Source organism: Cricetulus griseus (assembly GCF_003668045.3).
Source record: "Cricetulus griseus strain 17A/GY chromosome 1 unlocalized genomic scaffold, alternate assembly CriGri-PICRH-1.0 chr1_0, whole genome shotgun sequence".
Taxonomy (NCBI): Eukaryota; Metazoa; Chordata; class Mammalia; order Rodentia; family Cricetidae; genus Cricetulus; species Cricetulus griseus.
In genome coordinates this window covers 27509559-27653737 of record NW_023276806.1, presented here as the reverse complement: position 1 = coordinate 27653737, position 144179 = coordinate 27509559, and the positions used below count along the sequence as shown (strand labels likewise).

Below are 144179 nucleotides of genomic sequence, written 5' to 3'. Positions count from 1 at the left end.
GGATGCAAGATGGGGGGGGAGGAGGAGGAGGAGGAGGAGGGAGGAGGAGGAGGAGGAGGAGGAGGGGGAGGAGGAGGAGGGGGAGAGGAGGAGGAGGAGGAGGAGGAGGAGGGGGAGGGGAGGAGGAGGGGGAGGAGGAGGAGGAGGGAGGAGGAGGAGGAGGAGGGAGGGAGGGAGGAGGAGGAGGAGGAGGAGGAGGAGGAGGAGGAGGAGGAGGGGAGGAGGAGGAGGAGGAGGAGGAGGAGGAGGGGGAGGAGGAGGAGGAAGGCTCTGTGGCTACAAGTGTTGGGAGGAAGCTTGGTGAGGTGGATTTCAACATTTAGTTTTCATTCAGGAGTCATATCCAATTAAACGCTAATTATAATCCAAGTTTGGTGCTATGGTGATATAGTTTTCCCTCCCTCCCTTCCTCCCTTCTCTCTTCTCTTCGGTGTATGCCTATGCTCTATGTGCATGCAGTATGCAAGGAGTCCAGAAGAGGGCATCAGATCCCCTAGATCGGAGTTACAGGCTGTTGTGAGCCACCATGTGGGTGCTCAGAATCAGACTTGGATGCTCTGCAAGAGCATCTCTCCAGTCCGCCAAACATTCACAGATGATATTTATGTTACAGCATCACATATACCTCATAATATGGTACTTTTCACATCTCTGCCTGCTTTTCCTTGGGAAGGAAAGAGAAACGTGTCTTAGCCCATTTGTGCTACTACAACAAAATCCCCAAATTTCTTCTGGGACCAGGAAAACTCCAAGTCAGGATATTATCAGATTCTATATCTAATGAGGACACACTTTTGGCTCAAGGATGCTTCCTTGTAACCTCAAATGGTTGAAGGGGTGATGATGAATCTTGATTGTCAAGTTGAACGAATCTGGAACCGAGTAAGAGAAACACCTCTGGAAGGGTCTATAGAGGCATTTCCAAGAAGGGATACTGAGGGGAGAAGATGTCCTCCTGGAGTGGACAGCACCTTTGACAGGGGGTGGGGGTGAGATGCACTGTAATAGGATCTGAGAAAAAAAAATAGAATGTTTCCCTGCCTGTCTGCCTGCCTTCCTTCTCCTCCTACTGGTGAATACCTCTATTCTTGAAGAACTACTGTGGGCATCCTCCCCTGCCATCAGAACCACTGAGGGACTCTCAAGCCCCAATTGTGTAAGCCAGTCTAATCAATCCCATGTCATGACATGTATTACTGTCAGTCTGGTCCCCTAGAGCGGTGGTTCTCAACTTGTGGGTCACTACCCCTTCTCTTTCCAAAAGTATTTACATTACTATTCATAACAGTAGCAAAATTATAGTTATGGAGCAGCAACAAAAAATTATCATTGGATTGCGATGATATTTTGTTTGTACCAATAAAGCTTGCCTAAAGATCAGAGGGCAAAGCTAGCCACTAGCTAACCATAGAGGTCTGGAGGTTTGTGCAGACAGACAGGAAGTGATATAGCTAGGTGGAGAGAGGAAGTGATAAGGCAGGAGGAGACAGAAGCTCAGTCTCTTTTTGGCTGGGAAGTTGAATAGGTAAGCTGGCTGTGGTTTTGCTCCTTCATCTCTCTGATCTCTCAGCATTTTCCCCTATATCTGACTCTGGGCTTTTATTATTAAGACCAATTAGAACTCATATTACATTGGAGGGTCACCACAACATGAGGAGCTATATTAAAGGGTCATAGCACTAGGGAGGTCGAGAAGCACTGCTTTAGAGGGAGCTCTCTGGTCTCTTTTCTAAGCCACTAACCCACTCAGCTCCCAAAGACCCATGTCCAAATGCTCCTGCGTTAGGTTGCAGTGTGTGAATTAGAAGAGGATGCAAACACTATTGCAGTATCCCTGGCTACTCTCAAATCCAAGGCTATCTATCATAAACAAAAGGACTGTGTGGAGAAAAGGGGGCTGTGAGTGCAAGGCCAGCCTGACCCCATCTCAACAAACACTCTCACCCCAAGAAAACCAAGGAAAGGACAGCTGCAGGGCTATGGAGTCCTGCAGCTGGCCCCAGTGGGCTCTGTGACCTACAATCACCCACTCTCCCTTTGTTTTGATTTTCATCTGTCAAGAGAAATGGTCCAAAAGAAAAAAAAAAAAAACAAACCTTTCATCCATTTCACAATGAACTCTATCCAGTTTAATCTTGAGAAGCATGATCACCTCGGGCCTCTTTCTGCTCAGTGCCAGAAAGATGACTGGTTACAATAGGATCATTCTTCTGCTGCAACAGTCAGCCTTTTCTCAAGCATGGCCTGGAGCGTTTCAGAGACTGATAGCAATTTCAGTAGACCTTCCCTTGCACCTTCATCTGGAGGGCAGTGGGATTGGCCTTCCTTTCTCTCTACAGAAAGAGTGAGGTACTAGCGCTAGAAAACAGGTCCCTGGTTGCTTTGCCAGAGGAAGGGCCAGGTACAGAGAAATAGGTAACTAACAGTGGCTTCTATGTTGGTCCCATAGATGGATATTTGTAATACTTTGAACACAGCAAAGCAGCGTGGTTTGGGTTTGGGGAGATGGCTCTAGGGTAACTGTTTGCTATAGATTGAGGACCCAAGTTCATTTTACATAGGATTCTGTGCTCCCATGGGGAAATTTGGAGGTGTCAATGTATGCCTATGACCCTAGCCCAGGGGAAGCAGAGATAGGAGGATCCCAGGAGCTTGATGGACAGCCAGTCTGGCCAACTGGTAAGCTCCAGATTCAGTGAGAGATGGTATCACTGCGTAAAGCCGAAAGAGACAGAGCGATAGAGAACACCATTCTACGTCAACCTGTGGCACCCTTGTGTGTACAGAAGGATGTGCCTTCTCACACGCCACATGGACATACGCAACGCACACTCATAAACACAAATCAGCATTATTTGACAGCATACCCAGAGGGCTCTGAGAATAGCAAAAGCCCTATGCCCTACCAAGGTGGGTTGTCTGGGCAGGGAGAGCTAGGCAGACAGCCTTCCCTTGGCACTTACAAAGAGGGGCAGGATTTGGTAACAACCAAGAGCGTTGATGTGTGAGGGGTGTTCACTAAACAAGTTGTCATTTTCCTTTTGTTTATGGAAAGTTATTGTCCTCTGGCTTCTGGAGAATGAATGGGGAGTATATTGTTGTTCTAGTTTTGCTGAATGAGTTTTAGGTTTCCAATGTGAGAAAACAAAAAGCTGTGGCTCCTTGGAGTGGTACAGCAGCAAAGCCCGGAACATTCAACCACAGGTTCACTTACTGAAGAACCCATGATTGTTGACGTTGCCTGAGATTTCATGGAAATAAATTAATGATTTGCATGGGTAAGGGATGTAATCTCTTTGAGAAGGTCATAGTCCTTTGTTTGCTCATCCCACTGAAAGCATCCTCTATATGACAAGCAAGCCAAGATTTCAAACAACACTTCTGGATGTTTTAAACAATAATTTTGTCAACACAGCTGACTTCAAATATGTGTCTCAGACTTTCTTATGCAAGCTGTTGTCCTCAAGCCAGCTACTTAGAAAACCTTTCTCTCCATCCCAAAGCACAGTGACATTTACAATTTAAAATTAAAGTCTAGAAAGTCTAAATCATAGGTCTTTTGGGAACAAAGCGATTTAAAAAGAAACACTTAAAGTGAATATTTACAGAATACTTAATCAGAGAAATAAGATGATGTGTGGTAAGGTTGATGCAGTCTGGATTAAAAGTTTCAAGCCCTTGTGTATCTCACCTGTGTATTTGTGGCTGTGGGGTTGTACATCAGGATTTTCCTATTTTATAACAAGTGGTATTTCTGAGTCTCTGAGAACAGACTGCTCACAGCCAGCTATCTCTAGTGTATTTGCTTGAGATAAGAATTGCCAAGTAGGCTATGGAGGATGGTGCAATGTGAATTCCTTATCACTCAAAGGAGAAAAGACTTGTGGACTGTGTCTTTACGAATGAAACTCTGAATTTTTTTTTTTATTTCCATGGACAAAGTTTTATGCTTCTAAAGTGAATCATTTACTAGGCCTTCTAAACAGCAGCAATAACAATAGTCATCTTTCTGAGTGATTTTTATTGACTTTTATTTTTTCAGGCTTTATTTTGTGTGTGCATCCACACCATGGCTCACATGTGGAGATCATGTGACAGCTTGCAGAAGTGAGTTCTCTCCTGCCATGTAGGCTGCCAGGACCACACTCAGGGTGTCGGGTATGGTAACAAGCAACTTTTACCTCTCAGCTCTCTTGCTGGCCCTTGAGCAATTTCTGTACACTCCCACATATTAAATGGCTGCACATTGAAGCAGCCAACACATATGCAGCCCTTTAAGATGTTTGCCATTGTTCTAAATACTTCAGGTGAGTTAATTTATTAAATCCTTGTGATAATCCCATATGATAGCTTTCTTTTACACACAAGGAAGCTGAAGCCCAGATAAAGAAATTTAGCCACAATTGAACAGGAAGTAGCGGGATTCAAACCCCACATAGTCTGTTTTCAGGGCTGGTGCTCTGGACCACTGTGATGAGAGCAATTGGTGATGAGCAATAATGGTCCTCAAGGATTTCATGCTATCCTCGAAAGGTGAAGAAACCAAGGTTTTTAGCACTAAAGCCACCTAGAAACTCACCTAATACAAACCAGGCTCAGAGCTGAACCCATGCTTCTCCTAGCCCATACTCCTTAGGAAGCACCCTCCCTTCTCAGTGGGAAATGGACAGACAACAGTGAATATTATACATATGGAGCATCATATATGTGAAGAGTGTTATACATGTGGAGAGCATTATTCATGTGTAGAGTATTATACATGTGAAGAACATGATACACGTGAGAACAACCTATATGTGAAAAGCATTTTACATGTTGTTGTGACGTGAAAAATAAAATCCCAGAGACAGATTTTGGGGTTCAAGCTTCAAGCTGAAGATCAGAAAAGCAAAGCAGCCAAGCCAGTAGATCTTACCTCTACCCAGCTGAAATGGCAATCCTGTCTCCACGAATCCTCAGAGGCAAAAAGTTCTTAGCTCCTGTCTCCTCCTCCTTATATTTCTTTCTCTGCCCAGCCATAGTCTCCTGTCTCCCTCTCCCTAGTGATGGGATTAAAGGCGTGAGTTCTGTTACTCATCACTCTTATGTAGGCCAGGGTGGCCTTGAACTCAGAGAGATCCATCTGCCTGTCTCCTGAGTCCTGGGATTAAAAGTGTGTGCCACCACTGCCTGGCTAGCTAGTGTGGCTGCTGGGATTAGAGGTGTGTATCACCACTGCCTGACCTCTATAGCTTGAAACTAGCTTTGTTTCCTGAATCCCCAGGCAAGCTTTAATAAATCCTAAATAATGTATCACCACATGTTGTGGTTGGTAGTTTGAAAGAAAATGGCCCCCAAAGGGAGTGGCACTACTAGGAGGTGTGGCCCTGTTGGAGTATCTAACTTTGTTGGAGGAAGAGTGTCACTGTGGAGGCAGGCTTTGAGATCTTATATGTGCTCAAGCCATGCCCAGTGAGACAGTTCACTTCCTGTTGCCTGCATGATGTAGAACTCTTGGCTACCTCTCCAGCACCATGTGTGCCTGCATGCTGCCATGTCCCACCATGATGACAAAGCACTGAACCTCTAAAACTGAAATCTGCCCCCTCAATTAAATGTTTTCCTCTATAAGAGTTGTTGTGGTCATGGTGTCTCTTGACAGCAATAGAAACCCTAAGACAGAGTTGGTGCGGGGATTGCAGTGTTGCTGTGATAGACATGACATGTGTATATTTGGAGGAATTTGAACTTTGGGTTAGGAAAGCCGTGGAATGTTTTAAGTGCTGCTTAATGGACTTTAAGTAGAAACATGGAAGACAGCGGTGCAGAATGGGGATTTGAGCTGTGGGGGCCTGGCTCAAGAGGTTTCGGAGGAGAAGAATGTCAGTATGTGGCCTAGAAACTGGTCTTGTGATATTCTAAAGAAGAATGTGGCTGCTTTTTGCCCTTGTCTGAAAAGTCTGCTTGAGGCTAAAGTGAAGAGTTTTGAATTAATTCCATTGGAAGAGTCTCCAAACAGCCCAGTATTGACTCTGTTGAATGGTTGTTAGTGGTCACTCTGATACAGATTTATAACGAAAAGGAGCAAGCTAAGCAAGGAAAAAAACAAAATGTACAGATTGTGGACAAAAGGGTACCAAGAAGTAGAATAGAGCTAAGTCCTGTGCTCAAGGACATAAACAGATTAAGAAATGGAATGATGACCTTTTCCAACATGTGGAAAGAAATTAAAGAAAAGGTCAGAGCCGGATATGGTGATGCACACACAGACATATACCTTTAATTCAGACACACTATTATTAAGCATTTACTGTGTTGTTTTGTTTTGAGTCAGGGTCTCACTGTGGGTCAGGTCAGTCTGGAAGTTGGAATGCTCCTGCTTCAGCCTCCCAAGCCCTGGGATGGCAGCTATGTGCCACCATGATCATCTGGTTGCCATCTTTCTTCCATTATCTGTATGTAGTCATATACTTTCTGAACTATTTGAGGGTGAGTAACACAGGTGATGATGTTTTACTTTTTTTTTTTTTTTTTAAGACAGGGTTTCTCTGTGGCTTTGGAGGCTGTCCTGGAACTAGCTCTTGTAGACTAGGCTGGTCTCGAACTCGCAGAGATCCGCCTGCCTCTGCCTCCTGAGTGCTGAGATTAAAGGCGTGCGCCACCAAGGCCCGGCTGATGTTTTACTTATAATGCTTCAGTATATCATTACAGGTACAGTGACTTGGTTATGTAACCACAGTACAGTTATCAACTTTTACAAATTTAAACTTGACTCTTTTCTTTCTAATCTATTATGTGCTCTCCAATTTACTTAATTAAATCAACAATTTCCTTTATAAATTCTCTTTTGTTTTTTAGTGAATTTGGGGTCAGGGGTTGCTTTTCATTTTTCTCTCAAAGCTAGCTTACCTTGTTGGAAGAGGTCCCAGAGAACAACAGGCAGAAATCACAGTGTTTTTGTGACCTAGCTTCAAAAGTTTCCAATTGTCATTTCCACAGCAACCCGGTGTTCACACTGGTTCATACCAGCATGGGATCATCAGAGCCATCCATCTTGGGCTCAGGTTTCATTGGTCTTAAGTGGACCATCAGCATCTCCATCTCCATCCAATGTTCGATGTGGCTTTATAATCCTTTTAGGGTTGAGAATTGGATCTAGTTGAACTCTAGTCTGTGGTATGTGGGGAATCAAGTCCCAGAGAAAGGGCACACATGCTAAAGTTACACAGGAAGACAGCAAACACCCTATTTACCAGATTAAGCTTCCTCCCTCTGCGTCCGTGAATATTCCAGTGCCAAAGCATCTCAACTCCCTAGGAACTGCAGAGATGTGGTTATAGTAGTACAGGTGAGAGGTTCTCAGTGGGCACGTTCCCTGGAAATAGAGTCATGGATGGTTGTGGGTGCTAGGAACTGAACCTCTGTTCTCTGAAAAAGTGTCAAAGCATTGAGCCAGATATCTCTCTAGCTCTGTGCCTCCTTTCTTACTCAAAAATAATCTTTTGAATAACTGAGTAGATTGAAGTCAATAGCTACTTAAAGACTTGAAATCACAGGGAGTAAGAACCACACTTTTGTTGCTTCTGCTAAGGTTGCTCGCTTGGAGTCTTGACTATTTGGTGCAACTAGAGCAAGGGTCAGGGTCAGATGTGTAGGTTTCCATTCTGGACCCCAGGGCCTTTGGGCTGCTTGTTTCATTCATGATCTCTTCACTTCTTAAAGAACCAGGAAACAAAGATAGGTCAGTTTTAAGTTTCATTTGGTTCTAAAATTCTGAAATTAAAGAATCCTAGCCTGTCATTTCAGACCTTGTAGCTTAGGCTGGTCTCCAACTCTGTATGTATGCAAGGACGATTTTGAGGTCCTAATCCTATCACCCACTGTGATTATAGGTGTGCACACCATGCCAGTTGATCTGTGTGCTAGGCATTGAGCCCAGACAGGGCTTTGTGCATGCCAGGCAGGCAGCCTGCCCACGGAGCTTCACTCATTTAGTGAAAATGTTCAGTATGATCCCTTAAGAACAATTAAGGCTTTGAATTTATAGATGGTTATTGAAGTATTTGGGAACTAAATGGGCTCTTTGTTATCAGAAATTGCATCCGTGTTGTTTTCAGGTGAGCGGTTCACAATCTGGCAGGCCACCACTCACTTATTCCTCAGACATGCTTGTGAGGGAAAACCTGAGATCCCAGGAAGGACTAAGAAGAAAACAAAACCCAGCCACATGCACCAGAAGTTGGCCCAGGTCCCTTTTCTGCTTAACACTGCCATGGCTGCAGCTCCCTAGGGTAACGGCTAGCTGACTTCAGCTCTCTCTCCATCACCCCATGTCGTGGTGGTTTCTTCTGGGCACTCCATTGTGAATCTATTCCCATGGCTCTTCCTCACGACACTTTGACCTTTCAGGATGCCTCTGTCAGGGTCTTTCTTCCTAGGTGTCCTCAGGACTCACCCTTCCCCTCCTAGGGTTAAAGTGGGTCTTTCCAACTGCAGTTAGCCCAATCTAGAGCTTCCCTCACAGACATGGCCAGAGAGCTGTCTCCTAGGCAAGTCTCATCCTGTCAAGTGGACAATCAGTATTAACAACCACATTCCTAGACAGGCGACACATTCATAGACAGGTTACGTGAACCGTAGTCCTTGTGCTGTATAGAATTCTTCAGCTGGCTCTTCTGGGGAACTGCGTTTTATCACTGTGTACAGTGTCACTCCCCGTCACCTTACTCCCCTCCCACACCTCACAGCTAGTCCCTCCGCCACCTTTCATCTTTCCCACTCATCACACCCCCAATTTTTATCTCGAGACTTCTGTGTAGTCCCAGCTACTGTGTGCTCCTGACTGCCATGACCATGTCATATCCAAAAATGCTCTTCCCGATCCTCCAGCTCTTACAGTATTTCTACTTTGTCTTCTGCAGTGTTCCCTGGGTCTTAGAGTGGGTGACACAGGTGTCCCACTTAGGGCGGAGTTCTCACAAATCCCTTCTCCTCAGGCCTCTTCTTTGTCCATCATTCACTGCTAAATGAGGCTTCTCTAACTGCTGAGAATCAAGAGATGGCATTATATAGACCAGCTTATGGGTATTAAAATAAGCATTTGAATGTCGTGTAACTACACATCTATTTAGCAAAACACTGATAGCAATTTTTAAAACATTTTTATCATGAGTGTGAAAATTTGTCAAGCACTACTTCTGTAAGTATTTATATTTTATTATGATAGGGTGGCGTATCATAGCATTGTGATTGGTTTGCATGTAGTGAACCAGGGATCAATTCCACTTGGTCATGGTGTATGATAGTTTGAATATAATATTAAATATTTTTGCTAATATCTTACTATATCATTTCATAGATAGATAGATAGATAGATAGATAGATAGATATGGATATACATTTATATACTCGGTCTGTCTCTCGGTGATGTTTGCCCACAGTTTTCATGCAGTAGTTCCAGGGATATGTGGTGGCATGGGATGAAGGTTAGCAGCAGCTGCTGTCAGCTACAATGAAGCATGAGGAAGTCCTTGGCTCTCCTCCGTGGTCCCCAGTGGTGAAGGTCAATGGGCTTCTCTGGCTTTGTTTTTCCTACAGGGAAACATGCTAAGTGTGTCCTACTAGGTACCAAAATGGAAAAGCCTAGGGGACGTGCTCTGATTTTTGTCATTGTTCCAACAGATTGCTGCCACTTAGTAGCTAGAGCTTGATATTGTCATCAGTGAAGACCCATGGCATCATTGTTTGGGGATCTTGCAAGTATTACTTCTGAGTCCATTACCTTTTCATGCTTTGAAAGGTACTTCTCTGTTCTCTATGTGTTACACACACACACACACACACACACACACACACACACACACACACACACACTTTTTAACTTTTTAGAAATGTTGAAATCGATTCTGGTATGAAGAAAAGTGGGAAAAGTTATTTTAATTTCTAAAACAACCAATTGTCCCAGCACAGTTAAAACTCCTGTTCTCTCAAGACTGATGCCACTCCTGTAAGAATGTTTGCTGTGCAGGCAAGATGACCTCAGTGGGAATGCCCAGCATCACATGACAGCTGAGCATGGCTGGTGACTCCAGCACGGGAAATAAAGGGGAGGATCTCGAGAGCTTGCTGGCCAGCCAGCATAGTTGAAGTAGTGACATTCGGGTTCAGTGAGAATGAAGGACTTAAGAATTAACAAAGAAATAAAATAAGGAGACTTAGGAAAAAACCTCCCACACTAAAAACAGGGTGACCTGACTTAGAAATCTAACCAAGGTCACAATGACCCGAGTCCCTGGAATTTCCTAGCCGGCAGTAATAACTCCCTTACAAGGCCACAAGACAACCTAACTAAATACCAAGAATTCCCAGAGGGCTACCCTGCCCTTCATGACCCTGGGGTCATGAAGATAAGAACAGACTATCCCACTGAGTCAGGAGACCATCCGGCCCCAAAGATAAGAGACCTCCAAAGAACCTGTGACTCTGGTCACCACCCTAACCCCTAAAAGCCTATGGTTTTCTCCTATAAAAGAAGCCTGCTTTTGAGGAACAGGGCTTCCTTTGTCTGTCGGACTGGGAAGCCCGTTTGCGCAAACGTCCCACAATAAATTTACCTCTTGTTTTTTTACATCAGCTGGACTGGACATTGAGTTTTTTTGGGGGGACCGTCCGATTTGTGGAGACTCCTCGATCTGAGGGTCTTTCAAGAAACTCTGTCGCTAAAAACAGGGTAGAGCAATGCTTCTCAACCATCCTAATGCTGCAGCCTTTGAATAAAGTTTCGCGTGCTATGGTGACCCCAACCTTAAAATTATTTTTATTGCTACTTCATAACTATAATTTTGCTACTCTTATGTATTGTGATGTAAATATCTGTGTTTTCCAATGGTCTTAGGTGACCCCAGAGAAAGCTTCATTTGAGCCTGAAACGTGTTGAGAACCACAGGTTGAGAACCACTGGGGTAGGGCTTCATGGAGGAGGAACCTGACATCCTGTTTGGGCTTCACATAGTCACACACAGGTCCTTGAACCTGTCTGACCCCTGGCACAGAACACACACACACACACACACACACACACACACACACACACACACACAAGTGATACCATTCTTAAAAGTTGTTTTTGTCTCATTAGCTGATGTAAATACTCTTGAGCTATGCTAGTTAGTGGCTTATCATTTTCATTGCTATTTCTGCAGAGACTGGTCAGCCAATAGTGTTGTGCCTCATAGGCAGCTTTAAAATGGGGGCTTGAAGGGACCAGCTCCCCATTTTGGCAGCCATAACAGCTGGACACGTGCTTTTCTGACCTTGCCTTGGTCACTAGAGGTTAGGTGCCTGCCTCGTGGCAAGGAACCAATCAGAAGTTAGCTGGTGGTGCTATGCTTTACGGCTCTGGGTGTGCTTTACGGACAAGCGCACAGCAATGACGCACAGAGCATAGCAACCACCCTGGGAGGGCCTATGGGCCATAACAACCAGTTGACCAATCAACACAGGGCAAGCCCTCCAAGCCTGGAGGTACGCCAATCCTGAGCCTGTGCGTATCCCTAGACACTCCCCTTATGCTGCCCTATAAGATCTCTATGCAGTCCCTTTGAACTGTCTTTTGTAGCCATCCGCCATGGCAGGTGTGTGAAAGACCCGAGCTAACATGGGGTTAGCTCGTTGAACAACAATAAAGCCTCATGCAGTTTGCATCAAGCTTTCGACTCAGCCTGGTGATTGGGGTGGCTGCGGTCCTGGGCTATAAGATTCTGGAAGCCTGAGCTTTCCGGAGGTCTAACAGGCTCAAATTAAGAAGAGCTTCGATGATTTTTGTTGAGGAAATCATCTGCAGTGACTTTCTGATGCTGGGAACCTTGGAAAAATTAGCCTCTGTTTAAGCTGTGTGAACTTGAACTCACCCTCAGACAGGAACTCTGTGTTCTATGCTCCTTTAGAAGACAGCTTTCTACCCAAGATCTGACCACTAGCAGGCCAGCAAGATGGCTCAGCAGGTAAAGGGGCTTGCGGCTAAGTCCAACTCTGTTCAGTTGAGCCTAGAAAGAAGGTGCTGGTTTGGAAGGTCATGGCAGCAGGGTGGCTTCTGGGACTCTGATTATGATAATTTTTCGTTTGATAATTGGCAACGTGAGTTTGACTCGCTTTGTGGGATTTTACCCAGATATCAATTATATGTGAATAAATGCAAATGTTTCCTTAGAGGAAAGACTGCCTCTTGTAACATAAACCTCTGTCTCTCGAGTGTTCTGGGGCTAGTGGACTGTGTCAGGACACTAATCCCAGTGTTCTGGGAGTCCTGCCGGGCTCCTTGAGAATCAGAGGTTCTATTTTACTGGATTCTGCTTCTGTCAGGAAGACGACAAACCAAGCTTCCGAGAAACCAAAACACTGGGAAATGAGTGAGAATTATGATGAGCAAACATAGGTTCATCGAACAAAAAACACCTGGACAGTCCTGGAAACGATGCAGTCTGCAGAGGAATCTGAGTGTGAAGCCCTAGACTGAATGAGGCCATGTTTGGTGATCATCCCGCCTTGCTGTATTAGCTGTTCTCCTTTCATGGAAACTGAGTCCTCAGGGAAAGCTACCATTTAGCAGGCGTGGTAGTGCACACTTGCAAGCCCCACACTCAGGAAGGTGAGGCAGAAGGACTGCCATGAGTTCAAGGCCAGCCTGGACTAAACAGTGAATTCCAACCCAGCCTTGGCTATATAAGGTGAGACTGTCTCAAAAAGCAAAAACAAAATAATCACTTAGCTAAGTGGTGGTTTGAACAAGAATGACCCCATAGGCTCCCATGTCACCAGGGAGTGGCACTATTTGGAAGGATTAGGAAGATTAAGGGGTGTAGCCTTGTTGGAGGAAGTGTGTCTCTGGGCTTTAAGGTTTCCAACGCCCATGTCAAGCCCATTGTCTTTCTCTTGGCCTGTGGATCAGGTTGCAGCTCGTAGCTACTTTTCCAATGCTACATGTGCCACCGTGGTGAAAACAGACTAAACCTCTGAAACTGTCAGCAAGCCCCACCCCCCGGGCCTTTTTTTTTTTTTTTTTTTTAAAGTAAGTGTTGACTTGGTCTTTCTTCAGAACAATTTGCTTCCTAAAAGCAACATAACAAAACTGAAGCAGACTGCAGGGTGCCAAACAGTTGAATTTCTGACGTATCCTTATGCTGCTAGTGCTAGTTCAACTGAAATGCCTACTTTGGGGCCACAGCCCCAATGACCATAGTGGGAGGCAGCACTCTGTGGAGGTTTGCCACGTTACCCACTTGATTAGCCCAGGGTTAGTCACCACCTTCCCTCAGACTCACTCCCTTTTCCATTTGCTCACCGATTCACCCAGCCCATGCCCATGTACAGTTTGAGGCATGGAGTAGCCTGGACTTTGTATTCTGTGGGCCAGCGGTGGGAGAGACGGGAGGTGAGATGGGCAGTGAAGGAAATGGGAGGGGAGGATGGGACAGGAGAGAGATGGGACACAGAGACCATGAGGGCAAAGGAGAGCTGAGGTGGGGGAGAGAGGAGGCAGGAGATGGAAGGGGAGAGAGATGGAGGAGATAAGAGGGAAAGTAGGGAGTGGGAAGATGAGGGCACTGCAAGTTTCTGGTAACGAGGTTTGGGAGTTGTCTTAGTTAGGGCTTCTATTGCTGTGAAGAGACACCATGACTGTGGCACCTCTTTTGTTTTGTTTTGTTTTTTGAGACAGGGTTTCTCTGTGTAGCTTTGGAGCCTATCCTGGCACTCGCTCTGGAGACCAGGCTGGTCTCGAACTCACAGAGATCCGCCTGTGTCTGCCTCCCGAGTGCTGGGATTAAAGGCGTGCGCCACCAATGCCCGGCTTAAAGAAAACTTTTCATTGTGGCGGCTTGCTTACAGTTCAGAGGTTCAGTCCAATGTCATCAAGACGGGGAGCATGGTGCTGACTACATCTTCATCAGAAGGTGGACTGTCTGTCACCCGGAATAGAGCTTGAGAAAGAGACCTCAAAGCCCGCCCCCACAGCGACACACTTCCTCCAAGAAGACCACACCCACGAACAAGGTCACACCTCCCAATAGTACCACTCTCTCTGAGCTTTGGGGGCCAATGCATTCAAACCACCACAGGTGTTCTTGGGAATTCAGTTTTCACAGGAATGTGGGATGAGCCCTGTCTGTGGAGCTGGTCTTCAAGCTGTGACCCAGAGGAGGAAAAGCAGCTCTGGAGAAGCTGGCAGGGCTAGTATACCATCCACTGGCAAAGAAGATGCTTCAGGTACTTAAAGCTCCTTCATCTGATCTAGGAAGGACCAGAAAGGGACATAATAGAAGTCTGGTACAAAAGACCCTAAAGGGGTTAAAAATAGATATCCTGCTCTTCAAAGAGAGGGAGATGGGGTTGCAGGCAGGCATCTTGAGCAGTGCATGACTTTAAGGAGAGAATGGACAATGTCCTGGAACAAACTTCCTCTTGGCTTGTCTTAGGGTTTCCATTGCTGTGAAGAGACACCACGACCACAGCAACTTTTACAAAGGAAAACATTTCATTGGGCTGGCTTACAGTTTCAGAGGTTTAGTCCATCATCCTCATGGTGCAATATGGTAGCCTGCAGGCAGCCGTGGTGCTGGAGAAGCTGAGAGTCCTACATCTTGACCAGCAGGCAGCAGGAAGTGGTCTGAACTGGCTGTATTAAGCATAGGAGACCTAAAGCCTGGCCGCACAGTGACACACTTCCCCCAATAAGGCCACACCTACTTCACAACAAGGCCACACCTCCCAATAGTGCCTCTCCCTTTGGGGGCCATTTTCTTTCAAACCACACAGTGTCTCACTTTCAGTCTTTCCCTCTGACATGAGCTTCACCTTCCTTGGTTAATGGCATTCAGCAAGAAGATAGAAGGCAAATGTCCTCCATTTTTCTGGCTCTAGTCTTCAAATAGATAGGGATATGTCAGAAAGTGCACCAGGCAGCATTGTGGATGCATACACACCGTTCATCTCAATCAACAGACAATAATCTTGGTGATATCCCTGGCTAACCTCTAGAGATAGGCACTCAGATAGGCTTACACAAGACCCACTCTTCTCTTACCTGTGCAGGGGTTTGGTGGTTTGGTGGTTTGGTGTGAGATATAAGAAAATTGGGCTCAGCAGTTGAAAGTACTTGTTGCTCTTACAATGGACCCAGGTTCAGTTCCCAGCACCCACATGGCAGCTCATAAATATCTGTAACTCCAGTCCTGGGGGATGACATCTTCTGGCCCCTGTGGACACTAAGCGTGTGTGCACTGCACAGCTGTACATCAGGCAAAACATTTACGCGCATCAAATAAATTATAGAAAACCTGGCTTGTCTGGACATCTCTCTGCACCAGGTCTTTTGAGGGGATGTTTTAAAGAGTTACTCTCCTATGTAAAGGCCAGGCCTGTACTACATTATGTACTCTCTCTGAAGGTCTGTTTCCTCTTCCTTTTTGACTAAAAATTGGTAAAAAAAAAAAATTGGCAAGCAACTAAAAACAAACACAAACCAGACACAACCCCTCCGTTAAAATTAAAAGTTTAATAAGAATGCCAAGAACGTCAGTAAAGATGAGGTTTAGACCTTGTTAGACTCAAAAACGAAACTAACTAAAGTCACTTTCACATTTCAGATAAAGCAAGAAGTGCAAAATCATAAAATATCAGTAGGTTTGGGAAAAGCACAGTCCATCTGTGGCAAAATGTATACATTTTCAGAGTGCTACACCTTGAGGCACAGTATTAAACTGCTGGATAAACGAGGGATTCTGACAGAAGGCAGAGTCTCTTTCAAGTATGGTGTGAAGTCTTTGGTTGAGAGGTCCAGAAATCCACGTGTGAGTGGAGCAGGAGCTTGCAAATGCTGAGGTTTAGAATCACACAACTCTCTGATCGGGACAAACTATTCTGCTTAAGGAGTAGCATACCATCCACAAGCCATTTTATCCACAGTGTCTTCAGCCTCACTCAGTCCCTCTTATATTCAGTATGCTGGTCTAAAACAATCTCCAGGGTACCTAAAGATTAGCTGTATTTCATGCATCTCTTTTGAAAATGCTTATAACTTATGAAAAGGAAAACAGTATGGTGCGTAATATAAAGAACACAGCATCAAAAATTAGTCAATACGTGATTATATAATAGTCCACATTTCCTTTTTACTCATATTAGATCTTTATTCAGTAGCTATTATTTCTAGCTCAGTAAGCGTTTGGGAATCTGCCTGGGTACCTGGGCAAGAAGTCTGTGGGAAGATGCTGGAAGCTTTCGTTCTGTATTATGTTTTAGCTGCTAAGGCATCATTCTAAATTTGTTTAAAATGGTTACTTTAAATGATAAAAAAAAGTCCAGTATGTTTTAAAACGATGTCTTAAACAGGTATGGCAAATTATACTGGTTTAAAACTATCCTAAAGTGACAGTAATAAATGCATACATGGGCTCTTCCCTGAAGTGCCTTCCCTAGCTCACTCCCCAGAGGCCTGGACATCTACCAAGAATAAGGCATGGTGAGGAAGAGGCAGCAGTGTGGAGCCTGGCCCCAAGAAGTCCACTGGGATGAAAAGGGACACAGGTAACTGAGGACACAGGTACCCTGTGGGGTCAATACTGAGAAGGCTCAGAAAGTGCTTTCCGGTCACAAGGCCAAATGTTTCACAGACCCAGTGATGGCGTTTTATAATTGTGGGGCTTAACATTGCAAAGCCTCGGCCCCTCTAGTGTGTGGATTACATATACACACAAAGAAAACATCCATATAGGGTCGCTGAGTATCAGCACGGCTCCTTCCACAGGTCTTCAGAGACCGTGGGAAGGGCCAGCCTTGGGCACACCGGGCTCCCGCGGTTGATGTGAAGGATGCTTTGACACTGTTCAGCCTTAGCCCTAGGAGCAGAAGGTCCACAGTATTTCTCCATGATGGTCAATTCTTTCCCACATTTCCATGTGGCCCCTGGAAGGGCCACTAGAGGCCCTCTTATCAAGAAATGGCTTCTTGTCTTGGAGAATATTCAAGTCAGTCATACGACGGCTGGTGACACAGCAGGAAAAGAGGGGTCGGACTCCTTTGAATGAGAAATCCCTTTTTGATCAATTCCATTATCAGGTTTCTTGGGACAGCAGCCAGGGCCCAAGTCAGGGCAGAGCTGCGCCTCTGCACACAGCTGGGCGGAGCAGACCTGGCTGTGCACCAGGCTTGATGACCACTCGGTTACAGAGAGCAGACACAGGCAGACAATGACCTCAGGAGAATGCTTCTTTTTCCTCAACACACAGGGAAAGGGGACGTTTCATCCTAGCTCTATCGAAAGTAAAGAACCCAGCCCTAAATGCAAAAGATACTCATAAGACAAGCCCAAAGAAACTGACACAGAACCTATGCTAAAAAACAAAAGAAATAAAAAAAAAGAAAAAAATTCTTTCAATATAACCTAGGCCTGCAACCCTTTCTGACCAAGTGTCCATGCTGAACGCACTTCCATGTTGTCAGGGGCCCTGAAAGGTCTGAGGACAAATCTGAATTGCCCAGCATTTTTTTTTTTTTTAATAGCAGAGAGGCCATGAGAAATCTCATTACCCTCAGTTTACCATGAAATGATGGAGGGTGAGAGACAAGGTCTGCTCCTGATGGGATCTACATGACTAAATCCAGCATCCATGCTTCCCGGTGGGCAGGAGGCATCCACGGGGTGGCACCCTTTTCCTCCAGGTCTCTCGTCTGGAGCCTCTCTTGGCAGTGCTGAGTTGCTGGGCCCATGCTCAACAGCATGGAATTCTGCCTAGGGCACATCTAGCTGTTGCCCCCTCCTCTCTCCTCAGTGGCATCTTCATCTCTTTGAGACAGTTACATTAAATGGATGCGGGGCTAGTGTGAGACCAAATCTCCCAGTCATGATGGGCTTCTCAGAACCTTTGGGTAAAGCGAAGGTGAAACTCTGCATCAGGCTCACAAACATCAGGAATAATTCCATCTTTGCCAGCTGCTCTCCCATACACACCCGCTTCCCTAAAAGAGATCAGAGAAGAAGGGAAGATTACCATACAATCCTGTTCTTTTGTAGCAAGTGTCTAACTTGAGTCTGTGGAGGGTTTTAAAGTAAAATCGCCACATAAGCCACAGTCTCCTTCAGGTTGTCTGTCCACACAGCTAGTTGGATCCCAAGCAATAGTCACTCGGCTGCAGTACTACTTATCTCTCCTTCCCAGCCACCTGGAGGACTCAGGGGAAGAGTCAGAGTCAGATCAAAGTTTCTGGAACCTTCCATTTCCACAGAAAGGATTTTGTGTGTCTCAATCCAGGAACCTAAAGAAAGACCTGAAGGTAGAGAAGCTCCCCCCACTCCCCAACCAGCCTAGTAGACCAGGACCTGTTCTCAGGCCTATGACATGGTAGAGGCACTTACTGACACTGGTGCCCAGACACCCAAGACCTGACAACCCAAACTGAATCCCTGGGACCCACATGGCGGGAGAGAGCCAACTGTTTCAAGTTTGTCCTCGGGTGTGTCTTGGGGCATCTGACTCCCTCCCTAACACACACACACACACAACACACACACACACACAAACACACACACACACACATACACACACACACAACACACACACACAGATACACACACACACACACACACATACACACACACACACAGATACACACACACACACAGATACACACACACACACACAGATACACACACATACACACACACATACACACACACACAACACACACACACAGATACACACACACACATACACACACATACACACACACACAGATACACACACACACACAGATACACACACACACACAGATACACACACACATACACACACACACACAGATACACACACACACAGATACACACACACACAGATACACACACACACACAGATACACACACACACACACACATACACACACACACACAGATACACACACAAACACAGAGATACACACACAGATACACACACACAGATACACACACAAACACAGAGATACACACACACCTACACACACAGATACACACACACACACACACACATACACACACACACACAGATACACACACACACAGATACACACACACACAGATACACTCACACACACACAGATACACTCACACACACACAGATACACACACACACATACACACACACACACAGATACACTCACACACACACAGATACACACACACACACACAGATACACACACACACACACACACACACAAAGTAAGTAAATAAAATGTAATTTTTAAAAAGTTGTGCTTAACACAAGTAGTCCATTAACCTCCCCTGCTTCTTAGGCCCCAAAGAGCCTAAGCAACCAGGAAAGGAAGATTTCTAGTCATAAAGATTAAGTCCAACTCCTCCCTCCTTTCTTCTGTCTCTCCTGGGGATGGAACCGAGGGGCTCAAACATGCAAGGCAAACAGAACACGCCACTACTGAGTCACTGCTGTCCACAGCTCTACTTTTGTTTTTTATTTTTTGAAGAAACAAAAAGTTGGGCCAGCAAGGCAACTCAGTGGGTGAGAACCCTGCTGTTCGCTACACCTACACTTACATATACATAGCTCAAACACACTCGAGTACACACACGTGCACGCACGCTCATGCACACGTGGGTATGCACACACAATAATGACGAAGTTAAGAACAAATTTAAAACCAAGGTTTAACTGACCTATCCCAAAAGGAATAAAAGTTTCTTTTTTCAAGAGTTGTCCCTGGTCATCCAGAAACCGATCAGGACAGAAGTCATCTGGCTTCTCCCAAATGGCTGGGTCTCTGTGTACCGACCACAAGTTGGGGATGACCACTGTGCCTTTAGGAATAGTGTATCCTTGGAGGACTGCAGACAACAAAGAGAAGTCAGTGCCTCACTCTCACTATTGGTTTTCTTCAAACATCACTGTGTTAAGAGTGAAATTATTTACCTCCTTAACACTGTAATTGATGGAGACCAAATTCTGAGGTTCTTGAGGGGAGGGGTAAGATCTTATCAATCAGTACTTTCTCTCTGCTTTGCCCCAGACCCAGCCTGAGATGGGAGTGGTGGAGTTAGGTGTTGGATCAAGTCAGGCCCTATGAGCCAAGTCAGGCCATAAAACTTATAATCAAGAAAACACTAAAACAGAAATAGGACATTCTAGGTAAACTTTCCCCAAGATTTATATACTCTTAAAAATTACACAGAAACGTGTCTTAGTTAAGGTTACTATTACTGTAATGAAATAGCATGACTAAAGCAACTTAGAAAGAAAGGGTTTATTTGTCTTATACTTTTCATTTCCTTTTTTTGTTTGTTTGTTTTTTGTTTTTTTGGTCTTTTTTTGAGACAGGGTTTCTCCATAGCTTTGGAGCCTGTCCTGAAACTGGCTTTATAGACCATAATGGCCTCAAACTCACAGGGATCTGCCTGCCTCTGAGTGCTGGGATTAAAGGTGATCATCTCCACCACCCCCCAGCTACACTTTCATTTCAGTGTCCATCATTGAAGGAAGTCAGGACAGGAACTCACAGGTCAGGATCCTGGAGGCAGGAGCTGATGCAGAGGCCATGGAGGGGTGCTGCTTACTGACTTGCTCACATGGCTTGCTCAGCCTGCTTTCTTATAGAACCCAGGGCCACCAGTCCAGGGATGGCACCACTTACAATAGGCTGGGCCCTCACCCATCGATCACTAATTAAGAAAATGCCCTATAGCAGCAGTTTTCAACCTGTGGGTGGAGACCCCTATGGGGGTAGAACGACCCTTTCACAGGGGTTGCCTCAGACCATCAGAAATATCAGACATTTACATTATGATTCATAACTAGCAAAATTACAGTTATGATGTAGCAACGAAAATAATTTTATGGCTGAGGTCACCACCTGAGGAACTGTAATAAGGCAGAACGGTCAGAGCATTAGGAAGGTGGAGAACCACTGCCCTAGAGGATTGCCTACAGCCCAATCTTAAGTGAGGTTCCCTCCTCTCAGATGACATTAGCTTGTGTCAAGTTGACATAAAACTGTCCAGCACAGGATGGAACAGCTTACAGGCTTTTCTGTCCAATTTGATGGGGAGGGCATACTAAGAAAAAAGACCTGCAGGGAACTCAAATTGCACTAGTACCAGCTGCAGGCTGGCTAATACCACACAGGTGCCGGCTACTACAGTTGAGTCTAATTTGCATTCTGTCTCAAGAAGCCTTAAATTTTGCCCTTGCCATCAACCTCTGTCTGTCTCTTTGAAACAGAGTTACAATTCTCCTGCTTCAGCCTCCCTGGGATTACAGGTGTGTAGCATCCTTCCTTATAAAGAGGGTTAAAGGCATGCTGGACTCCACCATGTGATAGGTTAAAGTTCCTGACCCTAGAATCAGGCTGGGACATTTCAATTTTTAAATAATTACACTTTGGTTGCAGAATTTTAAAAACCAAAGTGGGCAAATTTGGGGAAGACTAAAGGGGCCACTGTCAACTCCAGAATTTCGTCTGCCCAAATAGCTGACTTGGAGGATGACATCATATTTTGCTAATGTAAGTGTGAGTGTACCAGAGGCCATCCTGGTAACGACTACGGTGCCTGCACCAATGATGACCATTAAGTGTCAAAACAATCCCTGGACCTTTCAGCCTGGATCACAGAGCTAGTTCTGCTGTGATCACAGCCCTCCCCACACTGCGCACCCTCAGGGGCATGCAGAGAAGGCAGGCTCCTGACTTGCCTGTTTTCTCCGAAGTCATATGAGGAATGGCAAGTGGCACTGCCATGGATAGCCTCTGCACCTCCATGATGGTGGCTTCTGTGTATGGCATCTGGGCCTTGTCCGTGAGGGAAGGAACCCGGTCACAACCAATGACCCTTTCAATTTCTTCATGAACTTTTTCTATGCAAAAAGGAAAGAAGAAAGCACAGATAAGCCCGGGAGTGCCGAGTCAGCACTGTTATGCAAACTTTACCCAGTGAGGGATAACTGTGGCCTCATTCAAGATTGGTAGAGACATAAGCCATTGGGCTGGAGCTCTGCAGGACAGACGTGCAGAAGAAACAGCATGTTGGACTCAGGGGCACCCAACAGTCAACTCTTATGTGACTCTCTAAGTTGTAACATCACATGGAAGTTCAGAATACCCAAGAAACCCTACCTGTGGGGTTGCTGTAGTTGAAGACATCCTTCAAAAGCCTGTGGTTGCACACCTGTTCTCCACAGTGGTGTCATTATAAGGGAGAACCTTGTGGGAGGATTTAGGTTCAAGGGGTATGCCCTTGAAGAGAATTGTGCAACTCTGGAACTTCCATGTCTTCTGCATCTGCCCAGAGGAAATTCCCCTCCACAATGCACTGTCTTAACCACAGGCACCATGGCAATAGAGCCAACTGGTCATAGACTGAATGCCAGAAACCACCAGCCAAAATACTTCTCTCATGTAAGTAGATTAGCAATCCCACTTTGTTGCAGCATTGAAAAGCTAGCTAGGTTCATGTGAGTGTGTGTACTCCTCACCAACCTGGATTCTTGAGACTCAAAAACTTTATATAATAACAAAGTTACTGTTTTAGGCAACTAAGTTTGGGAATAATCTGTTGCTTAGTAATAGATAGTTAAAATAGGTAGCCACAATGACGACTACAGTAAGGAAAAAATGGACCCTTAAAGGAGTTCACAACTCCATCCCCTGATGCTTTGTAAATGGGATACCCTTCCATGGTGTCTTGGTCTGTTTTCAGTCTCTGTAACAGCAAACTTGAAGCTCACAGTTTTGGAAGACCCAAGTCTAAGAACAGCAGCTCTTTGGTTACATCAAAGCCCTGCAGTTAGCAGGGACAGGTCACATGGCAAACAGGAATCCAGAGGGACTCCGGCCAAGGCTGCTCCTTTTGTAAAAACCCACTCTCATGGGAACTAACTAGGGTCCCGTGAGAACTACATTAACCTGTTGGGGGAAGTGAGAGCTGGCGTGGGAAAGGGATTCCACCATGCTTTTCTATTTCTTCCTTCATGTACTTGAACTCCTCAGGAATCCTTGTCTCCAGAATAAGCTTTCTGAGGTTCCTGTGACTAATTACCTTGCTTCAGGTATCTCAAGGTTCTACTTCCTCAATGTGACACCACCAACGACCAAATTTCCAGCACATGAACCTTTTGGGGATACCTTCAAATCATATCCCACTGATAGTGCATAGCTGAAGGGATTTCGCTGACCCAACTAAATTAAGGATGTAAACATGGGGAACACATCCTGAGCTAGTCAGTGTATCTCCCTGTACGTACAGTTATATGCTATGGGATAACACTAGTTGATCACAGAACATACAAACAAGTATGGTCCTGTAAGGCGGTATTGCCTAGTGACACTACCTTCCTTTAAGCGTACTCTGTGATTACAGTGATGAAATCATCCAATGTCATATTCTCAGAACATGAACCCGTTACTAAGCACATGGGCTTTAATCAGATCGTCTTCCCCAGCCAAATTTAAGTTAGAAGGAGATCTGAACACGGAAGCCTGGTCAGAGTGCTGCAGCTTCACTGACTCTGGAGACAGAGAAAATGACCACAAGTCAAGCAAGCCGGAAAGAGTAAGGAAATGGATTTTCCTCTAGGGCCTCCAGAGAGCGACACAGCCTGCTCAACACCCCTGTCTATAGTCCAGGGAAGCACACACCACACTTCTGAGATAGTCTTAGAATAAATTCAGGTGTGTTTAAGTGACAAGGTTTGTGGTGACTAGTGACAGCTAAAGAAGAAACCAATCTACCACGCTCCCGTACTCATCTGGTGTTAACTGCCACTGCCACGTGCTGTCCCTGGGCTGATGTGGTGGTACCAGCTGTGACTTTCACTGGCTTTGGGGGGCCTGTGTTCTCCATTTTCAGAACAGGATGAAAAGGTTCGGATGTACATTATGATTTGCTTAGCCCTAAAACACCCACTTCCTGACGGTTCTTCACTTCCATGGATCCCACAGGGACCTGGACAGTGGAGCCTGAAGCAGGGGTGAGCGAGCACTAGCCCATCTAGAAACTCGGGGGCTTCACTGTTCACATCTTAAGCTCCCTATAAAAATGCAAGTTGTTTTCCAACCTGGAAACATGAGTGCCCGGAGCCAGCAGATCACAGAGGTTGCGACCTGGTTTTATAACCTGCCTTTAGCCTGAGGAAAGAACAAATCTACCAATTACTTTGCACGTCAGGGTTCAGTGACATATACAGCAGGCACCAAAGCAAAGAGTTGGTTGTGGTGTCAGTGCCAGCAATGAAGAGGTCCCCAATGATGTAGAACAGGTAGTCCTCACTGAAGCTGGTGCTGCTGCTGGCTCTCCTCTCCGCCTCCACATGCAGAAGGTACATGTCTATGAAGTCCTGAGGGTTGCTGGCGTCCAGAGACTCCTGATGCTCTTTGATGATGTTTTTAAGGAAGCAGGTGATGTCCCTTTCAATCTGCCTCAGTTCCTTACAGGGCCCAAAGGGAAGGTAGTAAAACCAGGAGCATAAGTTAATCAGGAAGAGCTGGCTGTGCAAGCAGATTTCTAACCCTCGAGACATGAAGTCCAGCACCTTCTTAAACTCCGTGTTCGTGTAATCGAAGCGCTGGCCGAAACACAAGGAACAGATGATGTTAGAGACGGCATTGCTGATGATGGGGAAGGGGCTGAAGGGGGCGTCTCCGTGCTTTTGCATTTCCTCTTTTACGTACTTGAACTCCTCAATAATCTTGGGTTCCAGGCTAAGCTTTCCCAAACCGAAATGACGAAGTGTCGAATGGGAGAACTTCCTCTGCTGCTTCCAGACTGCACCATAGTGTGCAAACACAATTCCTGTGAAAGACAGAGGAAGGTGAGAGCAAAGCCTGGGAACAGCAAGCAGGACATACCAGGAGGTATGTTCAAGGTCTCTTGGCCAAAGTTCATATGCAGATAAAGACAAGCAGCCAGGTTCATGTTTCAGTATAAAGACATTTGCTCCCAATAAACGCTGAGTCTAAGTTAGGGTCACTTGCTATAAAGTTATTATTTATTATAACTTCTGGGAAAATGAAAAGCAATGAGTTTTGATGACTAAAATTATTGCGAACTTAAATATCTCTATATGTCACAACAGTAGATTCAGGCTTTAAACATCTTTCAAACAAAAAGCACCCATACTTTTAGCAGGCTTTCTTTTGTACCACCAAACAGCTCCCAAATCATGACACGGGGACTTATTGCTAAGTAAATGCTCAGCCTTATCTTATGCTTGTCCCACTAGCTCTGATAGCTTATTTTAACCTGTTTCTCTTCATCTATATTTTGCTTCAGGGCTTTTTACCTTTCTTTCATTCCGTATGTCCTACCCCATGTATGGCCGGCTGGTGGCTGCCTGGCTGGCTGGCTCCAGGCATCTCTCTGTTTCTCCCTCGTTCTTTTCTCTCTGCCCACCAGTCCCACCTATCCCTCTACTGACTAGCTATTGGCTGTTCAGCTTTTTATTAGACCAATCAAGTGCCTTAGGCAGGCAAAGCAACACATAGTTAAATAAATAAATGCAGCATAAACAAATACATCTTTGCCTAGTTAAAGTGATATTCCACAACACATACTCAAAATGCCATATTCTAAGCACCATGCACAGAAGTATAACCACAGTGCCAGACTGACACAGATGCAGAAAGCACACCACCTGGCTTTCCACTCAAACCCCAGCTTCTGCAGTGCTGTGTACACAGCAGACACTTGCTAAAGCATTGGCTGAATAAATGAACACCCCATCTGGGAGAGAACCACTAGGGGTCAGTAAATGTTAAGTAATCAAATGTAGGCTGAGGGCAAAAATCTGAAGCACCTGAACTCAAGAGCTGCATCCTACTTGATCCGAACATGTGCATCTCCTACCATGGAGCCCAACAGAACTGCTCCTCGATGGACCAACTATTATCAAGGGTGTCTTACTTCCCGCTACCCACTTCATCCTTTTAGTTTCCACGATGTCCTTTATCATGTTGGCCAGTTTTCCTCCTGTGGGGAGCAGATGAAGTCCTGGACAATGTGTGTTGCTGACTTGAGCATGACCATGTTCAGGACCCCAATGCCGCAGACTAAGGAACAGCAAAGCCACCCAAACAGTATCACAAGCTAGGACCAAGTGTTGAAACACATGAGCCTGTGGAGGACATTCCACATCCAAACTACCAACACCACCATGTTCTGAGTCCTTTGCATGTGGTGTGCAGGACAGTGCACAGGAAATGCTGACCTGGTTCTCTTGTTGAGTTCTTTTATTCTGTAAGTACCGCTATGAGGTGTCCTTCAAGAGTGAGGGTTCGGCTCAGTCATACAGTACATAACTACCATGCACAAAGCCCTGAGTTCAATCCCCAGCAGTGGGAAAAAGAGAAACATTTCAGTATAAACATCTATGTAGATAAATGCAGGGTTGAATATGGACTTCCTCCAAATTTTAAAGATATCACTATGAGCCATCACATGAATACACATTGTCAAATTACTGTCCTAGATAGAGTAAGAGTGGAGCAGAAGAACACCTACAAGTAAGTATATGGATGCCGTTTGTTCTAAGCAGCAGCCATCACTCAGTATTTGTAGTTTTTTATTTTCACCACTAGAGGGTTGAAGTGTACATTTTCATTTGCCTTTCTGTGTGGGTCATTGATGGGTTTATTTCACCATTCATACCTACTGTGTGGATATTTTCTTCCTATATATTTTAAATACAGTTAACCTCTCTCATCATGTGATCTTTTTGATAAGCGTAAGTTGATGGATGATGCCATTCTGTATGTATGTTTCTCTTATTGGCCAATGGAGTCAGGAAGATAGGCAGGACTAGGAGACAAGGAGAATTCTGGGAAAGGTAAGCAGAGAGAGACCATGAGAAACACCACTCTCTGCCTTAGTCAATTGACTATCTCTTACTGCATCTGGAGCTCACCACTTGGCTGGTAGCCTGTTGCTGGACATTTGAGCACACTGTGTGAAATGCACCTTCTGATTGGTTTTATAAAGAGCTGAAGGGCCAATAGATAGGCAAGAGAGAATAGGCGGGACTTCTGGATTCACCAGAGAGCAGCAGAGGGAGTTGGATATATAGTATGGAGAGGTAATGATCCTGGTGGCAGAATGTAGACTAATATAAAAGGGTTCATTTAAGTTATAAGAGCTATTTGGGAACAAGATTAAGCTAAGGCCTAGCTTTCATAATTAATAAGAACTCTCTATGCCATTTGAGAACTGGTAGTACAAAGAAAGTCCAACTACAGTAGCCAGATGTCTCAGCATTTGGAACTCTATTCCGAACATCAGTTCTGTTCACTGTGGCCGACAGCTATAAAGTCAAGGAGCTGCCACTTAAATTGGATTGGGGTATAGAGAACATTGGAGGTCCAAGCCAAGATACACTTCCTTGTCTTCTTTCATGAGTGGCCAGATTAGTTGGATGTTCTTGGCCTAAATTTCATACAGAGTAAACTTCCAAAGACTTCTTTCTGTCTTAATCTAGAAGCATCTTGCACAGGGGCTGTCATATGTCCTCTGTCTTGAACCCATCTCTAGCCAAGAGGCCAATATGGTGCAGTGTAACCCAGAGCATTCATCTTCCGTCTCCTGCAGAGGCTGGAGTGGTCTTAGGAACAAGAGCTAAGTACAGGTTATGTAACATCCAAATCCCACCTGTGTTAGCCCAATGCTCATGCTGTCTCCTCGGATTACAGGTGCCTCTAATTCCAGAGCCTCTCTGGGGCCCTGACGGGGGAGTTTCCATAGGAAACTTAGGAATCAGGTGAGGGAGGGGATGCCGAAATGTGAAGTCCTGAACAGAAGCACATATGCCACCCACCAGGAAGTAAAGTGACGGCTTCAGTCTTGTACTTCAGTGTCTAAAGATAGAATACAGGATTGGGAGATGGCTGAAGAGTCAAGATCAACACTTCAGTGTCTGCAGAGGGAGATACACATGGAGTATGGGGGCAGAGTAGAAACTGTCGGGCACAGTCTTGAAATATCCTCTGTCCCTCCCCCAGTATTCTTTTAAACTTAATTTCAGGCAAGCTCTTAAGACATGGATAGACAGCAGCCATGTCTTTTTGTGAAATTATTAGAGAGACTAGGAACAAAAACATTTGGTTCAACAGGCTCCTGTTGGCTTCTGGACTTTATATTATTTACTTTATTTATTTATTTATTTATTTATTATTGTTTTTTTGAGACAAGGTTTCTCTGTGTAACAGTCTTGACTGTCCTGGAACTTGCTTTGTAGACCAGGCTGGCCTTGAACTCACTGAAGATCCACCTGCCTCTGCCTCACAAGTGCTGGGATTAAAGGTGTGTGCCACCACTGCCCGGCTGGCTTCTAGACTTTCTTATACTTTTGGAGTTGAAAGTCACTGGGTAGAGGGGGGCCTTGAAGTCAGTTCAAGCCACCCCAAGACCAAGTTCTCAGCACAAAGATTTATTTGTCCCAGAGTGACACCGGGCAGGGAATAAGAGACAAACACAGGAGACAGAGTAGACGGGAGAAGGGGAAGGGAACAGGGGGAGAGAAAAGGGGCAAGAGAGGGGGAAGGGATATTTGTCGGGGAGTGATGACAAAGGAGTGTCTCTGGATAGAGAGGAGGCAGATGTGGCCCATAGGCAAATGGCAGTTTATAAAGGTAAAATGAGAAACCCAGTGATAGGATGAGCTGGTTAGTTTTGATTGTGCATGTTACTGAAGGTGGCCAAAGGGGACTTTTGATTGCTGGACTTCAATACTTTGATAGTTGAACTCTGGTAGTCAGCCTTGGGAGGAGGAAGTGGCCAAACGAGGGAACGGACCTTTAGGGCTGTAATCTAGCTGTTTTTAGGAAGGCAGAGGGAATGGGGGAAAGGGCAAGGCTTGCCAGAGAGAGCCATGTTTGCCATGCTCGGGAGAGCCATGTTTGCCATGCTCGGGCTGGCTAGAGTTCCTTCACTGGGTGAAAACAATTTTCTCTTCCCTTTTCTAACGCGACCAAAGTTAGAAATGCCGGGGTCACAGACCTATGAGTGAGGAGGCCTCGCGCGGGACAGAGAAGGGCTGGCTCGCAGGAGGGTGGCCCCTGATTTCACACTTCGGCATGCCCCCCCACCCCTAACTTTCCCGTGGCTCTCCCACTTTGATCTCCCGCTAGAAACTAGCCTCCAGCACCGGCCTGCTCACCCTTCTCCTTGGTCATGATGGAGATGAGCGGCATGCGCGGACGGTCACTGAACACTTCGGCCTGCTGCACTAGCGCCTCGCGCACGCTGTGGAAGTCGCTGAGGACCACCACCAGGCGGTGGCCGATGAATAAGCTGAAGACATTGCCGTAGACCCCGGCCAGCCTGGCCAGGCGCACGTGCGTGGCCACGGCGTCCGTGTCCTTCTGGCCGCCCGCGCCCAGCCAGAACTGCCGCCGCAGGAAGCGCGGCACCAGCAAGTGCCCGATGTTCCCCACGAGGGGCCGGGGTGCGGGCCCCGGAGGGATGCCGCATGCGCGCTGCCGCCGCAGCCAGACCCAGCCCAGCAGCACCGCCAGCCCGCAAAGCAGCAGCGCCCCTCCCGCAGCCCGCAAGCGCGGCCCAGCTCCCGGCGGCTCCCCAGCCGCGGGATGCGGATCCCCGGGCGAGGACATGCTCTAGGCGCCCGCGTCTAGCTCCGCAGCAGACGCCTGTCGCCCGCCAGCATGGTCCGAAGGTCAGGGGAGGGGCAGGGCAAGGTGCGCTCTCCGGATTGGCTGCGCCGCGTGCCCTTCTCCGCATCCTCCAATCAACTGCTCTTACGCGAGGTAGGGGTGGGGCCGTCCTACCGGACAGCTGATAGAGGCCTGAAGCAACAGAGTGTAGCTTGTCTTGTTGGCTTGTTTGTGTTTGCTTTGTTTCTTTGTCTAGCCTGTATAGTGCACTAGCAGCGGCAGGCTCCTCCGGAAAGTGAGGGCTTTCTGTGGGTTTCTGCGTGTGTCCTGATTATATCAAAACACTCACAGATTGGGAAGGCGGATGAGGGCTTGATTATCAGCAGCATCAGATCAGACCTGAGACGCTGATTTTATAATAAAACATGTGACTTGCGGATATTCCAACAACACGGTCCTTGAATCTGCTCTGGTGATGGCCTCTAAGTGTTTTACCTGCCTGTTATTTACAGGCATGGTGCTGTGGTTTCTCTTGGTTAGGTTGGTCCTAGAATTGTCAAGGGTGGGCCGATTTTTAATTCTATTTTGATGGCCTAGAATTCCCAATGTAGATCAGGTTGACCTCGAATCCTGAGATTTACCTGCCTCTGCCTCCAGAATTCGGGTATTAAAAGCATATGCTACCTTGCTTGGCCAAGATTGAACCAATTTTCAAGCTCTTCATTTTGTGATGTTGGGGATCAAATCCTAGGCTTTGCTTTTGCTAGGGAAGTGCTTCGTCTTTGATCCACATCTCAGGTTCCTGTATTAGACCAATTCAACTTTGATCTTTTCCCTCTTCTAAACACATGGTGATTCTATCTTTCTTTAAAGAGAAGTTCAATTCACAAAATATTTTAAACTGTTTAGTCCTTTTTATGGCAGAGGAATCTACTGGACACATTTGTTTGCCTTATCTTCTGCGGTTTCCTTGTTACCAAACACATGGATTGCTGAGATTTTGGGATTAAGATCCTCGTTCCAATCCTTACACAACTTTGTACAAATAAAACTGGACTCTGCTACCTTTGAAATTCTGCCTTCCACGAGATTTACGTCATTCTAGGGAGTTCCTGCCTTCCCCTCCCCTAGGACTATCCTGCATGCAACTAATTCTGGAGGGTGATTGAAGACAGACCTAATTTAACAGCCAACAGCCTTCCTCTTGTGTAACTGCACTCATGCCATTTCCTAAATATTCTCTTATTTTCATTAATAGCTGTGTACAGTAGGTAGAAAGTGTTTGTGCCGAGTTATAACTATGCCCCAGTTCATATATTCAAGAACCAGTCCCCATTTCCTCAGACTACGACCCTCATGTCTAGGAGGGGTTGTATCAGATGTAATTAAGTTATGTGTGTGGACCTAGGGTCAAGTGGGTGGCCCCTAATCCAGGATTACTGGAGCCTGTGAAGGGACTAGGGCACAGAAGAAAGGCCATGTGAGGACCTAGCAAGAAGGCAGCATCAGCCTCAGAAGCTGGCCCTGGAAATACTTTGATCTGGACTTCTGGCCTCTAGAACCATGGGAAGTAAATTTCTGCTATCAAGCTACCTTCTCTATAGCCTTTGGTGGCAATCTTACAAACTCATATGAAAAGCCATATTGTTCTTCCTAACACTGGGTACCACTTAAAACCTCAATTACAACTCACCCAGGAGTTGTAGGAAAGGATGTCTGTCTTTCCCAATTAAATGCAGGGCATTCCTGCTGGGTAAAGGGACACTTTCTACTCGTTGTGTGACCAAACTACCCCTGGGTAGATGAAATACACATATTTTCTCACTCCAGATAGGCAACACATGACAGACCAAAGTACAGATACCACCAGAATAAGTTGTACTGGGGTGAGTACTCAGTACTCACCATACTCAGCAGTATGGGTGAGGGGTCACTTACTCAGTACTCACCATACTCAGCAGTATGGGTGAGGGGTCACTTACAAAAGCAGAAATGACTAAAAGATCAACAAGCCACCCCAGCATGGGTGACAGCTCACAAAAGCTGGGAACCTGGAGCACACTGCCTAGCTTGGAGGTAACTCAGAAGACTGGAGTGTCCTTTCCAGAGGTCTCAGCTGGTCTAAACCACTTCTAGGAAGCTCCTCTGCTTTCTACTTCTTCCAGGCACCTGGTCCTGTCTACGAGTCTTCTTTGCAGCTTGACTCTGCTGGGTCTAAAGGGGACTTTGAGCTTTTATTGCTGTCTCTCTGGCAGGGAGGGGCCTAGTGAATCTGGTCAGTTTCAGGGACTTCCTGAAGTTATTTTGCCTTGTTTACCTTTCTGCTTAAGTGTACAACACTGCCACATCTTCCCCTCTAAACAAATCAATAAAGTTACAACCAGGAGCAGTACAGGGAGAGAGCACAGAAGGGTCTTCTGGGTAGGAAAGCAAGAAAAGAAGATGACACCATTCTGGAAAATGATTGCTTTTACTGGCGTTCCAAATGTAATTTTAAGTCAGTCGCTTACCTCCCTTCTGGTTTTACATGGGTTTTGGCTGAAGCTGATGGTAACTGTATATGCAAATTGTCTAAGTAAGCTTGTTATCAAGAGCAGTGTTAAATTACTCAACTTGTAAAACCACAATTGTCCAACTGCTTTGTAAGGCCACAGAGAAGTATTCGCTACACATCACAGTCTTTCTGGGTCAGTAAGCACAGACAGAGAGGATTCAGGGATTAAGAAACTTTTGTAAAGTACCAATGCAAAGAGAAAGTAGGAACACTATTAATACTATTTAGCTGTATAGTGCCACCTGACTTTAACTCAACACCTGCTCTACTTAACATTCTTGTTTGCTTTGCATACACTTCTTAGAATACTAGCTATGTGTGGATTACATACTTTTTTTTGAGTCAGGGTATGTAGCCCTGGCTGGCCTGAAACTAGGTGTGTAGATCAGGCTGGCCTTGAACTTACAGAGATCCACCTTCCTCTGTTTCCCAAGAGTTGGGACTAAAGGTGTGAGCTACCATCATGACCAGCTATATACTTCTTTAGATGCATACCATCCCATGCCTCCATAGGCTGCACTCTGAAGTTGAGATTATAATTTCAACCTTTTCTTTTATTGCTTGCTTTTTTATTAACATACTTGAGAAGTCAGTAACTAATGCAGAGTCCTATGCTTCTTCTGAGAGTCTTATGATTTTAGCTCTTAAAGTCTTTGATACATTTCTTTGTAGTGGGACTTTCTTGTCAGACTTTCTCTTGGGGACAACCAGATGCTAAATGAAGACACAGAGACTTATTATTAATTCTGAAAGTTTGGCCTTCAGCTTAGGGTTGTTCCCAACTAGCCCTTATAACTTAATCAACCTGTTTCTATTAATCAACATTTTTGCCGTGTAGCTTTTTCTGTATGTCAGACTCCCTCTGTGTCTTGCTTGGATCTCCTCGTGCATCTAAATTCATCCTGAGTTCCTCTCTTTACTCAAAAGTCCTGCCTTTTCTTTCCTGTCTAGCTACTGGCTATTCAGCTCTTCGTTAAACCAATCGGGTGCCTTAGGCAGGTGAGGCAAAGCATTCACACATGCAGTGTAAACAAATATCCTGCAGTGATTTTTGGTTAATTTTTATATTTGGCAGAAGAGTCCTAACGTCTTTAATTTGAATGTGGACATTTAGCCAGTTTTGTGTGTTTCCAATTGATTGTCAGAGGGTACTGACTGACAGTTTGTGGGTGTGCTTGCTTGTTCTTGCTGTGGCACACTTGGAGGTCAGAGGATATCAGCTGGGAGTCAGTTCTCTCTTTACATCACACGGGTCCTAGGACTGCAACTCAGATTATCAGGCTTGGTAGTGACCCCTTTACCAGCTGAGCCATCTTGCTGGCCCCCAAAGTAAAACTCACTTGTTTTTGTTACTTCCTATAGGCTTTCATTATCATTTGTTTAAAGACATTTTCAGATTTCCCCTGTGACTTAATCTTTCTCCATTGGCTAAGTGTGTGCCTACATTTATCTTTTCCAGTTTAGGCAGTTTTGAGGTGAAACTCGGGGGATGGAACCAAGGACCTTGTGCATATTGGCAAGTACATTCACTGAACAAGGCCCCAGCCGGGGCAGTTGTGTATTAAATAGGATCCACAGCAGGTTTCTCACTACCTCATTTAGGAAAGCTGCTGTGGTACAGTATGACCTTTAACACCTAATTCTTACCTTTGGGCTTACTATCTTTGATATAATTTAGTCTCAAGACAAGTGGAGAATGGTCAAAATCTCCAAATACATAAGCAGGTCTTTCAGGTCAGCTCACTGCTTAGCAGTCAGCTACGGTAACTCAGTTCCTAGTGTGACACCAGATAGCTTCAAGTACTAGAGAGCAGGGTCAAATGGCCAGGCACAGATCACTTTATTGGGTGAACAGATCTCATTTTATCAGGAAGAAAAAAAATTCCACTCTAGGAATTTCTGACTTCTTTTCTAGAAGTTACTGGAAAGGTACAGTGGAAACAATCCATGCATCAGACTGGCGTCCAAAAATGTGGAAACAGCAGGCAGAGGAGCCTTTGCAATTTGAATCTATGACATTGAAATTGACGACTGCTTTATTCTTAACAGTCTGTGTGTGAGCATGTGAGCTCAAACACGTGAGGGTTCTCTCGAGGTTAAGGCCATTATGCACAAGGAGCCAAGTTTCTCCCTTTGAAAGGTAGCCAGATGTGACTTTAGTAAACAAGTGATTATGGTCTTGGAATTATGACAGGGAGGTGGCAAAGTTCAGTCAGTGGAAATAAAACTCCAGGGCTATCTGTAACATTTATGAACCTTCTCATCTCCTGTCTCCCCCCCCCCAGGGTTTCTCTGTAGCTTTGAAGTCTGTCTTGTAACTCACTCTATAGACTAGGCTGGGATCGAACTCACAGAGATCTGTCTGCTTCTGCCTCCTGGGTGCTGGGATTAAAGGCATGTGCCACCATCACCCGGTGAACCTTCTCATCTTATGAAACTTGGTCATCCCCTCTTTCCTGACTTGTTTACATCACTCTTTTGGGGAATTTAAAGAATGTGTATTGCTGGGCGAGGGTGGCATAGACCTTTAATCACAGCACTCAGGAGGCAGAGGCAGGCAGATCTCTGTGAGTTCGAGACCAGCCTGGTCTACAAAAGCTAGTTCCAGGACAGTCTCCAAAGCCACAGAGAAACCCTGTCTTGAAAAACCAAAAGACGAAACAAAACAAAAAGAATGTGTATCAAATATCAAAGACTGTATATAAAATGCTACGTCTTACTACATGCCACATTGGAATTAAAAGTTCATTCTTCCATTTGTATAGGGATAACACACTGTATTGAATATGTAAGGTCTTATCTACGTGGGTTTGATTACAAAAATGAATGAAGTATTCGCTAAATAAAAAAAGTTCATTCTTGACTTATATAAAATTTATGCCTTACTACATACCATATTGGAATTAAATGTTCATTTTATAGGTATACAGAGTGGTATATAATCCATTATTCGTCCCAGGCAGCAATGCAAATTTTACGCTTCTTATATTTTTATGTGTTTTATTAGAAGAAAATGAAATGCTAGCTGTCATTGTTGGTGAGGTACCTAAGACTGTGTAAAAAGCCAACAAGTCAGTGTGGACTCCTGGGTCAGAGACACAAGGCTTTATTGTGCAGTGGGCACTGCAGCAGCCAAAGTGTCAGCATGGTTGCTTTGGACTCCCTCGTGCCCCAACTTCCATGGTGAAGGACACCGAGGAAGTCAAGATGGATGCCACGCGGGTATTGTTTGCAGTTGCACTGAGGAGCTCTGAAGTTTGGCTTTGCTCGCCTGGCAAATATAAGCTAAGAGGGATGCTGAGGGCTCATGGTGGGGTGCAGTTGGATAAAACAAAATCTAGGCCTAACTGTAGTTCTACCAAAATATTAACAAGGAAGCAATAGTAAAATCAAATGACAGTCTACCCAAGGAAGAAGTAATTGCCTTCCTGTTTCCTGGACCCCACTGCTGGTTAGGGATCTGAACTTTTCAGTACATGGCTTAGTAGCTGTATTAGTTTCTCTACTGTTACTGTGATAAAATACTGTGACCAAGGCAACTTAGAGAAGAAAGGGTTTGTTTGGGTTTCCAGTTCTGGAGAGGTAAGAGTCTGTCATCAGAGGAAGACATTGCAGGCATGGCATCAGGAGCAGGAAGCAGAGGACTCCTCCTGAACCAAAATTACCAAGCAGAGAGAGTAACCTAGAAATGGTGCATACCTTTATAACTCTCGAAGCCCACCTGCAGTGCCATGCTTCCTCCGATAAGGCCACACCTCTTAATCCTCAGGATCACCAACTGGGGGACATGTATTCAAATGCCCAAAACTATGAGAGACATCTCATCCAAAGCCCCGCAGCAGTGATGGGTGAGTTTGGCAGTGCATCTTGATGGCATGGCTTTACCTATCAGCAGCTCTGATGTATGGCACACACTGGCATGCCAGCACCTCATGAACAAAGCTTACTTCACTGTTTTCCTATCTCTCCAGAGATAAAAAATGTCACCTCTAAACAGAATGGCCTTACCATCTGGAGCAAATGAAGGCGATGATTTCTGAAGAGAACACCCTATCGTCTTGGAACTGAGCCCATTGTTAAAATAGGTATAAAGAAAGCTGGACAGTGGTGGGCCATGCCTTTAACCCCAGCACTTCAGAGGCAGAGGCAGGTACATCTCCTAGCCTGGTCCACAGAGTGAGTTACAGGACAGCCAGAGCTACACAGAAAAACCCTGTCTCAAAAAATATCAAAAATTAAAATAGGCATAGAGATGATACTGTCCTATTTCCCAATATGATGGGGCTGGGTTGTACCGACCCGCCAGTGACACTAGCTGAGCCTTTCACCCATGGTTGCTATGTAATCCTGGTCCCAGGACTATTAGACACAATACTACACCCTGACTCTAAAACCAGTAGCTGAAATACAAGCCACTCACCAATCGTGGATGACAACCAATTTTCCTATGACCACTCTCATTTTCATTTTTTTTTAAATTTAGAAACAATCTTATTTTTTCATATCAATTCCCCCTTTCCCTCTCCCTCCCATCCTTCCATGCCTCCCACCCCTCTCCCCCGCCCCAACAATAGTGAGACTGTCCATGGCGGATCATCAAAATCTGTCACATCATTTGGGGGAGGGCCTAGGCCCTCCTCCATGTATCTGGGCTGAAATAGTATCCCTCCACAGGGAATGGGCTCCCAAAGTCCATTGTGCACTAGGGATAAATACTGGTTCCACTGCCAAAGGCCCCATAGACTGCCGGGAACTCCCAACTAATACTCACAATCAAGGAGCTTGTTTTGGTCCTATGTTGGTTCCCCAGCTGTCAGACTAGGGTCCTTGAGCTCCCACTTGCTCAGGTCAGCTGTTTCTGTGGGTTTCCTCAGCATGGTCTTGATTCCTTTGCTCATCACTCCTACCCCTCTACAGCTGGATTCCAGGAGTTTGGCTCAGTGCTTAGCTGTGGGTGTCTGCTTCTGCTTCCATCAGCTATTGGATGAAGGCTCTAGGATGGCAATTAAGGTAGTCATCAATCTCATTATAGGGGAAGGGCATCAAAGGCAGCCTCTCCACTACTGCCTCGATTCTTAGTTGGGGTCATCTTTGTAGATCTCTGATCATTTCCCTAGTGCCCGATTTCTCTTTAAACCCATACTGGCTCCCTCTATTACAGTATCTCTTTTCTTGCTCTCAGCTATTCCTCCCCAGATTCAGTCTTCCTGATCCATCTTGTTCTCCTCCCTCCTCCTCTTCCCCCCTTCTCTTTTTCCTCCCTCCCTCCCCTCCCCCATGTCTTAATTTACCTATTAAAATCACATCAGAAATCTTTTCTATATATGTCTTTAGTTTTTTATTCTGTTTAAGTGGTAGAAATATCCATTCCAATATGATATCCTCCCTCTGCACCAAAATCTCTGAAAGGAATTCTCTGGATGGTAATATAACTAGAATACAGTCTCGTTTTGGATCTGCACGGTCCATGTGTGCTTCTAGTATTCTCTTTTCTACCCATTCTAATTCCTTTTCAGCTTCAGCTGATAATGTTCATGGACTATTTAAGTCCTTGTCCCCTTTTAGGGTCATTTTCAAGTTTTTCAAATCATGCCCTTCTACTCCAATAATGGTCTGTAGTTGAGAAATCTCTAATAATTTTTGGAGATCATTGAGAGTCTGGTATTGATCTCTTCTTCCTTTCCAATTTGTATCCCCTTCGTCTCCCTTAGTTGTCATATTGCGCAATCTAGAACTTCAAGGACAATATTCAAGAGATATGGAGAGAGTGGAGAGCCTTGTCTTGTTCCTGATTTTAGGGGAATCGCATTGAGTTTCTCTCCATTTAGTTTGATGTTTGCTGTATATTGCTTTTTATTATGTTTAAGTATGTTCCTGTTATCCCTAATCTGTCTAAGACATTTATCATGAAGGGGTGCTGGATTTTGTCAAAGGCTTTTTCAGCATCTAGTGAGATGATCGTGTGGTTTTTCTTTCCGAGTTTGTTTATATGGTGGATTACATTGATGGGTTTTTGTATGTTGAACCATTCCTGCATGCTTTGGATGTTGAAGCTCAGTTGGGGTGTGTATGTGTTGTATGTTTGATTCTGTAAGTTTAATACATAGAATCACTAAGACAAAAAAAGAAAGCTCATATTTTCTTCATATTACCTCTAAAGTTTGTACATACAAAGGGCCAACCAAAGACTGGTACTGTTTCCAAATCACTGTATTTCAAAATGGTCAGAACTCCTAGGATCATTTGCACTTTTGTTCCGAATCTAATTGGGTATTTTCAAATGTGTGCAGTAAACACAATCATTCTGAAATATGTATTTTAGGCTTAAGTACATATGAAGCCTACTTGGTCATGGTAGATGATTTTTCTGATGTGTTCTTGCATTCGATTTGCCAGTATGTTATTGAGTATTTTTGCATCAATGTTCATGAGGGAGATTGGTCTGTAGTTCTCTTTCTTAGATGTGTCTTTGTGTGTCTTGGATACCAAGGTAATTGTAGCCCCGTAAAGAGGTTGGCAATGACCCTTCTGCTTCTATTGTGGGGAACACTTTGAGGAGTATTGGTGTTAGCTCTTCTTTGAATTTCTGGTAGAATTCTGCACTGAAACCATCTGGCCCTGGGCTTTTTCGGTTGGGAGACTTTTGATGACTGTGATTGTTTCGTTAGGGGTTGTAGGTCTATTTAAATTGTTTATCTGCTCTTGATTTAAATTTGGTAAGTGATATGTATCCAGAAAATTGTCCATTTCCTTTAAATTTTCAAATTTTGTGGAGTACAGGTTTTCAAAGTATGACCTGATGATTCTCTGGATTTCCTCAGTGTCTGTTGTTATATCCCCCTTTTCATTTCTGATTTTGTTAATCTGCATTCTCTCTCTGTCTTTTGGTTAGTTTGGATAAAGGTTTGTCTATCTTGTTGATTTTCTAGAAAAACCAACTCTTTCATTGATTCTTTGTATTGTTTTCTTTGTTTTTACTTGATTGATTTCAGCCCTCAATTTGATTATTTCCTCTGGGTTGAGTTTGCTTTTTTTGTTGATCTAGCGCTTTCAGTTATGCTGTGGATTCTCTAGTGTGACTATTGTCCAGTTTCTTCATGTGGGCACTTAGAGCTATGAACTTTCTTCTTATCACTGCTTTCAAACTGTCTCATAAGTTTGGGTATGTTGTGTCTTCATTCTTATTGAATTCTTTTTTTATTTCTTCCTCGACCCAAGAATGGTGCAATTGCACATTGTTCCTTCCTGCAATTTGTGTTGTATTTTAGGTAAACTAAGTGCAGAATTTTCCTCAGACTTCAAAAGGGCTCAATTGCTATGAACATAACAAACTCTCTCGTGTCACTGCTTGCTTGCTGGAATACAATCAAGCTGTTCTGCATGCTGCTCTCATCATAGAACTCTTCTAGCTGCATGAACAAGGCACTGTATGAACACTCAGAAGCTACACCGTGAGCTTAGGAGAATGGAGATCATCTACCGAGTTCCATGAATTCTAACTTTAAAGCATGGTGGTCTGATAAGATACAGGGGGTTATTCCATTTTTTTTGTACCTGTTGAGGTTTGCTATATTGCAGAGTATGTGGTCGATTTTAGAGAAGGTTCCATGTGGTGCTGAGAAGAAGGTATATTCTTTTGTGTATGGATGGAATGTTTTATAGATGTCTGTTAAACCCAATTGAGTCAAAACTTCTGTTAGTTCCTTTGTTTCTTTGTTAATTTTCTGTCTGGTGGTCCTGTCTAGTGGTAAGAGTAGGGTGTTGAAGTTTCCCACTATAAGTGTGTGAGGTACTATGTGTGATTTGAGCTTTAATGTTTCTTTTACGAATGTGGATGCCTTTGTATTTTTTCTTTCATTTCTTTAAGGTTTTTTTTTTTCTCATTTCCTCTTTTAGGGTCTCTATCATCTTCATAAAATTGTTTTTAAGGTCCTTCTCTTCTGTTTCATCTGTGCTGGGATGTTCAGGTCTTGCTGATGTGGAGTCCCTAGACTCTGGTGGTGCCATTTTGGTCTTTCTGTTGTTGAGTGTGTTCTTATTCTGTCATCTTCCCATCCCTTCTCCCAGTGGGTGCAGGTGGGGTCTCTCTCTCTCCTCTCCTCTCCTCTCCTCTCCTCTCCTCTCCTCTCCTCTCCTCTCCTCTTCTCTTCTGGTGGGTGTAGGTAAGTCAAGACTTCGATGTCAGAAACTCTGGATGGCCCAAGCTTTCTTGGAGTTATCAAGCAGAGGGTGGCCAAGACTGTGATGAGGGCAAACTCTGGATTGTTCAGTGTGCTGGGGTGGGTCCACTCAAGCAGAGTGAGTAGCGGGCCCAAGACTGTGATGATGGTAGGCTCCTGATGGTCTGCCCTGTTGGGGTGGGACCACCTCAAGAGGACCCAGGAAGGTCCAAGGAGATGATGAAGGGAGTTGGGCCTGAGCAGGGCCCCGCACTCACCTCAAGTAGAGGGCATGCGGGGGGAGGGGGGGACGACAAGATTGTGATGTGGCATTCTCCGGGTGGTCTCCCCATTTTCATTTTAAGTGCTCAGGAACCTTGCATACAGTTCTGACAGTGAACTGCCTTTTGGTCCTTAGCAGAGGCAGCTTAAGAAGAGAACTGTGGGTCCAGAACAGCCCACTTCCATCAGAACTTCTGAAAGTGCTGGAAAATCCATGATGCTCCCACAGGAAGTGCTCCCACAGGAAGTGCTCCCACAGGAAGCTCACCAGGAGCTTCCTACAAAGAAAACAAAAGAACCAATCAGCCCATGAGTGGGACCTCCTGCTTCAGGCAGTCCAGCAGACGAAAATTCACATCACATTCTAGGTAAGCAGAGACTGAGCCTGGCACAGCATCTTGCCAGTGTTCCCAACAGGACGGCCACCACTGGGATGAGCTTTCCAGCCATCCTTGCAGATGTGGCACAACACCTCCGTGGACCTCTGCTCTGTCATCACTTCCAGACAGCCCAGGGATAAAGCCTGCACTACACCCAACTCAGTCTCCGAGCCTTACCATCTTACCTAGCCCCACCTCGTTCCATTGGATTGCTTTTACTAACTGTGCTCTCATCTTCATCAGGGAGTCCAAAAATAACCTCCTGAAACCGGCCCTGGAAATGACTAGGTAGTCCAGTTGAGATCATTACCCTGGGGACCCCCGCTATGACATTTTCTTCAGAACTGGGGACAGAAAAGACCCACCTTGTCTTTGGTGATCAGAGAGTTTGTTTCTGTGAATCTTAGAGTATGTATAACTATTTTTTTAAACCTTAAATCCATGGGTAGGAGGAGCTAGAGAGATGGCTGGAAGCTCAGCTGTTAAGAGCACTGACTGTTTTTCTGGAGGACCCAGATTCAATTCCCAGCATCCACATGACGGCTCACAACTATCTGTAACTCCAGTTCCAGGGGATCTGACATCCTCACACATACATGCAGGCAAAACATCAGTGCACATTAAAGGAAGTTAATTTTTTAAAAAAAAATCATTATGTTTAGGAAAAATAATACACTTTAGACTTACAGGTCCTTTAAGTAACTAATATTTATTTTATTTTATTTTTTTGGTTTTTTGAGACAGGGTTTCTCTGTGGCTTTGGAGGCTGTTCTGAAACTAGCTCTTGTAAACCAGGCTGCTCTCCACCTCACAGAAAGTAACTAATTAAAAAAAAAGTAACTAATTTTAAAAATAGCATTTGAAGAAAATAACCCTTTGTGCTTTTAATACGTGCTCTAAAAACTGAAGAGCAAGTCTTCTGAATGGAAAGGGATGCTGGTTTGCATTTTGAGAGGTTGTCGATATCACTGTGATGTATTAGGCAAATACAGCTTTAGGCATCTGTAGGTCAGAAATATCCTCTTACGAGCAGAAACAAAAATAAAGTATATTTCCAAACAAAGGAAGAGTTCTCTTAAAATAAACTGACAATGAAAACAGAACTTCAACTTAAATCCCATCTGATAGATCAGTGACTAAGATGCCATGAGATGGGTCAAGGGGGTAAAGGTGCTTGTTGTGCAAGCCTGGGGACTTGGGTTTGATCCTAAAAATCCACAGAGAGGTGGCAGGACAGAACTGACTCCACAGAGTTGTCCTCTGACCTACACACACACACACACACACACACACACACACACACACACACACACACGCTCACGCAAGAGTAATTTTTTAAAATGTAAAAGGTAGTAGTGGATAGAAGAGACTGAAATTCATATTTGATTAAAATGTAAGCATTTAATAAAATGATTACAACAGCACACGTAGATAATCATAATGAAAAATATAGGTCAGGAAAATAATGAATTCTAGACTTAAAATTTTACTTTACAACAAGGCACTTAACACATCGAAACAGTATAGTAAATTTCCAAAAGAATGCAACTGGCTGCCTCTCAAACCCTATGAAGAAAGTTCTTGTTTGAACATACTGTAGCTTATTAACCATTCATTTCGCAGCATTAATCATTGCATAGGAGGTAAATTAAATAATGAACTCCAACTTGGCAACTAGATTAGCTTATAGTTTCTTCTCTTTCTTTAAAGGATAGTTTAAAATAATTCTACGGTGACCCACCTTTGCCATTCATGATTCATTAAGAACACAGTACAGTAATATTAACGAGTAATAAACCAGCACTTATGAGGCGCCTATCTGTATAAAAACTTATCTTTGGGTACCTCTGACATGAGTTTCAATATATGAATATCGAAGTCAAGAGCACTTCTTCATAAAATGCATTTTGTCAAATGAGTCAAAGGGGCTAAATTATTATGACACACTGGCATTAAAAACAATAATATAAGAAATCTTTACACATAGACATAGAAATGGCTCCAACACAATGCATATACTTGATTAAGATATGTAAACTCATTTATTAAAAGACTCCTTCTCACACTTCCTTACACTACAGGGGTGAGTGTGTTAAGACCAGCTTAAAATTTTTTAATCACTTTTATAATACAAAACCAAAACACTAACAAAAAGTTTAAAATATTTATGGAGCAAGACATGAACTTTTAATTTAAAATGAAATGATGACTTCTAGAACATAAATAAAGGACAGTTGACTTTGGGTTTTGAAGTAAACAAAGCCTGGTAGTTATGGACTAGACACTAATGATTGTGATATAGGAGGTAAAAATGACCTGCAATTTTTCTTTGATCGGATTCTGAGCACTTTCCCTTTGGGAAGACCTTAGAATGTCTTTAAAATAACTCTTTCCCGTGAGAACTTCAGGGATTTTTTTGGGGAGGGGGGGTTAAGAAAAATGAGCAACAAACATCAACAAAACAAACTTTGGAGAAACCTGAAAATATTTTTCTAAAGTAGCATTTGCATTCCAGACATGGCATTGCCACAAGGTGGCAGTAGTAACACAGTAAAGAATCCATGGCCACAGACCTGCCCAGAGATTTCAGGAGTTGACTCTCAGCCAGTCTGTCTACAGTCAACCCTGCTTCCTGAGTTGCCAGTAACTCAAAGGACAGTCACAATTAGCTCAGAAGGAACTGGGGGGGAAGGATGCTTCCTTTTTCAGATCTAGTGGAGGAGCTCAGCTTCTCAAGTTTGAGAGATCTCCATTTCCATTGGGGAGCTTCAGGAAAAACATGTGGCAAGTTGCATGTGTGCTATATATTACAGGTGTTTCCCAGAAGTTACAGGAAAGCCAAGCACGGGCTCACAAAAACACAGGTAGTGGCTAAGACCTGCATCTGAACTGCAAAGAAAAGGTGCTGCAATAATTCAATGTTTTTGTGGGGGAGGCGGGGCGCATGGGAGCTCAGACTTGCAATCCCAGCACACTGGAGGCTGAGGCAGGAGGATTGAAAAATTGGAAGTCAATCTGCTACACAGTGAGATGGGACCATCTCAAAACTAAAATTACTGTTTCAAAGGCAACATCATTAATTGTCTGCATTTTATATCCCAAGTGGCATGCAAAGTCTCCAATTTCCTTTCCTACACTGGCATGAGTTTTGGTCACCTTTCACATCTTGAAAATTATTGTCAAGCCACATGCTTCCTCATAAGAGCTGCAGTAAATACACAGAGAACATGGGAACAGTGGTGTCTACACGAGACTCACGGGTGTTTTCAGTCCTTTAGGAAGGGATGGTATTGTTTTTTATAGCCCGGAACACCTGACTAAAATGCAAGGTTAGCGGTTTCAAGGGTTCCCAACAATCAACAGGCAATGTAATGATGCTTAAGTATTTCCTTAATTGAAGAAACACGGGAAATCCTAGCCACAGCTGGATAAGGCTCGAGGCTGTTTTGTTTCAATGAGAGACTCGCAGACCCAAACAGGGGCTTCAGCGCCAAATGAATCTCACAGTCAGACACAAGTTAAATTAGTGTTTCCAAGCAAAACACTTGGTTCTAAAACAGAAGGGTCAGAGTTGAGGAAATGAGCATGTGAAAATTCTACAGAATTGTGGGTAGTGGAAGGTAAACTGGGTATGTATTTATTACTTGTTTATTCAATAAAAATACTTGAAAAAAAACCTTGCATTTCCAGGTCTGCCAAAGATGTTTAGGGTTCCCACTCTGGCAAAGACAGCCAGACTTGAGAACCTTACTCTCTGGCCTTTGAATCCAGAGCCCTTTCCTTTACCTACCCAGTATCACAGAAAAGGAGACACTGGACACACACACAGAATTTTAGCACCAGAGGACAACGGCCCTTCTGAATAGACCTGTATTGTGCTTTTTCCCCAAGCCATTTAAAGTTTAATTCTGAGACATCAAGGCTGACTGGCTTACAAGGATCCACCTGGGGATGTTCTCCATCCCACCTTGTCACTGCCAATGTGACCGTCTCCTTCCACCCTGCTTGTCTCACCTCCCTCTGCTCCCATGCTGACAAGTGTGTAAAGGAGAACATTTTCTACTGTTAGCTAATCTTCCAGTAGTTAAAGAGTCAAGGCAAGGATTATGCCCTGAGTAACACACTACATCAGATATTCTTAAACCCACCAGATTTTAAAATCCATTCCTATCAGACACAGGTGTCCCCTGTGGGCCCCACCCCCACCCCCGTGGTGATGGTTGGGTGTTGTTTGTTTGTTTGTTTTGAGACAGGGTTTCTCTGTGTAACAGCCTTGGCTGTCCTGGAACTCTCTTTATAGACCAGCTGGCCTCGAACTGCCTCCTGAGTGCTGGGACTAAAGGCGTGCACCCCCATGCTTGGCTCCCTGTTGCTATGTAGCTGTAGTAATCTCAAGTGTGGATGCCAACAGCATGTTTAAGTGCAGCACCGTGTGTTCTGTTCTCAGGGTGAAAGTCAAATTGCTCAGGGGTGGTGTTATGTCCTTAGGAGCACTTAGGGAGAGAAGTACCTTGCTACAAAGCAAGGAAACAGTAAACCTTCGGGATCCAGTTTGCATTTCCTGCAGTGCACACTATTAACTAAGAAGAAACTGTTTTAATAGAATGTGACCAAACATTTCTCTAGGTTCCAATCAGAAACACATCACAGCGGGTCCAAGCTAGAAGGGGAGCACACATGTGTTCCCCAGTGAGAGTGAGCATCACTTCACATGGGACAGCCCTGAGCTCCAGGCAGGCAGCATCTAATGTGTATAGCAGGAAAAGCCCCATGCTTCCTGTGGATGTGTCAGAGAGACTTGAAAGTGAAAAATCCACACACAAAGGAAAAATCCATGGGTGTGTCACACTCACGTTTCCTTGGACCACTCCTTTGTAAAATTATCAGGTAGAGGTTTAAAGAAAGAGGAAAAGTCATACATAGTGCACTGGGGGGCGGGGTAGCAGCAAAGTGAATCCCAGACAGCACCCTAACCTTAACAAAGGGCAAAAACAAAGTGCGTTTGACCTTAATCCACCTGTGGCTTGCCCTCAGTGAGCTGCTTGGTGGAACCCTGCTCCCACCATCATTGCCTGTATTCACACGGTGGCTTTATATATCCAGACATTTTATTCAAAACATTAGCAAACTCTTCTGACCTTGGAAGGGAAAAAAAATCTGGAAAGAATGTGGAAATGGAGAAAGAACAGGAGAGGCATAGCGTGTTTTTTGCCATCTCTTTAAAATCCCACTTTGGGGGCTTTGTCACCCTTGGATGAAGAGCTGCAGGAAAATATACGTTTCTTGGGCTGAATAAAAAAGAAAAAAAAAAGCCAAAGGTAATACTTCATTCGTTGCTCCCATCTTTTGCACAAAATTTGGTCCGCTTCATTTACCAGTCAGTTCTCTGAGAATAAATAGGAAGCTGCGCCTTTGGTTACAGCACGGACTCTTTTGGTGGAAAGGCTGCTGCCAGGTTGGCAGCTCACGTAGACTTCTCATTATCCTCCCCGATCTTCTGGACCCGGGAATACTTTTTGCATGATGACTTGAAGCAGCCAGGGGGCCAGGACAGTGGCCAGGAGAAGCAGCAAGGAATTGAGCCTTGTACGTTTTTCTCAAAAAAATAGAAGATGGGGAACCACCAAGCCCGAGATAAGAAATTTGTCTGGGAAGAGACCTTCAAGTTCTGTTAAGGGTGGGAAAGAAAAATGAGCAATTGTTTATGACTTGCAGTCTAGACCTCTCAATTAAACGACATTTGTTTGTTTGTTTATTTTGTGACTTAGCAGGTGAGCAGAAGTGAAATCCCATGGCACTAACTGCTGTCCTGCCTTTGCCCCAGCTCTGCTTTGTCCTTGGTCTCCCTGTCCTGCCCTCTGTGGCTCATGAGACCTCTGCTTGCAGTTCCCTAAGGAGGAGGCTCAGGAATAGATGTAAAGGGCGTTCAAGAGAAGCATTTTCAGGATGTGTTGTGGTCAGATATAACGGCCAAGGAGGAGTGGAAGGAGAACTTGGAAGGCTGAACATATTCGAGAGAAAGATGGAGATTCTGGTTTAGGTGTTTGAAAGCATCTAGATTGACACGGGAGAAGGGAAATGAAAGCAGAGGACTACGGAGTTGGCGACCAAGCAGCAGGGCCAAATAAAGGGATCCATAGAAAGCAATTATTGGTGGACACAAGAACTCTGAGTAGATCCAAAGGCTCTGAGTAGTCAATTGCTTGTAGATTTTATACACATACACACCATACACAGACAGCACAGCACACTACCACCACCACCACCACCAACAGTGGGTAATCTATTCCAACATAAGTCAGTCATGGTACACAGACCAACTGAATTACAGCAAGAGCAATACCAAGGCTATTTGAAAAGCCTGGGCGGGTGGTGGGTGGTGGTGGTGGGTGGTGGGTGGTAGGTGGTGGTGATGAGGCAACCTTGGGCCCAAATAGAGCCAACAAGAGAAATGGGAAGCTTCCCAGGATGGAGGTAAGAGGGTGGAATTTGAGCAAGCACTAGAAGAATGAATGGGAGAAGAATGGGGGTCACCCTGGAACAGGAAGAAGGGAAGACAGACGTGCTGATCACCCCAAGTATAATCAACAAGACAAGCAACCTCTCTCACCAAGATGCTCCATAATGCTCTACAGAGAAGGTCCCTAGGTTTTCAGTTGACGAATATAGTTCTGCAGTTCTAGCATAAATCAGCTGAGTTGGCAGACACGCTGTCAATAATTTTACAGTGTCCTCCATTCTCAGGTAGCCTGTGTATTTGTGAGGTTCTTTTGTTGTCACTGTTAGCTGAACTGACCAAACCCTATATAGCTGGGTGGCGACAACACGAAGCGATCTAAAACCTCCGTATTTGGAAATGGGTCCCCGGCACATAATGAACTTCACTGCTCTCACCTTTTCATTGGCCATGGAATGGTACCACCAAAACAGCCGTGTTGTGATATAGTAAGCAATGATCACATCGACGGTGTAGTGTTCATGCGCCACGAGAATGCAGATGATCCCGGCGGCACTCAGCAGCCAGCAGACCAGATGGTACCACCAGAAGTGACGCGGTGAATCTGGACAGCGGGAAAACAGAGGCAGTAAGATTCCCAGAGATGGACTCACGGACGGACTGACTGACTGGCTGGGGCTGAAACGCAGGGTCTTATGCATGCCAAGGAACTGTGCCCCCACAGAGCTACATGTTAATATTGTCCCAGTAACTCCAGGCAGGACAATTAAGACTACTATGGCAATGAGTTGCCTGCCTCCGTTGCCCAGATAGAGTGAGGGCAGAGGGGATCCCATTAGCAGGTATGGCAGTCATTTTTAGGAGGTTGATGGGTAACAAGAGATATTCTAGGCCTTGCCTGTCTTCAGCAATCTATTAAATAAGGAAGAGAATAGAGCTGTTATTTAGGTTGGCTAGAATTGGCTCAAGCTGGCTCACATACATGGCCCAACTGGAAAGAGAAACAATAAGGGCCTAAAGAAAAGGTCTATGGAAATAAGGGGGGCAAAATGAGAAAGCAGGGGGATATTTTGAGGTCTTAAGTTTATTTTTATTGCTTCGGGTGTGTATCTGTGGTGGGGAATGCCATTGTGAGGCAAGCACGATTTGAGTCTCAGCAATTTTATACTACCACTGCCAATAGCAATGGTGCAGCTCTCCAGTGGAAAGATCCGGCTTCTTGCCCCTCTGTGTACCGACATTTAGCCTCTGGCTGAGGTTACTGAGGAGTTCATGCCACTGACCATCTGGGAGAGAAGTGTGGCACTCATCGAAACTACAGCCCTCTATTTGATTCACATTTCAGTGTCTTCCTTGTCATTTAGTTACTTCATCGTGCAGCTATATTCTCCAAGATAGCTTGCAGAATCCTAGAATTTAAATGCCAGGAGAGGCTGGGGTGGGGGTTCAGTAGTTCAGTAACTACTGCAACAGAACCTTGAACAATGAGGCAACCCTGACATCAAATGCATTCTCCAGTTCCACCCCCCCCAGCCCTCCTGAAGCTTCATATCTGACCTACTTTTCTGTACGTAGGTCATCAGGGACTTATTAACAGCTCAAAATGTTTGGAGGCATTAGAACTGTTCTGTATCATTAATCACCAGAAGCCGAAATGGGTAAGGCTACAATGGCTATTTTCCTACTGGTGGCATTGAAAATAGGGTTTTTAGGAATTTTGGGAAACCTCGAGTGCCCTATGAAAATGCATTTTCTATGATGCTACTACACTGAGATCACAACCCACTCTCCTCTCTCCCTGCACCAAGAATACGATGATTTTTTTTTTTTTTTGCTCCTATTTATTGTTGAGAAAGTCTCGATATGTAACCCAGGTTAGCCTTAAAGCAACAATCCTCCTGCTTCAGCCTCCTCACTACTAAGATCACACAAAGCCAGCTAGTAGAAGCTATTCTGAAACCAAAATGGCAAATGAGAATCCTGTTTGTTCACTCATTCTAGCCACAGGGATATTATCAAGTGAAGAGATGACAACAAAAGGACTTCAGAGCCTGTGCGGGACTTCCAGCAGAGGTGGCATTAAATAAGAGACAAGAGCTTGTGGCAAGCACTAAGAAAATCCATTGAAGATGAGGCCAGGCATTTAGTATTAAGAGCCTGCTGTTTTCTGCAGGCACGGTTTTGAAAGACTCCAGGCTCCATGAGCATATTGGTGCAATTAAACCCTTTCATGTTAACTAACGAAATGGTCCGGTACGCTCTCCCAACTGAATTTTAATCCACTTTCAACAAGAGTGCTAGCAAAGAAAGAACCCAGAATGATCAAAAGGCAGGAGAGTAATCACATATAAACAGCACATCTTCTAGAAGCCGACTTTCCAAACCATGGGAGACACTGCCTACTCAGGGAAACAAGGCAGGTATGACTCAGACGGTGACCACAAGACAGGTGCAAACACACACTGCCCTGCACACAGAGGACCAGCGATGCAGCTAAATTTATATCAATTTTGCATCAAAATTTGTTGGAAAAATATAATTCTTCCCATGTCATATATAAATGTATATAACTTAAAAAAATCATACCGTGAAGAAATATGTCTCTACATTATCGTATAAAGTAATCACAACTTGCCTTTCTACTTGCTCTGAAGGGAAAGACGAATGAAAACTATACCTTATTTATCATTAAGTAGACTATTCTTAGACAATCCCATAAGATCAGACAACTTGAATTGACTTCTCTTTGTTTCTTCCTTCTTTGTGTGTTTGTTGCGCGTGCGTGCGTGCGTGTGCATGTGAGCACGTGAGTGTGTGCGTGTGTGTGTGTGTGTGTGTGTGTGTGTGTGTGTGTGTGTGTGTGTGTGTGTGTGTGTGTGTGCATAAGCTGGCTGGAGAGGTCAATGTCAAGGGTCTGCCTCAGTTGCTCATTGCTTTAATTTGAGTTTGAGATAGGGTCTCTCACTGAACCTGAAGTCCACAGATCCAGCAAGACTAGCTGCCAGCAAGCCCTAGGCCTCACCCCCACCCCCCCATTCCACACTCTCTCTTTACTCCCAATGCTGGGATTACAGGCATGTGCTGTTACATCTGGTTTTTGACAGGAACAGTAGAGATCCAACCTCAGGTCCCCATGTTTTGTGACAGCAAACAATTTACTGTCTGAGCCATCGCCCCAGCTTAAAAATTTCTAAAACTTCTAAACAGAACCAAGAAATTAAGACCGCAATCTCTGGAGTCAGATTGAGTTTGAACACTTAATCCTCCAATACTGGAGTTGTATATAATAGCCAGGTCACTTCCTGTATACACAGGTAGAGGAAAGTGAAGAGGTGGCAAAGACTACAAAGTTAGTTTGTGTCAAGGGCACAGATTAGTGGTAGGCGTAGAACTATTACTATTTATAGTCACAGCACTTGCTCTTTAGATATTGAATAAACTGACACTAAGTTCCCAGGACATTTTATTTTCACTACTTTGCTTTTCAACACAGAGTGCCTTTACTTTCAACACACATGCAACACCCATCTTCTGTAAGCATCCCATGATCCACAGATTGGAGAGTGTACCTCCGGACTAGAAAATGATGGGCCCTCCATGGGTGGAACTCCCTTGGGCAAAAGTTAGAACTAGAACCATAAAGAACACACTGCTATAACTAATCATTATGTATTAGAAACATGGCAATTCCATTAAGTGAGGATTCCCTGGGACTTGTGGAGAGATGTAGCATACTGCTCCCCAACATGTGGTGTGCATGGCCATACAGGATAGGTGCAGAAGCCCCTGGGCTAGTAACACAAAGATGTTAAGAGGCCTACATGCAGCTCAACCTGTTTGGAGTGATGAAAGGCCAAAGAGGAGAGGAAAGCAAGAGACAGGGAGCCCCCAGGATACAGGTCTGTGCCTGTGGTGGTAACCTGAATCAGAAAGGCCCTCACAGGCTCGCGTGTTTTAATGCTTGATACAAAGCTGATGGAATTGTTTGGGAAGGATTAGGGGCTGTGGCCTTCTGGCAGGAGGTATGCTACTGCGGACAGGTTCTTGAGGTTTCAAAAGCCCATTCCAAGTTAGAACTCTCTCTCTCTCTCTCTCTCTCTCTCTCTCTCTCTCTCTCTCTTTCTCCTCTCCCCCCTGTCTGTGTCTCTCTCTGTGTCGCTTTCTGTGTGTGCATGTCTCTGTCTCTCTGTCTCTCTCTGTCTCTCTGTCTCTCTCTCTGCTTCATGGCTGTTGTTTAAACATGTAAGCTCTCAGCTACTGCTCAAGTGCCATACCTGCCTGCTGCCATGCTCCCAACCATGATGGTTAAAGATTCTACTCACTCCCTGAAACTATAAGCAAGTTCTAAATTAAACTCTTTCTTTTATAAATTACTTTGGTCATGGTGTCTCTTTACAACAACAGAAAAGTAACTAAGACAATGCCCAAAGCTCTTTTGTCCATGCCAGGCAAACTTAACTGAGATAAGCTTCCGGAAACACTGGGCACAGGACATTTTGGAACACACCACAGTGATGCAAACGTGGAGAAAGAAGCATTGCCATTCAAAAGAATGGAGGGAATGGGCAACACTCAGAAAGCAACACCAAGAGGCCTGCTAGGCAGTGAGAGCCAGTGACAGCCCTTTAGTGAACATTAAGAGCCACTGGAAAGCACTCAGGATACAGGAGGGCTGTGCATTCCAGGCCAGTTTGTACTGTATATAGCAAGACCTCATTTCAAGCAAGCAAAGCAAGTCAAGTCAAAAAAGCAAACTACTAGAAACATTAAAACAACGTGCTACTACAAAATACAAGGGCTTTACATAATAGGAACTAAGTGAATTGATATGGAAAGCGATTCCAATTCCTTGCCTGTATGTTTCGTAAGGACAAGATGTTCCACAAAATACCCTAGCACTGCAGAGACAGCAGCTGGGAAATGATGAATAAGCACATTAAATAAAATAGGACAAGGATGTAGATAAAACTGAGGAAATACATGTGAATTATTATTGAGGAAATACATGTGAATTATTGGGAATCATAGGACAGATGTGTCTGGCAAATAAGTCAAAGGTCATTTGGCTTTGTCTTAAGAGTGTGCTGATCTTAGCCAGATGGTGGTGGTGCACGCCTTTAATCCCAGCACTCGGGAGGCAGAGGCAGGCAGATCTCTGTGAGTTCGAGACCAGCCTGATCTACAAGAGCTAGTTCCAGGACAGCCACAGGGAAACACTGTCTCGAAACCCCCCCCTCCCCACCCCCCCAAAAGAGTGTACTGGTCTTTTTACAAAACATTTATCATTTCATTTGTTTTTCACTCCACCTCCCCTTTTGAAAAAAAATTTTTGAGACAGGGTCTCAGTTTATAGCTCTGGCTAGCCTAGAACTCACTATGTAGACCAAGCTGGCCTTGAGCATGTAACGTCTACCTGCCTCTGCCTCCCAAGTTCTGGGATTGAAGGTGTGCACCTTCATGCTTGACCTCTCTTGTCTTCCTGCCTTGCGAAGCATTAAGGAAGAAGGGGATATTTGGAGGCATACATACTAGATGCCACAAGAAACCACAGCCAGGGCTTTTTACCCTTGAGGCTTCAGGTCACAAACGAGTGGGTGGAATGAATGATAAAGTGTGTGTGTGCACAGTGTTTACATCTGTCCCTCTCCCAACTGTCATCCCAGCAGAAGGGATCCCGTCCTCAGTCAGGGCCCTGGGACCCCGCCCACCACGGCTGTCAGTTCAGTGAGGGATGAAGTAATGACTTACATTCTTTGATGAACAAGTAAGTGAGCGTCAGCACAACTGTATGACCGCTGAAGAGGAAGTCTCCACACAGGATGTGTGATCCCGTTATGGACAACCCCCCGCCGGAAATCAACCGGAGGATCCGCTGTATCTTTGCCTGAGAGTCTCCGTTGAGCTGAGTGACACAAAACACAGAGGAAAGCTTACAAGATGCTCAAAATCATGCCTCAGTTAAAAAAGTCACCAGCTTGTGATTCTTACCCGCTTTTTAAATTTTCCCTTTAAACATAAAAAGTCAGAAATATTCCAAGAGGAAACACCTCAAGGTTCTCCTCATTACGTTGGCAGGATTTATTGACATGTTTTAAATTATTCAGTATGTTACTAATAATATGTTTTAGTGGTGTTGTGTCCTTGGGTAAAGCTTTTAAAAATATTAATAACCAATGACCTCACCACTATGTGCTAAAAAGCAGACTGGAGCTACTTTGCTTCCTTCTGGCAGGAGGAAGTGAGGATTGGAGGCCATTACCATTGGACTAAGCTGTATACTGCATCTATCGGTACCTTGTGTTAAGTGGGGGGTAGCATCAAGTACACATACAGCCTCATCGGTATAGGCTGGAAACATGGTTACAGAATACTCATCCCACAGTTTAAATGCGTTTGGAAATGACACATTAGGGACTGTACCAGCAAGCTCTCACAGCTCTGGCCAGGAAAGCCCATCACAAGGAATCTAAGTTCTACACTGGGGTCAAGGGTACAGCAGCCTTTCTAAACCACAATGAGGTCACAAGAAACAACGCCAGGCTGGGGCAGGAATGTCCAGCAGTAGTTTAACACTGTACATCCTATTAAAATTTAGGCATGGAAGAAAGGGTAAGTCCAAATATGTGGCAGGAACTTAGAAGAGACACGCTGGGGAGCTGGGGGTGGGGGGGACAGTTGCAGGGGAACATAATACGGAGAAAATCAAGGTTGGGTATCTAAGAATGGCTCTTGGGAATCGAGTGAGTGACAGTCTACAAGAAAGAGAAACACAGAAGGACTGGTACTGACTAGTCATTTGGGATCTTGGGGACAGGTTGGTGGCATGCCTGCCTTTGTTGTTCTCAGACTCCTGCCTCTGAACTCTGGGCCCTGAAGCACGGCAGTCCCGCTGTTATCAGCGGTGAGACTGGCAGGTGCAGCAAACACTGCTGTGTCTTGGCCTAGTGGACACAGGACTGTGAAGGAGGGTGTGTACAGGTAGATCTGGAGAGCCTCAAAGCAGGTAACATACAGCCCCACCCATACATTAAAGAACCACATCCAGAATCTTTGTCTAAAACATCTCCCTTTAGGAGGACCAGAAAATGTCCCCATTTAAAGCACATTACTATTGCAGGAAGCTACCTGTTGCTAAGAAACCTGGGTAAAAAGGCAAACATGCAGCTGCTCAGCTCCTAATCAACTGCTATACCGAATGACTCAAAAGCAGAACTAGTGTAGCTAGGGGCTAAGGCTTCGAAGACATTTTGCCTTACAGTTTGCTTCAAGCATGCCAAGACGGCAGAACCAAAATGAGTTCCCAGCAGTGGACAGACTTTACTAAGATCTGGGTGAGGGTCTGTCACATGTTTAAAGATTAGTCCTATGATAGCAGTGTGATGCTCTTAGGAGGTTGCTATTAATTGCCAGGCAGGGTGGTGCACTCCTTTAATCCCAGCACTCACACTCCTGGAGGCCGAGGCAGGTGGATGAGTTTGAGGCCAACCCGGTTGAGGGTGAGCGGACTAAGAGGGAGGAGGGAGCACATGTTAAGCTATGGAACCTTCTGGGAGATCTCGGGCTCTCTGCAGTGAATCTCATAGGGGTGTGGGGCCCAGCCCTCTTTTCTGCCATCTTCTCTTCTTTTAGGCTCTCACTGCTGGCAGTTGCTTTGTCTCTATTTCTTATGTTGGCCTTCTCAAAGGCCCACCGAAGCCTGTTGGCAGATCACGTGACTGACTTCAGGAACTCCCCAAAAGGGATTCAAATGAAATATATCAGATGGAGCACCATGCCCTTGACATGGGAGACACAATAGAGCCATTGGTGCTGTCAGGGGCCATCAACCTTTTCCTGTCATGAGACTGGTATAAAAACCTACCCACAATGGGAGCAAATAGAAAGGGGCACACAAGATGCCCAATGCTGCGTCCCCAGACCAAAAGGACTGTAATGTTTATTACAATATATAAGTATTTCCTCCTATTTTATCATTACATCTTTTAAATTCTTTACTGTGCCTAGTTTATAAATTCAGTCACACACACACACACACACACACACACACACACACACACACACACACAGTGTAAAACTATACATAGTGTTCAGTACTATTTGCAGGTTCAGATACCCACTTGGGCCATGCCTCCTGTGGAAAAGAGAAACACTGCAAGGGCATTTCTGGTGGCCTTTTGTTGGATACAGTTACTGAACAGAGGAAAAGCCTCTCTCACTTTCCTTGCACATTTATTTATGTGTATGCGTGTGGGGCACACAGAGACCTGCACATATGGGAGTTGGTTCTCTTCTTTTTCAAGGTGGGTCCTGGGGATCAAACTCAGCAAATGCCTTTCTTTACCCACTAAGCTATCTCACTGGTCCACTCTGTTAACTTAGCCCTCACACTGGTAACCCTGAGGTGGACACTAGGATTTAAAAATGCTAAGGAGAACTTCGTGAGAAGAAAGGAAGGGAAGCAAGCAGGGCAAGCCTGGGAAACGGAAGGACCGTGAAGTCAGAGGACTGGCGGGTGACCTAGAGGATCTCCTCCAGGCCTCTCTCAGGTCCCTGAGGTCCTTGTACCACAAGTCACACAACACTCATCCCTACTCATCCCCTTGTTTTCAGATATCAGTCCATGCAGCTAGCTACCAGATGAAAATTTAAGCCACAGAAACATAAGAAAGAAACATCAATCAAAACAACCATACATATAGCAGCCCCACCATTCTTAAGGGGGCCTCCAACTGTGACTCCCCTACACTACTTCCCACAAAAGGAAAACATGTACAAGGGGGCTGCAGACAAACAAAGAAACCTGACTTTCACCACTGTCCCTTCCAAAAAAAAAAAAAAAATAAAGCCCTTTGACCCACAGCCAGACAATATGCAGAGGAGAGACCTTAGAACACTCAGCCATAAGTGGATGTCTCCATCAATTCCCTCCCCTCAGGGCTTAGGGAACCATTAGCAAGTGGAGACAGAAAGACTGTGAGAACCAGAGGGGCTGGAGGACACCAAGGAAGCCGGGCCTTCTAAACACAGCAGGACAGAAACACCTATGAACTCACAGAGACTGAGGCAGCACACACAGATGGGGTCTGGAACTGAAAGGAGAGTGGACACATGACCCCATCCCTAACCCAGAAGCTACCTCCCACTGATAATCACTTGCAAATGAACATTTCATTTTCTTCAAGGGAGTTTCACTGGGGAAACAAACTACTCTTAAAGGTAGGCTGCATGCCCCCAGTAGATGCCAACAGAAAGTAAACTCAATAGCAACTTCAGATGCTCAATAGCATCTCATGATGTCACACCAGGGCTTTTCCTGACAGGGTTTCTCTGTGTAGTCCTGGATGTCCTGGACCTTAACTCTGTAGACCAGGCTGGCCTCAACTCACAGAGATCCACCTGCCTCTGCCTCCTGAGTATTGGGGTTAAAGGTGTGTGCCACCACTGGATCTCTCCCTCCCTCCCTCCCTCCCTCCCTCCCTCCCTCCTCCCTCCTCCCTCCCTCCCTCTCTCTTCCTCCTACATGTCTTTGTGCAGCATATGGCATAGCTTCCTGTTTTGTGTTTTTATGAGATTCCTGAGTATTCAAGCAAGTGGGTCTCCGTGTCTTTATGTGTTTCTTGTGCCTTTTCTTGGGCTCTTTCCCTTCTGTTTGTTTTGTCCTATTCTGTCTGATGTGTTTATTTTTTGTTTTATCTACCACATCTATCATATTATATTTCCTCAGAAGCCTGTTTGTTTTCTAAGAGAGATGAAAAGGGCATGGATCTGTATGGGGGTTGTGGGAAGGAACTGGGATGAAGGGTTATATAAAAAAAATCCATTTTCAATAAAAAAAACCTCACATAATACACATGTATAAGACTTTAAACTAATAAAAGAGAAAAAAATTATTTAAAAGAAAAGATCTTTGGCCAGCTATAGCCATGGTGAGTGAGGTAAAGTTCATTCTAAAGGGCTTCCATGGGAAAGGAACTTGTCACTGTCTCTATAGAGAATGACTTAGAAAAATGAAATCATTTCACAACTGGGCCAACTTTCACTTAGGCACACACTGAAGAAAATAGAGATTCTGGCAGTAAGCCAAAGCTTGGGTAGGTGTATGAAGCAAATGGTAAGCAAAGGACTCAAAGAAGTTATGAGGGATATGAGGCTGAAGCTGATGGCCTAACTTCAAGAGCCCTGGATGCCACTGTGAGTGAGAAGTTGTGCAAGCTGTTGGTTTCCAGACAGGGACGCCCTCTAACAAAGAGAGGCTCTGGCATGTGCAGATCTGTCATTGCTCACTCTGAAGGGCATTCACCAGCCTTGCCAACACAGGAAACAGGTAGATATCGAAGAGCCTTGTGCCGGCCACAAGCATCGAAGGAGCACTTGGAAGCAGCATTTGGGCCAAATTTAGAATGCAATTTTGATTCCTGCTCTCTGTACACCACATCTCCTTCAGCAGGACAGGGAGAGACATGTGTCTGTTTACAGAACAGAGTCCTAGGCAATACATGCCGCTTCTCAGGAGGAGGAGGAGGGCCTGCTCACTGAACATGGTGGGTGATTAGCCAGGGACCCTCCTACAGGCAGGTTAGCAGCTTGATTCTACCACAGCATACTGACTGCTATGGCTTTGGAAATCTGCAGCTTTGGAAATCCATGAAGGACGACCTTAATCTGCCTTTCTCTAATCAGTGACCCTTCCCTGCTAACCTTCATCCATTCCTAGGAAGGGTTTGCCTTCCTCTGTGGTGGCCACCTCACCACTGACCACACTGTAATACTGTTCATTATGTTTCTGAAGTCGCAAGTCTCAAATTAGTTTCAGTCAGACCCAGTCAGTGTTTAAATTCAATGTGTGCACTGTCTTAATTACAGACACACTCTGCTTTGATGGCTTTAGGAAATGACTGCCTTGCCAAACCACACCTATATTTGGTAAGGGAGACGGCTGGCTTCTCCAGAACAGCTCCATCTCCTTCCCTCTTGACATCTGCTTAGTGTTGGGTAAAAGTCTAATGTTGGCCCTTGTTCCCCTGTCCAGAAAGCACATGATCGGTAAGTTTCCATCTCATGAGCCAGAGTGCACAGGGGTCTAAGATGAAGAATGGCCCTCCTGTGCCTGGATGCTATGTGAAGGAACTAACTCCCCTTCAGACTGCTTCAACAACAGCAAAGCCTACTCCATCTTTCCAATGGTCAATCATCTGGAGTGGTCCTTGACTTTTCTTTCTTAAACCCTATCCACACCATTAGTATGCTCTGTCAATCTTACAAGCGAGATGCGTCCTAGATTAAATGACATCAGTTCCACAATCATGATCACAGAGGCACACAACAGCGAGAATCTTTGCAGCCTGTGGCCAGTGCTGCTGAACCCCCACTGCCTACTGGTCTTTGAACCCAATGCAGGTAAACTGTTCTCCTGGTCTGTGACTCTCACCCAACCCATATGGGCTAGTTCTTTCCCTTTCTTCCTGCCAAGGCTTTTTTTGTTTTGTTTTTTGGTTTTTTTTTTCCCCTAAACATCTTTTCCTGCCCTTTTTCTGTAGAAAAGCTCCTATAGTTTTCCTGTGACAATCACTTGACTTAGCATCATGTGATACATTGTGAATTTATTGATTATTTGTTCCTTGGAAGAATAGAGGCTCTAGGGGAGGGCCTGTGCTTTGCTCACTACAGTGCCCAGACCGTAAGTACCATCCTTAAAGAATGAATGCCTGAGATATATAAATAAGTGAAGACACCAAAGTCAAATGCTGGATTTTTAGTTAACAGAAAACCAATTCTTTCTATGTGAAAATGTAAAATCCTCAATGAATTAGACAATATGCTGGACTGCAGCAAAGACCTGTGAAGGAGTATAGAGGAATGTGTGACAGAGTGGGTTGCTTTGGGATCGCTGTGTGGATTGATTCCTCTCTGTGGGACCCGGGGGCTTACCTTCGGAGCACACTGGAAGTGCATTCCCGGCACAGGTAGCGTAGTGACATACATAGTTATGCAGCGATACAGGTATAAAGTTCCGATGATAAAGAAGAATCTGCGACCCACTATGGACCTAAAGGGAACACAGAAATGGGGAGAAACAGGTTTACCAGTTGTCTGTCTTATTATTAATTTATTTTACTGGGGTGGGGGAGAGGGCAGGGTCTCACTCTAGTCCAAGCTACTGTGGACCATACTATATAACCAAGTCTTGCCTCAAACTCATGATCTTCTCGCCTCAGCCTCTGAGAGCCAGGGTTACAGGTGCAAGCTACCATCCTTGTCTCCCTGTATTTCTAATGCAAAGTAAATCAATGTTTAATTGACTAACAATAATACAAACAATGGAATTAAACAAATAAAACCCAATTTCACAGAATGTTAAGGCTTCTGCGCTGCCCGTCCCATAATTCCATAGTGAGACTGATTCCATCTCCATAAAGAAAGATTTAGACACTGAAGTATGTTTAAGTGATTTGGGGCCTGAAGGACTAAGAATGTGGGGTCAGGGGAAACTTAAGAATATGAAGAGTCTATGTAGTCTCCTTTCCTGAAAAAATGTCTTGCTTTGCCAGGGAATTCAATAAGTGTCTCTGTTTTCAGTCAACTTGCTGATTAAGAAAACCCTCCAGAGAACACATCAGAGGTGCAAGTGAGCCGTGGCCATAGAGGAATAATCTAATGGATCAGGTGACATCACATAATTGGATACACAGGGAAATGTGACAACTCATTAAACCCTAGTTATGTAAGCAAGATTTTTAATTGGGACCATCCAGAGATACTCTGACAATTTAGGCATGAATTGTTTCTCTGACTGGATAGGTTTTCGGTGAGTTTTATTCTGAACATGTCCAAAGTAACTACTGGATTGATTCGCTATTATCTTATTCACAATTGATTTTTAAATGGCAAAAGAAAATAAAAAGGAGTACAAGGGTTAGAATTGTTTGCCTTTTTCTGAACAGGGTTGCACTATCATTTATTGAAGCATTAGTAAAGCATTATTTATGACAACCACAAAATGGAAACAGCCTACGTGGCCACCAGCCAATGAACAGATAAAGAAGAGGCCATGTGTATGTACAATATCATACTATTCAGACATAAGAAAAGGAGTTCAATCCTGTCATTTGTGACAACGTGGACGGAACTACAGACCATATTTAGTAAGCCAGGCATAGAAAGTGGAGCACAGAATTATTTCACCCCTATGCCAAACTGAAAAAAAGTTGGTCTCAGAGGAGTTGAGCACAGACTAGAGTTTAGCAGAGATGCAGGTGACTCTGTGTATTTGGGAGGGGTTATGTGGGAAAGCTGATCAATGTGTACTAAATTACAGTTAGGAATAAGATGTGCTGAGATATTCCATAGAGCAAGATGCTACTGTTAACAATGTACTCTGCATTTCAAAAATAAGTTAGAAGGACTTGAGATACTTTGCCATAAAGGAGTGTAAGTAGGCTGGAGAAACAGCTCAGTGGCTAAGGGTACTGGCTGTTCTTACTGCGAACACAGGTTCGATTCCCAGCACCCACATGGCAGCTCATAACTGTCTGTAACCCCAGTTCCAGAGGATTCAATGGTCTTTGTGTGTCCCAGCTTGCACATGATGCCTAGACATACATGCATGTAAAACACCCATATCCATAAAATCAAGTAAAATTTAAAAATATTTTTAATGAAAGTGTTTAAAGAGAAGCATGCTTGACTTGAATGTCACATAGTACACACTTACATGAATTTATACATAATACCTCGTTATGGAATCCAGTTTTGTAAGTGTTTATGTACCAGTGAAAAATTAAAAGGCCTGGGGATGTGGTTTAGGTGTTAGAACATTTGCTGTGCACACAAAGTCCTCGATTCGCTTTCTAATACTGCATAAACCAACACCTTGCATCTGGGAGACAGCAGCAGGGGGATCAATAGTTTAAGGTCAACACTCACTACATAATGAACTTAAGGCCAGTCTCTATCTCAAAAGTTAAAATAAAGCATAATAAAATTAAATGGGAAAAGAGATGGATCAAGAAATAAAGGCAAAACAGGGTCTTGAAACAGTGTCTTGACTGTGGCTCTGAGCTCTTCCGAAGTCTTCAGCCTAAGCCTGTTGTTCTAGAAGCTGACTGAGCTCACCAACCTCCAAACCTCAGGACTTTGCCCATTGCATGGCTGCCTTGTGGGCACCAGCATGGGTATAAAGGGCCTGGGGGCTCTAGGTCAGTTCCAGCTCATGGTGACAGCCCTTCTTCTGTTATATCTGTAAGTGGTGGCTTTGAACATGGCAATGAATGGGGACACACTGCCCACCTCCAGTTGCTCCTTTTAACTTCTCTAGAACATACAGTGTATTCATTCCACTGGGTTTCTCATCCTCACAGCTCTCAAGCTTTCCAAACCATCACTGACCAAAAGACTCTAGAATAACAGGCAGCCTCAGAGATGAGGAATATTTTAAGTTTTCTCCAAGACACTGGTTCTTACAGAGACCAAGGTCAAATTCGGGTAGTTTTGGGACTTCTAATTTAAAATATAAATATCTATTTTAGTTGTCTGCCACCAATAGCTATTTCAAGAACATTTTAGTGTTTCAGGTGAGGGAAAATGAAAGAAGTAGACTTACTGCAATCTTGGGAACCTAGCTTTGTTGTCTTAGTACTGAAAAGGAACAGTCAGTCAACAGTGCTGGCTGTTTTCCTTTGGTTAAATGAAAGCAATTCACTCTGTGATTCAACCCCAATACCCCCCCCACCACCACCAAGGAGTGCTGATCTGAATTGTGCTTCATGCTATTAGACAACAACAAGAAATAAGGAAATATTATTATGAGTCAATTACATTCATTCCATCGTTCTGTGCCCAGAATAGAGGATTCACTTAGATGAAACACTCACTCTACATCTTACTTAGAAAAAAGAACTGCTCATCGTGTGTTTTCCCTCTGAATTTTTGAAAGAAAAAGAGACAGGGAAGTTGGCTTCATGGTAAAGGGTTTGCCTGGCATGTGTGAGGTCCTAGGTACCAGCACCAAGAAAAGAGAGAGAGAGAGAGAGAGAGAGAGAGAGAGAGAGAGAGACACAGAGAGAGACACACAGAGAGAGACAGAGAGAGAAAGGAAGGAAGGAAGGAGGGAAGGAAGGAAGGAAGGAAGAAAATAAAAAAAGGACATACGGAGAGAGGCTGGGACAGGCAGGATTTCTTACTTGGCTAGGGCATTAAAAAGGCTATCAGAATTATTCCACAAGTTACCAAAATCCAAGGTCCAAATCTACTTCAAAAATGAAATGGCAAATTAGTGTTGTTTGTGACCTTAACAGTGGGTATAAAGTACATGGTCTAGGTATGTGACCCTTAGTGGGTTTTTTTTTCAATATTTCTTTTTAATTAGCATGTAGTAATTGGACATGATTCATAGTAGACAGTGTGAAATTTCAAAGCAGGAACATTGCTTTCTATATTTTTCTTTGTGGGCTGGGGATTGAACCCAGGGCTCATGCACGTGAGTCAAGGAGATGTACTGAACAACATCCCCAGCCCATGCCCATGAGTTTTGACATGGTTACAACAGCGAGAGCTCATATAAACCAAGGCGAAAGCTCAGGTGCAGGACAGAATCCAGTGCCACACTTGACTAAATATCTCTTCACACAAATGTGAGTATGAATAGCCTTTACATACAAATTGAAGGAGAAAGGGACCATCCGTAGTCTATGCAAGCCCTATGATGTTTAGTGTCAATTCCAGGCACTGAAAAGAAAACTAATGGTCAATAACTATAGCCTTGCTTTTAGCATGAAGACTGCCATAACTGATACAGCAGCAGTTCATTTCTACTAAGTGAAAGGCAATTGGTAGCTCTGCCTTTTATCTAAAAATATGGAAGACTTTTGAGAGTCACAATAAGGAGCCTGCATATGGGCAGCTTCAGTTTGCCACACACGTTTTGAAAACTGCTGGGTTGCATTTGGGAAAGTCTTTGAGAAAAGCAGGTTGAACTCTTCTTCTAATTACAAAGCAACGGTCAACTTGATTCTCTCTTCTAAAAGAGACCTGTGGCACTGACACTGAACTCTTATTTGACTTTGGATTTTGAAGCTGTAATGAGGGAGTTCCCATGCTTCACATTTTTTTAAAACCCTAGATTGTGGGTATTTTGTTCAAACTTATATTTTAGGGACTTAATTCATGGGATCCAGTAGAAAGCAAACACCTAAATGACACACTAGAGGGCAGAGGAATTGAGTGGCCTCCAATTCTGTGTACAGAGAAGCAGAAATGAGCACGTCAGAGCAATGTCCAGTTTTTAACATGTCTACGAGGTGAGAAGCCTCGCTTACCACTTCCTGGTTGGTACAGTTCTGATGTGGAGTGAGGAATGCAGGGGCTGAACTACCGAGCCATGTTCTCCTTCGCAGAGCCAAGAGGAAGGCAGGAGGACAGGTTTACTTTAGAAATCTAAAACCCAAACCTCCAAACCTAGTTCCAAACTCAGCTTCTTAAACAAACACTGGTTACTTTGTTCAGGAAAAGGACAAGAAAGGAAAGAGAGCTTAAGAACTTTTGAACAGAGGAAAAAAAACAAACAAACTTTTGAACAGATGTAAAGTCAAAGCAAGCTGTTGACGGCAGACCAATCATCCCATAATGAAAGTGTCCTGGCCTACTTCCTACTGCACCTGCAGAGAACCTAAAAACAGTAGTCCTTTCCTAGCATCCTGGCTGTCCTGAGCTCTCTTCATAGACCAGGTTGGCCTCAACCTCCTGAAATATGCTTTTGCCTTTGCCTCCTGAGTGAGATTAAAGCATTTCCAATCATCTTGATTTAGGGTAGGAATATGACACCACATCACTGGAAACCAGACTCTTTACTGTAAATTGATAAACCAGTCCACCCTCCACAAGGCTACTGCAACTTTCTACTTTCACATGTGCTCACTCGATGAACACTTATGGGATTGTTGCTGAAGTGATTCAATTACGTCTATCTACAATTTTGTTCCTCAAATGGCTAGGTAAACCTAAATGCATTAGAAGAATCTGAGAAAGACAATTTTAGTAACACATTTTTTCAAAAAACAAAAACAAAAACAAAACAAAAAAGAACCCAAACCCAAAAGTTATTAGTCAATACTTACTTGTATCTCAGAAAAAGCCACTGGGTGATCCATAACCCAACTAATACAATCCCATTTATTTCTGATACAGAAAATGCCCATTTGACCCGGTCGACGTAATCAAAAAATTTGTCTGGGAGTGGAGGGCTGAGCTCCTTGGGAGGGACCCTCTCGTGCACAACTGTGATCATGACAGTTGTCAGGACAAGGTTGAAGAGAGCATACACAAAGGCAATGCCCGTTTTCCACCACTCCAGGGGAAACTTGTTCCTGGAGTCAGTGGGCATAGAAATCTGGATGTAGTCCGGGTACTTTTTGGCACCCTTTCGTAGCCCGTTGGATAAGCTCTTGGGTTTCCCATTGCCATTTTTGTTTCCTTCTTCTACAGTGTCAGCAGGGCCTGTGTAAGTGTTGGTAGAATCGTTGGTCTGATTTTCCAAATGACCTTCAAGTTTTGCTGTCTCTATGATATCCATTGTCTGTCAGCCTTCAGAACTAAAGGAGATGGCAAGGTTCTTGTTCTCCGTGGAAACTTAACTCTCTTAAATCCTTCTGCTTCCAAGATCAACATGGACTCTTAGAATTGATTGTGTGTGCTGATAGGAAATGTAGACGGTGGTGGCCTCCCATACAGCAATCTGCTATGTACTCACACAAGGAAGCCGATTCTCTTTCCCACAGACGATGTTATTGTCCCTCCTGAGAACAAAAGAAAATGAGGTGAGCAATGGCTTGTCTAATTACCAACCACTTGAAATGTAAACACTCTCAAAAGTAAGGAAACGAATACCGAAATGCCTGCTCTACCAAGACATCATCAGACGCTGAGATTGGATTTATTTTTTATTCAGTGCTGGATCGTTTAATCTTGGGACTCTTGTGTCTCCTTGAACTGATGTGAGCACAGATAAGAACATCTTAACAATCAATTCCCTGTTAATTTCTCCCAATAAAGCCAGGACCTAACATTTCAAACACTCACAAGTTGCTAACCATGAAGTCATAATATGCTAGAACCTGCCCGGAGACACCACTCCTTCCTGATAAGGAAGGATGAAAAAGAGATTGGATCTTTTTTAAGAAAAAGGGTCAAATAGTGGGACATGGTGGCTCACACTAATGACAGCATTCAAGAGGCTGACGCAGGAGGACTACTGTGACTTTGAAGTCACCCTGGGCATACAGTAAGTTTCAGGTTAGCCCGAGTTGAAGTGTGAAACCCTGTTTCAAAACAATAAAATAAAATGTAAAGGATTTGGAAACTCCGGGAAACCGCTGAATTGTTATGTCTGCATTTTCCACAACAGATCGGTTTCTGACTTTCCTATTAAAAACCTATGATCCCTTAGTGATTACTTTTATGAACATCTGCAAAGCAGCACATTCAACATTTAAAACAATGATGCTTCAGTTTATCTTTTCATATCTAGAGACACACAACACATACAAAGCCAACAACTTTCAAAGCAACAGAGCGGGAAGATGTACAAAACCTTTGCTATGTCTCATTTGGGAAAAGGGTAGAAGCAGCCACAGGGAAACTTCCTAAAACTGCCACAGGAAACTGATAACATTTTGATACAATCACAATTTCTACCAAGCAACAGAAACTGGCATTCAGCGGTTCCCCTTGGGACACTTACCAACTGTGGCTGAGGAAAGGCGCCTCTGGCCGAAAGTGCCACAAGCTCCACGGAGCAGAGAGTCCTTACCAGAGAGAAGCCGTGACTCTTATACTAACTTGCACTATGGCCCAGCTGTTCCCAATTTAGGAAAGCAGCATTTCAGTCAGGCCACCAGCCCAGCCACCTGAGGGGTTCCAGAACCCTGTAATTAGTCCCCACCCTGAGTACACTGCCCAACTTTAGCACAGTTCTTCCAAATTTAAAGGCCTCCTTTCAGGGTAAATATGGTTAAATTCAATGTAGTGACAGCTAAGCCTTTAATGGATGTAAGTGGTTCAGCTAGTACATCCAGGTATTTCCTTGACACTATGGTGGCAAACAGATCACTACAAGAGTTTACTGTATACTTACTATCTCAGCACTGAAGAATGCAGGGGCAGATTAAAGGGTTTGGTTTTGCTTTAAAGACAACACAACACCGGAACTAAGGAGATGGTTCAGCAGGTGAAATGCCTACTGTGCAAGCATAAGATTTGAGTCCCAAGCACCAGCTTAAAAAAACCAGGAAAGGTGGAGCATGCCAGTAACTCCAGTGCACAGGTGGGAGTGGGCGTGGCAGTTGGAAACCTGTGAATCCTTTGGGCTGGATGGCCAGCCAGCCAGTCTAAGCTGCATTAGTGAGATGTAGATTGACAGCCCGGTCTCAAAACATAAGGTGCAGAATATCTAAGGAAGACATCTGATGTTGACCTTTGGCCTACACACATGCGTGAACACACACAAACATAGCCAAAAGCAACTAGTTTAGCTGAAGAGCTAGAGCCACAACAAGGCTGTGGGAGACAAGGAAATATTCAGATTGTGAAAGGAAGGCCTGAGATGAGCTGGGCTCGAGATAAAAATTAGATTTATTTGTTACATGTCCCTCTCCCCTGGCATCCATTTGCCGACAAAGCCCACCCTTGAGATAGAAAAGGCATGGGAGACGTTGACCTGGCAGAAAAAAACAGGACCCTCAGACAATGAGTGGCCATGAGGGTTCATCCACTTCCAACAGCTCACCTTCCTCTTGTCCATTTGAAAAATCTCTCAGCTACTGAGGCGTTAGAGAGGGAGGAAAAGCCAGTGCTCCTCCAACTTGACCAATGTTCTCTGCAGTGCCTGTGGAAATGCCACAGGAAGAACACGTGTCTCGAAGAGGAGCCTCAGCAAGTTGACTCCAACAGCAACTCTCTCCACCGTGGACACCTCCTTCTGAGGAAGATACCCAGTGCCCCCAGCAGCGGTGGCTTGTTTCTACCCACTCCAGCCTAGTTGGCTAACATATTCAACATTCCACATGTGCTCTTATGGTGTTCATACATACGAGAAGCCATAAGTGGACATACAGGTAGCCTTTGTAAGGTTGTCATCTAGTTCTAGAACATAGAATGTGGAGAAGAAACTCCAGCCACTCTTTTCTCCCCAGAGGAAGAACTCCGGCACCTACCTCAGGGGACTACTATGAACTTGACTGAAATAATGATGAGGCTGAGTGTGAGCCCTTGGGAGGAACTAGAGAACCACTCTGTGAGTACAGTACCCACTGACTGTCATTAACAGCAGAATTGATGTTTGTCTTGGGATTTCATTAAGGTTAAATACACATACATGGCAAATTCGTCTGTGTCATCCAAACACCAGACTCAATGTTGTGAAGATGGTGACTATGTCATACTCATTTTTACAATTGTCCCTTCCTCTCATTGCCTGAGCAAATGACAAAAGCCACAGTGGTTCCTCTTTGGGTGGCAATCCCATTAGTTCACGGGTTTGGATTACCACACCAGAGCACAAACAGGTGCCAAGCTCTCCAAGTACCATGAGTTAACCTAGATAACATGGAGACAGTTTAAGATCTTTACAAATCCATCTCCCTCGAGAAAGCAAATACAAAATGCTGAGATTTGATTTTAGTACGTCAGTATGATTCTTTTAGTTTTTTAACTGCAAAGTGGAACATATTATAGAATTTTAAGTATTGCTTACAATTAGGAAGTGATTATAGCAAAGTATATCAGAAGCATATTTTAAGAAGTGATAATCAGGCTGGAGATATGGCTCTGTAGTTAAGAGCACCGGCTGCTCTTGCAGGGAACCTGGGTTTATTTCCCAGAACAAATAATAGGTACACCCATCTCCAGGAGATCCAACACCCTTGTGTAGCCTCCGCGGGCACCTGCACACATATGGTGCACATACATATAAACATTTCCTCACATATACACACAAACAAAAAATACATCAATTATTAAAAAGTAATTATCTTGAGTGAAGTAAAGGGGACATTTTCTATTTTTCAGATAAGAGTATCCAGGGCTAGTAATTGGAATTGCATTGCTATGCTCTGTCCGCATCAATGTCATGGCTGGTTGTGTATTATGTGAGCTGATGTCTCCTGTGAAACATTCTCAATGCTGCTTCCTTTGCACTCTGAAGCTGGCAATCTTTTGTTGAACTGCAGGTAATCATGTATTGTGTTCCTACATTTTATGTCTGTCATCTTCACTGCTGAACTGTGTCTATTCAGCAAATCAAATGTCTTAGTCGGGGTTTCTATTGCTTCGAAGAAACACTGACCAAAAAGCAAGCTGGGGAGGCAAGAGTCTCTTCGGCTCACATTTCCACATTCCTGATCATCACTGAAGGAAACCAGGGCAGGAACTTGGAGACAGGAACTGATGCAGAGGCCAAGGAGGAGTCCTGCTTACTGGCTTGCTAGCCTGTTTTCTTATAGAATCCAGGACCATCAGCCCAGGGATGGCACAGCCCACCATGGGCTGGACCCTCCACCTCAGTTACTAATTTAAAAAAATGCCCAACAGGCTTGCCTACAGCCCGATCTCCTAGAGGCAATTTTTCAATTGAGTCTCCCTCCTCTCAGATGACTCTAGCTTGTGTCAAGTTGAGATGGAACTAGCCAGCACACCAACACAAGTGAACAGTCAAGTAGTTAAAGAAAAGCATAAAACATGTACACATGAAACCAGATTTCTCAAGCACATAGCCATTGGAAGGTCTACTCACAAATTAAACACACATCTGACATCTGTATGACAGAATGTGTGATATAATCAGCTTTGAAAAAATCTAATGTAAATATGCTTACTACCTGACCACAAACTATTGGTTTGATGCCCGCCCCCCCCTCCGCCTGTCAAAGGACAAAACTGCCCTCAAATACTAGAAATTCATTAAAATATTTAGAATTTGTGTGAAGCAAACTATGAACAAAATAACAACACTGACGGGGAGAAAACATAAACAAACACCATCCTCACAGGAAGGAGGGGGAGCCGATATATTAAGGGTTTGACGCTGTCATAGTCATATATAATTTAGTCATTGAGCTTTAACAATCCCGGTAGGATGTCTCCTGTAATTTGACAGGATCTCTAAACCAGGAATTTAAAAATGGAAGTGGCACTACATCACATGATGGTGCTGCCATAATTGCCCTTTCACCCGATTCCTATTTTGTGGGTCCATTGCCCACTGAAATAAGAAGCATACAAAGTATTTAAGCAAGTTTTCAATTGTCAATTATGAAAAAAACTCAATATCCAACAGAGGGGACGAATTCAAAGAATCATGATTCCCTCTCACTATTAAATACTATGTGGTAATAAGGACGGGCTGCCTGTTCTGAATCTGAAAAACTCTAAAATTCTCAAAATTGCAACTTTTTTTGAGCACTCACGTGATTCCATAACTCACATGGTTCAATACACACAAATTTGGTTCATGTATAAAATTATTAAAATACTGCATGAAATTAACCCCCATTGTATATATAAGGTATATATGAAGTGCAAATAAAGTTTGAATTAGGCTAGGATTCTATCTCTGAGAAATATCATCATGTATATGCTAATATTCCACAAAAATCCCAAATCCAAAGCATTTTAAGATTTGTTTTGATTAATGTGTATGCCATATGTGTGTAGGCTCTTGTAGAGGCCAGAAGAGGGCATTAGACACCCTGCAGCTGGAGTTAATAAGTAGTTGTGAATGGTTCAATGTCAGTTGTTTTGGAGGGAGGGCAGCAACCCTTCTCAAGGGTTGAATCACCTAGGTCTCCACCCCTTACCCCGCCCCCATTAGAAACCTTTCTGACTCCAGGCACTTAGGATAAAAGATATCAAGCGTGTTTAATTACCACAAGGGTGCAAAAGAGACCCATAACTACTAAAACTATAATAGAGCATACAGCTAAGAGGAATTCAACCTGGACAGGTAGTGTAGAGCATCAGCAATGCCTAGCACAGGTTACAGGAAACAAAATGGAAAAGGGGTCCTGGGATCCACAGTCAAGGATGCAAGCCAAGGCAGGAGTTTGAAAGGCCACTCACTCCCAAGCGCCTCCCTCGACAAGGCTGATGGGAAGCTAGGTAAACACATCTGCAGAGGCCTTGGGGCAGAGAGTCCAAGGCTCAGAATGCTTTGTTTATTAGACCTTCGAGTCTGCCCTGCTATGCACGTGACTCCTTTGTTATGATAAGATACAATAAGTGTCAATATAGCTTTAAAAAAAGAACTTTCCTAAGTTATGTGTGAGCTTTAATGTTTAGAAGAATTTAATCTATTCAAGATAGAAGCTAAACCCCAATCAAAGCAAATATTATCCTACTTGTACAAATTGGAATTATAAACGAAGGACATTTTCACACTGAGCTTACGATGCAGGAAAAGCTACAGCTTAACATTGGGTCTTAAGACTGGTAGTGTGCCAAAACCTGATGAGTTTGTTAACAGACCCCAAAGCTTTGTCAAACCAGAAAACCCATCAGCCACCATACAGCCATAAAAAAAAAAAAAAAAAAAAAAAAAAAAAAAGTAGAATAGAATAGCAACAGAATGCAATGGTTTGCAGCAAATGTTACTTGCGTGCCAGGTTCTTCTTTAGTGCCTGGTTTAATCACTCATAACGACCCTAAGAAATATTGTCAGCCCAATTAAAAAAAAAAAAAAAAGACAAAGCTAGATGCCCGAGGTCAGATAAGAAACATTAAGGCAAAGCAAGTTGCCCAAGGTCAGATAGGAAACAGCAAATCTTACATTTAAATCAGGACACTGACCTCAAGAGTTTTCTCTTCTTAAATGACAGACTACTGACTCCAGGATGTGACATATTAACAGGCAAACAATATACTCAGTGCAAAGACCAAGAGAAAATTATCAGGCTCTGTTTTTTTTTTTTTTTTAATAGAAAGAGACATAAATACCTAAGAAAGTCCTCTAAGTAGCAATTAGCAATATGCACTTAGAGGGCTGGACATGGAACTGAGGTGTAGAACTAGAACTCTTGCCTAGAATGTGGGAGACCCTGGGTTCAACTTCAGCATCAGCAAAACAAAACAAAGCAAAACACACATGTACTCACAGGGAGTTTCACATACACACACACACACACACACACACACACACACACACACACACACTTTGATATATAAGCTGTCCCTCATCTTGGCAGAACAAAAGGAGCTTGCTAACAACTTACCTATCATCTATATTAATCATATTAAAGTTAGTGTCACTAATAAAGCATGTAAAATTCATAACAGGGGTCTATTACTCTATGTTAACGGGATCCAGCTGGACAGAAGATTGCCCATCTTGAAGCTTTTCTTAAATACAAGGACATCTTAACCTTGAACTTCATTTCCTTGTGAAACTCCTCCTTCCTCAAACATAACAATGTGCTCCCAGACACAACGGTGCTTGTGGTTTTAAGGCTGTGTGGTGTGTGTGTAGCTCAGTTACTAGAGTGCTTGCCTTGCATGCATGATGCCATGGATTGGGTTCCCCAGTACTTGGGAAGTGGAGACAGGAGAATTGGGAGTTCAAGGTCATCCCCAGCGACACAGCAAGTTCAAAGCCAGCCTGGGATGCACGAGACACTATCTCAAAATAGAAGTTTGTTTTGTTATTTTATCAACAAGTTCTTGAAAATTCTAAGGGTGACCAACCGATTGCTTATTGAAAACTATCATGTGGTTTAGAATGCTTTGCCAACAAAAATAAACTGGCTAATATCCCTGCTGGATCTAAGAATGTCTCAGTTTTTGTGAGTGTGTTTTGAAGTAGTCTCCCCATATTTCCCACACTAGCCTGGAACTCCATATGTAGTTGGCCTTGAAGTAGTGGTCCTCTTGGCTTAGACTCCTGAGCGCTGGAATTACAGGCCTATACCACCACTTCCAGCTTGAATCATAAATTGTGGACAGTCACAAGGTCCCACATCTTTCCAATAGAAGAGATCCAATTAGGGAAGTAGGTTCATAATATCTTGGTGACTTTCAAAACCATTTTAAAATAAAGCATAACTAAAAAGCCAGTTTCAATCGATTCTACCTGTCCTGTATTAACTTGAAGAAAAATTCTTGGCAGAGATTAACTTTTTTTTTTTTTCTTTTTTACTTTCTGGTACGGTAGGTATGTATCTCTTAAGGTGGATGGGCTATTTCAGTTCTGGATCTAGTTGTAGGAGAGAAAGAGAAAGGCATTCAGTGGGGACAGGGACCACAGGGACAGGAATCTTTTATCTGGGACCACAGGCAGGCCTGGAGAAAGGCTGTAAATAGGCTGGAGTTTCTCTCTGGGCAGTTGACATGTTCCAAAATTAGATATTGATGATGCTTGCACAACCTGTTCATTTGCTAAAAATCTTCTTAACTTTTAATACTTAAAACAATGGATTCTATGGTACTGAGCAACAACACAATCCATCTGTTAAAAACTGATCTAACCCACAGAACTAACAACTAATTTGCTAATCTGCTAAAAATCATTTAACTTATACGTAAATGAATTGTATGCTATTGAGCTACAACACAACTCACCAGTTAAAAACTGATTTAGTGGGCTGGGTGTTGGTGGCACATGCCTTTAATCCCAGCACTCATGAGGCAGAGGCGGGAGGATCTCTGTGAGTTTGAGGCCAGCCTGGTCTCCAGAGCGAGTGCCAGGATAGGTTCCAAAGCTACACAGAGAAACCCTGTCTCGAAAAACCAAAAAAAAAAAAAAAAAAAAAAAAAAAAAAAAAAAAAAAAACAAAAAACCAAAAAACTGATCTAGCTCTTCAAAATAACTAGAAAACCAAGGAATATTCCACACTCTCTCTTCTAGGGTGCTGTGTCCCTTCACAGTGCTGGACCCAGCAGTTGGGCATTTTGTTAGCAGTGACTCAGAACTGTCACACATTTCTAAGTTTTCCACAGACCAAAGTAAACATACAAACAAAAAAAGCAAAAACTAGCCAGTGATAAACACACCTTTTTTAAACTAAAAGTATGTAGTCTGGGCTCCCTCACTCCCACAACAGGTAATTGAACAAAATGAAGTGATTCGGGAAAGATGAGCTTCCCCTCGGAACCCAACAAAAGTCACTATGTAACTGAGCTTTTTAAAAAATTCCTGCAGTGATGGAGACAGACCCTGGGACCTTTCTCTACCAGCAAGAGCTCTCTTCCACCGAGGCACACCCCAAGCACCACAAGTAAGATTAGGGACGAGTAAAGGCTATTCTCACTGAAAACTGGTCACTTTAGTGTCTGAAGTGAGTACCTACCCAGAGCAAACATTTGCTGTGCAAATTTGAAAACAAGAAATCTTAGTATGAGGAATGTTTTGTAGGAAGGGATCACCACAGTTCAGGGCGCTGTGAAGGAGCCAAGGGCTGTGGCAGCAGCAGCTGCCTCTACTTAGTAAATGACACTGTGAAGTCACTTCATTGAGATCTCACTTGCAGAGCATTCCATGGGATATTTTAAAGTTTGATGTCTTTTTGTAGACTATTTTCTGGATATATATATATTCTCATATATATATATGAGAATTCTGTCTACTGGCTCTGGTTCCAGTGTGTGTTGTAAAGAGAACAAACTGTACTTGGAATTGTGAGGGTGATACTCTAGCAGAAGAATTAAAAAAAAAGGAGAGAGAGAGAGAGAGAGAGAGAGAGAGAGAGAGTTATGGGATATTTGGTTGCACTGTGAAACTGGAGACTGTATAAATAAAAAAATCCTTGGATCAAGGGGTGGAGCCAGTAACTAGTTGACAGGAATTAGTCATAGAGAGTACAGAGGATCCAGGAAGATGGATAGAGAGGTGAACAGGAGGGGGCGGGGGGGGGGCCCCCCGGACTTGGGCGTTTCACTGTCTTTTTGGTTTGGGATAGCTAGAGAGAGACACTCTCTTGCTGGGTCTCCAGCCAAAAAAAGGAAGGTCAGCTGTCAGCTGGTTGCTTGACCTTCTCTCTCTCTCTCTGAGCTAGCAGGCTTTCACCCCAACACCTGACTCCCAAGTCTTTATTGGTAAACAGAACAATAGAGCCTTAGTTAAGAAATACATTTGGTGGCAACAGCAAAGCTGGTGCCTGCAGGACCTGAAGTCCTACCATGCTGTGGCCTGAGCTTTGGGCTGACTGTGGGGCCACAGGTAGAAGACCACAGCTAAAACATCAGTAGATTCAGGTGCAGCCACTAAGCTGATGGAAAAACAAGTGGGTATGTGTGTGAGGGCAGATCACCTGGAACTAGAGTTGCAGGTGAGCTGAGAACCAAGCTCCCCAGACCCAGGAGAAGAATCTTGACGGGAAGGGGTGACACAGAGAAGGACAATTTAACAAGCCCTGGGAGAGCATACAGTAAGGGAATAAAGAAGTTAGTGATGAACAGATAGGGAGATTTGATAGGTTAACAAGTGAGTGATGGACAGGTTGGTAGAGTCAATGGATAACACAAGTAGACTGACAGGATTACCCAGATCATGAAGATGTAAGTGGGCTATATAATTTGGTCAAAGTCTAAGGAATAGTCCAAACACTCCCTTAAGTTTTTATTCAGTCTAAACCAGAGACTCTTAAAGTTCTTAAGGGTGCTTAAAGGAGGAATATAACACATCCGAGGTTCTTTTCCCAAATGGTGGGAAATCCTGGCTTATGTTTGGCTCAAATTCCTTTTTCTATTCTCCTGCATCAGTAGAGTTTTTGGAGGGTGAGACGGGAAGACTGCAGATGGTGCTGTCATCAAGATGTTTTTAGCAGTAGTAAGAAGAACTGCCTACTTGCTTACTATCTACCTTCTGTCTTTACATCAAGGGAACTACACACCATGGATGCAGGGGATAAACTAGGTTGAAATTGTGTCTTTAGGCTAAAATACTTTTCTACTTTAGTCCAAGGAAGCAGCCTTTATATAATAAAAAAGATGTTTATATTTTCAATAATCTGAATTATAGTTGTGCATGACTACTGTGGTATTCCATTAAACTATAATTTTGTCAATGTATAAAATACTATATGGTGCAATAGATTCATCCCATCTAACTGTCATTTCTTGCTTCACATTCAATGGTCAAACCACAGTATTCAGCACTTGTTTATTTAGAAATACTATGGTGGGGGTGGTGCTGTACCAGAAAGGTTAGTTCTAACAGCCTAACTGAAAAGCAATGATAGTTTTCTGCTTATACAATACCAGTTTTCTTTTACACGAGAATTTATATACCTAGAAACTGATTCCTTTATGTTTTAATATTTAATACTCTGTAAGAAGTGGCTATAAAAATTTACCTATTAAAGTGGCAGGTATATGCAAAATTATGTTTTTAAATCTTATTTAAGTCAAATATTAGGGCTAACATTTTTTCCTAAGAAAATGGCTGGTCCAAGAAAGAAAGTGAAGGAGAAGCTTATAAACATTATACGATGCAAACTGCTTTTCTAAATGACAGTAGAGGTCTTATTCCAGGTGAGTTAGGATCACAGTCAAGGGCAATGTTTCATTTCCTGGTCAACAACCAAAAAATTAAACTCAGAGGGAAAAAAAGGATCAGTTTCTTTCAAATAACTTTATCACTCTCTCATACAACTCCCTTATTTTATGCCTTTCTGAGCACTTTAGAAGCCTATTTCTGACTCCTCTCTCCACCACACGGTGACCCAATAGTGTAGCTTTGTCAAACTACTGGCTGCACGGGATAGTGTAAGATTGCCATTGAAATGAGTATTAAAACAACCTCCTGAGGTCCTGCCTCGTATTTACCGCTGTATCTCTTACAACGGAGGCAAAGATCACCTTTGAGCAAGAATCTACAGAAAGGAGCTGAACATTCATACACCACTGAGGTGCAGGCTGAGATCTGAGGGGAAGGCACACTGAACCAGGCCCATCGTTAGGTAGGATGTTTGGAGCACAAGCTTAACCACAGGGATCTGAACACCCGTCACACTGCTGCAGAAAGTCTATGGCTACACCCTGGCATAGTTTCTTTGTGGAGGCCTAGAGCCCAGAATTAGACATACAGATGCTTATTGAAAATGCGATGGGCTACGGGTTACTATATCTGTGCTTAATGTGGCAGTCAACAAAATGAGTTTAAGGGCTAATTTAACATACAGTGTTGTAGCTAGAGGGATGTCCTCCACAGTGCTCTCATCGTCAGATTAATCCTATCATTTTGTGAATTACTTGTGCTGTTATCTTGGCCTTATTAGGGGAGGATATAAACCATGTCCAGTAAGAAATACATAGGCTCAACAGCTCTGCACATCTATGCTTCTGCCTACATGGGCTGCTTGGAGCAAGTGGCTTGTTGCGATTTCCTATAAACTGAAACATTCCCTCTAGTGGGAAAAAGGAAACTCAGACTTCGGAAGCTAATATAAATTGTGAGGTTTGGTTACCTCAAAAAGATTCACAAAGCCTTCCTCAAGGTTACACAAACAGTAGCTGACACTTGGGAGGGGAGATGGTGGGAGCTGCCTGCAAATTGTATAGGGAGCCTAGAGATGCAGCTTTCTGATTGGTCACCTGCTAGGGTGGGCTTTGGGGTGACATGGCTGCCTTTGAGTCGGCCATGTTGCCGTAGGAACCTCAACTAATTGGTTCCCTAAGAGTTGGAGGAAACGGTTTCTTCAGGCTGTCATTGGTGCCGATCTGGAGTAAATGGATGTCTGCTTATGTTTCCCCAGGAAAGGTCACACAACAGTAAGGCATGCTTTCATGATAAGAGAAAGAATAATTCAGAAACAAAAGAGGCCATGGAAGACCCAGGGAGGTGGGGGTATCTTCATTTCTCATTTGGTTATGTCAACTAAAAAAAAAAACGTCTTCCACAAATGAAGTAGTAACAAGTGCACACCACTCACACAGTCTACGCTAGTTTCATTGTCCTCTAGAAGATGCAGGCCTGTGGGATACCTAAGGACACATTTGCATGGCTGATTAAGCAAGCTCCGGCTTTGCAGTGGTCTGGGTTGTAAAAAGTACCAGTTTCTCTAAGCCCTAGTTTTTCCTAGAATTTCAACTATCCCATTGCAATGAATAGTTACCTCTCAGAAACATAACTTGACCAATGTTTCCAATCTAGGTTTTAGACATTAGTTTTTTTTGAGTGACTTAATAATGCTTGATTATTTGTGTTCCCCGAATTCGGGTCCCAGATTTCCCAACCTAATTCAACACTCCACCAAAGGAATGGCACAGAAAATAACGTTAAAGAGTCATTTTAACTAAGGGACTAAATCTCAAGTCTAATAGAATGCTATTTAAACAATTTTAATGAGTACAAGTAATAGTTACATTGGTATTTGGAATGTACCCATAAAATAATCTTCTACTGATTTTTCTTGACTAAATAAGAGAACTAAGAATTTATATGTTGCTTTAGGAGACTTCAATGGTTAAGTACAGTATTCTGAATCACTGCCAAAAGACATGTTCCTTAGGAGAAGATGAAGTTCGCGGAAACTGAGACTTTAGGGACTGGAGAGATGGCTCAGTGGGTTAAGAGAACTTACAGAGGACTGGGTTTTCAGTTCTCAGTACTCACTTGGCAACTCACAACCATTCTGTAACTCCAGTTCAAAAAGATCCAATGCCTCTTCTGAATTCCAAGGGCTCATGCACACATGTGACACGCATACACGCACTCAGGCACACATACATAAAACAAAATAACGAATATTTCTACAGCAAGAGATCAAGAAGCCTTCAGAGAATGACCCTTCTCTCTCAAAGCAGTTCACTCAAGAATGCCACTTCCATCTGTGAACAAGTGTGTGGCTCTCAGGTTTCCAGTACTAAATGTCCCTGTGCAGAGCTTGCATGCTCCATCACAGTGTGTGATGGGACAACTATCCTGAAGGGTATTTTTGCACACTTGACACTGAAGTAATCCAAGGCCAATTACTGTTTCCCTTTGCAAAAACCTAGAACAGAAAACTTGGCTCTTATTTTGTATTTCTTTTAGAAATATCACAACATGAAACTTTCAGTTCTAATATACCCAAGAAGTCCCTTCATGGGATAATTAGACAAAAGAAAAGGAAATGAATTTGTGAAGGAAACGAGAGAAGAGATGACTCTGCAATGGAAGCTTAGGAGTGTGCTAATATGGAAAAGTATGGACAAGCATTGGAGCTGTGATTAAACAGCTCTAAGGATCCCAAAGCCAGGCAGGGATACTGCATACGGCTTACAGCTTAGGCTACTAAGGAAGGTGAATGGGAAATCAAGCCATACTTGGGATTGTGGGGAGATGATGTCAGTCATTGAAACAGAAAGTTTAGAGACTATCATTGCAACAGATAGTCTAGAAACTATCTAACCTCGGTCTTTCTGCTGTAGCAAAAGGAAACAGAACCTCAGGTGTATATGGGAAATGGTATGTGCTTTAATGAGCAGGAATGGTGTTATACGTAAATAAACATACATCTTTAGACATAAACATAGATGATCTCTATAAAGAGCAGGTTTTCATTTGGGCACTTCTCCCCCCCGCAATTTATTTTTGCCTATTTTTGTGGATTTTCATTGTCTTCTGGGGGTATTAGCCTTAGAAGTCTACCCGAAACTGCCCTTGAGAAAGTGTGAAAGAAAGAAGATGGGAGGATAAGGTGATAGCCATCCATCAGTGTATCTAAGCTATAATTCAAAAGGAATATAAAAACCACCTTGAACCAGGCATGGTGGTTTGTGCCTTTGATTTTGGGAGTCTGGATACAGAGGGAAGAATATCGAGAATCCCAGGCCAGCTACACAGAGAGATCCTGTCTCAAAACCAACTACTCACTTACCTGCCCATCCAACCAATCAACCAAAAAAGTAACCAAACAGCCAGCCAGCTAACCAGCAACCAACCAGCCAACCAATTAGCTAACAAGCCAACCAACTAACCAGACAGCTAACCAGGCAACCAACTAGGCAACCAACCAGCCAGCTAACCAGCAACCAATTAACCAACCAACCAGCCAGCTAACCAGCAAACTAACCAGACAGCTAACCAGCCAACCAACTAACCAACCAACCAGACAGCTAACCAGCAACCATCCAGCCAGCCAACTCAACAGTAACAAAAACCTCAACTGAACCAAACAATAACCACCAAAGGACCATAACAGGAAAAGACACCAGCCAATTACTGATGTCAACAGAAACTGGTACAACTCCTTTTAAAGCATCTCTTTCTATTCATTTAGCAAATACTGAAAATGCTTGCATCTCTCGAAATAGCAACTCCACCACTGAGAATTTTTCTCGGAGCAAATTACAGAAACAAGAATCACTAGAGAAATTTGGTGAAACATGAAAAGGAACTCATGTTTATGGCTCTGAGTGAAACATCCATGAGATGCCTTTTGCTTTCAACAGAACATATTCTCCATTTTTAAAAAGGACATATAAACACAAAAGTTTTTCCTGCAAGTTCATAAGAATTTGTCTTAGATACTAATGATGAGGAAATTTCAATAAAGATTTATATTGCACATATACAGAGAAAGTCAAGAAATAATAAAACAACACTACTCACTCACTTACCCTTTATAAATTTGAGTAGTATTTTATTTCTAGATTATATTTTCTAATTTGCTATATTAGTTATTCCTACATTCAAAATTTTCTGCTGTCTATGTCAATGGCAGAATTACTATCAAAAACACGCTTCTGCTTGTAAAAGATACTCCTTTGTCCATTTTGCATATGCAATGAAGTACAAAAAGAAGATAACATTTCTAAAAGTTTTAGAATAGTTGTCCAAGTGATAGGAGTATGGGATGTTTTTGTTCCAACAGTTTTGTATATAGAGAGGCTCGGGGGGCATAAAGAGTGTGTAAGAGCCAGAGGTGATGGGGGACGACAAGGAAAGTGTGCCTCAGGGCACAGCAGGGCAGCTAGCTGCACACAGCGCTCACAGCAGTTGTGACAGCACACCTATGACCAGTGCCAGCCAGAGCCAACCAAATCCCAGCACAGCAAGGAGAATTCTACCCCTAGCATAGTAGTTCCTGGCAAGTCTTATCTCCTAGGAGAGGAAAGGTCAGTTTTCCCTGAGTGTCAGGCTGAGAAGCTGAGCACACTCTAGTATAAGGCCACATATCCAAGGGCAGCACAAAGTGATCTTGACACGAGGGGGTGGGGAATGGTAACGGAAGGGAGAGTGGATCTGGGAAGAGTTGGGAAAGAGAACATGGATATTACCGAAATACATATGAAACTCAAATATACACATATATCATACACATTTTTCATTTATAAGCCTGTTATATTGTAATGTATTCTGAGTTATGTACAGTTGTTGCTTGTATGGATCATTGGACTGAATCTTCATTTATTTACCTTACATCTTCTCAGAGCTTCAATGGGAAGGAACCAAAAGTACATTCAGAATGTAACATCAGAGAAAAGTGTGCAATCTCACTGCTGCTTGAGAAAGTCTGGAAAAGGTGCTCTGTTGATGTCAGGATGCACCAGTCAGACAGCAGAGGAATGGGCAGAACCCAGTGTGAGGGAGCAGACAGCTACACCAAAACCAGAACTGCCCAGACCTCTTTTGTGTGTGTTTTGAGGACAGCATATACGTTTTACATCGATTATAAATAAGCATTTTGCAAGTATTTACTATGGAACTCACTCAGACTCACTCAGGTGGTCACCTTGGCAGCAAGTGCCCTTACCTGTGGAGCTGTCTTGAAGGCCCAATTTTGTGAATTTGTTTGCTTGTTTTTAAGATAGGGTCTCACTATGCAGACCTACCTGGCCTACAGCTTGCTATGTAGTAGACCTGACTGGCTTCAAACTCACTGGGATTACTAAAAGCATGCACCAGCCACCACACCCTGCCCAATATTAAACCAATATTAAACATTTTTAAAAAGCCTTTCTCACCGGGCAGTGGTGGTGCACGCCTTTAATCCCAGCACTCGGGAGGCAGAGGCAGGCCAATCTCTGTGAGTTCGAGACCAGCCTGGTCTACAGAGTGAGTTCCAGGACAGCCTCCAAAGCCACACAGAGAAACCCTGTCTCAAAAAACCACAACAAACAAACAAACAAACAAACAAAAACCCTTTCTCCCACTATTTGGTGAGTTTTGCTTTATTGTATAGTGTGTGTGTGTGTGTGTGTGTGTGTGTATGTGTGTGTGTCTTTTACTTTTTTGTTTGTTTTGTTTTTTAAGACAGGGTTTCTCTGTGTAGCTCTGGAGACCAGGCTGGCCTCAAACTCACAGTGATCCACTTGCCTCTGCTTCCCGAGTGCTGGAATTAAAGGTGTGCGCCACCACCGCCCAGCTTTTCATATATATTGTTGTACTGGATAGTTTTGTGTCAACTTTACACAAGCCAAAGTCATCTGAGAGAAGGCAACCTCAATTAAGAAAATGCCTCTATAAGATCAGACTGTAGGGAAGCCAGTAAGTGACTGATGGGGGAGGGACCAGCCTATTGTGGGTGGTGCCACCCTGCGGCTGGTGGTCCTGGGTTCTATAAGAAAGCAAGCCATGAAGAGCAAGCCAGTAAGCAGCACCCCTACGTGGCCTCTGCATCAGCTCCTGCCTCAGGTTCCTGACCTGTTTGAGTTCCTGTCCTGACTTCTTTCAGTGGTAACTGAGTGATGTAGAAGCGTAAGCTGAATAAATAAACCCTTTCCTCCCCAAGTTGCTTTTGGTCATGGTATTTCATCTCAGCTATAGTAGCTCTAACTAAGACAATTATCATTTAATATTTCATGTTGTTTAAAAATATTTTTCCATAATTCAAAGCCATCTCCCTTTCCATCATTCTAGGAATTTATCTTAAAGGTACTCCCACAAGCAAAAATGTTTCTCCTACAACCACAGATTAGACAATTTTAGCAAATGATTTATTTTTATTTTTACTATGGAAATGACTGTGGATATTGTAATATGTTCCCTTTCAATGGATTTTTTTTAGTCCATTTATGGCTGCGTGTACATGATTTCAGGGGGCTCCTCGGTGAGGTCAGCCTGTGCTACACAGTGGGCCCTGATCAAAACAAAAGCACAAAGATGGAGCTATTACCTTATAAAGAGAGGTATGTGTAAGTAGAAATGATTGGTACATAAATTGTAACTATATGGTTACTAGGAAAATCATTCAATATGGAAGGTCTACTTTACTTCTTGTATTGAAAAATAAGTAAGCAGTGTATTTTAATTTCACTACCTAGATAGACAAGAATGGCTGTTACTATTTAGTAGATACCACAACTCAGCACTGTTGTGGGCACACAGCCAAGTTTGGGAATGCACAGGATGGCTAAAAACAGTGTCACTCACCTGGACATCATGCTTCGAGCGGGCCAAGTGACAATATAAATCCAGTGTTTGGTTAACATCAGGACACTAAAAGATGTAACTTCATACTTAACCATTTCCATGAAATCTAATTCTCATCGATGATGCTACATAAATAAAAGTACTTGACTATAAATAACCACTTGAAGATGTTTCTGTGAAACTCTGCCTCATTCCTCCCTGTAGAACCAAGAGCCCAGAAAAAATGAGCTTTTGGTTTTCACGCATTTGTTCTGAAAACACATGACATGTTAACACTTCTAACAAGCTTATGGCCCAGCCTACAGCCCAGACAAAGGGAGGACATTCAGATTGTGTAGATGTATATTACATCTTGGTGATGGCAAAAGACATTGTGGTGATACAATATAGAACATCTACTTTTGAACTGTTTTGCACTGAAAAAAAAAAAACATGTCTTAAATCACTACCTAAACTTATTTAGTGAGCACTGACTAAGCACCAGACCCAGCTGGAGGTGTGTACCAGGTTTGAGGATGCATAGTGTGGCTAAGAAGCATTCTCTCTAACGCTGGACATCATGCTTAGAGGGCTGAGAAATGTGAAGTCCATCCAAGCTCTCAGAGCGCTGAGAATGGAAAAGGTAAATGCTTACCACTTCTGTCCCAAACCACACTGCCATTTCTTCCCACCAGGTGTGTCTCTTCCTCCTTATTTCATTTCTCAGTAAATATTACCACCATCTACCTAATCACTCAGAGTAAATAAAAATCATGGCTAGTGCCTCAGCGTCACATTCCTCCCTTGCTCACCAACGCTCCCTCTGAATTTTGGCATGTTTCATCTCCCCACTATCCAGGTAGTGCTTCTCTCTCTCAAGCTGAGTTCAGATCAGAAACAGTTCCCACTTCCAGAGGGCTGCAGTAAGTGCAAACACAGCACCTACTAAAAGGACGCTAGGGAAACCAGCTGCTTGAGCACTGAGCACCATTGGTTCTTTGTACAGTGAAAGTATTGATAGCGGGACAGACATCAGAGAACAGTTCATGGAGACAGAAAGCACAGACACCCTAGAACAAGGGGAAATTCAAGTTCCACCATCAAGATGTCTAAGGCAGCTTGCTCTGGAGCTCCCAGCCCATCTCCTGGTCTCCTGCCCTCTCTAAATCCCTCTAACAGCTTCCTATGGCCCCAAAGTTCATTGCTTATTGTGACTACAGGAAAAATAAGAAAATGTAAACATACAGAAAACAGAGTATAACATAGCGAACTCTATTGGCTGTGAAAATTATGGGAAACCTGCAGTTAGTCTCTTCCCTAGTTTCTTCTAAAGCAATCTCTTAAAGAGTTGGACACTTTTATCAATGTTAATCTCACCAGAATGGACATCATGTTCTTAAAAACAAGCCCCAGCCAGGTCATCATTTTTCCTTAAGCCTGCTTCTTCGGAGGATGATGTTTTTTTCTGATTTCCATCATTTCCTAGAATTGAGCACCAGGCTCTTCATGATCTGACCTCCACCTTCCTTTCCAGTCTTTGATTTTACGATTTAATTTTTCCTTTTCCCTAAATTCTATTCTCCCTGCCATATTTCCTTCAAATGCATTATTGGTTTGACCTTCACCATAAACCTGAAATAAATGTCGTTTTCTAATTTTATTTTAAATTTCATTTTACATTCCAACCAAAGTTCTCCCTTCCACCTCCCAAGTTTTTTTTCTTTTATAATTTTTAAATTACATTTATGTATGTGCATCTGTGTGCCTGTATGTTTGGGTGTGCATGCACTAATAGAGTACATAGAATCAGAGGAAAACTTGTGGGAGTCAGTTCTCTCTTCTACCATGTGAGCTCATGGATCTAACTCGGGTTGCCAGGCTTGGTGACCTCAACTTTACACACTGAGCCAGCTTCCTAGCCTGCCATGTATTGTTTTACTACCTGAGTTTTTCACATAGCTCTTATCGCTACAGTTCTGACCAAAGCATCTCCAAACAAGTACACAGAAATCACATGAGTTAAACAATAAGGAAAAATAGGTGAGTAGGTTCCTGTGGCCACCTGTCCCCCAACTCAATGAGGCACAGGTTTGTGGCATTCCGCTAATGACAGGAGTCCCAAGGCTGGGGCAATTCACCTCTCCAAACTTTTCCACTTTTGTTTTCCAATGACAAAGCAGACACGCTCCACAAAAGCAGAACCAGTGTTGAGTTTGTCCTGCTGGGGGGGAGGGGGCGGACCACCCAGGGATCTAGTGCTGGGTGTTAAGAAATTAATGGGACAAAACTGTCTCAGCCAGACCACAATGGTATGCCTTCAGCTCCCATCTTGCAACAACTTGTAGGGAAGTCTGTCATTTCTGTTTCAGAAGAGGTATCCAAAATCTCATCTGACACATGCCTTTTGTGGCTAAAATAATTTAAGAACTAACAGTGTGAAGGGTTCTGGGTCAGAGGTTACACACCAGTATCCTGATCTCAGTTGACAGTGGGCAAACCATGATCAAGGCAGGCTAGGTCATTTAGCAGCTTTGGATTTAGGTTTTCTCATTTATTACAGCCTCATTACTTAACAGTTTTCCTGGACTCCAAGACATGTTTATAGATTAGTAAACATATAAAATTCCACTTTAAAAGGAGAGGTATGATAATGGTCATACCTTTGATAGCCCTCAAAGATTTTTTTTTAATGGTGAAATTATTTAGCTTGCCATCGGCCTATATGGGCCACAGGTTCAAATGGGTTTATTAAGATAAGGAGCCGCCAAGTTAACCCAGTACTACACATGCCCTTGCTACGCTCAGGAGTAAAGAAAACAGGCCTGTTTGCATGGAAGCATATTAGAATCCCACATCTGGTTTCCAGCCAGACTTTGCCCTCTGATAGAACTAAACAACCTCTCTAGCTCTTGAATTTCTTCTGCCCTGCCACAAGAAGGGGTGACGTTAAATGATGAATTTGTGTCAATTTAATACAACATTTGTCTTCTGTCTGTATTCTTCAGGTAATCACACAGAATAAGCCACAGAAATAGGGAAATAAATCATTGTTACTACTTAGGAATCTGGATGCGGGGTCTTTGTGGGATACCTATGCTGAATAGCCTATCATACTGGGAATGAATCTGATTAAATGAGATATTATTATTAGTGTGGCTGCTTCATGAACCAGGTCTTGCCCAGGCTGGCCTCAAACATTCCTTCTTCTTCTAGAGCATGATTTCTCCCACACATGCCTCTAATTATTTAAGATTTTAATAAAGACTTCTTGATTCAGGCTCATCGGAGAAAAAAGGTAATAAATCACTAATAATAAAGAAAATTATTTCAGGTGGAAGCTAAAAGCTGAAGTTTTCCAAAACAAGCGAGTTCGACAGTGTGGAGGTAATGGGTGAGCTCAGAGGCTAGTAGCCCCCAGGAGCAAAGAGTAAGTACTATACTGCTAAGTCCTAGTAAACAATGCTAATTAGCATAAATGAGTTCAACACAGCTGATGTTTAAGAAGCCTTTCCTAGGGCTGGCTCAGAGGTTAACAGCACTGAGTGTTTGTTCTTCCAGAGGTGCTGAGTTCAATTCCTAGCAACCATATCGCGGCTCACAACCATCTATAAGGGACCTGGTGCCCTCTTCTGATGTGCAGACATACATGGAGGCGGAATATTGTATTCACAATAAATAAATAAATTATTTTTTTAAAAAGAAGCCTTTCCTAAAATACTTAAAATTGAGGTTGGAGAAACAGCTCAGTAGTCAGGCTCCCAGCACCTACATGGCAGCTTACTACTGTCCTTAGCGTGAGTTCCAGAGGATGGGGCACCCTCTTCTGTAGGCACCAGAACACACTGAGTACACACACATACATACAGACGTGATACCCACATACATCAAAGGAAAGTAAGATTTTAAAGTACTTAAAAATGAAGGCAAACAAGGCTCAGCAAGTGGAGCTGAGCCTGGCAACCTGTGCTTGGTCCCGAGAACACGGAGAGCAGCCTTCCCTATGCGTTCTCTGGCCACCACACATGTAGCATTTGAATGATTAAAATGTAACACAAAGTATTTAAACTTGGAAAATGAAATATGTCAAGGAACCGTCTACTGCTGGGGAACAAACCCAGGGCCTGTGCACAGTAGGCATGTGCTCCACAGCTCAGCTGAATCCCAGCTGCTGACACTGCAAACCTTGATTACACAGCCCATCCACTAGTGCTAATGCTTAATGGTAGATACTTTATCAAACAAGAAGAGAACTCTCTAGTAATGAATTTCAATCCTATATTGGATTTTGTTTACCCCTATGGATAACACACCATTCCAGTTTAACCTAGACATCACATCCGACACACAGAGAGACACACACCTGAGCCAGTGTACTGCAGTAGTTAATGTGTAATATATCTATTACATACATGAACACACATACATGCAGCATATATGCAGCATAAAAGAATGGTTTCTTTATAAGCAAAATAACATCCATCTATGAATGCATTTGTACAAAATCTAGAATCTACATGAGATAAAATGTGTGACATTTGTTTGATTCTGGCTAATTTGTCTTTTCATTCATTTGCCTGTAATCCCAGCATTTGGGACGGGAGGTAGGAAGAGGAGGAGTTCAAGGCCAGCCTGGGCTAGATGAGACCCTATCTGAAAACAAAACAGAAAGAAAAAAAGTCTTTCACTCACTGAATGAAAAGGTATGTTCTTCTGTGCTGTGCAGTTGAACAAGGTTTCTGGTTAGTTAACTAATAAAAACTGGCTTGGGGTCAGCTCCCGGAAGCCAGGTCCTTCATGGGCTTTGGGTCCTATCAGTTCCTTCAGAAATTTTTACCTGCTTATCAACTCCACTCAGGCCTGACAGAAACAGACTGCAAGTTCAGTGGGAAGAAAGCTCCACCTAGCCTTCCTCATTCTGCTGTTAAGTGTCACAACTCCCACACAGGCCTGTACACACAGAACACCTTCCGGTCCAGCTGAACTCCTGGCCCAGGGTGATTCACTGTCCTCACAGGAATCCGGAACATCTGATCTCCCTCCAAAAGCAAAATTCAGGAAGTCAGACCGACCCCTAAAGAGGCCGGGTGGGACTGTACTGCTACTGGCTTCCTAGTCTTCTCCATGATCCTACAGCCCCGTCCGTAATCCCACGAAATGCTCCAGGTCACTACTTACCGGGTTCTCTCTTCCACCAAGCTGAGAGGGTAGAGTCCATTTTTAAACCGATGCTGTCACTGGCCTCTAGCCAAACACCTCCATTCTGGACCTACAATGGCTGCTACATTTTGCCAAAACCCTGAAGTACCCTGAGTCAGTCACATGTGTGCCTATTTGCATATCTCAGTCAGATAGAAGCTCCCAGAATTTCACGTGGCTTACTGTGGCTACTTTGTGTCATTACATTTTTTTCATCATAAATTTTACCAAAAGAAGTGTGATGTAGCATAAGGCATAAAAACAGAGGGGGAAAAAAAGCCAGCCAGTTTCTTCCTTCTGCATATTAAGGCAATCTTAGGAGCCACAAAACAAATTCTCATGGTTCGATAATAATGTAGCTTTTCAACATCTGAATTCCAAAGTATGGAATTCCGGAGAGCCTTCAGAAGTTTTCTTGATGTGATTTAGTTGCAATTTCTGTAATCGGAGTTCTCAGAACCTCAACGTATCTTTATATGTTGAAAACAACCCCATCTATCGAGTCTTCTTTCCTTGCCTTTCTTCCTAACTCAGTTGGGTATGGAGGGCGGTAGGGGAGGCTGCCCCTTCCCCAGAGCACACAGGGTAAGAGCTGCTTGATTGTCCTAGCACTTCCTAACCAGGGATGCCAACCCGCACAGCCACTTCATGTGGGAGGCACTATCACTGTCCACATCTGAGGAATGACAAGCTAGACTCAGAAATCTAGTAGACTGACCAGCCATCTGGATCCAGAACCTCTCCCCCTCAGCCGCTAAGTGACAGTGTGACTTGATGGGATCTTAGGCTACTTAGTAATTAGGAACTTGATATTCCCCGCTAAGGGCAATGGATTTCATTCCCCGTGAGTGAGTCATTCTATGGGAATGGAAAGACTGGCTCACTGAGCGCCCTTCCCACCTCAACTCTTCCTTCTCAACACTCCACCTGTGTGTGTCCGTTGTAAGGTCTGAAACACTGACCATCGACAAGCCACGGGTCACCTGACGCCCTGAGTGCAATGTGAGTGTTCACCCTGGTCCTCGGTGACTTAAAAGAAGGGCATTTCCTGGAAATGTGGGGGTTGGACATGTCACTGTAGTGAAGGGTTCAGAGCGTGCTAGTCATTGTTGCCTAGTTACTGGCTTGTGTTTGGCAGTGGAAAAGCAGCTCAGCCCAGGTACAGTTGAATGTGGGCTGATTATTTACTCAGTGTGACCTCTCCCAGCTCCATGCTTGCTGTTGGTTTAATGCTTAACCCTGACACTCTTTCCCCTTTACTCGCTGGTGAAAGGTGGAGGTTTCTTCAGCCATTCCTTCTAAGTCAAGAGAGTTCAAAAGTTATATATATGCCACACAGACAACACACCCATTCCTTTATAACTGAAGGCACGGCAAGACTGGAAGGTCATTACAGGACTCTTGTTCTTCCAAGGACAGTGGAATTCTGAAGCCAGGAAGTTACTCATTTGTCATCCCCTTACCAGTGAGTTTCTCTCTTAAGAACTCAGTTAATGTAACACATTCCCAAACAGCACTGAGTCATTGGTTCTGACCTTACAGTCAAAAAAGGTTTTTTGTTTGTTTGTAAGAAAATTGACTCATTTGGTGGAATATACTCCAGACCTGTAAAACTATTTCATTTTTTTTATATCAAGAATTGTAGGCTACGATCTAAGCAGCTTCAGAACTAAGAGAATTCACCCTCAAATCCCATTTAGATGGCACAGCTGACTATAGTCATTTTACTTTTTTTTTTTCCTTCAAATTCAGAATAGTGTATGTACTTAGGCTCCTGTAGAAGCAAAAAATCAAAACTGATGTGGTGTTAACTGGGGACACAGTAGAGTGCTTGCCTAGCACACAAAGCCCTGGAAGAATCTTCAGCTCTCCCAACCTTCAAAATTCTGAGCTAGAATCCCATATAAGGCTCCAACAATATTAGCCCTTTTTTGCGTTTTGTTTTTTTTATTCTTTGAGAATTTCACACATAATTACCATGAAATATGATCACATCTATTCTGCCTCTTTTTTTTTTGATTCCTGATTTTCCTGGTTATCTCTATAACTATTCTAAGAAACAAATTGTTAATTTTTTTGAGCTGAAAACATATTATGTATCAACTACATGGATTTTTTTCCTTCTATTTTTAAGTTTCTGTTTTGAGTATTCTGGGTTGTTTCATTTCAGTGAATACATCTACTATAAATACAACAAGGTAAGCTGTAAGCTTCATCTTGTGGGAAAGCCCTGTATCCTAAATTTATTTAACATTTTTAGATTGAAGGATGAAAAGATAATTTTAGAAATTTTTCTTCTTGCTTCTTACCACATAATATTCAATCCAATACTGTGTTTTCAGTATGCCTTATACCCATAGGTACTAATAACACTCTAAGGATACTATGCATCTTACTTTATTTTCGACAGCTAAATAAGCATAGACTTACTTTACAATTTTTATTAATTTTATTTATTCATTTTTGGCTTATGACACAGTGTTTCTCTGTGTAACATCCCTGGCTGTCCAGGAACTAGCTCTGTAGACCAGGCTGACCTCGAACACACAGAGATCTGCCTGCCTCTATCTCCTGAGTGCTAAGATAAAAGGCATGCACCACCACTACCTGGCTCTTAATTTATTACATTAATCACAAAAATCCCCCCTCCAACACCTCCACCCTCTCAAATTCATGGCCTCTTTTTAATTATTATTGTCACACATACACCTATATATGAAAACATACATAAATAGACTGCTAAATTTGTCTATCATTGTAGAATGCATATGTTTTAGGTCTGACTACCTTAAGCATCATCTCCAAAACAGTATTCTTTTTTTTTTTTTTTTTTTTTGGTTTTTCGAGACAGGGTTTCTCTGTGGCTTTAGAGGCTGTCCTGGAACTAAATCTTGTAGACCAGGATGGTCTCGAACTCACAGACATCCGCCTGCCTCTGCCTCCTGAGTGCTAGGATTAAAGGTGTGCACCACCAACACCCAGCTCCAAAACAGTATTCTTTCAAGATATATTTTTTAAAAATCCAACAAAAATTCATAGAATATTTAAGAAAAAAAGGACTGCCATGATCCAAACTGGCTGCGTTTATAATTACTGGCAAGATATAAAGAATGTGAATTACTTTCCAAAAATTTTAAAATCCTTAACCATGTATAAAGCAAGTTTTCTTTAAATAGAGTTCATGGTTGATAGGTAGATTCTTTGCCACCCTAAAAATAATGTTTAGGCTCATGCATTATTGAAAGCTCAGGCCTTCAGACTGTCTGAGTTTAGACCTTGAGAAATGAGTCTGCCTGCAGACACCTAAGAATTTAAAGCCATGAATGTGTTGGTACCTGTTTCATAAAAACTCTAAAAGAATTTCATTCCTCTGGTTGACTAAGGATCACAGATCATCACGTGCACACGGTGCCCTGTTTAGGACAGTAAGCAGTGTATTGTGTGTACTCAGAACTTAATGACCACTGACTGTCTCATATTTTGAAAAGGTATTTAATTTTCATTTAGGCATCTGTCCATTATGGCCAGGTGAACAAGACAGCCTTTACCCCATTTCATGAAGCCTGCAGAATAGTTGAGAAACTAAACAATTCCCTATCACACAGGGAGATAACTGTTTGGGTTAAAAGTTCAGGGCTATAGCAACACAAAGTCAAGCACACAACCTTGTCTGGAAAGTTCAGGGAAGGCTTCTGGGAAGAAAGGCTTTCTCAACTCAGATCTGAAGGATGAACAGGAGTCATGTTAGCTTGAGTGGGGTCATCTGAGACAGAAGGAGGGGTTATCATGTTTACCAGCAGTAGGCAAGTGAACTTGTAAGGAATTAAGTCTAGATCTTATGTAATCCAGGAAGGCCACACTTAATACATCTGGATTTTGCCCAAAGAATAATGGCATCTGGAGGTGATTTTTCAAAAAATCCCGAATATGATTCTGGACACTCAGTGGCAAGCAATTAGACCACTGCCACACTAAAGAATGAACATATAAAAGTCTATGTTATCCAGTGTCCTGAGGTACCAGTATGATGTCACCATGTGTGTGGCTCGGGAGAGGCTTCTGGCTAATAGTTCAGCTGGTAAACAAGGAAGATTTGAATTCAAATTCTATCCTCTTAATATTGGAGAAAGTGACGTAACCCTCTAGCTCTGAAGCAGAACCAATAGCGTGAAAACTGTGAGGTGACACATGTAGAACACTGGGAATGGTGGCTGCCACAGTGTCACTCAATGTTCATTGTCATCCTGAGACGCAGCAATAGCCCAATACCATTTGATGTCTGCCGCTATGATTAATCTCCATTGTCAACTTGACTGCATTTTGAAACACCTTGGAAACAAGATTCTGAGTGTTTCTATAACAATATTTCCAGGACTGAGATAGGAAGACCCACTCTGGGGACCCCATTACATTAACTAGAGTCCCCAGACTGAATCAAAAGGAGAAAGTGGGTTGAGCATCAAGTTCTCTCTTCTTCTTCTTCTTCTTCTTCTTCTTCTTCTTCTTCTTCTTCTTCTTCTTCTTCTTCTTCTTCTTCTTCTTCTCTCCCTTTCTCTCCCTGCCTTCTGTCTGCAGACACAATATGACCAGCCACCTCCTGTGCCTGCCCTTGCTTCCCTGGGCCATCTCTCCCCAAACTAAAATAAACTCTTTCGTTAATGAGCTTCTTGTCTGGCATTTGCTCTCAGTAACAAGAAAAGTAGCCAATAATCTGCAAAAACATGCTAATGAATGCCAAGCATTCAAAACCATTGCTCTTGACTACAGAAAACATAAACTCTTCAATTGATCTTAGCCAAAAGGCTGAGAAATGATGGGACATAAATTCTTGCGGTTATGAATGCCGTTTAGTGGTAATGTTTAGCATGTGTGGGGCCTGATGCTCAAGCCTCAGCAGAAATAAATAAACTTTAAAAAAGATAACTTTTTGTTGTTTTTAACCTTTATTTTTGTCTTTTGTGTATGGGTATTCTGCCTGCATATATGTCTGTGCACCAGGTGCAAGCAGTGTCTGTGGAGGCCAGAAAAGGATACTGAATGGAACTGTAATTACAGATGCTTGAGAGCCACCATATGGATGCTGGCAATCAAACCCGAACCATCTGCAAGAGCAGCCAGTGTTCTTCATCACCGAGCAATCTCTCCAGCCCTCAAGCTCTTTACACCTATCTTAATTCCTTTAGGAGAAGCAGTTAAAGAAATGGATGCTTAACGTTTACTTACTTCACATTTCATAATTTAAAAATGTTAAACAGGATGCTAACAAAACATGGACCATACAACAATCGTATTTCAGGCTTTGAGCCTTACACTGGATCAAGGCAAAAGTCTGCTGCCTTGAAAATGGGTGTGTGAAGAGCCCAGAGGGCCAGAACGTGAAGTTTCTAGAAGTATCTATGGATTTGCAGATAAACCTCAGGATTGAGCATAACTGGGACATCAGATTATTAACTAAGTTCCAAGGCAAGGGTGCAAAAGGAATTCTGTAAATCTATTTGCTTAACAGTCAAATTATAGAAAACTAGAGAAAGTTATAAGCCCAAGTGAGAACACTGATGATCAGGTATAGATGTCACCGAGTTAAAACCACCCAACCCCTGGGCAGATGCTTCCCTCCCCATTTCTCTGGTGTAAATGCTAAATCACTATTCAGGAGTCTGCAAGGTGACATATTTTAAAGTAAGAGCTTACAGAGTTCAGGTACCTGTATATCTACACCAAGACCTGGGCAGAGCTACACCAGGCCACCAACACAGTTACACCAGGCCATCACCACAGTTAAGCCAGGACATCATCACAGTGACACTGGGACTTCCTGACTCCCAAGTCCACATTGATCTTTCTAAAAATTCCGGTTTCCCCTTTCAACACTTTAGAGGTCCCTCACACTTCAGAGATTTCTAGGGCATGGACAGGATACACTGCACATTTTATTTCTTAGACAGCAAAGGTAAGTCAAACGAAAGCAATGATTGCCCCTGTGCTGTGGCCAAATAAGTCAGTCCATAATTAAAAGTGTGTAACACAATATTTGCTATTAATAATATTATCAGTTTGTTAAACAGATTATCAGATTTTTTTTTTCAACAACACAGCTAGCTAAACACGACACTTTCTGTCCAGCCAAACTGGGTGTGTGTATCTGGGCCAGAATTATGTACCCATCCAATGAACACTGTCACACTGAGAAAAGACAGTGTCACAGAATCTGGAGACATCTTCTTTTGAACATGATGTGCCAGGGACAACTTCACATGGAAGTAAGGTAAGTTCTAGAACTCAAATCAGTAAGAAACTGCTACCTAGAAGGAAATGCAGAAACTGAGCAGGTCGAACACAGAATAAGAGTTCTTGATCACAAAGGCAGTAAGGGGAGAATTGGGTGTGAGGAATTAAAAAGCTAATGCCAAGGGCTTTAATGTCCTCCTCCATGAATTCAGGCATGAAGCATACAAACTTGACAAGATCCTTAAAAGATTTTTTTTTTAAACGGAAGGAATTCATATTAAGGGAATAGCATTGAGCATGTGGTAAAGATCGTATGTACCTGGTAAATGAATCAAATCAATATAAAGAGCCCCAAGACAGTTTACTCCTAAACTCTTACAAAATGACTACAATTTGGGCTCTCAGCTCTTCTGTTTCTATTGGGGGGAGAAACAGGTTTTCAAACTCAGAGAGAGAGAGATGGTTGGAGATGTGTAACTATCTTTACACTTAGGTTTAACACGTTTGCTGCAGCTCTCCACACAAGAGGTATTGAGCAGCAGTGAAGGCCAGCCAGGTCGCCATTGTTGAGGCACCGTCACAGGTCCAGTTCTCATTTTGATGAGTGAGAGCCGAGGGCACGTCATACTCAGCACTACACAGAAAAACCTGCCCATCTCCACCCCCATTCTCACTGCCGTCTTCCTGCACAGGCAGAGCAGGAGGAGGCGGTGCTAGATTGGAGGGACAAATCCTCTAAGATGGGGAGATGACTGAAATACAGCCAGGGGAAAAACGCTCAGAGCCTTGATGCAGTGGGGTGCCCTGGACCCTGATCTAATGGATCTGGAAGCCTCCTGCTGGAAGAGAAGTGTCTCAGGATTATACAACTCAGAAGCCCATTCCTACTGTCCTAAGCTCTTGTGCTTAAAACAGACTTTACTGTAAACGAGGTGACCACTGAGCTTTCTGTAAATGCCTTTCTGTAATCATTAGAGAAAAAACAAACAAAAACTCAGCTTTTAAAAAGGGGTCTGTGTTAGCTAGTTTTTACATCAAGTTGACACAAGATAGAATCATTTTGGTGTGACCGGACTGAGGGCAAGCCTGTGGTGCGTGTTTTAAAAGTGATGACTGATGTGAGACCCTGGGCTGGTGGTCCTGGGTTCTGTGACAAAACAGGCTGACAAAGCCATGGGGAGCAAACCGGTACACAGCACACCTCCATGGCCTCTACATCAGCTCCTGCCTCCAGGTTCCTGCCCTGTTGGGAGTTCCTGCCCTGACTTCCTTAAGCAATGGAGGGTGACCTGGGAGCTGTAAACTGAAATACATCCAACTGAAACATGGAGTGTCTTCCCTCAGACATCCCCAAACTGTCTATGGACACCATGATGTGTTGAAACCCCATGACTACTTCACAGAGTCGGAGGTAAGCCCACGAACCAGTTTGTCAGCCTTTCCCGTTTTACGTAGCTACATTCTGGAGGCTATTTAAGGTTTTTTGTTTTGTTTTGTTTTGTTTTGTTTTTAAGGTAAAATGCTATTAATCCATTTAACTACAACGTAATGACTGAACATATTTTTTTTTTTTACATTCAATACATGTGGACAGTGTGCAATGTCACCTACTCTCTGTCTCTCTGTGTGTCTCTTTGTGTGTTTATATGTGTGTTTTCACAAACATCCCAACCCTCTCCTAGTTATTTTGAAATAGTGTTGATGGCAAGCATTGCTGAAGAAATCAATATGTAAATGACCACCACAGGTCATTTTCATTTTAGTCCATGTGGCACATTGCTATAGAAAGCAGGCATAGAATGTTCTACTTGGAGTTCACGATACAATTGGCAGCGCTCTGCAGCGGGAATGGCATTACCCCAAATTAACCCGGCCTATCCCTTAAGGAGGCCTTCTGGGACCCCTTTGCACTTGGTCTACCCTACTCTGCATTTTCTTCTCCATCAATGTAGTTCCCTAAGAGCAACTACTCAGTCAATTGGTAGACAAGATTATTTATTTCCTTTCCGAGAGGCTGTAAGCATCACGAGGGAAGAGCCACTGGTAGGCTTTTAACTGCCTTTTAGATACAAGGCCTGGCAGAGTCGACGGTTCTATGTAAATATTTGTTCACTAACTCATGCTAAGAGTCACACGTTAAAAAAAATGGGCTTGGTGGCATACGCTTGTAACCCCAGCACCTGAGACACTAAGGCAGGGCCATCACTAGCTGGAGTTGGCCTTGTAGGGAGACAGACCCTGTCTCAATAAAACAAAGAAAAAGAGTCCGTTCCTTGCAAAAAATATCAGAAGTCACCGAGGTAAGAGTAGAAAGGGAGAGATGACAATGTTTTACTGTTTAGAAGCGTGACACTGTCAAGTGAGACACTGAAAACCCTCTGAGGCAGAGTGTAGGGATGTGCCTATCCTGTAGGTAGATATGTATCAAAGCGGGCCAGAGCTGGGCATGGTGGTGCACACCTTTAATCCCAGCACTCAGATCTGAGTTTAAGGCCAGCCTGGTACAACAGTGAATCGCAGGGAAGGCTCCACAGTAAGACCTTGATTTTCTTCTTCCTTCCTTCCTTCCTTCTTTCCTTCCTTCCTTCCTTCCTTCCTTCCTTCCTTCCTTTCTTCCTTTCTTTCTTTCTTTAAGAAAATACAAGAAAAAAGGAAAAAGGAGAAAGGACAAGCCACTAAAACAGATGGGTGTGATCAGGGTAAAACTGTATAAAGAACTCACAGTGTTTTCTAATTATAGACTCTGAAATTTAAAATATCTTGAAAGGCCACCCTGTACTTCCCTCTGCCCAATACAGGCTGCCTCTAAACCACCCCAGGGACAGGGGGCCACTCATCTCTTCATTTTTAAAGCCAGGGAGGTTTTAGGAGAGACTGCCAGCCTTACAGCCCCTGCACTCCACAGGGTGTGCGCTCGCTCCCCGGCTCAGTCTGGCTTTCCCCTGCGTGACACAGTCATCTCATTATTGCTACATCAAACTTCTAAAATAGAGGGAAAAAAATAGAAGCCATATAAATGCCCCATAGCATAACAGTGAAAATTAAACTATTAATTTTAACAAATAACTATAAATCTTCATAGAGAAAAAAAACCCTTCGTATTTCAACATTAGGACTGAGCAAAGACATTCAAATTTTAAAAATTATAATTGTTTCACTTATTAATTACCCGTAAACAAAACAACCAATTATCAAACTGCTATTCAGCTATGAAATAAGTTAGATTTTACAAATATGAGCAAAATTTACCTGAACATATTAAAAACCAGGACATTGTTAATAACAATGATAATCTAAAAATTTCAGTGTGGCCGGGCGTTGGTGGCACACGCCTTTAATCCCAGGCCTCGGGAGGCAGAGGCTGGGGTAAATACAAAGGAATAATTACATGCTCCTTTTCCATGTATCATTGCAAGGAGGTAGGAGGTTCATGGCATATTCATGGCTACACAACAGTGGTAGGTGTTTCCCTTACCCTGCTTTTTTCTTGTTTGAGATTTAGTTATTTTATGAGCTTGAGTTTTTTGCCTCGATGTATGTATGTGCGACACTCACGTGTCTGGTGCCTGTGGTGATCGGAAGAGGACTTTGGATTCCCTGGAACTGAGACTTTTATGAGCTGGAGGGTTATGAGCCATGATGTGGACGCTGGAAACTGAACTTGGGTCCTCTGTAAGAGCAACAAGTGCTCTTTGACCACTGAGCCATCTCTCTAGACCTCTATCCTGTTTCTTTAAGTTTCATGTGTAAATATAAAGATGACTACAAAGAAAACAGATTTATAGATTACCTAAACTTTCCTCTTATTCAGGAATCAGATTTTCTTCTTAAGCAAAGGTTGCTATTATAATTGAAAAGGAAAAGGCTTAACATATAACTACCATAACAAGTCTATAAAAAGAAGTTTATTATAACAAGGCTATCCAATTATCGTCATAAACTGAGGACAGAAACAGTATGCCTCATTTTTCTTTGTGTTCATTACATATTAGGTGATGGGTGTTGGTGAAGAAATAAAATTAGTCAGTCGTAGTTTATTATTAAAAGTTTTCTTTTAAGCAAGATGCCACTTGTGGTCATACCACCAAGTAGCAAGGTGGCCCACATCTCTGATTAAATATAGCTTGATTATGCACTCGATAGATTTAAAGTACAATCCACATATTTACTGTGATTGCTACTCTTACTTAAATAAAAATAAATCCCATCTTTGAAAACAGAAGTGAAACTGGGCACAGTCGCACATGCCTGTCATCCCAGCACTTGGAAGAGGCAAAAGGACCAGGAAGGAGTTCACGGTTAAAGGCCAACCTCTGCTACATACTAAACTCAAGGCCAGCCTGGGCTACAGAATCCTGCCTTTTAAAATCAAAGAAGAAAAGAGAAATGAAACTCAAAGTAAAAATGAGCCCAGAAAGAATTACTAAACATGACGAGAGAAACAAATTTAGCCTGTGGATGCAGCTATGTGAAGGTCCCCTCTGCTCAGCTAGAGGAGACTTTTGGTGGGGGACAGAGTGAGGCCAGTGAGTGTGGAATCTGGGATCACAGGACCCTGTAGTATATGTACCTCAGTAAGTTAATAAGTGTGACAAATAGCTACTAAGTATCTCAGCAGGGCTAACACTGTACTCCCCAAGAAAGAGAACTCCAGATCCCCAGCCCTTCTGGAGGTCCCTCTTGCTGGCAATTAAATTACAGTAAAAACAAATGTTAAAACAGGGAGGATGGGGGCACCAGGAAGGTAACTAAAGGGCTAGCAGCCGGGTATGAGACAGCTGAACTGGCCAGACACTAGGAAAGCCTAAATGTGTAGCTATAATTCAAGTTGCCTTGCTCCCTGATAGCAGAGTCTGCATGCTCATACATATTCGTGGATACTGCCCATCTTGGGTAGTTCATGGCAATCTGTTTGGAGTGCTCTGTTTACACTAACTTAACTGCTCCTTTGCTAAACAAAGGTCTGTTAAACCGGCTCTTGACTGAATTTAGTTCTTCAAGAAGATAAGAGCGGGGGATCCCACTCCCAACCAACTATATCTGCTACAGAGACTTAGCAATCTATTTCCTGTAGTTACCCCGCACCCTATCACAGTCCCGGCCCTGTTCTGTTGCTTATCCTTGTGAGGTTTCTGAGACGTTTCTTGCTCTGGCCTTCTCAGTACTTATAGCAGTTTGCTTCTTTTAGAGAAACTGTTTTGTTTTGGCTTTTGTTCTTATAGCCTGTCTTGTAAATGACAGCGTTAACATGGCTTTAGTAACATCCATCCTAGATATCTATGCCCTGCAAGGCTCCAACATTCCTTCAAAGGAATCCCAGAACAAACTATCACGGCAGATTTATAGAAACTTATTTCACACAGAAAACTCTTGCACATCCTAAGTTCTGGATGAATGATGTGTGTGAGCGAACAAAAAGCAAGTAAGAAATTAAGCTCTCGGGACCTCAGAGTTATTTTCTGTCCACATGGAACTAAGAATTCAAATGCCAGGAATAACTGGGGGAGGGGAGGGAGAAAAACAGAAGTGAGTTAAGGGTAGCTGGAGTTTTTGCAACAGAATCTTGAGTAAGCTAACAAGGAAGACAGCATAACACACTCAGAAGCCAGGTTCTGTGAACACTGTAGGTAGACAGGCTCATCAGGATGTGAAGGGGGGGGGGCTGCTGGTGGAGCTGGGGAACCCCACCAGTTCCAATGGGCTGTCACAAATCAGAAGCATGCTTCTTTCTGCCTTGACTTCCCAGGTCATCCCTACACAGTCAGGGCCTACTCCTTAGACCTGAGAAGGGCCAGTGAATGGAGGAGGGTTCAGACTGTTATTTAACTGGGGGTTACAACTTGTCATCTCTCCTCAGTAAGCCAATTAAAAGAGTTAAATTAAAACTGGAAAGCAGAGAGGGGCTGTTTTCCATAGGCTTCTGCCTGACGGCATAATAGAGGCTCACCGAGGATGTGTTGAAGGAGATGGGTGAACAGAGAGGGCCAGGAGCTTTAGTAACCTGTCCTAACTTTCTACTGCTGTGCTGTTTACTGCGACAGCCATAAGCTAGACCAGACTGCTTAAGTTTAAATTAACTGGAACTTTATTCATGTCTTTGGTCCTACTGGACATAAGTGTCCAATGGTCACTACGGTGGCTATAATGGGTGGCGCAGAACCATGGAATCCTCATCACTGCAAGGGTCTGGGCAGACCCGCTCTTGGGTACATCGGAGAGTGACGGGAGCACATTGTGCCCATGAAAACACAGCCCTGTAGTCTAGAAACAGACATCTGTTGAGAGAACTCAAGGAAATCTGCAGAAATAAAACATCCCCCCATGAGAATTAGTCTATTTTGAAAGTCCTGTTTCTCATACTGCAGAGCTTCCAACAAACTGCTTCTGCAACTGGATATCACATTGCAAAAGCTTATAGGCGCTGGTGCACAAGCTAACATGAGAATATTTATTTTATGAACATATATTTGGCAATGGGATACATTTTAGATTTTGCACCCTACATCAAAAGCATTAACAATTAAAGAAAACAGTGGTGAGGCTGGATTCAATTAACTTCTGCCTGCAAAAACAGCTAAGAGAATTAGGGCAATTCACAGTCTAGGGGAACTCTTTTTTTCTTTCAAAACACATTAACTAGCAGAGGACTAAAATCCCCAATACAGAAGCTGGAAGACAGCTCAACAGTTAAGGGCACTAGTTGCTATTGCAGAGAATCCAGATTCAATTCCCTGGATTTATGTCCCTAGGGAACAACAAAACACTGTTCTAGTCACCAGGTAAAGTCTAAAACCATGGTGGTTTATAACCATAGGTGACTCGGGCTGGAGAGATGGCTCAGTGGTTAAGAGCACTGCTCGTTCTTCCAAAGGTCCTGAGTTCAATTCCCAGCAACCACATGGTGGCTCACAACCATCTGTAATGAGATCTGGTGCCCTCCTCTGGCCTGCAGGCAACATGCAGAAAGAATACTGTACACACAATAAATAAATAAATCTAAAAACAAAACAAAAAAAACAAAAACAAAAACATAGGTGACTCAAGTTTTGGGGGATCCAGTGCCCTCTTCTGACCTCTACTGGCACCAAGCACACACATGATACATATACATGCTTACAGCCAAAACATTCACATATAAACTAAAATAAATCTAATTAAAAAAAAAAAACAGTACTCACACAATTCTTACAATTTTAGAAAACAGAGTCCGGTTAAAAAAGCACATCATATCTGAACCACGTTGGGTGTGGTGGCGCAAACCTGTTATCTCCACATGCAGGAGGCTGAAACTCAAGGATGCATGTATGGCTGAGTTCAGCCTGGCCTATGCAGCAAGGCTATGTCTAAAGAACCAAAACCAACCAAACAATATTGAGACAGATATTTCATCTGAGAACACACAAGATAGCACACAACCAGCAACACACAGCTCAATACTCTTATGTTTTTTGTTTTGTTTTTTGAGACAGGGTTTCTCTGTATTGCTTTGGAGGTTGTCTTGGAACTCCTTCTGTAGACCAGACTGGCCTTGAACTCACAGAGATCCGCCTGCCTCTGCCTCCCAAGTTCTGAAATTAAAGGTGTGCACCACCAACACCCAGCTTCAATACTCTATATTATTGGGGATGCCATGTGAAACAACAAAACACTGTTCTAGTCACCAGGTAAAGTCTAAAACCAACATCACCGAACTCTGGGGAGGATGCATTGATGCTGACAATAAAAAGCCATATGTCCTCATTAAGTGACATTTTGGGCAAGTTCTTACAAAGCTAAATGTACTTGTTGTGTTGACAAACAACAGAACTCGTTGGCATTAGAGTTGAGTTATAGATGCCTCCTGACTACAGCCACAATGTGACCTGCCACCACTAAAACCGTGAGCCTAAGTAAAACCAACCAATCTTCCTCCTTTCCTTCCTTTTCCTTTCTTACTCCCTCCTTCCTCCCTCCTTCTCTCCCTCTATCCTTCCTTCTTCCTTAAATTGGTAGTTTGTCACAGCAACTAGAGAAAAAACCATACTGCTCCTAAAATTAAAGTCTATAAAAGTATTTAACATATTAAAGATTAACCATAAACCCAGCAATACTTACTATTGTATTTTTTCAAAATCAAAACATTATAAATACTGAATTAAGTTGAAAAGCAATACTCTCATATTAAGGAAAACAGTCCCTAGTTACACCCTTGAAGAACAAGGATGCCAGGCACTGCTGACGCACGCCTTTAAACCCAGCGCTTGGGAAGCAGAGACAGTGGTATCTCTGTGAGTTTGAGGCCAGCCTGGTCTACAAAGTGAGTACCAGGACAGCCAGGACTGTTACACATCAGTGAAACCCTATCCCAGAAAACAAAACAAAAACAAACAAACAAGAACAATGGCAATTTACTCAAACACTATCAGATGCAAATTTCTCTTACAATCCAAAGCACTCATGGCTTCCAAACACACATTCTAAATATAGTCCAATGTTAATAAAATCACAAAATTTCATCTTGTGACTTAACAACTTTAGATCTGTATCATCAATGCTGCCTTCTACGGGTTTTCATATTCAACATTCACCTCACGCAGGGAATGCTTTGGGTCCCAGTGGCAGGGCCTGTCTGTCTCAGCCCTGCAGAAGTGAGCAGCTTCAATCAGTAAGCAGTGTAAGTGTAGGGGTGTGGGGGCAGGAGGGGGGGACCAGAGGCAGGTAGCAGTGAACAGGTAAGTGCAGCACACACCCCACACCCCACACCCCCACACCTCCCCACCTGTGCCAAACATTTAACTTGATGAAAACAACCCTCAGAAGAATTACTTTGCTTCCAAAACAGCACCTTAGGCTGTCTGGAAAGAACACTGTTTCTGTTTTGCTTATTTTAGTTTTTAGTGTGTGTAGGTATGTATGTGTTTACCTGTGGGATACCAGGTATTGAACCCAGGGGGTTGGGCACGTGAGGCAAGAGCGCTATTGCTGGGCTGTATTCCCCAGCCTCTAGTAAACACATCCTTGCAAGGCTGGATTTATGGCTCAGTGGGTAAAGGTGATGCCCCCAAGCCTGATGACCTGACTTTGATCCTTGCGGACACCCGAAGGCCTCCATCAGAAATCAGGCTTTAATGATCCTGGCAGGGCTAAGGATGTTCAAAGAGACACTGTGCCCCTCCCATTGGCTGACAGACTTTTGAAACAATGGTCTCCGAGAAACTGGAATTTCCTCGGGAATCTCATACTGAGAGAAAGAAAAGTCTGAAGGCTGGTGCCAGCCAGAGCAGGAACCTGCCTCCTGGAGAGATTACACAGTGCTGACCACTCTCCTGAGGACCTTGAGGGGAAACGCTGGGTAGGACAAGGGTGACAAGGGCAGGGCTGCAGCTGAACTGCTTCTATATGAAGGCTCCCTGTCTCCTACTTCAATCTAAACCTCAAGTCAAGACACAGAGCAAAGAGTCTGGGGGGAGGTGGGGTATCCACTGGACTCTTCATTTGTTCTTGTCCCCAATGGCAACACCGAACGCACCACACCTTCCTCTGCTCTTCACTGTTACTCCAGTCTAATTGGCATACTGAGGGGGAATGAGTGGCGGAGCCCAATAAACCAGGTACAAGGGCTTGAGCTCTGACCCTAACAACTCGGGTAACAGACCAATGGCCACACAAACCAGCAGCCAAGTAAGTATGAGTGAGACAGCTAGATGCCCTTTAAACATGCTCTATCTCAAATGCCGGGCTGCATTTTTTTTTTTTTTGGATCCTTTCCGTATGGAAGAATCAATTGCTAAGAGTAGGCACCCACATTTAAAGCACCTCTTTATTCATAACCACTTCAGTTACACCCCATCCCCACAATGGTACAAACTCTTAGGTATTTAATCACATCTTCAAAATTGATAATCCATATTCCTTCTAAACGGATAGTCCACATGCCTTGCCCTCGACCAGACAGAAATGTATCCACAGAAATAACAGCCACATACCCAAAGCTATTTCTCGGCAGTTTTCAACATTCCATGCAAGCCCTACACTACAATTTCAAATACAAACAATTCATCTTGAAAGACCTTTCTTGTGGCTTCTAGGAACCACATTCACAGCAACAAATTACACATAGAACGTGGTTGGCTACCCTGAATGCCCTTTATAAAGCAGTAGCATTCACGGCACAGTGATTTTACTCTTCAATCCTAGCCCACAGGATGTGAGACCATGGAGCCTCTGAGGCACAAGTCAACTTTGGACAAGGCTGACCTGAGGACTGGCCTCAGGGCTCCACCTCCAATCTCATGTTACCATGGCATCCTGGGCTAACAGCTCCTGTTGACAAGTGTGTCTATGGCAACTTACAGCTGACACCACACTTCTTTCCACTTCTGCTTTCAAACCCAGTGTAGAGACACGATGGCAACACTGAAGAGCCTGTGTGAATAGTGAAGGCACACCCCATGGTCTATGAGTTAAATCCTGTATGTATTAAAAGAGTGAGGCTGGATTCTCTTTACGGATACTTTCTCTTAAATTAAAGTATTTTGGAGGACAAATGATTTTTTTGTTGTTGTTGTTTTGAGACAAGGTTTCTCTGTGTAGCTCTGGAGCCTGTCTTGGAACTTGCTCTGTAGACCGGGCTGACCTCGAACTCGGGAGATCCACCTGCCTCTGCCAACCGTGTGCTGCGATTAAGGCAGACACCACCACCACCCTGCTGACAAATGATTTGTTTTTGTTTTTGTTTTTTTGACAAATGATTTTTAACGGGCATTTCTGTCTTTAAACTTCACATTGAAACAATTAGATGAGTCTTAGGAAGCAAACACAGCTAATTAATAACTTCAGTATGTGCTCATACAGACTGTACATAAGTAACACTTTATTGAAATCAAAGTTAGAGAGGTCCATTCTTTTATGGAGGAAAATTGGAGTTTACCAAGAACAGGATTTAATAAAAACTAGAGCATGCAAATAGAGATTGGGGTAAGGAGAGGACAGTAGTACATGCCCTAGAGTGAGCATAAAGGAGGCTCTCAACTGAGCCATCTCTAGTGTATCACTTAGAAGACAAAATTCAAGTCTGGCATGGTGGTGCACACCTTTGATCTCGGCACTCTGGAAGCAAAGGCAGATGATCTCTGAGTTTGAAACCAGCCTCGTCTACATAGTGAGTTCCAGGACAGCCAGGCCTACACAGAGAAACCATGTCTTGAAAAACAAAACAAAACAACAACAAAGGCAATCTTTTATAAAAAGTAATTCTCACACAGCTGTTTCTTTTTTTGTTTGTTTGTTTTTTGTTTGTTTTTCGAGACAGGTTTTCTCTGTGGCTTTGGAGGCTGTCCTGGAACTAGCTCTTGTAGACCATGCTGGTCTCGAACTCACAGAGATCTTCTGCCTCTGCCTCCTGAGTGCTGGGATTAAAGGTGTGCGCCACCAATGCCCAGCTCTGTTTCTATATCATGGTCTGTAGTAAAGTTAATTATTTCTGTTACTAGGAAACATTTACAGAAAAACAAGGTTCACAACCCCCACCCCATCTCTCTACCTAAAGGAATATCCACTTAGAGTACATTTACTGTCTCCATGGCAACTCGTATAATTGGGTGCTGCAAGAGGAGGATAATGAAGAGAAAAACAAGGTGATTGGGCTGAAAGAAAAAAAAAAAAAAGGATACACCACAGGTCAGTGGAGAGAAAGGTAACAACCCAAAGCGAAAATAAGAACGGGGGGGGGGGGTTCCAAAAAGAAACTTGTGACAATGCTGTGGTCACCTCCTACCCAGGTAGTGAGCCACAGACCTTCTAGGACTCAAGACACTTAAGAGTAGATTGGGACATATGAACCTTTCAAAACATGTGAGGCTAGCTGTACATAGAGGTTAATGCTCATAATCCTCAGCATTCAGGAAGTAGAGACAGGGGGATCAAGAGTTCAACGCTAGCCTGAGCTAAGGGAGACCCTATTTCAAATAACCAACAAAAATGGCAATTCTGGTTGTGGTGACTCACTTGTGAAACCTAAGCATTTTGGAGGTGGAGGCCAGCCTGGGCTACGTAGCAAGACTCTGATGAAAATACCAAATACATAAAAGGACTGTGTCCAATGACTTCAGAGATACACAGAGGAAAGGAGAATGGGGCTTTTGAAGTGGGCAAATGGCTTCCATAGGCTTTCAGTTGAAATGCCCACACAGCGCAGGATCACATGAAACACTGGAAAGAGACGAAGAGAGAGATGCAGCCCCGTACACAAGGCAGCCTCCGTCCAGGCTAGGCAGAGGCGACTGTGGCCAGGTGGCCAGGTGGAGAGCACCAGAGTAACGGTAGTAGAGTGACAGAAAGGTCCCGGAGCTTTGGGACAAGAGCATCCACAGTCCAGGCACTAAAGAGGAAAAGAGATTTCCCACTGTTCACAGTGGAGGTGAACACATTTGTGTTCTAAATCCCTCCTCCGAAAATGCTGTACAAGTACCACTACTCACCACACACATTGCTAAACCCAATGGTGGCTGTGTTCTCAGCTTACCCAACTCACTCACAACTTACAACACAGCTGATTACCCCACGCTCTCTTCAACAGTCAACTGCATCTGCAAGGTGTCCTACCCGGTCTGTCCCTGGCCTTGCTGGTAACTCTATGTGTTGTCCGCATCAACCTACTCACTTGGCTATGCCTCAGGAAGTCCCTGTTTACAAAATCTCCCCATGTGATTCTTACAGCCTTCATGCCACTCCTCTGTTGACAACTCTGGGCCTAATCTGGGCCCTAAAAGTAAGTCTCAATCACAACTGACATCAATCTCCACTAACGGCCAACTAAAACTAGCCAATTACCAAAGAGTAATGAATGCCCACTGCACCACTCGCATCCATACAGCCACAACTCCCAAACTCGCCGGCCATTTTCCATCTCCAATGCCATCCCTACTCTACATCCCTTTCCCAAATAACGCTCCCAATGCTTCATAATGGAGTTCTTGTCTCTCTCTGCCAGCAGCCAGACAGCTGTGCCACAAATATGCCCATCATTCCCTTCCACTAATGATGAACTTCATGTTGCTTCCTTGCGGAATTTGGAATAATAATAGTAAGCTTACTTCTTAGAGAAAATGCAAGGTCTATCCACCAGGAGGCCCTGCTGGCCAGCCAGCCATGTATCTCTGTCTGTCTCTGTCTCTCTGCCTCTGTCTTTCTCTGCCTCTCTCTCTCTCTCCTCTCTCTCTCTCTCTCTCTCTCTCTCTCTCTCTCTCTCTCTCTCCATCCCCACTACTCACATGCAACAGCTGGTGTCCTATCCATTGCATCCCCTGACCTGTTCCCCAGGCTGGCATGCATGGTGCCCTTTGCTGAGCCTTGAAATCCTGACCTCTTCTGACAAAGGCAGTACTATTGCAGAAGCAGGGCCCTACTTCTCTCCACGTCTCTCTACCTCCTTCACAGAACCAGTTCAATCCTAAGTGGATTTTCTTATCAGCTTCTCTTGCTTATCACCCTGTCAGTCCCTCTGAGAACCTGGCTTCTCAACACACACACACACACACACACACAGAGAGAGAGAGAGAGAGAGAGAGACAGAGACAGAGACAGAGACAGAGACAGAGAGACAGAGAGAGAGACACACACACACACACACACAGAGAGAGAGAGAGAGAGAGAGAGAGACAGAGACAGAGACAGAGAGACAGAGAGACAGAGAGAGAGACACACACACACAGAGAGAGAGAGAGACAGAGACAGAGACAGAGACAGAGAGACAGAGAGAGAGACACACACAGAGAGAGAGAGAGAGAGAGAGAGAGAGAGAGAGAGAGAGAGACAGAGAGCATCCGAGGAGAATGGAGAAAAATGTCTAAATGTCTAAAGCTGGGCATGATGGGCACACCTGAAATCCCAGCACCTAGACATGAATGACAATCTTGAGTTTGACACCAGCCTGGGCCACTAAGTGAGAGCCTAAAGAACTAATAAGGCTGGGGATATAGCTCAGTGGCAGAGTACTGCCTAGCATATGGAAAGTCACACCATAGTGTGTGCGCACCCGTGTGTGTGTGTGTGTGTGTGTGTGTGTGTGTGTGTGTGTGTCTGTGTGTGTGTCTGTGTGTGTGTGTGTCTGTGTGTGTGTGTGTCTGTGTGCGAGAGAGGGGGGGAGAGGGAGAGGGAGGGAGAGAGAGAGAGAGAGACAGAGAGAGAGGGAGAGAGAGGGAGAGGGGGAAGGAGGGAGGGAGGAAGGGGGGAGGGAGGGAGGGAGGGAGAGAGGGAGGTTTAGCACAGAGCAAGTACTCAAGACAGTGTATAACACATCAACTTTAGGAGGAACTGAAAAAGGCTATATTAGCCACTATACTCCAAGCACTTATGAAACTCAAGGCAATTTCTCCTGAGAACTGACTGAAAGCAGTGACTGAACCCTTGGTTCCCCCCACTTCTACCCTCTCTCTTAAGCTCTGCTGTGCCATGTCTTACATCCTGACCTGACCACTTCCAGGTAGACCAATATTTGACATTAAGCAATGATTTCTCTGGTTCATATTTTAATGAAGCTATGCTTCCCAAACTGTCACAACAGGCAACTAGACATGATTACAATATAAACAGAGAAAGGACAGAGTGACAGCAGCCAGGTGAGTTGAAGAATTTTATATGGTTATGTCCTGTAGTGTCACTTCAGTGTCCACTTGGCTAATAGGTCACATTAACAAGCGACCAGAACCAATTTTTTGTGATACTCACAGAGTAGCTGATGTAATTCAATAAAAATACAATATTCCTTCAGATGTGGTGGCAAATAGCTGAAAACTCCAGTACTTGGAAACTAAGACAAAAGCACCTCATGTTCAAGGCCAGCCTGAGCCACATAGTGAGATCCTTACTCAAAGAAGGAAAAAGAGGGAGAGGGACAGAAATATCCCTATCCTCAAGGTCGGGCATTGGTGGTGCACGCCTTTAATCCCAGCACTCAGGAGGCAGAGGCAGGAGGATCTGTGAGTTCCAGCCTAGCCTGAACTACAGAGCAAATTCCAAAGCAATACAGAGAAACCCTGTCTCGAAAAACAAAAAGAAAGGAAGGAAGGAAGGAAGGAAGGAAGGACGATCCTTATCCTCTTGGACCTCCACAACCATGAGCTATTTAAAAAAAAAAAAAAAAAACTGTCTTGAAGTACTTAGGTCTTGGGCATTTTGTTGGCCAATATCTGCAGATGCAGACTGATTCCCTAAGGTGAGCTGGATTCAGCTGTCTCACACAGTACAGAAGCTGCTAGACCCAAGTTAATATCCAATACTTGAACTTCAATCAATTTGCTATGAATGTGGAGTACATACCACACTTCAAAGAGTTAGGAAAAATGTAAAATTTGCAAAAACTTTCCAATTGACTATAACGAATGTTATGTTTTGACATACTAGATTATATATGAAATGCTGAAATTAACCGGGTCGTGGTGTACTGGTCTTTAATCCCAGCACTCGGGAGGCAGAGGCAGGTGGATCTCTGCGCATTCCAGACCAGCCTGGTCTACAAGAGCTAGTTCCAGGACAGCCTCCAAAGCCACAGAGAAACCCTGTCTCAGAAAGGGAAAAAATAAAGAAAGGCTAAAACTAATTTCACCAGCTTCCTTTTACTTTTCATATAGTGGCTGGTGGGACAGTTGAGTTTCATGTGTAGCTATTGTGGCTGGCTCACACTATTTCCATTGGTCAGCTCTGGGTTCCCATCTTACAACCACAGCAGTCACTATCCTGATCTAGGGTCTGGCTTTTGCAAGCCTTTACACAACCGATTGCTGCAGTTCATCCAGAAGAACTAATAAAACTCAATTTAATAAGAGATGCCCAGCCAGGCATGGTGATGCATGCCTTTAATTCCAGTATTCAGGAGGCAGGCAAATGGCTCTGAGTTTGAGACTAGCTTAGTCTACGTAGTTAGTTCCAGGCAAGCCAGAGCTCATAAGTGAGACCTTGTCTTAAAAAAAAAAAAAAAAAAAAAAAAAAAAAAAAAAAAACCTAGATCAAGTCAAGAAACTGTGAAAGTTAGTTTCTTCTACATCTAAAGATAGCCTCATTCTGCTATGGTGAATACTGAATGTTTTGCAAAGGTCCTGGGGTTCAGAATTGGTTCCCACAGAGGTGTTCCAGGGAAGCAGTATATATATTATGAATAATAAAAACCCAGAGACAGATATTGGGGTTAAAGCCTAAGACCAGAGAAGCAAAGCAGCCAGCCACTAGAGAGTTCTCACCTCTACCAGTGCTCAGACCAAAGGGGCGATGGTGTTCTTTGGCTGCATCTCCAAACTCCACTGCTCCTCAGACTGCCTAGACTGCAATGAGTTCCTGTCTTTCTCTGTCTAGCCACATCACTCCTGTCTCCATCTCCCTAGTGCTGGGATTAAAGGCATGTCATCCCAAGTGCTGGGATCAAAGGTGTGTGCTCTGTTTCTCTTTTAGACTGACTCACTCTCATGTAGCCCAGGGTAGCCTTGAACTCTCAGAGATCCATCTGCCTCTGTCTCCCGAGTGCTGGGATTTAAGGTGTGTACAGCACTGCCTGACCTCTATGGCTAACTAGTGGTTTAGGTGTGTGGCTAACAAGTGGCTTAGCTTTGCACTCTGATCTTCAGGCAAGTTTTATCAGCCATAAACAATACATCATCACCAAGCAGTGAAAGTTTCCTGAGGGGAGGTCCAGAGATAAGTCCTCAGGGTTACAGAAACAGGATCAGAAGGGGGTGGGAAAGACAGCAATCCCACCCCTCCCCCTTTGATTCCTGGCCATGAACCGAGCAGCTTGTTCTGCATCCACTGCCACTGAGTACCTCAACACCAGCCCAAAGAGAGGTCTCCGAAGAGGGGTGGGGTGCGCCAAAGCAAACCTTTGTTCTTGACAAACTGATTGAACCAGGCACTTCATTACAGCAAAGGAAGCCTAGAGATAGTCTCAGGAAGAAGCAAACTATTAATGAAGACTTGCTTAATTAGACTCCCACAGGGCTCTAAACCTCTAACCAGGGCAAAATGTCTCAGGACTAAACAGCTAAAGGCTGAGAAAATTCTATAAAAGTGTTTCAGAGAACAGACCAAAATGTCCCTCTAGAGAAAGTTTCCCCAAACCATGTTTTTTGTGGGGAGTGGGTTTCAGAGACAGGGTTTTTCTGTGGCTTTGGAGGCTGTCCTGGAACTAGCTCTTGTACACCAGGCTGGTCTCAAACTCAAAGAGATCCACCTGCCTCTGCCTCCCGAGTGCTGGTATTAAAGGCGTGCACCACCAACGCCGGCCCCAAACCATCTTTTGTACACACACACACACACACACACACACACACACACACACACACAACTAGCAGTGACTCTAAATTTAATGAGAATGTACTTGATTGATCTAAAAATGTAGCAGGCTGCAGTGATGGCAGTTAGGACCCCAGCATCCGTCCAAGAAAGCCTTGCCTAGCAGCACACACCTGTGATCCCAGTGTCCGGAAAGCAAAAAGACAAAAAAGATCCTGGGCTTGCAGGCTGAAGAACTTAGCCAAATTGGTGAGCTCCAGGTTCAGTGCCAGAATCGGTCTCAGAAAACATGGTGAACAGCGATTGAAGGCACCAACACAGACCTCTGGCCCTCCCACACAGCATGTGTACACACAGAAAAGAACTGCAAATATAGGAAGATCTATCTCTGTGGTTTGCAAGTTTGCAAAATTTTTTATATTTCTATACAAGCCAGTCTCTTTACTCCTAGCAAAACTGCTTTTACAGCTCTGTCTTAGAAATTATCAGAGTCCTATGCTAGCCCTATTTTATTTATTTATTTATTTATTTATTTATTTATTTATTTATGAAGCAGGGTCATACTCTGTAGCTCGAGTTGGCCTGGAACTCACTATGTGGTATAGGCTGGCCTAAACTCATAGACATCCATCCACCTGCCCCTGCCTCCTTAGTGCTGGGCTTAACAGCATGCACCATCATGTCCAGCAATTTTATTTCTTAAGCCAGGACAATTCCCAAGATAATATCACTTACTTATTTATGTATTTTTGTAGTAGTGGAGATTGAACACCATGGGTTCAACTGAACACCACTGAGCCTGCCTTCAGTCCCTATAGCCTAAAACTGCTATGGCTCCTTCCAGAGGCTGAATAAGGAGTCAAATAGCAGACTGAGAGCTAGAGACAGCTCAGCATTTCAGTACCCACACCCAGCTCACAACCATCCATAACTCTAGTTCCAGGGGATCTGATGCCCTCTTCTGACACACACACATATGGTACAGCCATACATGCAAGCCAAACACAGCAGATACACATTAAAAAAAAAAAAAAGCAGACTTTTTGTACTAACTCTGAAGCAGTTTCCCATTGCTGCCCACACAAGTTACAATGAATATAATGGCTTAAAACACACATTACATTCCTAGGCATTCTGGAGATGAGGCATCTCACTGAGCTACAGTTAAGGTGTAAGCAGGGCTATTTCCCTCCTGGGGCATGGGGTGAGATGGGGTACCTATTTCTTTGCTGACCCAAACTTCTATGACTATGTGTGTTCTTGGCTCATGGTCTTCCACTTTCAAGACCAACTGTGGCCACTGGAATTGTTCTAATGGTGCTAACTATCTTGTCCTAATCTGCTTTCCTGTTGACTTACAAGGGTCCTATGATAAAGCCGTGTTTACCTAGATGACCCAGGATGACTCAAGAGAGAGCTCAGCCATAATGACTAGGTTTGATCTCTGGAACTCACATAAAGGTAAAAGGAAGTAACTGATTCCACACAATTGTCCTCTGGGCTCCACACATACGCACCTATTCCCCAGCCACATACACACAACAATGAATAAAGTTTAAAAAGAAGAGTCAACAAAATCTCTGGTACATAAGCTACTGTCCTCTGTAAGTTAAAATAGTTAAAAAGTCCTTATCAATTCAGTAGAAAGCCTAAAATCAAAACCAATAAAATCAGGGCTGGAAAGAGGGCTCAGTGGTTAAGAGCACTGGTTCGTCTTCCAGAGGACCCAGGTTCAATTACCAGTACCCACATGGCAGCTCACAACTGTCTGTAACTGTAGTCCCAGGAAATCCAACACTCTCTTCCTGCCTCATTGCATACACATGGTACACAGACATCCAGGCAGGAAAAACACTCATAGACATGAAAGAAAAAAAATTAAACCAATAAAATCAAATAGAGGGCCAGAGACTGTTCTTTTTGCTCAGCTTATGGGCTGATGGGAATGGGAGAATGACTTCTTCCTTCCTGTACTCAAGAAAGCCAACCAAACTCTTGATAACACCCCACAGGAAGTTAAGCATCCAAGTTTTCCAAATGCATGCTCTAGCCCTGACTGTAAGGAGCGGAGACATAGCATGTTTAGACAGGTATGATTTTTCTTTCAATTAATTCCACATCCAAGGACACAGGGGGTGGGGGTGGGGCACAAAACAGTGAGTCTAACACCAGTGGTTAGGCTCCATAGTCTAGCTGATACCTTTGAAACCCTATCCTGGAGCTTTGGATGCTACTGGGCTTGACTGGCATTCGCTAATTCACTGATGTTCTGAGCTCCCCTCAGCACCAAACGAAAGTTCATTCCAAGGCACTGGAAAGTATCTCTCTGCTTCTCAAATCAAAGGGATCTTAAAGGGTTGGGGATAGTTTTAATCCACAGTGCAACACACACACACCCCATGCACACATGTGCGAAATGAGATGATGAAAAGATAAAATGAAAAAAAAAAGAAAAGATAAAATGAAGACAATCATACTGACATGTTTTAGGAGTCAATGAATAACAGTTTTAAGGACTGGAAACAAACCCTGGGACCTAGTAAAAACTTTACATTTTTGTTGACTTTTAAATGTTCCTGAGTGTTATTTATAACTCGCCGATCTCTGTTCCAAATTCTCAGTCTTAACTAAAGCACCTTAGGGGATATATTTTACATATATGTAAACAGATTTCGTGACATTTTCCCAGAGCTGGCTCATACACTAATTTAACCAAAACAACTCCCTGGGTTGCAATTAAGCTTGCTAGAACAGGGGCAGTCCATCAGACCCGTTAAAGAACCCTCTGAGCAAATGAAACTCACAGAAGACAGTAGCAGTCGTGTTGAACAGCTGTCTCGGGCCTCCTAAAGAGCGAGGACAGTAGGGTTTGTGATTCTTAATGGCTTTGCAGTTTCAGGGACAGTGGTGCCCATGGTACAGTATTTCCCAGAAGGCTATGCTCTGCTAGGGGCAGCACCAGCTGTGAGAGACTCTCACTCCACACATCTGCTTATCTGCAGGGAGAGCAAGCATATTGTGCCCGGGCTTCAAGATCTCACCAGCATACACAGAAGCATTTCCTCTCATTCACTGTACTTTAACACTGAAGGGAGTGAGACAGTGGGGAGCTGGAGCCAGATCCCACCAACTCAGACAAGCTATGTCACAGAAGAAATGAGCTTCTTTGGTGAGAGATATTCAATTTTTGAGGCAAAAGGGTTGAAACCTCTGTTTAAATTAGAAATGTAGCCTCTATGAAAAAACAAAACAAAACAAAACAGCAAGCATTCCTCAGATGGTTTCTACACATTGGGTGTAATAATTCACATTATTACCCTCTGACATAAATACTATGTCATTCCCATTTTACACCAGGAAGTGGAGGGAGTTCTTTAAAGTTCCCCAGGGTTACACAGAAACACACTCATGTTTGCTGGGCAAAGCCTAGCAAGACTCACTTTGGGCACAGCTTCATGGCCTTAGGCAATGAGACTGGAACACAGTTCCAGGAGGTTATAGATACAGTCCTATGTCAGAATATGGCCCCCTAAACCAGACACATATCCGAAGCTACTGCAGAGATGACAGAGCAGGGAGGAGCCCTGGAAGCCTAGAGATGACAGAGCTGGGTGGGAGTCCTGAAAACCCATGCTGAGCCTGTCTCTGCTGTCTACACAGTTTTGGGTTCCTGAGTCTTGCTAAACTACCCAGATCTTCCACTTCCAGAGTGGAAATGGCAATTTTTTTTAAAGATTTATTTATTTATTATGTTCACAGTGTTCTGCCTACATGTATGCTTACAGGTCAGAGAGCACACAGATCTCATTGCGTATGGTTGTGAGCCACCATGTGGCTGCTGGGAATTGAACTCAGGACCTCTGGAATAGCAGGCAGTGCTCTTATCCTCTAAGCATCTCTCTTCTCTAGCCCTTACAGCAGGATTGTTTTTTTTTTTTCTGAGACAGGGTTTCTCTGTGTAACTTTGGAGCCTATCCTGGTACTCGCTCTTGAGACTATGCTGGCCTCGAACTCACAGAGATCCGCCTGCCTCTGCCTCCCGAGTGCTGGGATTAAAGGCATGCGCCACCAACACCCGGCTGGAAACAGCAATTTTTATATGAAGATGACAATAGCACTTCAGGGGGTCTAATACTTTTTTTTTTTTGAGACAGGGTTTCTCTGTGTCGATTTGGAGTCTATCCTGGCACTTGCTTGTAGACTAAGCTGGCTTTGAACTCACAGAGCTCTGTCTGCCTCTGCCTCCTGAGTGCTGGGATTAAAGGTGTGTGCCACCAACACCCGGCATCTATATTATCTACCACTATTTAACCTTTCTCTGTTTTGCCACAGCATCTCCATCTTCTGGGCGACAAGGCTTGGAGTCAACACAAATCTTTGGCATCCCTCTTTTTCAAAGAGTCCACACTTAAGGAATAAGCATCTTCTTGGAAGGTCCCCACTTCTTTTTGGGGAGTGGCCTCTGTGACAGCACAGCTGGTTAATGGGCCATGACTTAAGACCACTTTTTCTCTCTTCCTTAGCCCTCAGTGAAGCTCATCTTCTCCGATCTTCTGTCAGTGATAGACTAACAACTAACACAATCCTTTGTAACTACTAAAGCCATGAAGGAGCACCTGGCGACAGGTGGCATCCCCCCATGATTCTCTATAATAGGTAGACGAAGCAGAGAACCCCGTGGTCCCATCTTCCCTCTGCTAGACCAAAGGAACACAGAGGAATACAGGCCCAATAGGAAGAGGTGACTCCTGCAGGCCTGGGGCCAGGCACCACCCTAAGGAGGATGCAAAACCTGCCTTTGGCACAATACCACCTCTCCATTCTCCAGTTTCGCACCTCCAGGCAATCGCTCCCACCAGTACACGGAAAAGTTTCCGTAAGAATTTGAAAAATTCTACTTATCTTGGTCAGGTGATAGAGGCACACGCCTTTAATCCTAGCACTTAGGAGGCAAAGGCAGGAGAATCTCTGAGTTTGAGGCCAGTCTGGTTTACAGAGTGAGTTCCAAGACAGACAACACTACACAGAGAAACCCTGCCTCAAAACAAACAAAACACAATAAAATAAAGAATGTGCCACATGCCTTTAATCCCAGCACTTGGGAGGCAGAGGAGGTGGATCTCTGTGAGTTCGAGACCAGCCTGGTCTACAGAGCCAGTGCCAGGATAGGCTCCAAAGCCACACAGAGAAACCCTGTCTCGATAAACCAAAAAAAAAAAAAGTGTACAAAGATGGGATTCAAGAAACCCCACATTTAGTATCCCATTAACACATTAATAATTCTATTTATTGCTCTTTAAGTTCCCTTTGACTCACAAGCCACAGTGGAAAGTTCTTACTGAACTGAGTCGGATATCTAAAAGAGGTTGAATTCCACACTCCTATATCTTAATATGCTTTGCAAAACCATAGGTATAAATCAACTAATTAATTAATTACCTTTTTGAGACAGAGTTTCACTATGTAGCCACAGTTAACCTGGAAATCACTATGAAGACAGGGCTGGCCTTGAACTCATAGCTGGGGGGTTAAGGGTGTGTGCCACCATGCCTGGTTAACATAGGTTTATAAACTAGAATTACAAATGAAAATAGAAGCCCAAGGCAACATTGATAACTTGACTCAGTAGCAAATAAGGCTTGACATACTAGAAAAACCTGAGAATCTTTATACAAAGAAACATACTATACTCACAATGAAAACAATGGACATTTCTTGCATTTTCATTAAATCAACCTGACAATGTCATACGGATGACGCACAAACTTTTTCGGAAAAGTGCCCTATTTAATCCCAGAACTCAGGAAGCAGAAGTAGGTGGACCTATGAGTTCAAGAGCTCCCGGTCTAAATAGTTAGTTCTAGAACAGCCAGAGCTGCAGTGAGACCCTTCCTCAAAAATAGAAATAAATATTGATGTGATTTATCCTAAAGCTGATAGTTAGTTCTAGAACAGCCAGAGCTGCAGTGAGACCCTTCCTCAAAAATATAAATAAATATTGATGTGATTTATCCTAAAGCTGACATACTAAATATAATAATGTAAACATAATATCTGAAAATATTTAATGTTATCTCACTGGTGCTGATGATGTAACTGTAGAAATAAAATTTCTTTTTCAGAGCTGCCTGACAAAATTAACACAGTTCTTCTCTGCTGTATTTCCTCAAAAAATAAGGTTAGCTGCATGACTAATAATAAAAACACAAACAGCACTTTAGGAAAGCTGGAATGTTCTGTTTTCAGACACTCCCCAGAGTAGAGCCAGGACCCTGCTGGGCAGCCCTGCCAAGCTTGACCCTCAAGCTAACTGCTTTAAGGAGCATGCAAGTGAGAGGTAAAAGAGAGGAGGGACCAGGGATGTGAAAGCAAGTGCTTGGCATCTTGCAAGCCCCTGGTTTGATCTTTAGTGAAGAGGCAAAAAATAAACAAACAACAGAACATCTTTTCAAATTCTGAAAAACAGCCTTTCGAGAATACAGTTAAATAGATTTCCCTTTTTAAAAAGCGAAGCAACTGAAAAATTATCATTGTACAGATTTAATTCAAAGCTGAAAAAAAAATTGAGAAAATGTGGATGCAGCAGTTAAGAGTGGGTATACAAAGGACCTGTCTGTAACTCTAGCTCCAGGGGGATTTGCTGCCTTTGGCCTTTGAGAGCACCAGTAAACATGCACACACACACACACACACACACACACACACACACACACACACACACATGAAAACTAAAAGGAAAGGAAATCTTCAGAAACAGTGAAAACTGGAGACAAACTTGATGTCCCACAATATGGGATTGGTTCAGAACACTAAAAATGACATTTGTTATATGAGAATCTTTTAGTGATATAAGAGATGTTTATAGTTGAGTTTGGGGGAAAGTTATACTCTGTAGAAAATAAATCCAGTTTTGTAGAACAGAGCTTTCCAGCTGTGCAACTTTGGGAGAGTTAACTACTATAAATAAATCTATTTCTCCCTAGTAATAAGTTAAAGAATGTCTTGTCTACCTTGAGGCTGCAGAGATGGCTCAGAGGTTAAGAGCACTGGCTGCTCTTCCAGAGGACCTGGGTTTGCTTACCAGCACCTACATGAAGGCTCACAACTGCCTGCAACTCTAAGTTCTAGGGGATCCATCTTCCTCTTCTGGCTTCCCTGGGCAGCGTAAGCATGTGGTGCACAGACATTCATGCAAGCGAAGCACCCGTGCATGGAAGAGCATCACCTCCCAAGGCTGTGGTGGGCAGAGGTTACAGCACTAGCTAGCATCTGTCCACAGAGACCTCAGTACACGCTAGCACTTGCTGTTGCATGTCACATGTGAGAAAACTGGAAGGTATGGTGTGAAGTGATTTCAGGGCGATAGGTTTATTCTGCCCACTTTTCTAAACATTTCTAACATCACTTCTAATATGAGGGAAACCAGGATGTGGGGATACTGACACAATGAGAGAACCCTTTTAAAGCTCTACCTAGGGCTTTCTTAAAAGGAAATAAATCTTGGTTGAGCTAACTTACCCTTCGTATTTCCTTTCAATGAGTCTGTTTCACATTATTTAAATTAATTTGTCAGCTGGGTGATGGTGGCTCACGCCTTTAATCCCAGCATTTTGGAGGGAGAGGCTGGAAGATCTCTGTGAGCTCAAGACCATCCTGGTCTAAAAGACCTAGTTCCAGGACAGCCTCCAAAGCCACAGAGAAACCCTATTTTGAAACCTGCCCCTCCAAAATAAGTTAATTTGTCAATACTACTTTATTAGGTAAAGCAAGATGTCCACATTGTGCTCAGCCTCACAAGAATGGAGGAGCCTGACTCAAGAACATCGACGACTTCTAGGAAGGCAGCCCAGCCCAGCAGTGCTGTCATTTTTTGCTTCCTCCCAGCTCCCAATGCTCCTGCTTGTTGACCCCATAGTACTTGGGTTTTAATCTACTGGACTCTAAGTCACAAGGGCAGTAACAGAAACCCCATTATCCCAGCACTGTTACATACCAGTGCTGGGGTATAAAGCTGCTTAAGAAATATTCACCATTTATTAAGTTGAATGACAACAAATATGAGCTGAATGACTACCTGATACTAGTAGTTCAGGGTTTGGTTCCACCAGAAGTCAAAGGAAAGCTACTCTTTTTTTAGCCTAGAATTCTCAGGAATTGCCCTACAAAAGAAGAAAAAGATGAAGAAGAACAGGAAGAGGAAGAGGAAGAAGAAGGAGGAGGAGGAGGAGGAGGAAGAGGAAGAGGGATGGTAGGGCATACCTGAAATCCCAGAACTGGGGAGACTAAGGCAGGAGGATTTCAAGTTCAAAGCCAAGTAGCCCTACACAGTAAGATTGACTTCTTTACACTCTCTCTCTCTCTCTCTTCTTCTTCTTCTTCTTCCCTTCCCTTCAAATTATCACTTTTAAAAAGAAAGTCACAATCTGTATTTCATTGTCTATTTTAACAATGTAAGGTAATTTCCATATATTTTGTTTAAAGTCCCACAACAACTGGGAGTGTAACTCATTCAGGGTAGCATGGCTAATGTGGGCCTGGCAATCACCCAGATTCTTCTGCACCCCATGGCCACCATCCCCTCCTCATACCCCAGTGTTGCAGAGCAAATGCCTCTGGATCCTTCCAAATATCTCCTAGGGCTTTTACCAAGCTCTGGGAAAAAGAAACTCAGAACAGGGTGAAACAGCAGCCTACTTACACTTGGTACTGAGTTTCTCCACAGGTTCACAGGTCAACCAGCTTGGTTTAAAAATGAAACTAACAACAGCAAATCAAATATTAACTTGATTTAAAAAAAAAAAAAAAAAAAAAAAACTAAGAGGCTGGAGACGTGGCTCAGCAGCTAATAACACTGACTGCTCTTCCAGAGGACCAGGGTTCAATTCCCAGCACCCTCATGGCAGCTCACAACTATCTTGTAACTCCAGTTCCAGGGAATCTGGCATCCTCACACATACATGCAGGCAAAACATCCATGGAAATAAAATAAAAGTAAAGTTTTAACAAAAAAACCCAAAAACTCTTTAGCGGGAGAACAGTATGAAATAAGACCATCAGTGGAACAAGGAAATGGGCTATAAACAAAACAAACAAAAAATGAATTTGGCTTGCTTCTTATTAAGAAGGAAAGAAATGCTAAAGAGTTCTCTACAAATACCTTCTTCCTGCAAAGTCCAGGCTTCTCATGCTCTGTCTGCCCAGCGGCTTTGATGTCCCTTAAACACTTAACTCACAACAGAGGGTGGGGACAAAACCGTCTTAGGTATCCACCCTGAAACAGTTGACTTCCTGAAAACCTCCCTTCCCAACCCGAGGGAGTAGAGGCAGCATTTCACGTGCTAACTTGGGCCGGACAGGTTCCTCAGAGGGAAACTGGCTTTACCTAAGTCACCTGGAACTTGCTGTTATTTACAGGTCAACTGTTACAGTTTAGTAGAGTCTGCATTGGAAAAGACGTTCATGATCAGACGTTTGTGCCTCTACCTTAACTGCTAAACTCGTTAATCCTTATTTAACACTCCTTACTGTTTGGAGTAGTCCTGATCTCATTTTACGGGTTCCGGATGGTAAATGTAACTAACTGAGGGTTCAGGGTTAGTAGATGAGTCTAGAAGTGACACCAAAGAACAGAGCAGTTAAAGTGAGATTCAAAGTCCACGGACAAAAACAGTTGAGCCGCTCCAGAATTTCAAGCACATGTCAAAATTATTTTAAGGTCATTTTAGAATAAGCAGGTGTTGAAAAAGCAGGTGTTGAACGGCGGATTAATGAAAGATTACAGGAAATAACATTTAAAGTATTTGCTTTTGAGACGGAACGGTCACCGGACCCACAGACTGTGACGGGGTACTGTCCACTGCCACCTCTCTTTGCTGACAAACCCAGTCTCCCTTCGTAAAAGGGTGCGGGTCTAAACGCCAAAGGCAGAGAGATCCCCTTGGGCAGCCCAGAGCTGGTCTTGAGCACAGACCTTCAGCAAGTGACAGTCTACTTCGCCAGCCTAACTTCAACCCTGACCTCAAGACTGGCACTGCACAATCTACGGTTTAACCTGTGCCATTCAATGCCACCACCAACTACCCGAAAATGGGTTACAAATGAATGAGCAGCAGGCTGGGAGGAGAGACAGCCACCAGCTGACCCCCAGCAGATGAAAACCGAGGAAGGATGCTCGGGGCGGGGCGGCCTGGGGAGGCGGTGGTGGCCGGAGCCACGTCCCCGCTGGAGCCACGTCCCCCGCGCGGAGGCTCCGCAGGACGCGCAGCCCGCAGCCCATCCTCCTCCCGGCCCGGCGCTCACCGCTCGCACGCAGCCGGTGCTCGCACGCCGGGGGCGCTCGCCGGGCGCCGAGGACCCGGGGCGACCGGGCCCGAGAGCTGCAAACTTTGCGCGGGTCTCGCCCGCCGAGGAAGCCGCTCCGCCCCAGGCCGCAGTCCGGGTGCTGCAGCGAACCCGGCTCCGGGCGGCTCCGGCGGCGCGGAGGGCGGGGTCTCCGGGCGTCTGAGCCCCGGGCAGCGCGCTGTTCTGTTTACCGCGGTCCCGCCCGCGCTCGCCGTCCCTCCCTCCCTCCCTCCCTCCTCCCCAGCCCGCGCCCTGCGCGCTCCTGACATCATTCATTCTCGCACTCTCGCCTGCCCTCTCCTGCTCCCAGCCGTGACTCACCCCGGGCCCGAGGTTCCTGCGGGCACCCGCGGACTCCGGCGACTCCCGCGGCCGTGTCTCTTCCCGGCGTCCAGCCGAGCTCGAAAAACCGGTGCGACTTCTTCGGGAGGCGATTGCAGCCGACCCTCCCCTCTGCGGCCCTAGAAGATGCAGCGAAGGAGGGGCTTGGCAGGCAGCGCGAGGTGGCTCCCGGCCGCAGGCTGAGCGCAGAGCACGGCAGACCTCCCCGAACGCGGGCGGGGATCAATCTGGGAAAGTTCTCTGGGTGCCGCTCCCAGCAACTTTCAGGGGTGGGGCCCGGGAAGGGATAAGCCACCTCCGCACCTCCTCCGGTTTCGGAAACTGCTTCCCGACTACGTCGTGTGCGGGCCGGGGGGCACCCGCGCTGACTCAAGGGGTGGTGCCCCGCCTAGGTCAAGTGGGTGGGTTTCCAAACATCACAAGACCGCTTGGCGAGGTTAGTCACCATGCCCGGTGGCACCTCTAGGTGAGCTGGAAGGGTGATTGCACCTAATGAGGCTAATGATGCTAACCACCTTGTCATTGGCCCCGTTAGGTGAATTGCGTTTTGGCAAGTATGAGAAACCGGAACCAGGATGACCGCTGAAAGAGTGACTCTCCACTTAAATGGACTTGTGCGTTTCCGTTGCTTTGGGGGCACAAGTGGCCATATGTGGTTTCTCTGATAATCTCAGCAGTTAAGTGGTAGGAAGGGTTGTCTCCAAAAATGGTCAAAGCTTGGCATTTCCTTAGAGTTGCCATTTCCACACCTGGTGGCAGTTCCCAAAGTCAACCACTGTGAACCACTGTCTCGAGAGAAGAGTGTCTAACTAGAAATCCAGGCAGCTGGCTGAACCTTTACTGAACGTAATTGGTTTAAATGCCTTTTTATGCTGTATCTACCTCCCTTCTGGTTTTGGTGTGGATGTGTAGGATTGCACAGACTGTCCTCAAGGGATTAACATATAGTCGACAAAAATAATGATAATCATTTCTGGTGTTTAGTGTGGCCATCATTTGTGTCGATAATCATTAAACCTAATGGTAGCAAAATAGAGCATGTGAGGGAGGCCCCAAGCTGACAGGTCTAAGATGATGTCACAATGCAGAAGTTTAACTGAAATGGCCCTGCAATTAACCACAGGCTAGACGTTGTTGTGGGGAATGCACTTGTTTTTAAGCTCCAGAAAGGTAGGAATCCAGAAGAGAGCATCAGCCATGTAATTTATTTTCCTTGGGTTTATCTTTCCTTTTCTATAAGGAGTTCCTTTTTACATTTACAAAGCCCAGGCATTTTGCCCAGAAGGCAATAGAAATGGATTAGTTTGCTAGCATGTTGTCCGAGTAAATGGAAATTTGAACCAACATTTTTTTTTCAGACAACCACAGATGTAATGCAGAAGCTTAGTGTCTGATGCATGAGTAACACAGAGAGTCAAGATTCTGTCCGGCCAATGTGGGTGAACAACCCACCTCCTCCCTACTTCACCACTCAAATATTTGTACATTAGGGAGGTAGGTATAAGTAAAAATTTCTACAGAACTCAGAAAAATGGCATTGTAAGGTTTGTGAAGTTTTGAAAGCCCCCAAGCCTTCAGTCTTGTGTGCACTGTGGAAGAATATGAATGCTACAGATTCTACATGGGCCTCCGTGTGGAAGGCTGTTTAACAGGCAGCTTGGAACATTTGGTCGTATCGTGATTCAGTTGGCTATCCTATCATGCCACTTACAAAAAATAGGGTTATAGGACATTCCTATAACCCTAGTCCTTGGGAGGCAGAGTTGGGAGGATCAGGACTTCAAGACTGACCTCCTCCATATATAGGGACTTCCGGTCAACCTGGGTTACATGAGACCCTCACTCTAAAAGCTTTAAACACAAAAACAAAGGAGTAAGACTGTATTTATGGCCTGGTACATGAGCTGGCTTGTTGGAGCCCATTCCCCTGGTGGGATGTCATGCTCAGTCTTAATGCATGGGAGAGGGGCCTGGCCCTGCTCCAACCTAATGAGCCAGACTATGTTGACTCCTCATGGAAGCCCTTACCCACCAGGAGGAGTGGACTGGGGGTGGACTGGGAGGAGGTGAGGGGGGTGGGAGGAGGGGTGGAAGGGAGAACTGTGGTTGGAATGTAAAAATAAAAAGTGTTGTGTAGTTTCTCTGTGATAGTCATTGACTTTTTTTTTTTTTTTTAAAGCAAATAATGGAGATGACAAGGTGGCTCCGTGGTTAAGAGTACTGGCTGCTCTTACAGAGAAGGGGAGGGGTTCAATTCCCAGCACCTGCATGGCAGCTCACAACTGTCTGTAAATCCAGTCCTAGGGGATCCAATGCCCTCTTCTGGCTTCTGTAGACCCTGCATACAAATGATGCACAGATATACGTGAGGGCAAACACTCACACACATAGAAATGAAATTTTAAAGAGAAAGAAAATTATTTATCTCAATGCCTATATTTTGGCAATTACTTTACACAGAAAGAGGTGATTTTCTTTCTTTAAATTTACCTTTTCTTGCAATACATAAAATTAACTAAATCCATGGCTTATCATCTTTCAAAAATGTTGCTTGTTGGAGCTGGAGAGATGACTCAGGGGTTAAGAGCCAGTTTCCATTCCCAGCACCTATATGGGGGCTCAACAAGTATCTGTAATCTGGCCTCCACAGGCACCAGGTAAAACACCCATTCACATAAAGTAAGAATAAATAAATTTTAAGACTAAAGGACATTGATGACCTTTGTGGGGAGTTCAAGACTGGGTTTCTTTTGGGGGGGGTGTTTGTTTCGAGACAGGGTTTCTCTGTGGCTTTGGATGCTGTCCTGGAACTAGCTCTTGTAGACCAGACTGGTCTCACAAATCTGCCTACCTCTACCTCTGCCCCCAGTGCTGGGATTAAAGGCATGCACCACCAACAACAACCGGTCTTCAATGGCCTTTCTAAAGGACAGAAAGGGGCTGGAAATCAAGCTCAGTGGTACAGTGTTTACTAGATTTGTGAGTTGGTCTCTAACACAGGAAAACAAAAACAAAAACAAAACAAACAAAAAACATTGGTGTTCTTGAGAGAAAGGTGTGGTGGGGTTAGGTAGGGCTGGGTGTGGTGGTACACACCTGTAATCTGAGCCCTGCATAGGATTACATAAAAGGATCAAGACATCTAGTCAGTCTGGACTAGACAGTGAGACCCTGTTTTAGAAGAAAGTGTGGGGAGAACAGAAGACAGTGTATAGGCAAAGGGTTCATGACAGTTGCTTTGTCTAAGCCAGGACACACTGTAAATCAGCTTTTACAAATACATCTTTGGTTTGATAAAGCAAACTGATTAAGGCAGGGAAATACTTCTATAGTACTTACCTTTTTAATTTTATCTTTTGCTTTCAGCATACCTAAAGTCAGATATTTAATCAGTAAATTTGATCAAGTGACTTTCCACCTGGTTGTTTATCTAAGGTTAAGGTTCACCCTATGTCCTTTCTAAGCATGTCTAAGCAATAGGAAAGGGAGTTTTCTTTCTTTCTTTCTTTCTTTCTTTCTTTTTTTTTTTTTTGGCTATATGAGGATGTTTATGGAAGTACTTTTTGTAACTTTGCTCATGCCATGTACTCTGCCTGGAATGTAATTACTAAGGAAATAAAGGAACACACAAACAGGAAAATTCTGTGTTGTGGAATATCACATAACCAATGGGGGGAAAAGAATAATATAGTTCTACCTTATACAGTGTTCTGAAAGGGTAAATAGTAAGCCACTTTAGAAAGCAAGCTAGAATTGAAAAGTAAAAAATCTTAAAGGCTGGTGAGAGAGCTTGGTAAATAAGTAAAGGCCCTTGTTGTCCTGCCTGATAACCTGAGGTCAATCCCTGGGGTTCACATGTGCCCTATGGTGCATGTACACACACACACACACACACACACACACACACACACACACACACACACACACTAAATGAATGTAATTTAAAAACTATATGGGGTTATTTTAAGCTACTAAAATGTCAGATGGCTGAGAGCCCTGTTTTGACTAAATCATGGTAATGAGTATTTGGGTGGGGGAAAGGGAGGAGAAGGTAGATAACCAAGGGAAGAACTTTCTGTGTATTTTGGTTTTTTTTTTTTTCAGGTTATGTTATTTGAATTAGAAAAAAGATTGTTTTACATGACAACCCCAGTTCCCTTCTCCCTCCCGTCCTCTCCTACCACCACCCCCCACAACTAAAACCCTACCTATCACACATCCTTTCTGTTCCACAGGGAGGGTGAGACCTTCCATAGGATGTCATTAGAGTCTATCATATCCTTTGGGATAGGGCCTAGGCCCAGCCCCTTGTGTCTTGGCTCAGGGAGTATCCCTCTATGTGGAATGGGCTCCCAAAGTCCACACCTATGCTAGGGATAAGTACTGAAATACTACTGGAGGTCCCGTAGATTTCCAAGGTTTCCTCACTGAAACCCATGTTCCTGGGGTCTGGATCAGTACCATGCTGGTATTCCAGCTATCAGACTGGGGAGCAAGAGTTCCCTGATGTTCAGGTCAGCTGTTTCTGTGGGTTTCACCAGCCAGGTCTTGACCCCTTTGCTCTTTACTCATCCTTCTCTGCATCTGGATTCCAGTTTAGTTTAGTGATTAGTTGTGGGTGTCTGCTTCTACTTCCACCAGCTGCTGGATGAAGGTTATAGGATGGCATATAAGTCAGTCCTCAATCTCATTATCAGGGGAGGGCATTTAAGGTAGCCTCTCCTCTGTTGCTTAGATTGTTAGCTGGTGTCATCTTTGTAGATCTCCAGACCTTTCCCTAGTGCCTGATTTCTCTGTAAACCTAAAATGTCTCCCTCTATTATGGTGTCTCCATTCTTGTTATGTTCTATTCTTTCCCTGACTCATACTTGCTGCTCCCTCATGTCCTCTGCATCCCTCCTCTTCTTCCCTTCTCATTCTCCTAGCACCCTCCCCCCTCTTCTCGTGCTCTCAATTTGCTCAGGGGATCCTGACCCTTTCCCCTTCTCCAGGGGACAAAGTTTGTCTCTTTTAGGGTCCTCCTTGTTTACTAGCTTCTCTGGCAGTGTGGATTGTAGGCTGTGAATCCTTTACTCTATGTCTAAAATCCACATATGAGTGAGTACATACCATGTTTGTCTTTTTGTGACTGGGTTACCTCACTCAGAATGCTTTCTTCTAGTTCCATCCATTTTCCTGCACATTTCAAGATCCCATTGTTTTCTACTGATGAGTAGTACTCCATTGTGTAAATGTACCACATTTTCTCTATCCATTCTTCGGTTGAGGGGCATCTAGGCTGCTTCCACGTTCTGGCTATTACAAATAGTGCTGCTATGAACATCGTTGAGCAGATGTCCTTGTTGTATGAATGTGCTTCTTTTGGATATATGCCTAGGAGTGGAATTGCTGGATCTTGTGTTAGACTCATTCCCATTTTCTTGAGGAGTCGCCATACTGATTTCCAGAGTGGCTATACAAGTTGGCACTCCCACCAGCAGTGGAGGAGTGTTCCCCTTTCTCCACATCCTCTCGAGCATAAACTGTCATTGGTGTTTTTGATTTTGGCCATTCTGACAAGAGTAAGATGGTATCTCAGAGTTATTTTGATTTGCATTTCCTTGATGGCTAAGGATATTGAACACTTTCTTATGTGTCTTTCAGCCATTTTAGATTCCTCTATTGAGAATTGTCTATTTAGTTCTGATCCCCACTTTTTAATTGGATTGTTTGATGTTTTGGAGACTAGCTTCTTGAGTTCTTTGTATATTTTGGAGATCAGCCCTCTGTCAGATGTGGGGTTGGTGAATATCTTTTCTCAGTCTGAGGGCTGTCATTTTGTCTTGCTGACTGTGTCTTTTGCCTTACAGAAGCTTCTCAGTTTCAGGAGGTCCCATTTATCAATTGTTAACCTGAGTGTCTGTGCTACTGTTGTAATGTTCAGGAAGCGGTCTCCTGTACCGATTAATTCAAGGGTGTTTCCCACTTTGTCTTCTAATAGGGTTAGTGTGGCTGGATTTATGTTGAGGTCTTTGATCCATTTTGACTTAAGTTTTGTGCATGGTGATAGGCTTGGGTCTATCTGTAATCTTCTACGTGTCTGCATCCAGTTATGCCAGCACCATTTGTTGACGATATTCTCTTTGTTCCATTGTATAAATTTGGATTGTTTGTCAAACTTTCTGTGTATTTTGTATTGGATGCTTTCTACAACATGAAACCAACCTGTCTCTTGTCAATGGAGTAGGCTGGTTGATGAACCTAACGGAGAAAAACCAGAATGCCGTGTGACAGTGCAACTGAAAATGAGGAAAAGACTTACCACCTTCTACAGCTCACTTTTGGAGTTTAGTCTGTGTAGCAGGTGTTCTGTCCTTAGGATCAGGTTAGCAGCTCTTTGGTGTGTGAAAATGTGTGCGTTTTCACTGCCTGGTGTTGAGTCTCTCTAAACCTGATAATTCAGTTCTTAATTTGAAAACACTTTAGGACAATTGTTTTTGTTGTTTTGTTTTGTTGTTTTGTTTTGCTTTGTTTTGTTTTTGTTTTTTAAGACAGGGTTTCTCTGTGGCTTTGGAGGCTGTCCTGGAACTAGCTCTTGAATTCACAGAGATCTGCCTGCCTCTGCCTCCCGAGTGCTGGGATTAAAGGCTATTGCCCACCACCACCAGGCTCTTTAGGGCAATTGTTTTGCATCCTTCTGTTTATTAAGAAAAAAGCCTTTGGATGGTCTTCATAGTACCTGCTACACTGTGAATAAAATGGTTGCATGTTAAATAAATGTATTTTGGGTATCCAGAAAAGAAACAAAAAGACTGTGTACCACCTTTTGTTGGCACTATCACCCATGCCACTTCCTGACTGGAGAGGATGGGGAGGGCAGAGTGAGAGTAGTGCAGCTTTGCCACTGTCCAGGTACAAGACGGCGGTGTCTGTCTGGTTGACACAGCCGGGATGACAGCAAGGAACACAAGTGGGCTTGAAAGGAAATGGATGGAAATTGCCCAACAGTCAGATGTAGAAATGGAGCCAGCAGGGCTCCTCCTCCCTTTGTCTGAGCACTTACAGGATGCCGTGCAAGGCAGGGTAGTGGCAGGCTGTGGGGGAGATGATGTGTTTGATGTATGAAGTCTGTGAATGGAGACGTCACATGTTGATGTTTGTCGGGGACTCAGAAGAGACGCATGATGTGGAGATACAAACTTAACAATACCAAATAATAACGATGAATGTTGGGGTGGGGGAAGACATAGTGGGAAGGAGTCCAGAGTGAAAGGAGGTTCAAAGGAGAACCAAATGTTATAAGTGAGGTAAGAGGGGCCCACAGCAGGTGAGGCTAAAATATATGTATCCACAGAGAGATGAAACCAGGAGATATGTCAGGTAACCCAGGAAGCGCCTCCTTTGGAGGAAGATGCTCCTGGGAGAACAAGGAAAATAAAGAGTCACAGACAAAGATGCTCCTCAGACTTGGTGACCCGGAGGTCTTGGCTGGTTGGTGATTGGGTGGAATCTGGATTCACTGTGGAGACCTGCTGTAGACTGCTCAGTAAGGAGCGTGAATGCATTGCTAAGATAAATTTAGACAATTGGGGCTGATGGAAAATGAAGAGAGACTGCTAATGAGCGCAGGCTTCTGGAGATGAAGCAAATGTTCTGAATTTGATGGAATGGGGACTGGGGGTGTAGCTGAGTTAGGAAAGTGTTTGCCTGATGTGCACAAAGCCTTGGGTTAGGTCCGAAGAGCTGCAGAATCTAGGTGGTCTTGCATGCTCCTCTAACAGGTGGAAGCTGCAGGATTAGGAGTTCAAGGTCATTTTTGTTAAGTAGCAAATTCAAGGGTACTGTGGGTTCCTTGAGACCCTTTATCAAAACAAATAAATAAATAAAAATAAAAAACAAGACCAAAATAAAAAAAAAAAGGTGGAATGCTGAAGGAAACGAATGAGAAGAGAAGTTAAGGGGAAAATAATGGGGCAACAGCCAGCAGCCTGGGAGCAATTGCAACACAAAAAGGAGGAGTTGGGAAGCATGGACATCGTGTTTGCTTCAGTCACTGTTTGGGCTGAGTTTTTGTGATTCTCCCCAATTCATATGTTGAAGCCCTTGCCCCCATATGCCAGAGTGTGACCATACAGCTGTTTCTTGGCTCATTATGGCCTTATCTGATAACCCATCATAGTCTGAAAATATAAGTTTAAAATTCATTTAAAACACTTACCTACTAAAACTGACAGGTTAAGGGCATAATACCCTGTGCAATGTTGGTTGGTGGCCATTATAATCTCATGACTCTCTGGGAGCTGCAATGCACTGTTGCTGCCTAATATCAGAAACAAGGATCGTGTTACATATTGCTGGCTCGGGAAATGATCCAAATTGAAAAAGTATGTTTTCTAAGTTGTGCAGATTGATTTTGAGCTACTGTAAAGTCAAAAAAGTAAGCAGGGCCCTGAAGGTAGGGAACTAGGTACATTTGAAGGTAATGCCTTTCAAGAGGACATTAAATGACAACGAGGCTTTTAGGTAGGCCTAACTGGTGTTCTTACAGGAAGAGGGAGGGGAACCTACAGAGCTAACAGGGATGGGTACACATGGAGGGAAGACCACAGAGGATGTAGCCCTAAGAGGAAATCTCACAAGTTCAGGAGAGAAGCCTCAAAAGAAATCAGAGTTGACCCTCACTCTAAGATATCTAGTGCCCCTAGGGAAATGTCTGGAGATCTACAAAGATGACACCAACTAACAATCTAAGCAACAGAGGAGAGGCTACCTTAAATGCCCTCCTTAAATGACAATGAGATTGATGACTCACTTATATGCCATCCTATAGCCTTCATCAATCAGCTGGTGGAAGTAGAAGCAGACACCCATAGCTAATCACTGAACTGAACTGGAATCCAGTTGCAGAGAAAGATGAGTGATGAGCAAAGCGGTCCAGACCAGGCTGGTGAAACCCACAGAAACAGCCAACCTGAACATCGGGGAGCTCTTGGTCCCCAGAATGATAGCTGGGAAACCAGCATGGGACTGATCCAGACCCTAGGAACGTGGGTTTCAGTGAGGAGACCTTGGAAATCTATGGGGCTTCCTGTAGTAGATCAGTACTTATCCCTAGCATAGGTGTGGACTTTGGGAACCCATTCTACATAGAGGGATACTCCATGAGCCAAGACACACAGGGGTAGGCCTAGGCCCTATCCCAAAGGCTATGGTAGACTCTTATGACACCCTATGGAAGGCCTCACCCTCCCTGGGGAGCAGAAAGGATATGTAGGGTTTTAGTTGGGGGGCGTCAGGGGAGGAGGGGAGGGAGAGGGAACTGGGATTGGCATGTAAAACAATCTTGTTTGTAATTTGGAAAAAAAAAACATGTCTAGTGTCCAATGTTTGAAAACCAATTTTGGTCGATTAAGCCACTCCACCATAACACAGCTTATCCTGGTTGCTTTTCCTGTTGCCATGCAAAAATATTCCAAGAAAGGCAACTTAAGGGAGAGTGGGCTTAATCTTTACCACAGATCAAGGGTGTGAGGATATGGGAAAACTTGTGATCATGGGATAGGACCTTGGAGGATACACCAGAAGGGTTAGGGGGCATTGGGTGGGGTGGAAGATGTCCAGCAGAAATCAACTGTAGCAATATGGAAATAGTGGGTGGGGGAGCATGTGGGAGGAGTTTGTGAGCGGGTGTGCCGGCTAGTGTTATGTCAACTTGACACAGGCTAAAGTCATCTGAAATGAGGGACCCTCAATTGAGAAAATGCCTCCATAGGATCTGACTGGGGACATTTTCTTAATTAGTACTTGATGGGGAAGGACCAGTCCATTGTGGGTGGTGCCATCCCTGGGCTGGTGGTCCTGGGATCTATGAGAAAGCAGGCTGAGCAAGCCATGAAGAGCAAGCCGGTAAGAAGCACCCCTCCATGGCCTCTGCATCAGTTCCTTCCTCCAGGTTCCAGCCTTTCAGCGATTGACTGTGTTGTAGAAGTGCAAGCCAACTAAACCCTTTTAGTCATGGTGTTTCATCACAGCAATAGTAACCCTAACTAGGACAGTGGTGTTGCAGAGGGATTTCTAGAAGTTATTTCTAACTTCTCTGGAACCAGCAGCCTGAAACCAACTCCCACTGCAACAGGTGGGAGTCCAATGGGACTAAAATGGAGACAGACTTAGTGTAAGTTGAGGAGCACTGTTAGAAGGAGGGTCATTTCACCAGTGCAAATGGCCTTATTTTATATTTGCCATTTTATTCAGAGGCCAAACTGCTATGACTAATCTGCTTGCCATTCTTTCTTCCCTAGGGAGCCAAGGACCACTAACCTTTTGTACTTTGTGCTTTGTACTGAAGGGCATGGAGACCATCAGGAGCCACTTTTGGGGGAAGAGAAAGAGTGCAGTTGATTTCAATAGGGCAGAAGGTGGGACTCCAGGCCCTATTCATCAGAAGAGGAAGCCTGGGGTCTACTCAGATCTCACATAGCTGAGGAGAGAGCAGTAATGATTAGGGTGGAGGCTGGTACAAATCGCCTCACTCAGGGGACACTGGCTGACTGAAACCTGGTGACTGAGAAGGAAATGAGGGCTCTGTGGTTAGCTAACAGATTGCTTTGCTCCTTCTGGACGGCCTCTCTTCCACTGCAGCGGAAGAGTGTGGGGTCCCAGTGGCACATGGCGGATCTTGTTTAGACCATACTTCAGGATGGTGGGAGGGAATGTGCCTCCTTCTATTCAGCAGGAGCAAAGGAGGCCATATTTTGATGATGATACGGTTCCCAGGAAGGTTCATCTGAAAGAGCATCGTCTGAACTTGCTGGTTTCATCAGACTTATCACACGGTCCATCTGTGACTTAATGAGATGTTAGAGGAGAGAGTCCAAGAGTCATCTACCCTAGAGAAGTGCCCAAGATGACTCTTACACTAAGACAACTCTGGAAAGTTTTAGCCTAATGATCCTCTACCTTTTTGACTATGTCTGTGTGACAAATTATGCCATACTAAATAAACATGAACCATGATTTTCACCAGGGACCATGAATTGTTGAAAGGGACTTTCCAAACCTCTCCTAAAGACTGAAGGTCACCCCCACCACCCCACTGTTGATTGTTTTCTCTGTTTGACAGTCACTAGTGTAAACTCTAGGCTGGAAGAAGAGAGCCACTAACCAGCTAAATAATTATTTTCTGTTTTTTTTTTTGAGAAGATAATTTTTCAAAGTATTAGCATGCTTGTTAATGAGTGTATAGAGTTTTAGCATGCTTGTGAATGCACGTTTGTAGAGGCCAGCAAACAGCTCTGGCTGTCATCCTCAGGAATGCTGTGCACCCCTTTGGAGGTAGGGTCTCTCCTTGGCCTGGAGCTATGCTAGACTGGGTGACCAGTAAGCCCAGGAGAATCCTTCTGTGTCCTCTTCCCCAGTGCTGGGGTTACAAGTGTTCATCACCACGCCTAGATTTTCAGATGTGGAATCACACTCAAGGCTACAACGCTTGCAAGGCAAGCACTTTACTGACTGGGCAATCCCTTGCAGCTCATGTTTCTAAGAGGATTCTGTTACTAGTTGTAAGTCTGTCTATTGAAGGCCAGTGGAGTCTCCAGCTATAAAACTAAAATCAGCCTTTAGATCTTGGGATGTGCACCAGGACAGCAAATCGCTGTAGGGCACATGAAGACAGCTTGCCAGGATTCACCTCTTTGCTCCAGAGCTGGTCTCTAGTTGTTTCCCTAGCACTGTTTCAACTAGAAATTCTCTCTCTCTCTCTCTCTCTCTCTCTCTCTCTCTGTCTGTCTCTCTCTCTCTCTCTCTGTCTCTCTCTCTGTCTCTCTCTCTGTGTCTCTCTCTGTCTCTCTCTCTCTCTCTGTCTCTCTCTCTCTGTCTCTGTCTCTGTCTCGCTCTCTCTCTCTGTCTCTCTCTCTCTCTCTGTCTCTCTCTCTCTGTCTCTGTCTCTGTCTCGCTCTCTCTCTCTGTCTCGCTCTCTCTCTCTGTCTCTCTCTCTCTGTCTCTGTCTCTGTCTCTGTCTCTGTCTCTGTCTCTCTCTCTGTCTCTCTCTCTCTCTCTGTCTCTCTCTCTCTCTCTCTCTCCTCCATACAGTTTATTAAGCCACTATTGATGAGATTTCACCTCCTGTCAACTCACCTTTCCTAAGTGGACTGGAGTTGCAAATTAAAGCAAGCTTTGTTTTTTGTTTTTTTGTGTTTTTTTTTTTTTTTGGTTTTTTGAGACAGGGTTTCTCTGTGTAGCTTTGGAGCCTATCCTGGCACTTGCTTTGGAGACCAGGCTGGCCTCGAACTCACAGAGATACGCCTGCTTCTGCCTCCCGAGTGCTGGGGTTAAAGGTGTGCGCCACCAACGCCTGGCTTTAAAGCAAGTATGTAAAGTTTTTTTTTTTTTTTTTTTTTTTTTTTTTTTTTTTTTTTTTTTTTTTTCTGACTCTTTCCGGGCGTCCAAGATGTCGAAGTGAGTATGTGGTGGGTCCTCCGGAGCGAAATTCTGGATTTCCCTGGTTCTTCCGGGAGGAGCTGTGATCAACTGTGCTGACAACACAGCTGCCAAAAATTTGTATATCATCTCTGTGAAGGGCATCAAGGGACAGCTGAACAGACTTCCTGCTGCTGGCACGGGCTACATGGTGTGATGGCCTCAGTTAAGAAAGGCAAACCAGCCGGGCGTTTGTGGCTCACGCCTTTAATCCCAGCACTCAGGAGGCAGAGGCAGGAGGATCTCTGTGAGTTCGAGACCAGCCTGGTCTACAAGAGCTAGTTCCAGGACAGCCTCCAAAGCCACAGAGAAACCCTGTCTTGAAACCCCCCCCCCCCCAAAAAAAAAAGAAAGGCAAACCAGAACTAAGGAAAAAGGTCCATCCAGCAGTGGTAATTTGACAATGAAAGTCGTATCGAAGAAAAGATGGGGTGTTTCTTTATTCTGAAGACAATGCAGGGGTCATAGTAAACAATAAAGGGGAGATGAAAGGCTCTGCTATCACAGGTCCAGTTGCAAAGGAATGTGCAGACTTGTGACCCAGGATTGCATCCAATGCAGGCAGCATTGCATGATTCTCCAGTGTATTTGTAAAATATATTCATTAAAAAGTAAAAAAAAAAAAAAAAGTGCATAAAGAAGGATGGCATTCCTGGAAGATGCTAACTTACCAACCCTGAGTCTTCAGCTGGTAACAGAAGTGAAAATAAATGCCTAAGGAGAAATGTAGCAAGTTGGCTTGTGCGTCCTCACTTGTTCTATAATGAAGGGGTGGTAATAATTACATAGCACTGTGCTTCCTATAAGAAAGTGTCCGGGCAATGGCCTCGAGCATGTAATAAATGCTCCATCAATTATCTTTACAACATCCTAGTACTATAGTTAAATATGGTCATGGATAAAAAGTCAATAAAGGATGAGTAATAACAGATTAAATCTTTGACTTCTCTGTAGCCTCTTCAGCATTCTTAGTCTTCGCCGTGTCTTCAAGCAGTGTCTTCAAGCAGTGGCCATTGCAGTATATATCATAAATATGATCTATAAATCTAGCATGGAACAGCACCTTGCATTTATACTAATGATGTAGCTGAAAAGAATCCAGAGCCTTTCATGAGCCATTATCTCACTTATCATATCCATACATGTCTTCTTAAATGAAGCTTCTATGGCTCCCTAGTTTACATTTGGTATTTAGTGTCAAGTGCTTATAGGCTCCTAAGAAAGTAATTGTCTATCACTCTTTTAAAAAAATTTTTTATGCTCTTAAAATTCAATGTTTTCAATTTAATTTCCCAATGCTGTGCTCCACCCACTACACAATCCCAGGTGACATTCTTCATCTTCTCCCACTCTCATCCCATTTTCATTGTTTTTAAAAATTGGGTGCATGTGTGATGTATACATGTGTCTGATGTATGTGTGTATAAAGTAAATGCATATGAAGTATGCATATATGACATATTCATGCCATTGCACTTATGATATATGTGTGCCTTTAAGTGTGCATTCATATGTGTGAATACATGTGCATTGCACTGTGGCATGAATGTAGAGTCAGAAGACAACACTGGGTATCTGTCTTTGCTGTCTCCCTTGTTTGCCCCTGTATACACTACACTAGGATGAATGGACGATAAAGCTCCAAGGATTCTCCTGTTTCTACCTCCCATCTCTCCATAGAAAGACTGGGATTATGGATGCACAAGTGTTTACCTTATGTGGACTCTGGAAGATTCAAACTTAGGTCCTCAAGCTCACATTGCGAGTTCTTTAGCCATTTCCCCAGCCTCTTTCCTTGGTTCTTTGGGGCAATTAATCTTGTCCTTCTTTTAGTTTTAGCTGTCTTCCTTTGTCTAACTTTAATTGATATATTTAATTCAATTAAATATTATTAAACTCAAACTTCTAATTAAGCTCAAAGGGAAGAAACTAATTTTATTTTCATACTTTATATTTAAGTGTCTTTGGTAACAGCTTATTAATATTTACATTTGAGTACCTATACTTTTCACTCACTTTTGAATGCATTGGTCCTACAGGCATATAACAAGTAACCACCATATGCTAAGTTTTAAAAGGGAGAGAAACTCTTTTGTTTGTTTGTTTGTTTGTTTGTTTTTCGAGAGAGGGTTTCTTTGTGTAGCTTTGGAGCCTGTCCTGGAACTTGCTCTATAGACCAGGCCGGCTTTGAACTCACAGAGATCCATCTTCCTCTGCCTCCCAAGTGCTGGGATTAAAGGCGTGCGCCACCATTGCCTAGCTTAGAACATACTCTTGTACTCAGGGTTTCCAATTCAATTAAAAAAATAATAAATACATAAGGATTACAATTATCAGAATGTGATCATATCTTTTTTTTTAAAGATTTTATTTATTTATTATGTACACAACATCTTGCTTCCATGTATACCTGCACACCAGAAGAGGGCACCAGATCTCATAACGGATAGTTGTGAGCCTCCATGTGGTTGCTGGGAATTGAACTCAGGACCTTTGGAAGAATAGTCAGTGTTCTTAACCGCTGAGCCATCTCTCTAGCCTGTGATCATATCTTAATGTATTTGTTTTCAAAGTTTTGTCTCCCCAACCCCCCACAATATGGGCAGCTTCTGGCTTCCACTGCCTCTCCTACATGGTAAGTAATCTACCATGACTGTATGAACAGGAGAGGGCAGGGAAATCCTAGGATAACCATGGTGGTTTAGGATTACTGAAATAAGAGTACTCACATAGTCAGGATCAAGGCCGGAGAAAGATCCATACTCAAAAGAGTTTAACTGAAATGAGTTTAATGCAGATACTATTTACATGTCTTCAAAGAGACCAGAATGAGGATAGAGTAAGAAACGTTAGAAAATGACATCCCAGAGATGCTTGAAAGTCAGCCCCACATCTAAATTCGAAAGGGAGCCAAGGAAAATTCCAGAGACAAGGAGGTCGGAACTATGGGATCAGGAGAGTTAGGTTGTCCTAGGTGGAGACCTGGGCTAAGAAAACGAATCTGGAAGGACGGTGTTCATTAAAAAGCCAGTCAACTCTGGGGCTTGTAGACCTCTGGGGTCTGTGCTAGAGCAATGTGTGCACTGTTAAAGCAGCTACTTGGCCGTCTCCAACACAAAAACAGGGACAAGGGGCAAACAGAGGAGACCGTGACCAGTCAGTCTCTCTCTCACCACGCCAATGGCTAGACACTGTAAACAAACAGCTGAGGCCACATTGTTGGAGCATTTGACCTCTCTTCTTTTGGTGAGAAAATGGCTTTCTGTCCAAATATTTTCTTTTTAATAGGTGCCAATTAGGGAAGAAACAAAAAGCCATTGTCAAAGTACAATGAGTGGCTATGCAGGCTTTACCAACTCAATTCCAAGTTTGACTCCCAACACACATAAGCACATGACAGACAGACAGACAGACGGACACAGATGTGCACACACTTGCACATGCGTGCACACATACACAGCCTAGACCATCAGGAGATTTGTGATACATGAACTCAGAAGGCTCCTCTCCAGAAACAACCAGACAACCATCTGTGTCCAGGATCTACCTTACTTACTTAGAGTTAGTTTGTGGTAATTTAAAAAAATATTTTTTTGAGGGCAGGGTCTCACTTAGCCCAAGCTAGCCCAAACTTCACTATGTAATTGAGAATGACCTTACATTCTGGTCCTCCTGCCTCTACCTTCTGAATATCAGGAGTGCAGGCACATGCTACTGTGCATGACGTTCTATACATTATTGTTTAGACATCAGCATTCACCAGTTGCTTAGCCAGTTAGAGCCCTAGGACCCTTTGCCCACAGTGGTTACCTTTTCTGGTAATGTAATCTGACTAGAGACTCCAAGGCATTGCCTTTGATACAGGAGTTCTCCTAAACAGCTAGAGTTTAACTAAGAAGCTAGCAAAACACAAAGTAGCCTGCTCTTACCTACTTCCTGGCCTCCAATTCTAAACGTTCTTGACTAAACTCTGGACATTTTCAACTAAGGATTCTTCATGTGCAATAAGTTCTGTTAAAAAGCAGAAACAGACAGTGAAGAATGGGTTCCCACTTGTTATGGAGGCCACTGGAATTCCCACTTGTCATGGAGGCCACTGGTTCCCTTTGCAAAGCAGTTCAGTGCAAGCTTTCCCATTTGGAATGCCAAGGCAGGCTTGTGAGCCACGAACAATCACAGGAGAGTTAAAGCTAATCCTTAGCTACTGATATGGCAGAATGTGCCAGGGTGACCTTTGGGGCCCTCTCAGTATGCTAACTAAGAACACCCTGCTGTGGGTGTCATGATGCAGGAAAGTTGGGCAGTATTGCTTTAGGGTGATAGGTGTGGACATCTAATTATAGCTATATAGGGCCCTGTGGAGAAACAGGGGCACTGGCTGTAACTGTAGAATAGTCTTTCAGGAGACATCAGGGAAAGGATGGAGGACAGGCTTCTAAGAGATTCCTGAGGCAGGCCCTGGAGCAATGTGTAGAAGATGGAAAGGGGAGAGAATGAAATCAGTGGCCAGAGAAGAGAGAAATGGCACATGGTTATAAAGTGGGAAGGAAGAGCGCTGAGGGGCTTCATACTTATGCCTGCTGTGTTCTTTGATAAGTAAGAGGAGCCTGAATTATCAGCTTGGAAAAGTGAGGCAGGATCTGGTTAGGGGTCAGAGAGAAAGATTTGAGTATCTACTGTCCAAAAGGAGAAAGGACGCTGACAGAAGATAAAGCTGCCAATGGTGAAGGCCAACCTGAGGGTGGAGCTTCAGAGAGAGAGAGAGAGAGAGAGAGAGAGAGAGAGAGAGAGAGAGAGAGAGAGAGAGAGAGAGAGAGAGAGAGGAGAGAGGAGAGGGTTGGACTTGTTCATGGCTTCAGATGGAACATTCTTCTAGGCTAAGCAGGCTCTGACTCACAACTTTTCCTGGTCCTTTTATGACCCCAGAACTGCATTTTCCCAGGAAATGTCTCTTGTCTTCGGAGCTGGAAGTTGCATTTGCTTCCCTGGACAAAGAAACACATGTTGCTGGGGGCTGTGGACCACCTGTGCTCCCAGCTCCTGGGCAGGATGAGGCAGGAGGATCATGAATTCAGGGTAGCCAACCTAATGAGACCCTACCTTAAAAAAACAAAAACAAATCACCTAACACACAACATGTCTTATTGTGAACTAGTTTATTCATTTCCCTGCTTGCTTAAAGAGAGTATGGGGTGAGAGCACTGGAAGTTGAGAATGAAGAAGCCATGGTTAGTAAAGAGAAGGGCTAAGCTCTCTTGTTTGTAATTAATTTACCTAAGGCTTCTACTAAGGAAAAAAAAAAGAACTATAAAACTCCCCCCTCTGCACATCCTATAATGCTCCAGGAGAAAACAGTCAAGGAGAATGGCTGTGCCATTGACTCTTTATATGCATAAAGACTATGTTTATTACTCATTTAACTTACCACATCCCATAGCCTCCGAAAGAGTTATACCATGCCACACTGTCAACCTCTGATGGCGAATTCAGTAGAGTGTGTGGGACTCCCATGAAAGAATGAATTCCTATCCTCCCCCTTCCCCGGAAGCACAGGCATTTCTGATAGATTAGTTTGGTTGTGAGCCTAGCCTTTAAGGGCTGAGCCATCTCTCTCCAGCCCTCTGATAGATTGTTGTCAGATAGCTGAAGGTCATGTGATCCAGCAGTGAAGGGGTTTGTAACTTGTGATTTATGAAGAAGAACTTGTACTTCCTCCAGTAGGGGAAACATTAACCTTCTAGAAGGAACACTGCAGTCTTGATAATCTGTGGAGCATTGATTGTCACACAGCGTATCTGGGGGCATCATGTAAACCCTGGAGCAATGCCTGGTTAACGATTGATCTGTTTCTGAGAAATAATCAGTATTCAGACTAGGAGATCCTGGTAATTGACTCTGTGGTGTCTGCTGCTGTGGCCTCATGTCCGAGGACATTACAAGAGGAAAAACGGAGTCTGCATTACAGTAGAGAGAGAAGGTAACCACACACATGAACACACAGAGCTCTACCTGGGAGGTGACACAGATGGGCTGGGAGTTGTGAGCCATGCACAGATCGAGACCAGCCTTGAATACATAGGGAGTTCAAGGCCTGGACTACATCAGACTTAGTCTCAAAAGAAGCAGGGAGGGGAGAATCTGAGCATTCTGACCAGGTTACCTGTGTATGTACACACACACACACACACACACACACACACACACACACACACACACACACACACACACACACCATGTGTACTCTTGGGGACGTCAGAGGACAGCTTTCCCGAGTCCCTTCTATTTTCCCACTGTGGGTTCCAGAGATAGGACTCAGTTTGTGAGATTTGTTCAGCAAGTGCTTTCACCAGCTGAGCCATCTCACTGGTTCCATGCTAGTTTCTTTGCAGGATGGTAATATAGAGCAGAAAGACCGTTTATCTTGTGTGTTAGCTCATTAGGGCTTAGTGTAACAACAATTTATGCTCTCATAGTTCTAGGGGCTAGATAGAAGCCTAAAGGTGAGCCTCTGCATGGCCATGTTCCTCTGGAGCCTCCAAGGAACTGGCTCTTCCAGTCTCGCCTCTGGTAGCCCCAGATTGCCTTTGGCTTGTGACAATCACCCTAATTGTTGCTTCTACCACGGTACTGTGTTCTCTCTGCCTCTGCACATTGCCCGCCCTCTATTCTTGTCTGTCCTCGGGTCCCAGTATCTTCATTTTGTAAGTATTTTAAACTGCATCACAATCACTATTTCCACATGTCATTACATTCCGAAAGCTTGGGAGTTAGGACTTCAACAGATCTCTTTTAGGAGAATGTGGTTCAACTCCTAACATCCTGGAAATGTGCAGACGAGCACTAGCCCCCTTCCCCTCGTTGCCAGGCGGGCCATCATTTTTACTTTCTTGGGGAAAAGACACAGAAGCCAAGAGTGTCCGGGCTATTTCTAGCTCTTCCTTTTTCTCCAAGGGTTGGGATTTAGAGATTACCCCCACCTCCCTCTTGAAGATAAGTTAGAAATAGGCTGCCCCATTCCCAAAACGTCATCCAGTGGTGGCTGTGGGGCCAATTAGCCCTTTGGAGCTGCTAGAGGTCCTGCCTTAAAATGGTCTGCGGGAGCATTCTGTCTCTCCTGGGCCCAAATGTGTGCCTGTGGGCACTGATAAACCTGGTTACCTAGACACCAGAAACTAGTGTGCTCCTTGGTGCACATGGGGCCATCTCCAATTGGCCATCCCCTTGGGAGTTGGTCCTTTCAGGCCTGCACTTTGTTGTTGCTAATGTTCTCACTGGTTTTAGAAATAGCTGTTAGCAACTAATATACAACAACATGTACTTAGATTTTTCAAATTAAGATTTGGGAGAGAAGTGAATATTTAATATTGAAAAAAATGGAGTGGTACATGAAGCAAAGATATTGTTTAAACAGCAGTAGAGGAGTCTGGAGAGATGGCTCTGTAGGGAGTCACCTTAGCCCCGCCCAATAGTCCTGGGGCAGGTACCAGGTGGACCCGGGGACTCGCCCGGAAGGGCATGGTGAAGGAAAGCCGGGGTGACGTAAGGGAGCTTCTTAAGGGGCTGCACGTGGAGACCCTGGGCCCCCTTTTTGTTCTGGCCGCGCTGGCTGGGTTCTATAACCTAGCTCTGGCCTGTGTTTTACCTTGGTGTCTTCTGGAATAAAGAGACCTTAATCCTACACTTGGCGCCCAACGGAATCACACGACCCTGAAGAGCCAATGGGCACCCAGATAATCCAGTGAGTTTCACCCACGCGTGCGGGGAGCATTGCCCCAGGACTATTGGGCGGGGCTAGGGTGACTCCCTACATGGCTCAGTGGGTAAGGTGCTAATCATGTAAGCATGGGTTCCTGAGATCACACCCCCAGAGACCCTATGAAAAATAGGGCGCAGCAACACATACTTATATTCCCAGATCTGAGGAGGCAGAGACAGGCAGATCCTTGGGGCTTGCTGATAAGCCAGCCTAGACTACTTGGTGAGCTCTTGGCCAGTGAGAGACCCAGTGTCAAAGAAAGTGAATGACATTCCTGAGGATGACACTTGAGGTTGTCTTCTGGTTTCAACATGCACAATTATTCACACATATCACACACACACACACACACACACACACACACACACACACACACACACACGCAAGCACACATACACAAAAGTGGAGAGATGGCTCAGCATCTAAGAGCACTATCTGCTTTTGCAAAAGACCCAGGTTCAATTCTTAACACACATATGGTGGCTTCTAACCATATATAATTCCAGGAAAGGAGTTGGCTTCCATAGACACCAGGGATGATGTATTGCATAGACATTCATTCAGGCAAAACACCTACACTCATAAAATAAAAATAAATGAATCTTTTTTTGGGGGGGATTTCAAGACAGGGTTTCTCTGTGGCTTTGGAGCTGTCCTGGAACTAGCTCTTGTAGACCAGGCTCGTCTCGAACTCACAGAGATCCACCTGCCTCTGCCTCCCGAGTGCTGGGATAAAAGGCGGGCGCCACCAATGCCTGGCAAAATAAATGAATCTTAAAACTAAAAGGGGAGGAAGGGGTGATGAATAAATGTTGGAGCGTGCGCCAAAAGATGAACTGTGATCCGGGATGGTAAAGTCTCTTTATTCAAGAAAACACTAGGGCAAAACGCAGGCCAGAGCGAAGTTACAGGAACCCAGCAAGCACGGCCAGAAAAAAGGCTAGGGTCTTCCGGAGCAGCCCTTAAGAAGCTCCCTTATGTCACACCGGCTTTCCTTCACCACGCCCTTATGGGCGAGTCCCGGGTCCACCTGGCACCTGTCCCATGACTATTGGGTGGGGCTAGGGTGTCTCCCTACAATTCCCCTTTTAGTCTAAAAGAGGATTAAAACTTAATGGTGTAAAATATCCAAAACTAACAATCATAAAGGTGAAATACAAGAAAATACAATAATCTGCTATGACACATCCTATGTCTATTCCATCTAAGTCTTAAAGTCATGTGGAAAAGGTGTCTAACTTGAACACCTTCTTCCAATCCCGAATCTAAACAATAAGAAGGGCATTCTTAACTAGGCTTACATTACCCTAATAAACAATAATGGGGAACAGGGGCATAACATCTTCTAGGCTACTTCCTGCTGAAATGGGACGATGATAGTCATGTGGGGGTCCTGTGGAAAAAAAATGCTAGTACAGGGAAGGTCTCTAATGAGTTATGTCTAGTCCATGTTAGATGAGATTTGTTTGATTGAAGATCTACGTTGAAATCCTCAACTTGATTGAAGTCATTACTCGAGGTTCTGGTTGGAGTGTCAGTCGAAACGGAGTGAGTTGAATCCAGTGCAGTCGGGGCGGTGTGGTCCAATTCTTTTTCCAGAGCATGCAGGGATTGCTGTCAGGCTGGTTCTTGTTGGCTATATGGGACTCAAACATAAGTGTCATCAGAGAAATGTTCGCTTATTCATGTATGTGTACTGGGAAAGGCAATCCTTGAAGAACAACAATTATGAGAGGGTGTAGGCCTTGAAAGAAAGAGCCAAGAAAAGACAAAGACAGTCCTCTTATTCTTCATTTATTCTATATTACAGCAATTGGCTTCTTGATATAACACAGAAACTTTAAAATGTT

The 144179-nt window shown here is 43.9% G+C and overlaps 2 protein-coding genes, 1 long non-coding RNA gene and 1 pseudogene across 7 annotated transcripts; 2 read left to right on the top strand and 2 right to left on the bottom strand.

Moving 5' to 3' along the window:
- Nucleotides 1-15510: 15510 nt before the first annotated feature.
- LOC100761779 (cytochrome P450 2U1) lies at nucleotides 15511-29664 on the bottom strand. Its single transcript, XM_027395720.2, has 5 exons — nucleotides 29155-29664; nucleotides 24165-24800; nucleotides 21706-21867; nucleotides 19677-19844; nucleotides 15511-17991 (listed from the first exon to the last, which is right to left on the bottom strand). The coding sequence occupies exons 1-5, from the start codon at nucleotides 29606-29608 to the stop codon at nucleotides 17813-17815; spliced, it is 1599 nt and encodes a 532-aa protein (XP_027251521.1). The 5' UTR covers nucleotides 29609-29664; the 3' UTR covers nucleotides 15511-17812.
- Nucleotides 29665-42364: 12700 nt separating this feature from the next.
- Nucleotides 42365-122467, bottom strand: Sgms2 (sphingomyelin synthase 2). 5 transcript variants are annotated; one of them, XM_027395722.2, is made up of 6 exons: nucleotides 122097-122467; nucleotides 64552-65229; nucleotides 59369-59486; nucleotides 53189-53342; nucleotides 47878-48044; nucleotides 42365-46651 (listed from the first exon to the last, which is right to left on the bottom strand). In XM_027395722.2, the coding sequence occupies exons 2-6, from the start codon at nucleotides 65004-65006 to the stop codon at nucleotides 46448-46450; spliced, it is 1098 nt and encodes a 365-aa protein (XP_027251523.1). In that variant the 5' UTR covers nucleotides 65007-65229; nucleotides 122097-122467; the 3' UTR covers nucleotides 42365-46447. The 5 variants fall into 5 exon arrangements, with proteins under 5 accessions (XP_027251523.1, XP_027251524.1, XP_027251525.1 ...); XM_027395723.2 differs by lacking the exon at nucleotides 122097-122467 and adding an exon at nucleotides 121734-121895; XM_027395724.2 differs by lacking the exon at nucleotides 122097-122467 and adding an exon at nucleotides 120592-120639.
- Nucleotides 88820-95185, top strand: LOC118238018. The gene is made up of 3 exons (XR_004771775.1): nucleotides 88820-88949; nucleotides 93003-94212; nucleotides 94669-95185. It is a non-coding gene; the product is annotated as an uncharacterized LOC118238018 (long non-coding RNA).
- Nucleotides 122468-134544: 12077 nt separating the features above from the next.
- Nucleotides 134545-135189, top strand: LOC100759678 (annotated as a pseudogene).
- The last annotated feature ends 8990 nt before the right edge of the window (nucleotides 135190-144179 follow it).

Excerpts from the sequence above, each read along its gene's own strand:
- Sgms2 (XM_027395722.2), bottom strand. The coding sequence starts at position 65,006 with ATGGATATCATAGAGACAGCAAAACTTGAAGGTCATTTGGAAAATCAG. Across the intron at positions 59,487-64,551 it reads TGGCTTTTTCTGAGATACAA|GTCCATAGTGGGTCGCAGAT; the intron begins GTAAGTATTGAC and ends TGTTCCCTTTAG. Across the intron at positions 46,652-47,877 it reads ATTCCATGGCCAATGAAAAG|AACTTGAAGGTCTCTTCCCA; the intron begins GTGAGAGCAGTG and ends CACCCTTAACAG.
- LOC100761779 (XM_027395720.2), bottom strand. The coding sequence starts at position 29,608 with ATGTCCTCGCCCGGGGATCCGCATCCCGCGGCTGGGGAGCCGCCGGGA. Across the intron at positions 21,868-24,164 it reads ACTGAACCCTGACGTGCAAA|AAAAAGTTCATGAAGAAATT; the intron begins GTAATTGGTAGA and ends CTTTTTGCATAG. Across the intron at positions 19,845-21,705 it reads TATGACTTCGGAGAAAACAG|TCCTCCAAGGATACACTATT; the intron begins GCAAGTCAGGAG and ends TGTTGTCTGCAG.